At 41.1% G+C, this 144,179-nt stretch overlaps 1 protein-coding gene across 1 annotated transcript; it reads right to left on the minus strand.

Moving 5' to 3' along the window:
* Window positions 1-19,645: 19,645 nt before the first annotated feature.
* VWDE (von Willebrand factor D and EGF domains) lies at window positions 19,646-76,807 on the minus strand. Its single transcript, XM_034759360.1, has 31 exons — window positions 76,789-76,807; window positions 74,639-74,823; window positions 67,332-67,563; window positions 60,662-60,718; window positions 59,022-59,281; window positions 57,876-57,965; window positions 56,789-56,933; window positions 55,820-56,034; window positions 55,361-55,434; window positions 52,625-52,898; window positions 50,582-50,790; window positions 49,093-50,081; window positions 47,946-48,082; window positions 43,027-43,182; window positions 42,765-42,869; window positions 41,327-41,441; window positions 38,536-38,786; window positions 38,199-38,418; window positions 36,743-36,880; window positions 35,926-36,102; window positions 30,273-30,944; window positions 29,816-29,911; window positions 29,636-29,731; window positions 28,300-28,395; window positions 26,847-26,942; window positions 26,371-26,466; window positions 25,041-25,136; window positions 24,846-24,941; window positions 22,805-22,900; window positions 22,093-22,162; window positions 19,646-21,327 (listed from the first exon to the last, which is right to left on the minus strand). The coding sequence occupies exons 1-31, from the start codon at window positions 76,805-76,807 to the stop codon at window positions 21,216-21,218; spliced, it is 5,670 nt and encodes a 1,889-aa protein (XP_034615251.1). The 3' UTR covers window positions 19,646-21,215.
* Window positions 76,808-144,179: the final 67,372 nt, after the last annotated feature.

A 144,179-nucleotide genomic window follows, 5' to 3' on the forward strand; every position in this document is an offset into this window, starting at 1 on the left:
TAATCTGCCCCGAGGAAGAGACAGGAGAAGACCAGAGGACAAATTGTGACTCAGAGAGTCCCATTTATTCCCTTGTTCTGGGAGGAGGAATAAGTTACTTCACTCCATTTGATGAAGCAAAGTACCCCCACATCTTACCGGCCTAGTCAGCATCTCTGGCCAGTGAATAGGAGATGGAGCCAGACATCCTCTCATTTCCCAGCCTTGTTGCCCACTTACTGATAGGAGGTAAGATTACATGTGTAGCCCCTACTCTGTCCACCCCAGTAGGAATCACACCATGAGCAGCCAAGTAAAGGGGTCTAACTGTGCAGCCAAATAAAGGCTGTGACCATCTAGCCCCCAGGAGTTCAATCATCACTTTTTTGGAGTCATTGATACTACAAACATGCGGAGGTCTGTACTGCTAGGGATTCACATAGCTGCATGCACACTGGAATCCCATAACAATCTATACTGAAGTGGGGTTGCCTGGGTACAAATGGGGGGAGAATTTTGCCCATGGTATGCAAAGATATTAGCTCTGCATCTCACATATTCATATGATGTAATATAACACCTGGTTAAAACTCTACTTTCCCTATCAACAGGCTAAATCCAATTTTGTTAAGATCATGTCATATAAGCACATGTATTACTCCCTACCCCAAAAAAACCCATTTGTTCAGAATTTAGTTGCTTGTATCAATTTTTCCACAGGAAATTGGTGCTTTCATTACGGGAATCAACAGGTCGGTTACCGATTTTAATCTCTTCAAGAAGGGAAAGAACCAATGGCCAGATTTTAAAAGATATTTAGGTACCTAACGATGCAGATAGGCAGCTAGTGGGATTTTCAAAAGTACCAAATTCCCATAAGAAGGTTACTAAACCAGAATGTGTTTTCAAAAAGAAAAAATATTCTTGTCTTTATTCTTTAAAGCAATTAAGCCAATTTTTATTTCCAATGAAAATGAATTAAGTTTTCTGATCACGATGCCACTTACTTAAGACAACTGATTAACCTGCATTTTATGACACTCTTTCAGAATCAGGAAGAAAGAGTACTAGAAATAGGATTGCTACAATAAGGGCTCTGATTAATTTGAATGAGAATTAAACTACAGTAGTGTATAAATTATGCTACCCAGCAGAGTACTGTAGAGTACAATTATGATTTTTTTTCACTTGTCTCTAGACAGTTTGTATCAGTGCTTCTACAAGCATTTATCATTTTAGGTGTTTAAAACTCACCTTAAAAATTCCTTCTGGGGTGAATCTTGGCAAAGAACATGTGAATCTGCTCTGGGTAATATTTAAATGATAGAAAATGTTATAGCCTGTAAAAGCTGTGGAAGTCATAAAGAGAGAGACACATTTTCTGATCATCTTTGCTTTCCTGTAACTGAAAAATTGTTCACATCTGAAGTGAAGTTTGTTGAGAATTTGTTCATAATATAGCTCTTTAGAAGCAGCACACTCCAATGAATGGGGCACTGGCTTGGGAGACAATGTGATTTTTGGCATGTCACTTCCCCTCTTTTGGTTCAGTTTCCATTTGTGTAATGGTGATAAGATAATTACCTCTGAAAGGCACTTTGAAATTGTTATATATGTGGTAAGTGTAGTTATTATTAAAACCTTTGGATAGTTAGGTGTGTGGAGTGCAGGGAAATGAACATAGGAATTGTTTAGCAAGCTGTCTTCTACCCTGCTGTACTGGCCACTGTTTAACAATGACTAACAATCCTGCCCACCTGCTAAAATGAGTCAGCTGTGTAAGGCACCCATATGAATGCTAGAAGACAATTGCAGAATGGATCATATAGATCCCTTCCATGTTAAAATAATTTTCCTGGTCTAGGAGACAAGTGTCCCCAGGCCACTCCCAAATGGTGAGTATTGTAGTGTTAATAGATACAAATCACGCTCACTTCAAACTTCATGTATTCTCAGTCGGTCATGAATTAGTGAGATTTTGAGTCATCTTTTTAATTCATAATAAAAATCAGATGGTGACTGTTGCTTTCTTCATATTGAAGCCCTATAGGCCTCAGTACCGAGGAGAGTAATTACATGAGGATTATATGTTTACTGGTACATTCCAAGGGGTTACTTTTGGATCCTAGTGCAAGGTGTTCAGATATTTCATATAATTAGGATAGCTCCAGCTCCGATTTAAAGGTATCTAAAGGTGTGGGATAAGGACTACTGAGGTAGCAAAATAATGTTGTGGTTTAGCAGTTCTCTTCTTATAAAGGGCTCTATAGATAGAATCACAGAATTTTAGCCAGACACATTCAGATGTTCCATTTACAGGAGCCAGATCCTGTAGAATGTATTGTGTTGTCCCTGGAACATGTCATTTTCACTCATTTCAGGTAATGAACACTTATTTCCAATTTCTTATGGTTGGCTTTATATTTAAACCCCACAAATCCAATATATTTGTTTCTTACCTGTTGGTGAAGATACTGTAACACTGAAATCCTCATTACAAACCTGAATGATTTCTATACGGGATATCTTCCCTGCAAGGGGATAGAGGGTGAAAGGCTTTCTGAATGTTATGGGCCAAATTCAGAGGCATCTACATATTATGGGCCAGATTCTATCCTGGTGTATACTTTGTTCAGCCCCATTAATTTTAATGGTTGCACAGAATGTAATACTGGGAATAATTTATCCTGTGCATCTCTGAAACAAGCAGAATGCTGTTCAAGCAGCATTGTTATCACTGCTGGTTTCTTCACACAAGGTCTCTAGCCCTGAAAAACTGCCATGGTCCGCAACATGGGAGCCTTCTGCCAGAGGGCTTTCACTGTAACGCCTCTTTCTACCCATTCTAAGTATATTAGTCTCATTCAAACAACACAGAATCTCATTTCATATTGCCAAGGAAGCTGTTTAGCAATCTGTTCTGACTTTCTCCAAACACTTTCCAAACATTCATTAAATCTCAGAACACACACATACAACTATTATTATAACCACTTAACTGATGAAGGCCAGGAGAAAATAAGCATCTTGCCCAATATCAAACAGTCAGTGTGATCAATGATCTGGAAGAAAAATAAAATCTTTGTTGGTGAAGTTTGCAGATGACACACAAGTTGGTAAAGTGGTAAATAATAAGGACAGGTCAGTTCTTCAGAGTAAGCTGATTTCAACCTTTTACACTTTCAGACTTAATACATAGAGTCCAGACAAAGGAGAATTTGGAGCCACATACAAAATAGACATGAAAAAGCCACAGAAACAGGAAACAGCAATTACTAGAATTCCAACAGAAGCTTTTTTGACAGTTTAGGTCAAGATATAGGGAGAAAGAAACCAGGAAAATAGAAATAAAGCATGTGATGGCTGCACAGGTCCCTTCTGGGTCTTATGATTTATTTAATATTGCAGTCAGCTTTTTAAATACAGATGGATCCCTGCATCCCCTCTCCCGTCACTGAATTGCACTATTTTCTCATCTTCGCTAGGCAGCCCTTTCAGAGGCTCTGTCCAAAGGTAAATGAGCACTTCCCTGCTAATCCCTACCCCTGCCTCAATTTTCTTCTCAGACGGCCTTACTACAATGCAAAGTGTTTCCTGAGACTTCATCTGAGATAAATATGGTTTACGATGAAAATCTGACGCAGCTGTTGAGGAGAGAGTATCTATATTCTTCATGCATTCTGCAGCCTCTTTTGTTGCTGACAGCTAAAGGATGTGCAGCATAAGCCACAAATCAGAAGCCCCATCTTGTATGGTTTGGACTATAGCAGTCTGATTATTCTTTGCAAATAAATTCTCTGATACATTTAGTCCTTCTTTCTACTCTAAAATCATTCATGGCTCCATACGGATTTTGGTGAAAAAAATTTGTTATTCACAAACAAATCTCAGATAATGGAGTTTTTGCTATTGTTCATTTTGGTGCTTGGCTATCCATTACTGATTGTTGTGACTGATTGCCTAAATCACATTGTCTCTCTTCTTTGATTGGATGACTGAAAAGTTTAAGTTGGAAAAATAACACAGCAAATGCTGAACAGCGAATAACAAATAGTGAATAGCAAATCCTTTTGTTTGCATCCAAATACACTTCATTGCATGTGAATACAGGTATTCAAATGAAACACAGCATTCCCTAAATAGTAATGTGAACAAAACCTCATTCACATGAATATTAATATTTAGCAAATAAAGGACATGAACATGATTGGACCAAGGAGCCATTCATAGCAATTCAACTATGCAAACACTGTCTTGCAGTATTTGACCAGTCCCTCCCATTCACTGGGAGCGCCTTTCAGAATCAGATTACTTTTAAAAATGTAAGTGTCCAATTTAAAAAAAAGTTATATTAGCATAATTTCACATGGGCTTACACCTTCTCTACTTATGCAGGAAAAATATTATTTCTATTGCAGTGGGGTCCAAACAGGAGTGCGTTGTGCTAGACTCTATACACACATAGTAAAAGAAAATCTTTACCCTGAAGACCTTACAGTATAATCTGACACAAGATGCAACAAGTGAGTGTAGCAAACACAGGAGACAGCGGGGTGGAAGGGAAAGGAAAATGAGGGAACAGTACTAAGGTTCCAAAGGTTGGCTGTGTGCATAATTTAAGAGTCGGATCCGAAATATTTAAAAGACTTTGTTTTTCAAGAAATAAATAGTGTCAGTTATCCTCGACTGCCACAGCTAGTTATCACCACTTTGCCAATTTCCTATATGCCTCAAAGCAGAAGAGGGTCTTGAGGATTTGAAAGAAAAGGGGGTGGCCTTATGGAACCTTGATAACACTGGAATTACAGAACAAAAAGTAAGAAGCAAGGGAAAAGAGTTTAGAACATTCTGTATGGTCTTCATGGAAGATCCTTGGCTTCTCACTTCAAAGCATGCAGGCAACTCTTGCTCCTGTCATTCTCTTCCTTCCCAAAATATTCGTGATCATCATTTTTTAGTAAGTGATACAATAGTTCCAAACAGCTGGAAGACATCTGTCTGCAACTTAATTGCAGAACACGGTAACATTTATCTGAGTAGACGGTTAAGCTTGTGTTAAAGGCCAACGTTAATAAGTGGCAGACCTAAGGTATCCTTAAGCATTTTTTAATACCAATGCATCTGAATAAAGGAACTCTCTCTCTAACATGACTTGACACCACCCAGGACTGGCCCCAGACACAGTAGCACACTCGGTACGATATGAATCACTATGAAGTTAAAATCTAAGATAAAATAATTTGTTTTAAAAATGTGATTTTTTTTAAACTAAAAAGTATCACTCTAAAATGACTATCCTCATTAACTATACCTCCTGAATCTCAAATGCTATTGTGATTACACTGGGTTGGTACCTTTCTCAGAGCCATGCTCACAAGATGAAGTAAGCAAAATTCATCCTTGGTGTAACCTATCTCATAATGGAGAACTGAGCTCACTGTATGGTTAACCCAGCGAGAGTTCCCCAAAACTCTCCTTTATTTACCCCAGTTTTGAGGGATTCAAATATTATGACAGTAGAAACAGATATCACTTGTCTATCCTATCAATTTACTGTAGTAGATACATGTTAACTAATGTACTTTCTATTCTGCCTGGAAGCTAAATGGGTATAATACTAAAGTCAACCTATAGTTTGGAGAAACAGCTAGTTGCAGCCATAGCAAATGTAACATTTTTTCATTATAGTAAAAAGTATCTTGATATTTATTTCACCTCCTTTCACTGTTGCACTATAGAGTACAATTTCAACCTCCCCACATCCCCAACCCGGAAATGCTATGGATGTCACTAAAGAATCACTTTGTTCACTAATCCAAGACCATGATGGATCAAGTAAAAAGGCTAAGGAGACAAAGTTACCTTTCCTTTGTATGTCCTTGTGTGGGAAAGAAGAAAATTAACTAATTTCAATGAGTCTCCTTGATGGAGCATGAGATAAAGGGTTTCATTTATCCAGAACTCTTTTTGCATGGATAATCTTATCAGACAAAGCATTCATGAATTCCCCTGAGAATCCTAAGCAGTTTGGTTCCATGTTATCAGATAGATGAAATGTGCCCAACCCAGGGGGCTTGATTCTGTAGGCACCTCACAAGGTGAAGCCCTATATTAGTCTCTTCTTGGAATGCACAAGTTTACTTCAGCAACTATTTCGAACTCAGCTGCTGTAAAGATATTCCATAATAACGCTGTGACGGGTTGGATCACAGAAACCCCCTTGGGAGCTGCCACCTGATGTGCAAAGACTACCCCTGCTCCTGTTTTCCCTGCCAGCTCAGGACTCCAGCACCCTGTCTTGCTGAGCCAGACACTCCTGTTTGGCTCCAGACACAGATCCACGGTCTGAATCACTTGTCCCAAAGCTGCAAGTTTACCTGAAAACAGCTCACAGTAGTGTGCTTGTCTTTGGCACTCAGATGCCCAACTCCCAGTGGGGTCTAAACCCAGATAAATCTGTTTTACCCTGCATAAAGCTTATGCAGGGCAAACTCATAAATTGTTCGCCCTCTATAACACTGATAGAGAGATATGCACAGTTGTTTGCTCCCCCAGGTATTAATACATACTCTGAGTAAATTACTAAACAGAAAGTGATTTTATTAAATACAGACAGTAGGATTTAAGTGGTTCAAAGTAGTAACAGACAGAACAAAGTAAGTCACCAAGCAAAACAAAATAAAATGCGCAAATCTATGCCTAATCAAACTGAATACAGATAATTTCCTCACCAGTTCCAGAGTGCTCCCTTTTACAGGCTAATCTCCTTTTAGCCTGGGTCCAGCAATCACTCACACCCCCTGTAGATACTGTCCTTTGTTTCAGTCTCCTTCAAGTATCCTGGGGGGGGGGGGTGGAGAGGCTCCTTCTTTAGCCAGCTGAAGACAAAATGGAGGGGTCTCCCCTGGGTTTAAATAGACTCTCTCTTGTGGGTGGAGACCCCCCTCCTCCCTCCTATGCAAAGTCCAGCTCCAAGATGGAGTTTTGGAGTCACCTGGGCAAGTCACATGCCCCTGCATGACTCAGTCTTTGCAGGCCCACGCCATTGTCCACATGGCCTCTTGCATGTCTCCAGGAAGACTTCTCATGTGGATTGGAGCATTCCAAGATGCATTGTTCCTCAAGAGTCTCCTGATCAGGTACTTAACCTGGCGAATTCCTTCCTAAAGAAGCTGACCAAATGCCTCACAAAGCTTACTTAGAAATCAGGCAAGCATACAGCCCATATTCTTAACCTCGAGTAGAAAATGATATATATGTACAAATAGGATGAATAGATATAGTAGACCATAACCTTTACGGAGATATGTTACATGGCACAGGCAGCACAAAACATATTCCAGTTATGTCATACATACATTTATAAGCACCCCCTCCCCATAAAGCCTTATGGGGTACACTGTCACAAACGCTTATGTGACAACTGCCCTTTTAAGCCACTAGGCACTGAACTGGGGACCTCCAGTGTTAAAGGCATGAGCTACTGCAACTTGAGCTGAAAAGCCAAGCCCTTGTAGCAGAGGCTGTAATATTTCATATCCTCTGTGGATCAGCACAGCAGGGTACCTTTAACAAATCCTCACTAGTGTGCTATACATGTGACTAACCATACATTATGCCAGTCCTTAGATTCTGATTGACACTCTAGGCACTATTAATGCTATGTCCACCCTGCACTATAATGTGGACTACAGATGTGTGAATTGCACAGCGCACCAAGTTGCGCTACAACTGTCCCATATGGACACTGCTGGTGTGAACTAAAAGACACCTAAGTCAAATCAGACTACGCTACTAGGTACCTTTTGGTTTGTGCCAGCACAGTCCACATGGGACAATTAGAGTGCAACTCTTTGGTGCAATATGCAATTCACACCTCCAGAATCTACACAGTAGTGCAGTGTAGACAATCCCTAAAATACTTATCATTGAGCCTTCAACATCCTATTTCAAAGATAAAAACAAAATCTTGTTTAAAACAATGGATTGAGGACTGAACCAAACACTGTATAAATACCATTATCCCTTCATACAGAACAAGAAATAAATTCACATAATCCGTCTTGGCATACATTGGAGTTGCTTTTAACAAATTCTGACTATAAACTGCTACACTCAGAAACCTTTGAGCAATGACCTAGAAATTTTACATGCCAAGTTAAATAGTGTAATTTAGGTGTGGTTTTTTGTGTACATGGGAGTGGTGGGGGCGGGAAGATTTTCAAAGGGTACAAATGGCAGTTACATAACCCCATTGAAAATTGATGGGAGTTAGGAGTCTCCATAACTGATAATTTAGTAATTGTTATGATTTTAATAGCATGGGCTACTCTTTTAAATCAGATAGGTCATGATATCAGAGTTTATTATTTCTGCAAGCATGGCATAAATTGAGGGAATATGGGATAAATTGAATTTTACTTTGCAACTTTGATCTCCTCACCTGCATTATGCTCAAGTAATCCCAGTCAGGAATATTTCTAACATTTTTAATCTTTGAAAATACCCTTTAAATACATCTATGCCTGTTCAGCAAAGTACTTAAGTATGTGCAGGAAAGGGGATAGATGGAAAGGCTGCTGCAAACAACCAATCAGCAGACAGACAGTAGTACCCAGAAGCGCTGACTTCCCCAGTTCCCGGGGGCTGCTCGACTTGTAGCCCATAAAGTCAGTTTGCTAGCTTGCTATATTGCAGGGATCGGCAACCTTTGGTATGCGGCCCATCAGGGAAATCTGCTGGTGGGCCAGGATGGTTTGTTTACCTGCAGTGTCCACAGGTTCGGCCCATCGCAGCTCCAACTGGCTGCGGTTCATCGTTTCAGGCCAATGGGGGCTGCGGGAAGTGGTGTGGGCTGAGGGATGTGCTGGCCGCTGCTTCCCGCAGCCCCCATTGGTCTGGAACGGCGAACCGCGGCCAGTAGGATGCTGCAGGTAAACAAACCGGCCCGGCCCGATAGTGGATTTCCCTGATGGGCCGTGTGCCAAAGGTTGCCAATCCCTACTATATTGCATAATGTGTTTTCTTAATTGGTTTGAGTGATTATATTATTTTCTTGGGTTTTGTTTATGCCAAATTTCATTATATGTTATTCATAATAGTTTTTCATAATAGTTGGCTATAATGCAAGGAACCTACAGGCCTGTATCCTGTATGATTAGCTAGAGCAGATCAGTATGAGTATAGCTAATGGCCTATCGGTTACCCCTCTTGACATTCGGGAACTGAATGGGGGAACCGAACTGCTGAATATGTTTACCATAGGTCTTGAAAAGACTGCTAACTGCAGGGTACATCGCAGAACGTGGAAGTCATAAGTTAGGCCAAGGGTAATGGTTTTGGGCATGAGATAATCAATATTAATACGTATGAATATATGTCATAATATGTTAACCTATAGAGTAAGTGTACCCGAAGATTTATCTAGGTGAGGAAATAAGATTTGGGCATGATAGATTGGGCCTTGATTAAGGCAGTGCCAGAACCCTATAAGAGGGTAAACAACCATGCAGGAGGGTTGCTTTTTCTTATCTTCTATCAAGCTATCAGCTCAGCTTTGCAATACAGCTTAGCTACCCAACACTCAAACCTAATCCCTACCAAATTTGGAAAGCCTGGGCCATCGAATTCATCAGGCATGCCAGAGACAAAGCTGGTCCTCTGTCTCCAACTACCAGCTCTTCAGGGAAGGGTGTGAGTATGCTAGTTCAAGTAGTTTGTTTAGCATAGAGATCTTATCACTAGGGGTCATAGAATTTTATTATTTCTTTGTGAGTCCGTGTTTTATAGTGTTTATTATTCTTTCATTCATTTTAATAAAGCTCTTAACAAGTTGGTATTGTCCTCAGTATAAGTGTCCTTGCCACACAACCCGAGGGTCCTCTCACAACGTTGAACTCTCTGTGTTCTCTAACCCTGTAGCCTGAATTGGGACAAGAACCTAAATATCTTTTGGTCAGATCATTGGCGAGCTGTAATAAACTAGCCCATACATTCAGGTCAACAGACTCCCGCTCTGCCCCAGGCCCCGCCCCCACTCCACCTCTTCCCCCAAGTCCCCACTCCCGCCCTGCCTCTTCATACCCCCACCCCTCCCCATTCCACCCCGTCCCCCTGCCTCTTCCTGCCCTCGCTCCAGCCAGCATCAGACTCTGGTTGCTGCTGTGTTAATATATATACTGTAAGTGTTAGCTACAAGCTCCTTGTGCTCTAGTACAAAGAACAACTCAAAAGAAGAACCTGGCATAGTCCAGGGTGGGTGGAGGGGAGGCTCTGACCCAAGTTGTATTATGGCTAGTTATAGGTTGCCCAAAATAGAATACCCTCTCCCAAATGAATAAGGCCTGATTCTCCCATTGAATTCAGTAGGATTTGAGATCATGCTTAAAATTAATTAATTAATTATTAATTGTACGTAAGTGCTTTTCTGAATCGGGGCCTAAGGACTCAATTCTAGAGTTCTGCAAATAATCGATTTTTCACTTTGCTGGCCGATCTAAAAAAATCAGGGGAAAAATTGTTTGGGGTCAAACAAAAGATTTCAGTTTTGAGGGGTTTTATTTAAACTTACAATTGAAGTAAATTTTGAATAAAAAATCAAAAATGTAATTTTTGACACTGTCAAAATGGTTGTGTTTTTTTCCAATTTTTGTTGTTGTTGTCGTTGTAGACTGAAACAATTTGGCAAATGCCATATCCATTTGCAAAATGTTTTGGTCGACTCAAATCTGCATTTTTTCAGTGAAAAAACCTTTAGATAAAAACATTTGACCCATCTCTACTGTATCCCGTCATCTTTTCTCGCACTAAGTAGTTCCTTACTCTACTCTGCTAAATGTAAGGGCAGCAGAATCAGATACTATGCTAATACACATATGAACATTTAAAAAATTGGTAGAAATTCCGTTAATATTTAAGCAATATATTTAATCTCAATTTGAATAATATCTTGTAGCGAAAGAGCCCATTGTAAAGCTTAAGAAAATCAAACAGAAATAAATGCTAATCATTAATTACTGATGAGACTAAATATTCAGTCTGTCAGCTTCCTCAGATTTGTGCTACAATGAGAAAGTGGGCTATTTAACGCTAATTATCTGCTGGATTTGTTCAGTGCCTGTGGTGGTCTTTTGCAGTAAGTTGTAAAGGAGGGTGTCAGACTGGTGGGGAATGCATCTCTGCCAATGGGGCAGTGTAGTGTCTTTGTGCTTCTGGTTGGACAGGCTCAAGATGCCAGGAGGGTAAGTGCCCAGATTTATGTTTCATTTGCACCTGAGGTAACTCAAGCGCTAACACTGCCTGAGGACTGTAAACGTGCCCAGATGGCAGCCTAATTAGAGATCTGTGGGAATGAAATCTTTTGCCAGACATGTGACTGCAGTCTGATCAGACTGATTATGATTGGCTGAATGTGTAAGAAGTAGTTGGGAGCAGCCTCGTATGCTGTAAAAGCCATTTAATTTGAAGAAACAGACTTTCTCCTGGTTAAAATGGCACCATTACTTTTCTATTAGGATGATAAAATGGAATTGGATTATACAGCAGTATACAGTGACTGCAAGAATAATGGAAATGTTCTGAATGAGCTTGAGGTATAACTGCAAAGCCAATAAAAACATTTAAAAAGGAGTAACGGGCTGATAATTATGCAAATGACAGTGCTACAGTTAAAGTGAAGGAGCTGCTCTATAGCTGGTGACATTAATTCAAAGCGAAGTGCCATCAGATTACTTTGAGCTACAGTGTCAGAGGTCCATTAAGGATTGTGTGACTGATCACAGGATGGGTTGCTCATAGAACTTTTAAGTGAACGGTAGCTACAGGAATGCATTTAGATTATTCTCTTTTAAAGCTTTAAATATATAAGCCAAAACCTCAACTGAGGGAAAACTGCCATAACACTGTTGTGGACCTACACTGATTTATACCACTGGAAGATCTACCCTCAATCCTCAATATTTTATATCCCACATCAGGTTACTAGTATCTTAGTTCTATTGATGCCACCATTTATGATGTCTGAGGGAGGAAAGCCCTTCTTTCCTTCTTTGTTTTTCTTATGCTCTTAATTAATCCAACATATTTAATGTAGCAAGGAACGTCTTCTTTTTTTAATCCATTCTTCCTTTCCAGAAATTTTCCTCAGAGGTGTTGGAATGATTGAGCTTATGTGTCTCCTGGAATCTGCAGCTGTCCAGCGGGATGGGTTGGTGGAGCATGGCATTTAAGTAAAATACACTGATATTTCTTTTTTCAGTATTTTATGTATTTGTTTGAACTACTGTTTTAGTATTCAGAGCAGTGATGCCTGACAAAGCCACAAATTAATGACCCCGTCCTAGTCTGTCAGGGCTACCTTTGTGTAGTGGTGCCCCCAGACACCTAAGCAAGGTGGAAAATACATGGCACGTGTGTTTGGTAAAGGACTATAGAGCCTTTCACCTCTAAGTCACTGGTTCAAATCCAAGTTTTGGTTGGTAGTCACCAAAAATTATTATCTAATACCTTTTGTGGTCTCAGATCAGTTCCTAGTCAACAAATTTCCACATCACAAAGAAACCCACCATTGGTGCTCATTGGCAGTGTCATTAGAGAGGCCAAGGACTTAATGGACATGGGAAATGACACATCCTTTTACACTAGAGGTGTTTGCTCCTGCAGTTTGACAGGTTGGGCATCCTGTGTTCCTCTTGATCCAAGGGTAAATAAAGGACTGCAGTAAGTAGGGCTGTTAGTCCAATACCATTCCCAAGCACTTATGCCCAGATCCTCAAAGGTATTTAAGCATCTAGCTCACAAAGACACCTAGACCTTTGAGGATCTGGGCCCTACACCCTGTTGATCCACAGTAAGAGCCTTTCACCTTTCCAAACCGTGATTCATGTAAGGAGGGAAGGTTCATAAGATTTTAATCAACTCACAGCTGCCCCATATGCTCTGTAGCAACATTGCTCCGAGAGGCAGTCACCAGGAGATACTATCTTTGGAGAATAAATGGTGCAGACTTCCTTCCTGCTGGCTCAGAGACCGAGAGAATTGCTCGCTAGAGATTGTCCTTGAACTCAGTCTCCTGTGTGGTAGCACTCAGTGCTACCCTTTGAGTCTCTGGATTAATCCTCTGGGTTAATCCTTTTGAAATGAAGACCCAGTGAAAAGAACTGTTTATGAAATCCCATAGTCATATGGGCCCTGGATTCCAAGCACGGCAGAAACACGAATGCAGCTGATATTGTCTAGGAGACCTAACAAATAAATGCTGTAATCTACTCATTTATAGGAGGGACACCACCAATCAGATCCCTGATGAAACAGCTTATCCCTTGTTCTATCTAATGCAGGCAGACAGAGATACAGAGGTTGCCCTGAGGTTAAAGGGCAGATGTGGGGCATTTTGTGGAGATATTACAAAATGCCTGGTGCCAAAGATTTCAGTTAGTTACAGTCTTGTGGAATAGACAGTGATAGAAAGGATCAAACGCTTCACATTCTGTTGCTATTTTTGAGACTGCATCAGTTGTGGGGCTAGTGATCATTTCAGGCACAGTAGCCACCAAACCACTGTCACTTTGAACTTCACTTTTGGGGCTTGTGCCAACAGCAAATTTCAACACCCCCACCTGGGCTGATTTAGCTGGCTTGTGGAGGGGGATGGGGGTGGGACCAGGGCCCTGTATGTTCACTGACGCTCCCTGCCCACTTGCTCTTGGAGGCATGCAGGAAATAGCACCTGCTTACTCCAGTATGCCCAGAGCCAAAGTCCAGGTAGCCCTTGGAGCTATAACAGGAATTTTTGTTCTCCTTATATCCCCATGCAGGCATACAGCTCAAGTCACAATCCAGCCATACAGGGAGAACTGGAGTTAAGTTTTATATTTTCTCTCCTCATAAGATGGAGAGGACAGAAAAGGGGAATGGAGTGTGAGTGAAATTAGAGACAACATGACTGGATCCCAGTGAGGAGCATGAGCCTAGAATTCAAAGACAGTCATTGCTTACAATACTTCCATTATGCTTTTATTGATATTGTCCCAGTACTGTCACTAGGGAACAATTCTGCTACTACAATGAGCCGTGCAAGAAAAATTAAACTGTGTTGTATGGTAGATGTACCATATATCTAGTGTATCATTTCAGCTGTTTGTAAACTGCCTTGTCAACATGGAGGGAAATGTGTAGTGCCAAATATGTGCAGATATCGTTTGCTATACTCTGGTCTACAGTGTACAAAGACAAGAAACAAATGAGCCATCTTCCTCTGGAGATGAGTAGTGTTGCTTTAATGAGTATGGATGAGAGAGGGGAGATTTTTTAAAAAAACCCAAACCCTAATTGGTCTTAAATAGCATTTTGTTCCCAGTATTTTAAGGAAAAGCTCTTCTGTATGAAAGTATTCTTAAAATACTCCAGACAAAGCAAATGAATATGTATCCAAGTACTTTTGTGTGCTTTATAAGTAGAATAATTTTGTCAGTGGGTACAATTGATGTTGAAGTCAATATTTCCTTTTGAATAAAGCATTTACTTGCCTTTTTTTTATTTATTTCTCTTTGATTACCATAAATAGAAGTATTGTCGCTCATGAATAAGCTTCCTACATTACTAGCTGATAATAATAAACATTTGTGTTTTTAAAACCTTTTGTTCATCTTTATGTTCAAAAGTACATTGTAGCTGGAATGATGCTTACCTTTAATGAGATCATCCTGCCACAAGGGGGCACTCTTTTCTATGGTAGGAATAATTTATAGAAGACGGAGTGCTCCGCTATAGCAGGGGTCTCCTGTCAACAGAATGGATATCACAGTAGGAAATAGTGGAAGGAGGTTGCACTTCTTTAGGAACAGCAGCAAGCTGTAAAGCATGTTGTTGATGTGTTGCTCAATCACTGAGCACTGCTTTGTGTGATTAGCAATAAAAATAAAATAATTAGGATCATGATCAGTCATAGTTTAATGTCTATTTTTATAGGGTCGGGATCTGCAATCACCTTCCTAAAGTTTAGTTTTGATAATATGCGAAACCTCAGTCTAGCCATCTTAGGTGCTTACATAGCCTCCATTACCATAACACCTGAACTCTTCACAGTCCTTAGTATATTTATTCTCACAACACCCCTGTGAGGTAGAGAAGTGCTGTTATCCCCATTTTGGCACACAGGAAGTCAGTGACAGAGTAGGAAACTGAATCCAAGTCTCCCAAGTCCCAGTCTAGCACCCTATCCACTGGACAATCCTTCCTCTCTGAAGAATGCTCCCCTGTGATAGCAGTATGGGTGCAGGTGTCAGCGTAGCCATTGAAGAGAGAGGCTACTGAGGCTACAGCACGAGGACAGAGAGTAGCACCAGCATTCCACTAAAACAAGTCAACACTAGTCAAAATTTTGGCCAAAATGTTTCACATTTTTTAAAGAACTATTTTCACCATTTTCCAAGCAGCTCTTCCAGAGAGCATGAGTAGGGAAGAGGTGTCCAACGAGAGACACTGGATCTGTGTAGGATGAATTCAAATGAGACTTTGGGTTTGGCCTTTCAACCTATGGAAGTGCTTATATGTAATCCTGAGCCACCTAGAGAGTGCTTCGACTTTAACAGATATAGGGTGGCTGGAGTGGAGGAAGCATTTCTCATGCTTTCAGTTGCCACCAAGCTTTGTCCAGAGGCAGACAAAAAGCAGGGGAGCTCTCTCATTTGCTGTCTGCCCCCAGGGGTTGGGCTGAGCACTTTCAGAGCTCTCACATTCTGAGAAAAGGGGCAAATGAAGGACGTTGATATAATATACTACAATAAAACATTAGAATATTTTTGGAGTTGTCGTTCAAACTGATGGAAGCCTTCCAGACCTACAATACTGAATACGAAACATAATTAGAATATCCTTCAGCTGTTTCAGGGCCACGTCTAAAAGAACTATGACTTAGGTCCTTTAACATCATGGAACATTTTAGCAAATGATGTGTGATGGGTTTATTTTTAGCTTGACAGCAAAGTTTTTTGCTAAAACATAAGTGATTATTTTTTAAAATATAGCTGGGATGTAGCACCATCTACTGACTAAAGTGACTTCTACTCTTTCTGGGATTTTGAATTAAATGAATTATTATTTAATAGTTATATTAGAGTAACAACCAGGATCCAGCCAAACTTATAGTAAAAGATAGGATGATCCCCAAAATGTTTCTGATTATTACACTATGCTACTCAGAGATGACAGTGCCCAATTTTTGTTGTTCATTGGAAGATTTAATACATCTACCATTTCCAGTGTATAGATTTCTGGAGATGGATCTATCTTCATGTTCCCAACTGTGGAAAGACACTTATGTACATGGCTCAAACACTTTTATCATTTTCGGCAACAAAAATTCTGTGGGACAGGTTGGCAGCATCACCTACATATATTATGGTCTGCTACACCTGTTTTATATAGATGCTCCATGTCCAGTACAATTTGTTGTTTAAGAGCTTGTTCTGGAAAAATTGTAGAGATATTGAGCTGGCTGTATTTTTTATTTTCTGCCATACTTTTTGCTATTTTTTCTGCCAATTAGATACTTCACTTCCTACTTATTTCCCCCCTCCAGTGTCAGTGGGTACAACAAAGATTTAAGCCACTTGTTTTGTATTACCTGTAAAGTTTCCTTTAACATGAAACTTCTTAATAGAATATTTTTTCCATGTACTGCCTAACTACTGGTATGTATTTGATTGCAGTAACTGAAAGAATGTGCCAGATGATACTAATTACGTAAGAAATAGAAAGAATCTAATTGGCCAGAAATAAAATCTTCTGTCCAATATATTTAATATTGTGTGCACCCACATTAATAATTTTTACTGTGAACTGAAACTTTGGATTTTCTCAAACGGGGCTGAATAATGAACTTGAAAAAGCCAAGCTGGTGAGTATCTTAAGTTGTCATGATATATACCTGGTTGTAGTGATTGCAGACCCTTGAGAAAAAAAGAATCCTTTAATGTGCCAAATGGAGCTGTTAAATCACTTTCTATGTTGAGCTATGGTTGTATGTATCACCTTTGTGAAGCAGGTCATTTTACAAGTGGCACATGTGAAAAGCTAGGTAATAGACGTACAAATCTGGGAGACCTATTGCTTTCCTTCATGAGCTCCTTAGAGTTTTGTGTGAAAAGGATGACTTTTTTCCTCCAGAAAATATTCAAAATATTCTTTCCAAGATAGCAGAAGTTTTCATAGCTAAATAAATGCCTGTTAAATACAAGAGTTCAGGTTCTGTACTCATCTCCGTAATTTCAATCTGACTAAATAGGGAACTGGAATCTGCTGTCAGAGTCCAATATCTTGCGGTTCAAAGTGTTTTCAGTACATAAGAAAACCATGTTAAGTAAGTTAGCAGAGACAGTAGGATTAATTAATTCTAGGCCCCTTTTTCTGTACTCCTGTCCTTTCTGAAGCTCTCAATTTTTTGATCCAAAGTCCTTTGAAATAAATGGAAAGCCACCCACTGAAGTTAGTGGGTTGTGGGGGCTAAGGGCCATAGTGAGCTATTTTACAGGAAAGACTATAATCTTCAGCAAGCGCAGCCACTGACAGTCACTGGAAGATCTATAGTTGTGCCAAATTCTCCTTCACTCCAAGTCAGATCATGTTTGTAGGAGGCCCTGCAGCACACTAAAATAAAGATCTGTATGTCCTTATTTCAGATTATATTATGGAACCTTTGGACCACTCCTTCAACCCCTCTGACATAAACCCTTTGTGCTAGTTCTTTATATTCACTTGCTTCCTCATTAGCACCTTATTAAACTGCATATCTGTATCATCAGATCATTGCACTGTAGCTTTTAATTCAATTTCTCGTGTATCCTTCACAAGAATAAAACTACCCAGCCTGCTGCATTGAGATTTCATATCAAAGCAATCTATTCACTCAGTGCATGAATAATTTCTCCAATTTCTATTAATATTAAAGGGAGTCATGACTGTAAATAATATCAATGGGAACATATACTTTTCTGAGATAGTATTTTTTAAATTTTTAAATCAAGGCAACCTGTGAAAATAAATGTTCAGCCTTATAACAAAGTAGGAATACATGTACACAAAGACACTTACAATAAACAAATGTTATTTAATGTACATGATTTACAATCTGGTAAAAAACAACAACCCATCCCACCATTACAATGCAGTTTTGAAAAGTCTTACTTTATGTACACACTAATGATTTTTTCCTTTGTAAGACGCATAGCAATCCACAGGTATTATGTGGGAAGGAGGCTGAGCTCTGAGAATGCCAGCTTATTTTACAAAAGAGACTGAACAGGGCTATGTAGGAGAACAAGAATCTACACCGAGAGCTGCTGAACAGCTATAGGGTAGGCGACCACTCTAACCTGGGAGTCGACATCCTGTGACAGCAGCCCACAAAATGGCAAAATCATACCAGTTCCGAACTGGACACTGGGAAAGAGCAGACCATTCAAATTGGGCATCCCTCAGCAGAATCTGAGGTCATGAAACTTGTAAACATATAATTAAACACTGAAAACTGAATTGCCTCTCCTACCTAAGGTGAGATATGCATCATTCAGCAGAAAGCAACAGAGGGTCCTGTGGCACCTTTAAGACTAACAGAAGTATTGGAGCATTTAGTCTTAAAGGTGCCACAGGACCCTCTGTTGCTTTTTACAGATTCAGACTAACACGGCTACCCCTCTGATACTCATCATTCAGCAGTACTCTGCTGGCTGCCCGAGGGACTAAAATGGCTTTTCACTCTTTGCTGGTGGGGACACAATGTCTAGAACAGCACATGCAGGTTAGAATCTAACCCTGAAAACTCTCTGACTGTGGTGGCGGCAGCTGCTGACAATTGCCTGGAATTCTAGGTAGCAGTAGTGGCCTCCAGTATTATTCCTACTTACCATTTGTAATCTACTGCTCTCAATGGATACCAGTGCTTTCTATTATTTAAACAGACCATGAGGTGTGCACAATGTGCTTTGCCTCACCTCCCCATACTCTGATCCACTCACTGCACTCTTCACCATTTCCACCCTTTCAAGGCCTAGCATTGAAGACTCCCTGGACAAAAACATTGCCACACCCGCAGGATTTACAGAGCTAGAACACTATCCCCTTGAAAGGTTTTAGGAACCATATATTCCCCACCCTCTCAAATCCCATTATATGTGAGGTGGGAGGAGGAACTAGAGGAACAACACAGAACAGGAGTAATCCTACAACTGGCTCCTTAGTCTAGTCCCAAAGCACCAACAAACAAACAAACTGAAGATAGCAATCTCAAACTCTGGCTGATGAATGCAGAGTTCAGCCATCCATTAAACCAGCACCATTCTGGATTTGCTTTTTGATTAGACACATTCCCTTGCCTGCATAATTGACATCTGGTTTATTTTAGCCCAGGTACTCCCTGCAGGCTACCCAGTACAACACAAACCAAGGTAGATCACAGCAGGGCCGGCTCTAGGCACCAGCTTGGCAAGCTGGTGCTTGGGGCGGCTACTCCGGACAGGGGCGGCAGGTCCAGCTATTCGGCGGCAATTCGGCGGACAGTCCCTCACTCCTGCTAGGAGTGAAGGACCTTCCGCCAAATTGCCGCCGCAGATCGCGATTGCGATTTTGGCGGTTTTTTTTTTGTTTTTTTTTGTGGCTGCTTGGGGCGGCCAAATCCCTGGAGCTGGCCCTGGATCACAGACAAGCCAAATGGAAGAAAATAGTCCAGGTTCCCTCAACCCTCCGATGCAGATGACACTCCACTCCAGAAACAAAATCAGAAGACCAAAAAGAATCCAGTGTTCGACAGCTCTCCAGAGGGAGAGCTTGCTGACTTCCTAGAGGGTCTAATGGTGCAGTTCCTCAGCATGATGCTGAAATCCTCCAGGTTTATTGCTCTTAGAGACATCAGTTTCCACATAGCTAATGCCAAAGACACTCTAGAATCCAATCTCTTTTCCATTATCAATACTACAGATTTCACAAAGACTATCTCCAGACTCTCACTCTCTGCTAGTAATACACTGGGAAGACTCTTCAGCCTATGAGTATGCTGATAGTGAAACCACCCCATGTCCCATTGTCCTGGTCTGGCCACCAGTTCATATAGAGAAAGATCAGGGCCTTCACTGGGGAAAGGACTGGAAACTTTTCTTTTTTAAGGGAAGCTGACAGTCACTTTTAGATCCTTCAAATTAGTGGAGGAGAGCCTGCAGTCATAGGCTATGCAGAGGCCAGCACTGGGACTGGGCACTAGGTGTGGAACAAATGAATAAAGTCAGAAATAACTTGATGTGGATTATAGCCATGTACGCGAGATAGATACATAAATGTTTCCACAGGGAGGAGCCATCAATTCTTAAACTCTGTAAAAATGTTTATTTGTGATCTTTTTTTTTTTAAGAAGATCATGGCTCTTTAGTTACAGTCCTTGTTTCCTAAAAGGGCTGATAGCTAACTTACATCTATAACTTATAGATAACCTGAGGAAAATTGCTGAGTTGAGAGGATTCTTTTACTTTAATATATCGTATTTTCACTTATCATTAACTTTTAAAAGTATTTATCTGAAAAGCCCATTGTTTATGTTTATGGTAATTACATTCTCTCGTAGATATTTTGAAATGATGACCATGCACAGAGGCATAGGTGCAGTCAGATGTAAGCATTGAACGTTTCAACCGACCCTAACATAACAGTTTCACATTAAATATAATTAGAAATGGATGTTGAATTCATCAATAGTCTCGAGACACTATCGCATGTGTGAATGATGCAATAGGAACCTAAACCTTTTTTCACCTGTTCATTACAGGCAGGGGATTCTTAAACCAACAGAACTTGCTCTTTAAAATCAATATGTGAAAATAAAATGTTATATTTCAAGACCTGATCCTGTCAGGTGATGCCTTCCTGCTGCTAGGAGATGTTTAGATTAGGTCCCAAGGAAGGACATTCACTACAGATCACTGCTCCAATGACTACTTCTCCAGATACTGGCTGACCAGGGATCTGGTGTTTGTATCATCTACAATACCTAAAAGTCCAATAGAGAGTCAGAGGCTGTGGTTTCTGAGTGTGAGGTAGCAATAAAATGAGGCTTTACAACAGATGATTACATTTCTGCTCTTAGTATGTTATTGTTCTACCACTGTTTAAAAATTAATGTCCTTGGCTTTAAAATCATAATGAATACTTTAAAGGCATGCTTCAGGATATCACTCCCTTTGTTTAAATAAACTTCATTCATTATTGCCTTCAAAGCCTCTTTCTAGTTTCATGTGCCTCTTAGTCCATACAGCATGGTTTTGTAATCCATGTACTTGATTTTCTTCAACCATGATGTCTCCGTACCTTGGGAAAAATAAAAGATTTTAGTGTACTCAGAAATTGGTGGCTACTCAGAACACTCTGTGCTTTCATCATAAACTTTAACAAGCAGTTTCCAATGAATATTTGCCTTCCCAAGCCACTCAGAAATGGAATATTGAATACTGATCCATAAAGCTTGTTTAGTTTTTTGAAAAATAAGCTACCTTCCCAAAAAATAGAGAGAAGCATACTTGGAAGCAAATACTCTTTGCAATGGTATATACTGTACTGTTGGTATTGAATAGAAAACCTTTATTACTCAGACCAAATAATCTATTTACACAATCTATACAAAATTTAATAATAGATTAAACCTTTCAAGATGTCCATAAAGTGGATCTTTGAATCAAATTTGTTTATGAGCACTGAATTTTTTATAATCAGGTACTGATATATAAATTAAGCTTCCTTCAAAAATGTGCATTACAGACATTAAAATCCAACAAAATAACAATACTTCACACAAATAGAGCTTTACATTTTCAAAAAGTTGTATGAATTCTCACATCAACTGATAAATGCTTTGGCCCATCCCTAGTAATTAGCTAACAACTCCCACCCCAAATTAGATTCTTTGGTGAAAATGGAACCTGGATTTGAATTACCAATCTTTTTAGTTTTGAAAAACAAAATGTGGCTTTCAAACAAGTTACAAAACAAGTTTTTGTGAAACCAAAACCACAGCAGTTTTTCCATTTCTTTTGCCCCCTGTTCCTTTATTATATTGTGTACTCATAATGTAATTACCTGTAGTTTCTTTGCACAGATGACTCCAGTATAACCAGGACGACAAGAGCACACATTAGGCAGCACACACCTACCACCAAAGAGACATTTCTGACTGCACACAGCTGAAATACGCAAAGGTATATTGCTTTAATCTCAAAAACAAAGTAACTGCTTTAGTAAAGTAAATGGCCCCAATACTGGGTTATATCATGACCTCTGTGTATGCACTCTGCTGACAGACAGGGGCCATAAGCCCAATAGATCTCTTCACTGAGGAATACACCCAGTGTAAGGGGGATTCCAGGGTGCTATAGAGCCAGCAGAATGGCCCTATGCCACCTACCTTCACAGCCCTCATGGTAGATACATACTTGGGGCATAACTGAGAGAGGGAAGGGGGCATGGCTGGGGCTTGGCCAGAGCACACTTCGATCTGACGGTTCAGAGCTATTGCTATGGCCCCTAAGGGTTGTTGCAGCAGTGTGTAGAGCAGATCACCAAGGACTGCAATGCTCCCTGGCCACCTCCAGCTACTGTTGGGCTGCAAAATGGTACACAGCCACCTCTAGGCTTCATCCCACTTCTGCGTCAACACTGGGGCCAAAATGCAAAATCAAATGAAGACAGAGTCAAGGGTCTGATGTATGTCTGTACACTTAACAGTCTTTAACTTTGCTGAAGCAACATCAATGTCTTTTTTTTTAAGAGTTAAAAATCATATCAGACTTACGTGTTTGACACTGAACCCCTTCCCACTGTGGCAGGCAATGACACATGCTTGGTCCGATACATTCTCCGCCGTTCTTACATTTCTGAAGACAAATAGCTTCATCCCCCCCCCCAAAAAAATATGTTAAATTATTGCACTCCAATACTGCCCATAATGTGTGGAGTGCTGACCTCCCCCCCCCCGCCCACACACACATCCTGGAAGACGCCAGCTCATCCCTGAGAAGCTCACAATCTAAGGCTATGTCTACACTATGAGCTAAAGATGTCATTCCCCTGCTTGTGTACACATCCTCATGCTAGTTTTTATTGAGCTCGCGCGGGTATAAATAGCAGTGAAGCCTCAGTAGCACTGGTAGTGGCAGTGGAGACATGACTGAGCTGTGCGGAGTACAAACTAGCATGAAATTGGTGGGTATGTACTTGGCATAGGTCAGCCATATCTCCGCTGCTGCTAAAACTACTACTGAGGCTAGACTGATACTTGCACTCGTGTTAGCTCAATGAGAACTAGTGCGAGGTGTGTACACAAACAGGGGAATCACACCCTTAGTTCATAGTGAAGGTGTAGCCCAAGAAGACAAGCAGTATAGAGAGGGCAGGGAAAAGGAATATAGTCAAAGCACATACCATTTTTAACATATATGGTATTTAATGATTATAAAATAGTATACACTTTAAAAATAAAAGAACACTCCACATCACCAATATTCAGCTGCTTTCAACCTGTCCCTTACCAGATGGCCAAATTCTAGTAGGCACCCTGGAAGATGGAGGTTTTGAAGAAGAAATTCAGTGGCTTTATGGATCAGTTCAAGAAGGGTGTTCTATACATAAGGGCCAGCAGGGGGGAAGGTGCAAAGACCATTGTGAGGGAAGTAGATAAGTGGACAATCAATTCTGGCATCATTGACAGAGAAGGAGTAATGCACTGAGAGATAAAATCTCAAGGTTTTCAAATGTACAAGAGGTTACAGAATTTGAGCCCAACTTCAAAAAACGTTAACAAAGCTTTCCAGGGCTTTATGTAAGCACAAGGGGCAATGTGATAGAGTCAAAAACATATAAGGAGAGAGAAGCAGAGCAATGAACAGCTGGAAGGTGAAGACAAGTTCAACAAGCTTGAAATTTGGGGCGGGAGGAACAACACAGCCAAGGGATCTGAAGAGGTGATCAGGTGGTCAGAACAAGGAGCAATGAGGATTCTCTTAGCTGCAATTTGAATTAACTAGAAGTGGGACAAGATGAGTGCCAGGTAAGCCACAGAAGAACAGGTTACAGTTGTAAAGATTTGAGATACTTAGGGTTTAGACAGGAGTTTTAGCTGTGTGGACAAAAAGAAAATGTCAGGGTTTTTTTAAGAGATGCTTTGTCCAATACAAAAGAACTTTTAAACTAAATTCCCTGCTGACTTGACCCCGTTAAAGTCAAAAGGGTTGTGTAGGTGTAATAGAGGCTGAATTTGTCCTGATATTTTTAAGAGCAGAAAATATTAAGAGAATTAATGTATACATGGAAGTACAAATATGTGTTTAATGATGTGTGTTTCTGAAAGAAAAGATATTTAGGGCTGGATTTTGCTTTCATATCAATGTAATTCCTATTGATTTAAATGAAGTTCCTCCTGATTTACTCTGCTGTCAATGAAATCAGGATTAGGGCCAGAACTGGAACTCTCTGAAAAGGCTCTTACAGACATACTTTGGGTGTAAGCACTGGAAACATGGGGCTTTTAATGTCGACAATAATTGAAATAGAAGAAAAAAACATTACATGCTACTCTCGAACAGAAAGTATGTCCTGTTTTCATGGTTTAAACTGAAACCTCCATGGCTTTGGCTCAGTAGTACAGATATCACATCCTGCATTTTGATGTGGGTCTGTAGTCAGAGGAAAAAGTGTCCCATCCCCCGACCCCACCCCACAAGCTGTTTTTGTCCAGCAAAAGACAAGATCATCTTGCTGGACAAAACTGTCAGTTACATTATTTAGCCAAATATTTTCTTTAAAACATTTTAGCATGTTAGTTATAAGATACTTACGAGTATTACATCGTTTTCCTCTCCACCCTGAGGGGCAAGAGCAAATGTTTGGCCCCACACATCTGCCTCCATTCATGCACATTGGGTCACAGATACCTTAAATTAAATATCATTTACTGATTAGTACAAATAATGAACCCGAGAGCATTTCATCAATTGCTTCTGAATCCTGGAAGCATTTTGATGTTGTCTTACTTTTTTCACATCTTCTGCCAGTGTACCCATCAGGACAGGTGCACACATTATTTCTCATGCAGTGGCCACCATTCTTACAGGGAGGGTAGCAAACAGCTAAAAGATACAAATGTGAGAATAAGGCATAACTTCAAGCATTGTATACTATAGGAAGGAATAGCTTTTTCTCCTTTTTATATTGCATACTATCCTAACAAAATAGATTGTAACCACTATTAAGATGCACATCTATTAGGAATCTTTCTAGGATATTTATATTTAGCAAAGTCCTGCCTGTCTGGCAGGAGCCATACTGACATGGAGCAGTGCCTATTCTGTAGCAGATACAGGACCCATTCTACAAGCACAGGATAGGATGGCTCAGGGCTCGCAGCTGCACTGCAGGATGCAATACACGCTAGTATCCCTGATAGCCAAGGCTACGATTTTGTCATGAAGGTTGTGGAAGTCACGGAATCTGTGACTTCCAAAGATGTCCATGACTTCAGCCCGCAGCGGCAGGGAGCTGCAGGGTCCCGCTGCTGTCCACCGCGGCGGTGGGGGCCCCCCGAGGTCTGAGCCAACTTGTGCGACAGAGGACCCCACAGTTCCTGGTTGCCGCGGGCCAGGGAGACTCCACAGCTCCCGGCTCCTGTGGGCAGCAGGGTGACCCCAGAGCTCCTGGCCACCGCAGGCAGCAGGGGGCTCAAGCCACCATGGGGGGGTGAACTCGTAGCTCCTGGCTTGCCCCCCCTTCTCCCTCCCCACAGTTCCCAGCCGCCTTGGGCAGCAGGGACCCTGCAGCCCTGTGACGCAGGTGGAGGGGGACCCTGGACTTCTGAGTCCCAACAGGTGGTGGGGCCCGCCAGAGCTCCCAGCCGGCCCTCACAGCTGCCCAGAGCTCCCCATTTTGTCACTGATATTTTTAGTAAAAGTCAGGGACAAGTCACAGGCTTCTGTGAATTTTTCTTTATTGCCCGTAACCTGTCCGGACTTCTACTAAAAATATCCATGACAAAATCTTAGCCTTACTGATAGCAGTGTGCAGGCTAGCTAGCTAAGGGCCCAGTCATACCCCACAGCCAACAGTCCTTTGTACAATTGTGACTGGCTTTTGTATGGGTGCAAAGGCGCAGGGCAAGCAAAGTTCCATGCATCCTCCCTCCTTGGACATTCACACAAGGAGCCAGCCACAATCTGGCCAGTATAAACAATGAAATGTTAAGGAAATCTCTGTCTTTCCCCTATGTTACTTTACTGAGAGTTTTTAAAATCCTGAAAGTGTCCTTTTAGAGGGAGACATTTTCCTCAGTGTCTTCCCAAAAAAGAAAAGTAAGAAAAAAATTATTACCATTCTGACACTGGGCACCAAAGAATCCATTTGAACAGAGGCAAACATTTGGCTTAGTACAGGAGCCACCATTGAGGCATACGGGGTCACACACCGCTGCAGAACAGCAGAAGGAAAAACAAAGCAATGAAAGCCACACAGAACTGCATCGCCACATATGGGTGATGAAATAGCTTGCTTTTACTGCAAGTACAGGGTGTTAATGATTAATGTGATTACAATGAATCTAAAAGACAGCAGGTGAAAGAACTGAAATGCCATTCCCTGCAAAGTTCTGCAGGCTGTGCTAAGAAATGAACTAACGGTTGGAGGCACATGGGGTCGCTAGGATTCCACAGCAGTAGCCGCAGCTCCTGCCCCCTGCTTGAGCCAAATGGTTCAGAAAGTTGAGCAATGGGAATCCCTTCTGCTTCTGGTAGGCCCCCGAGTGTGGAACTTTTGCAAAGCAGTTCCCTTTGGAGAATAACCAATTTTACCTGTATTGCATGTAGGTCCATACCAGCCAGCTTTACACTGGCAGACATCTGGAGTGAAACATTCACCACCATTTTCACAGTGTCTGTTGCAAACCACTATAATCCAGAAAATCAGAAAAAAAGCCCATAAGCTGAGAAAACAGTACAAAAGAGCTTGTTACAATTTTATGTCTGTGAGAAACCTCATTGATTTCTTAGTTCTTCCCCAGATATGAGCATGTATATTGTATTGATACTAATGGGAGTTACACACCAATCCATCACTTGAGGCTTCATTTAAGATGAATCCTGTCTCAATGCCATATAGGAGCTTGACACCAGATTGGAAGATGTCAAAAAAAGTCCCACTCTGAACAGATGCTCCTGGCCTGGATTTGTCTAATAATCACCTTTCTAAGTACATGCTTAGAAAAGGGAAGGTTCAAGACTGAGCAACAAATGGTACAACAACATCAAGTAATGGTTTCCTGAATAAATGCTAACTTCAAGATACTTCACTACGGTCTCTTTTTTTCCTTTTCATTTCTCAGAGTTCAGACTTAAACCCTCTAGAGACCTGATACTTCTGGGAAGGAGGAGCCTTTTAGGAGTAGTCATGGCTGCAGAGCACACAAGTCAGCGCTTCAAGACACAGTTCCTTCTTCTGGGATCTTATAATCCCCCAAGAGCAGTAATTATGAACATGGCAATTGAAAACCAAAAGGATCAACAGACCTGAGGATTCCAAGAGCAACAAAGAGAGGAATTTACCTAGTCCACAGGCAAATTCGTTGGCGTGTTGAGGTGGGCGGTAGCCCAGTAGAATTTCTGATTTCTAAGCATGGACCTTTCAGTGAGTAACGACTTGTGTGCAAATTAACCAAAATTCTGGTTTGAACACTTGGAGCATCTAAGGCCAGATATAACTAATGTGAAACACAGTATCTCACTTGGGACTAAACTGTTCAAACTGGCCAGCTGTAATACCCAACAAAGGTCTCCATTTTGCATTCCAGGTCAGAGGATGAGTCCATTAATGTGCTGTTATGCTCAGTGATCTTACACACCACTGACCTAGCATTTACTACTATCAACCTCAGAATGAGGACCATCCCAACAGCTTAAGGAAGGGTCATGTTAGGAATCCAGAAACAGTAACCAGATGCCAAAAATTACACTCATTCTGGATAATGTCCTAACCTCAACTCTAAATCCATCTCCCTGAGCAACTAATCATAATAATAATACATTATTTAGCACATACATACATTTTCAAAGTGCTGTACAAACATTATTTAATTGATGCTAGTAAGCCCCAGCTCTAGTAGCCTTCAAATAGTCATCTTGGATTTTACTATTTGCTAACAGCAGATACAGTGCATCAGAAATGTAAAGCATTGTTCGTTTTAATAAATCCCAGTGCAGGGGAATAAAAGTTACTGTATTCTTGATTTCTACATTTTCATTTGCTTACTTGTTTCACACCTGGGTCCCACAAAACCATAAGGGCAGGTGCAGAGATTTCTGGCCAAGCATGTGCCTCCATGTTGACACAGTGGGTTACAATGTGCTGTAGAAACAGAATTATGTTGTTCAAGAAGTCAGCTCTAAAAATATCTATTAAAATTGGTTATCTTTTAGTGATAACTAAAGGTAACATTTGTATCAGCAAAAAGAACTGGAAATAAACTGAAGACCCGTTGATGAAATAATGACAATGGAGCCCCTCCTTCTTTCCACAGTGATGAAGTGCAGAAAAGGCCAAATTCTGCCTGATGAGCACATGCAGGTTGTTATGGGCCAAATTTGCTGCAAGTATGAGTGGGCACAGCTCCACTGAAATCAATAGAGGTACACCTGTGCATGTCAGCAATTAACTTGGCCCACTGTCTTCAATGGGAGCCATCTGTGCGACTGAGGGCACAGGGACTGGTCGTCATTTTATCAAAAATTACTAATTGTGCATAGTGGGGAGAGTGACAGGCCTGAGAACCACGTCCAATTTCAAATGAAAATATTAAGCCTGGTTTCTGCACTTGGCACTCTGTACACAGATGGGTGTACAAACGCCCACCATCAATTTTTAGTTTGCTAATTCGTATATTTTAAGGACATGGGAGAATGGGGTTTAATCTTTATGCATGTGTGTATATATGTATGTGTAGATATAATATAGCATCCAAATGTACTGATGTCATAAATAAAAATGAAAACCAAAATTCCTTTGGCCTTTACAGCTCACTAAATTTAGGAACATCTCACCACATACAATCTTCATGGAGATTTCAATATTATGAAAGATACTTTAATGATACAGTTTATACATACATTTTATTATGACATGATAAAAGTCTTCAAATATGTAAAAGGTTGTTAAAAAGGGGAGGGTGATCAATTGTTCTCCTTAACCACTGAGGACAGGACAAGAAGTTAATGGGCTTAGACTGCAGCTGGAGATTTAGGTTACACATTAGGAAAAATTTCCTAACTGTCAGGGTAGTGCAACACTCAAACAAATTACCTAGGGAGATTGGAATCTCCCTCAGGTTTTTCAGAACAGGTTAGACAAACACCTGTCAGGGGATAATACTTAATCCTGCCTCAGTGCAGGGGACTGAACTAGATTACCTATCAAGGTCCATTCCAGTCCTACGTTTCTATGATTTCATTTCTATGATAGTTCTAGGAGTTGTGTAAACCAACAGACATCCCTCCCCCTGTCAGGATGAATACTCACAGTAGTGACAGTCAATCAGGGCACAACTTTTTTGGACTCTATGATTCTAATTTTAAGGAGACAGCCCAATTACCTTCCTCACAGGTTGATCCACTGTATCCTGGGGGACATTCACAGACATTGGGCTTCGTGCATTTGCCATGGTTTTTACAGTCAGGTTGACATACAGCTGTGCAAAATCAACACATGATTTTTAGATACTTTCATTAGCACATACTAGTTAGATGGGGTAAATTCAATGTACCATACTCACCACTCTGACAGTTATAACCAGAGTAGCCACGTTTGCATTTGCAAATATTGGGTGCCACGCACTCCATGTTTTTACCACATGCATGCCTACATATTGCTGCAAGGCAATAAGAGAAATAAGAGCAGAGGAATAAGGAAAATGACAGCAGCACGTTAGCATAATGAAGTCTTGCCTAATATGATTATTTATAAACACGTAGCATTGAATCAGCTAAGACCCTTGACATTAAACATGGAAGCTAATGGACACTGAACAAACATTTTTTTTAAAAAATGCATTCATACAACTGAACGTCTTGGTGTGAAATTCAAGCTGTATCATTTTTAATAGTGAAATAATGGACAATTTAAAGCTATTTTCTTTCCAGCCATTATACAATAACAATATCTTTTTTAAAAATTATAAAAATGTCACAGATTCTTCATTGGAAAACATTTAGTATAATTATCAGCAATACCTCTGCAAGTGACACCATCTCCATAATAACCATATGGACAACGACCGCATTTGAAACTTCCATCATGGCTTGGTTCACAGAGAACTCCAGGAAAACAAGGTAAATCAGCACAAATTAATGCCTTAGGCACTGCTGTTGCATCTGATTCCATATCTGTGCCAGGCACTTTTGGTGGGTCAGTGATTCCAACAAAACCAGACCGTAAAAGACTATCCTTATGCTTGACTGATGGGTGTTGAACTTTGTGACTATTTCCTCCTTTTAATACTCTGCTCATTATGGAGGGTATGTTCATTTTGCTGCTAAGCAATGTGTCCTTGCTAGTCTCTAAAGGATTGTAGGCCTCAGATTGTGTCATTGTTGTCTTATCGTGTAATACTGAAAGATTCCTAAAAGATGGCATTGTCATAATGTTTACAGCAGAGCTTTCTCCTGTGTTATCTAGCTGGTTACTGATGGCAGTGAAGGTATGGCCAATATATCTGGTACTCGCAGACTGGTCAAAAGTGGTTATTTGAGAATTATTTCGCTTCCACGGTGTGTTTGTTTTCACTTTGGAGGTTGAGGGGGTGCTGCTGGCTCTTTGCACAGAAATAAAACTTTCAACAACATCTGTAGGACTCGGAGTAAAGCTTGTGGCATTAGGAACTCTCTCAATGGACTGTTGATAACCTACAAAACATCACAGAAGAAAAAAACATCACAGAAATATTACAAGACATTTTTGTATGGGGATATTCAGATCTGATAAAATATATCCTGTGCCTTATGAACCCTTCATCCACACTTGCTAGGCCAGAATAAATACACTCAATAGGATTTAAGCCCTAGGAATGGCCCCTAAGCAGCCAGGATCAACAAAGCACAATGTCCTCGCCCTCCCCGACATGGCCTCTCTGCTGGGAAGGTTAGAATAGAACAGCCCAGCTCTGGCATACAATCAGGGATTCCCCCCACACAAACACAAACACACCAGGGCAATGAGTAGCTTTCTGTTAGGACGGATTACCACCCTCTTTGTATTGCTGGGGACTGAGTATCTGGACCAGAGAGTTTAGTTTAAGATAAAGTGATTGCTTGCTATAATAACATTGCACATATATGTCAAGCCAACCCAAGCCCAGAGTTTAAAAAGCCACATACAGTTATTACTTTGAAATAGCACAAGCCGTAGGAAATGGTTGCCTGTAATACTCATAAAAATGCCCATATAATTTAAAAGGCATCATATAGTTTAATGAAAAAAGTGCTATGAAATAAGAGTTGTTTCACATTATTAAAATCCGAAGATTAATGAGGTCTATATTTTTGCTTGTTATTCAATTATGTTATTACATTATTCCAACTGGTCTGCACCACAAAGATTTTGTTGTTATTGTTCCAAGTTATTTGATATGTTTGCAATATAAAACGCTACCTCCGCACACCAGTTTAAGCTTTTAATCCATCAGAAACTTTAACACACAAAAACAAAAACAAATATTTCAGCAAGTCCTATTACAAAGCTACCAAGCTGAATATGAATATCAACTTCAGTGAGGCAAAGTCCTGTGTAAGACTGCTGCACTGTGCAACACAGCATGGGGAGTAGGTGAGCAGCTCTCAGTGGTGAAAGAACAGGTTAAGGACTATTTAGAAAAGCTGGACATGCACAAGTCCATGGGTCCAGATCTAATGCATCCAAGGATGCTGAGGGAGTTAGCTGATGTGATTGCAGAGCCATTGGCCATTATCTTTGAAAATTCGTGGCAATCGGGGGAGGTCCCAGGCGATTGGAAAAAGGCAAATATAGTGCCCATATTTTAAAAAGGGAAGAAAGAGAACCTGGGGAACTACAGACCAGTCAGCCTCACTTCAGTCCCGGAAAAATCATGGAGTAGGTCCTCAAGGACTCTATTTTGAAGCACTTGGAGGAGAGGAAGGTGATCAGGAACAGTTAACATGGATTCACCAAGGGCAAGTCATGACTGACCAACCTGATTGCCTTCTATGATGAGATAACTGGCTCTGTGAATATGGGGAAAGCGGTGGATGTGATATATCTTGACTTTAGCAAAGCTTTTGATACGGTCTCCCACAGTATTCTTGCCAACAAGTTAAAGACGTATGGGCTGGATGAATGGACTATAAGGTGGATAGAAAGCTGGCTAGATTGTTGGGATCAATGGGTAGTGATCAACGGCTCGATGTCTAGTTGGCAGCTGGTATCAATCGGAGTGCCCCAGGGGTCGGTCCTGGGGCTGGTTTTGTTCAACATCTTTATTAATGATCTGGATGATGGGATTAATTGTACCCTCACCAAGTTCACAGATGACACTAAGCTGGAGGGGGGGAAGGTAGATATGATGGAGGGTAGGGATAGGGTCCAGAGTGACCTAGACAAATTGGAGGATTGGGCCAAAAGAAATCTGATGAGGTTCAACAAGGACAAGTGCAGAGTTCTTCACTTAGGAAGGAAGAATTGCATGCACTGCTACAGGCTGGGGACCAACTGGCTAAGCAGAAGTTCTGCAGAAAAGGACATGGGGATTACAGCGGACAAGAAGCTGGATATAAGTCATCAGTGTGACCTTGTTGCCAAGAAGGACAATGGCATAGTGGGCTGTATTAGTAGGAGCATTGCCAGCAGATCAAGGGAAGTGATATTCCCCTCTATTCGGCACTGGTGAGGCCACACCTGGAGTATTGCATCCAGTTTTGGTCCCCCCACTACAGAAGGGATGTGGACATATTGGAGAAAGTCCAGTGGAGGACAATGAAAATGATTAAGGGGTTGGGGCACATGACTTACAAGGAGAGGCTGAGGGAATTGGGGTTATTTAGTCTGCAGAAGAGAAGAGTGAGGGGGGATTTGATAGTAGCCTTCAATTACCTGAAGGGGGGTTCCAAAGAGGATGGAGCTAGGCTGTTCTCAATGGTGGAAGATGACAGAACAAGAAGCAATGGTCTAAAGTTGCAGTGGGGGAGGTCTACGTTGGATATTAGGAAACACTATTTCACTAGGAGGGTGGTGAAGCACTGGAATGGGTTACCTAGGGAGGTGGTGGAATCTCCGTCCTTAGAGGTTTTTAAGGCCTGGTTTGATTTAGTTGGTGTTGGTCCTGCTTTGAGCAGGGGATCGGACTAGATGACCTCCTGAGGTCTCTTCCAACCATAATATTCTATGATTCTATGTTTATCAACAAGGTTTATATCTGGGAAGTAGAGTTGCCACCATATCTTTAGCTTGCATGTCTTGATATAATATTCATTACGGATTCTCTGCACCAAGACTGATTATTGGCAAGCATACGGTACATTGGTGTTTTATAAAAGACCGCTGTACTAGATAATTCCATCTGATTTAAATTGTTTGCATATTCCAATTTTTCTCTTTTCCTTGTTTTTCTGTACAGTGGTAAATGTTTATTAGGTCCAAATGGGCGTTATATAGGTTCCCACTAGGCTCACTCAGGGTATGTCTACACTGCAATGAAACATCCGGGGATGGCCCGTGTCCGCTGGCTGAGGCTCCTGGGGCTCAGGCTGTGTGGTTATAAAATTTCAGTGTAGACATTCGGGCTTGGGTGGGAGGGTCCCAAAGCAGAGGCTCCAGCCTGAGCCCAAATGTCTACACTGCGATTTCATAGCCCTGCTGCCAGAGCCTGCAAGCCTGAGTCAGCTGATGTGGGCTAGCCGCTGGTGTTTTATTGCGATGCAGATATACCCTAAGGGTTTCAGCAGAGTATCATCTGCTGGCTGTGAACTCTCAAAGCCTTTCAATTAACTGAGATTTCAGTTAGTTAAAATTGTCTTGATTAAACATTAAGTAGACTAAGAAAATCATTTTAAGGTATTACAAGCTGAAGGATTTGTTCATGGATTTAAATAATATAGCCTGGGATGCAGTGTGTGTACATGTGTAAAATGTATCGTCACAGAGTTCTGAAAACGCTTTCTAGTAATTGAATGTTTGAATTTTTCATAATACAAATGGAGTTAAAGGGCCAGATCCTGAGTCTCTCTGAGCTTCTCCTAATCCCCTGGCCACCTTCTGTTAGTCCTTCTTGTCCTTCAAAGGTCAGAGATGGCATAAAAGGGGTGGAAGTGAGTATAGCCAGAGCACCAAACTGAGCTGACAAAATGGCTTGTATGGGGCCTTTGCAGATGCCACAGCAGTCCTACTGCAGCAGCTCTACCTTACTGTAGTGGGGTGGCTGTCCCACTCCCTGAGATTATGGGCTGTGGCAGGCCAGCGCAGACGCACAGCCAATCAGAGAAGGGCTTACTGGGAGCCAATCAGGGCCCAGGTTGGAGACAGCCAATCAAGGCCAGGCTCTATAAAAGCCTGCTCAGGGAGAGAGCAGTCAGTCTGTCCCAGGCCTTTGAGAGGGGCAGGTCTAGCTCCAAGCTGGGAGACTAGCACCATGGACAGTGCAGAGCTGGCCAGGCTCAGGGAGCAGAGGGGAGCTCTAGCCTGAGGCCTGCCAGGCTGCAGGCCCTGAGTGGAAGGGCCTAGCGGGTGCAAGGGGCCGTAGGGGAAGCGGCCCAGGGAAGCGGACAGATGAGGGGACAGTAGGAGGACAGTGAGGCTGCCGCCAGAGGGTCCCTGGGTTGGGACCCAGAGTAGAGGGCGGGCCTGGGTCCCCCCACTACCCCCTTGCAGTACATCTAGCCATTGGCTGCAGGGAGCGGCCAGTACAGACCACGCCAGATCCCTGATGGGAGGGATTAGACTTTGGGGGGGTGTGGTTGACTACGGTGGCTGGACAAGGAGACTGCTGATTGACCCCCCCGGAAGGGGGTGTGGAAAGACAGAGGGGCATTGCTGGAGGGCAGTGGTCCTGTAGGGGATGCCGTGAGTTGGTGAGCAACGAGGGCTCAGACATGCCAACCGAGGGCGAGACAACGGTTGGGACACCACTAGGAGGGGGCGCTCCACTGGACTGAGCTAATTCCTGGAACAACCAGTAGGAGGTCCCTGGTACTCTCCAGGAGCAGGGAAGTAACACTGAGCCAGACTTAAGGATCTGGCCCTAATTCTTCTAGAATACTATTAGATGGCCTTTTGCAAGGGGAAATTTTCCGGCAATAGCATGCTAAAGTAATTATTATATCTCCTGTGGCTGAAAAACAAGCTATTTGCAGTTGAGGAAGAATTATCTGGTTTTGGTTACACCAGTAAGGGCGCATATCTCTTTCCCCACTAACATTTTAGAAGATGAATGGGAAAAGATGTGGAAAGGAAATTTCCTGAGAATGTAGCTTGACAAGGCACAGAGTTGAAATGCCAAGTATAAAAGTTAAAGGAGTTCTGGAGGTTAGAATTTAGAGTTCATTTGAAATACTCCTCACCCATGTATTTAGTTTAAGAATTAAAATGGCACTCAGTATAATGCCATAAACCACTGTCTGTTTCACACAACAGCTGTCCCCTCCCTATTCGCATTTTATCTATTTTATAGCACTAGGCAGGCACACAGACAAAATACAACATGTACACTATCCCTCATTACAGAACCAATCAGGTGACTTTGCTATCTTAAGTGATGTTTTGATATTGACATTTTAGATCAGGAATAAGAATGCAGCCCAAGTAATGCATATATTCTGTTTCCTTTTAATCTTAAAAATTCATGTGAATAACATAAAATTGACTGGTAGCTTTACTTGCCAGATACATTCTCATCAGTATGTGCATCAGCAATTCCATTTTCTTCATGAAAAATGTAATCTTCACCCTCATTCCTTCCCATTTCTTCAGTGTCATCCTCTCTTTCATCATAAACATCTTCAAAGCTTTCTGGAGCAAAAAGATGTGAGGGAACATCACTTGTCAATTTTGTTTCAACTGCATATAAAACAATAGCAGAGTTAAAATGCTAGTAAAATAAAATACCTCAAGATTCTGAAAGGTCAGATGAACGGGGTGGGGGGAAAAGGGTTCTCCATAGTTTTTGAAAAAGTACATAACCATACCAAAACCTGAATTATTCAGTAGTTGCAATATTACATAATCTTGCAGGCACCTTGGCAAGTCATTTGTTTGATTTGACTAAATGTAATTAGATTTCTTAAAAAATAATTAGGATATTTGGTCAATAAATGCACATGGTAACCAAACACTGCACGTTAATGGGAAGTATCCTAGTTCTATAATATTAAATATCTGCAAAATATTTACAATTCCTATTTCTAAACATCTGAAGAAGCATTTCCTAGATAAATGGGCTGGTGAAAACTGGTGTCGTTCCAATGAATTAAACAGAGCTACTTCGATTTTCACCAGCTGTGTATCTGCTCTCGCTGTCTACTGTCACATAACAGTAGGGGAATTATAAACCTAATATCTGACTTAGCAAAGATACATTTTGATGAAAAGTATATAAGATATCTGTCAGCTCTCTAATATATTATTGTTTGAAATATGCAACAGACCAAAGACTCCTAATGTAAGGTGATTACAGTATTACAGGGAAAGGTTATTTTACCATGGCATATCTCCCCATCTCCATGTAGACCTTTTGGGCATGGACCACAATAATAGGAACCAAAAGTATTGAAGCAAAATACTCCAGGGAAGCAAGGCTTGGATGCACATTCATCAATATCTTCTTGGCAGTCTCTACCTAAATTGAAATACAGACATTTAGAGTATCACTTTACTTAACTTTGGCTGTACATTTAAATAAAGTGGAATTTACGTGGGCAGTGAAATAGAAAACAAGTTCCACATATATAAGTACAAACTGCACGAATTCTGCAGGTCTGCCGTTAAACCATATTTCCATTAAATAGTGAATATTTTCCTTATTGTAGAATATGCATAGAGGGAAGGTTTTGTGGACTACAATTCAGCAAAGCACTTAAGCATGTGCTTAACTTTAAGCGTGTCTATGGTCCCAGTGAAGTCAAACCCACTATTTATGTGCTTAACGGCAATGCTAAATTGGGGAAGAAAGTATGAGATCATTTGCTCTTCGTAGACGTTATCAGCCACAATATAAATCACTTGTTATAATGTAGTCAGAGTGACTCATCATTCTTATCATTAAAAAACATAAAAAGGATTACCTGTGTTGTGTTGTGTTTGAAATGAATAAAAAATATGAGCACAGATAAACAAGTACATGTTCCGGCATGTTCTGCACATCCTTTTTAAAGGGAGATAGAACTGGATGGTGATTTCTGGATGGATCCCCAGGTCTGACTTGGGGGATCCACTGCCAAACTTATAAACCATTCCTCCATGCTGAAGCACAGGGATGCCCGCGCTGTGCCCCACAAGCTGCAGAGTATACAGACCTCCTGCATGGAATCCCTGCATCCTGCTCCTTTGCACAGTGGAAATGCAGTTGTTCCACTGACTCCGGGACTTCTAGTTAGGCTGCAAGATCTTCCCCTAAATCCTTTGATTTCCTATACCTACTTACGCTCAGCAAGTAACTGTATTTGTTTGGGGTCAAATTGTGCCCTCAGTTATACACATGCTGTTCCACTGACTTCAGTGGACTGGTGAAGGTGTGAATGAGAGAATAATTTGGCAGAATGCTTTTGTTTCTTTCAAATATCACAGCAACTGATTCACAGAAGAAAATTTAAACCCAATATATATCAGCTTTATTAGGTCAGCCTCTTCACTCTGGAGTGGCCAGTGAACAAGTTATTACAGTCAGAAGCATTATGATTTGGGTTTACAGATTGAGTCAGCTGGGGCGAGACTCACAGCTTAATAGTTTTTCTGATAGAATAGTGTCATATGGCCAAGATTATGCACACAGATGCAAGAAAAATATTAAAGTCGCTGAATAATGTAGTACGTGGTATTATAGCACAAGAGTATAATACTTCTTCATATTATCACAACAAATTAATTTCAATCTATACAAGTAAAAAACAATTAGAAAATGTCATTTATCTACTAAAAAAAGAAAAAAAATAATTTACCCTGTAGCCCAGGTGTGCATTCACAGTAGTAGCTGTTTATCCCATCAACACATCTGCCAATACCACAGGGATTAGATTTACAATAATCAAAATTCACTTGACAGAGGTCACCTTCGAAACCAGGCAGACAGACACACAGGTATTTTCCACTTCCAGATGGGAAATGTATATTTGTCACACATGACCCACCATTTAAACAATCACACGATTTCACATTGACCTACAAGACAAGCCCAATAAAAACAGATTACTGCTTACGAACTAGTAATTAGTTTTGTCATTAGGTATCTTATAGGTTAGGAATTAGTGTGGGTTGTTTGATTGTAACATTCATTACCTCTATTATTACTTTAGTCTCAGCATTGCAATCATCTGTCAAAGAAAATGTCAATTTCTGTGAACTCTTTGCCACAGCTTTCCATATAAGGAGGCCAGAAGGGGAAAGGCTGGCACCTTCAGGACCAGAGTCCAACATAAAAAGGATGGCAGAGCCTTCTGGATCTGATGCCATAAACTGGTACACAAAATTTTCCCCATAAAATGTCTGTAGTGTGCCTTGCAAAGTTTGAAGCACAGGAGGCTCATTGTCTGCAACAAAGTAGACATTTTCTCTTTTAAACAACAGTTAAAACATATTTATAAATATGAAAAGGGATAATTTTCTTCTAAAGAGTCTATTCTGACTTTGATGAATGCAATTAATTCTTCTTAACTTTAATGGTACTTAAATGGCACAGAAAAAAGGCCCTGTTATCATAACTTTAACAAAGCTTATAAACAAATTATTTATTACATAGAAAAAATATTGCAGAAAGCTTATTTTATCTGTATGTACAAAGAGCCTCAAACCTCTTCAACCATCTGGACGTATACTTTGATTCTCTATAAATCTGAGCATAAATCTGCACTTGAATTACATTTTGTAAATGAAAGTATCAGACCCCATAAAGCCCAGAAATGGTTTACATTTTCCTTGAGGAAGCTCTTATAGGACAAGAGCAATGTCACCTCTTGAGCAATTTGAATGAAAAACTCTGCCACTAAGATCCAGATCCACTAACATCAATGGGAGTTCTGCATGCAGACTGCTTGCTGAATATGGCTTAATTTGAAGATGATGCTCTTTAACTATGAGATTCTGTTAAAAAACATACACATTTAGAACTACATTTTCAGAACTGAACTCTATTTATGTGACTGCAATTTTGAGCCTGCAGATAGCTGTGTTAATGGGGACAAAAATGGGTTTCATGTCCACAGTGAATTTCATGTGAAAATAGTCGGTGATCAAATACCACAGTGATGGGACCCTGCATGTAAAAGATAGTTATCCATCCAACAACCTGTCTGAAGACATATATCAGGTAGTTCGAATTTCATTTACTATCATTTATGCTTACAAAGTTGAAGGTACAAATGTTTGTGGACACAACTGTATCCATAAAATCTACTAAGGCACAGCAATATTTGACTATTTGAGGCCCAGCGGAAAACCGGGGCCTTATCTAAATTATTCTTTCCACAATCACATTAGATAAATTACACAGAACTGCTCAGAATAGTTATTTTGTTAATTTGAAATTTCTGCAAAACAATATTAATACCCAGTTCTTATATAGTGCTGTTCTTTAGTAGATCTCAAAACAGAATGTTCTATTGTCAGAATGCAAGATGCAAAATTAGAGTATATAGTAAGTCTAGCAGGTATGCAGTCTTGACTGAGATCCATAGCCTAGCTGGGCCCTCAGCACACAAAGCACTAACTGAATCCCATGGGGCAAGGCCACCCATAGCAGCAGCTGTAGAGCTGCCCTGCTACCCCAAATCCCATCCCATGAGTCACTGACTCTACATCCTACTCACCTATTGCAGTGGGGGGGGGCGGGTAGGAAGGCATGGATCAGTGTTCACGTCGCACTCCCCGTCAGTACCCGGCCCAGGCCGGGGAAGCTAATAATCTAGTGGACCAAATTCGGTGATGAATTCTGGTCATGTGCCAGCTGAGGCATTTTGCACATACGCTAAGAAGTGGGGGGCATGGGAGAGTGACATCAGGAATCTAGTGCCAACCTTGACTTTCCAGTTGGAGAGGCAGGTTCTCACTGGCTGAGTGGCAGCAAGGGAGTCAGTGAAAGTGAGGGGTCTGAACTAGATCACTGCACATAAACAGAGACACCAGTTGTCAGGAATGGGTCTGTTGGTACCAAAGAATTCCTCACTGAGACTTCAGAAGATAGAGAGGGCTTAGCTCCAACTCCTCACCTATTCACCAGCTAATTTCTGGTATACTGTCAGTGGGCTCCTCATTTAATCTGGTTCCTCTTCTCTGCCCCCTCCCCCACAAGCAGCTCTAGGGGGATTACCAAAGCTCCAGGGGCTGCAGTAGCCTTCATGCTCCATGCACATGGTGGGGTGGGAGAAAGGGAGAGAGAGAGAGAGAGAAAGGAGATAGGTTCTACAGCAGTCCATTAAGTGGATAAGGGCACTGAGTCTTTATGAGCTCCCAGCCCTCTTCAGCAGCAGTGTGGGACTCAGTTTGTATAAATGTATATTAAGTCACTATGAATTTAGTTTTCTCCTAATTATTTTTTTCTTTTAATTGTATCTGAACACAACCAATGACTATTCTTTTAACATGTAATCATTAAATCGATTCTATATTGTTGTCAGTGTACATGGTACAATAGGTGAAGTGTGTCAAACATTTAACAGGTTGTTGTCCCCAAGATCATACCAGGCAGAACAAAATGCACAGAGAATGGTGAGAATACATTATTAAATAATTGGCTGATTTTCATTAAGTTGTGTGTGTGAAAATAGGTACTTGCCTCGACTTACTGCAAATTTACCAGGTCACCAGAGTTGTGCACATGTACCAATCTGGTCATGTGCTCACATGTCCAAGTTTGTGCACTAAGAGCCTGATCCAAAGCCCACTGAAGTCAACAGAGTCTTTCCCCTGACTTCAATGGGCTTTGAATCAGGGTCATAGCGTCCATTTCACATGCACAGTTTAACAGAAGTCATAATCAATATTTTGCTTGCATCAAAACAATTTTGAAACACCACCACTTCATTAGGTTTTAGCCTAATTCCTGTGAGAGGCTCCAGAACAAATTTGAACTTACTTTCAGTAACTGACCAAGTTAACTTTGAGATGTCAGGTCTGCAGAGTAAGCATGGGCTGGTGGGATTTGTATCTCCTTCCCCATAACAGAGGCCATCTATGTTGCATGTTTTCTCCTTAACAGAAATGTCAATGTAATTGATTAATGTTTATGATTTTCTCTTGTTTCTCAAACAGTAAATCTTTATGTACTTTAAAATGTCAGAGAAAGACAATCTACTCTAACTTAACAATTTAATTGAATAAAGTATTCATTTTTGTTTGGGAATGAATTTGAGGGCAACATTTTCAAAGCTGCCTCATCCCAATCTCTAAATCTGTTCTTGTAAATTTTGTGCATGAAAAATCCCTATTGTTACAACAATAATATTGTTGACACTTCTTGCACTTTCCCCTGATAACGTCCTGATTCTTTGAAGATATCCCAAAATGCATCATTCTATGACAACACTGACATCGTGCATTGCATGCACAGCCTTAAGACTTCTAGGACCAAATTTATCCCTGGTGTAATGTCAGTGAAATGAACAATTGCACCAGGGATAAATTTGGTCCCTGGTCTTTGTGATGTCACAAGGTAATGTATTATTTTGCTGAAGTGGGAAATACTAAAGTGATGTCACAGAAGGAAAAAATGAATTTTAATAAATTCATTGTATTGATTATCTGAATGTCCCCTCCCAGCCCTCATAGCTTGGATGGTGGAGGCTTGCAGCAGATAAACCTGTGCTTCATCCAATTTGATCCTTGCTTTGCAGTTGACCATGAATGCTAGGTACGCCTTTAGAGCTAGAATATGGTATTTATCTACTTGTCTTAGAAGGGCCTGGTGGTGCATAGCGACATCCTCTCAGAGCAAGCTCAGGGGCACAGGTGGACAGTAGTCCTCACTGGTTTGGTGCAAAGCAGGATTGCTCAGCTTGCTCCCCTCATTGCAAGACTTCGCTGCTGGTCTGGAGTGAGGGAGGTGCATGGCCTCACTTCCTCCACCCTCGTGGAGGCATCAGTGGGAGCTCCATGCATGGGTCTACAGCAGTTTATGTATCTAGTTGGTTTCATGTGTAGTTCCTGCAGGAACACGATGGATTAAGCTATTTTAGGGCCAATTTGCTCACAAGAACAGACGTACTAACTTCAATGGTGCTTTTGTAGGACAGATTCTGATGCCTGTTTTTATTCATAGTATGTGGTCCCTTGCTTCAGAAATAGTTGAATTAATTATTGTGGAATAAAGTACGATTCATTATTCACCATGAATAAGGGTATCTGAATCTGACCTTGCCTGAGTAAGGCAAGCAGTATTTAACAAATAATAGTCTATTATGTGAACACATGTATTAGACATCTTCCAAGGACTCAGTTGGCCTTTATATTTGTTTCCTAGCTCAAACTAAGATGCAAATATTCAAAATAAGCATAAATAATAATGAAGCACATACCTTTAATGTACATAACCCATTTGCCTGTGGTTCACATGTTTGACAAGCTCCATCAAATAATGTCATTGTTTTAGGGTTGCTATAAATGAATCCATCATTAGAAATCTGTAAGATGTTACAATAATAATGCAATGAATTTATACCAAGATATCCAGCAAAAGGTTCTAGTACTATTTCACAAATGACAACATATAAATACCAATTTGCATTTTAATAATAATAATTGTATCTCAAAATTACTATTTGAAATGACTGTGGGTACCTTGATTTGCCACCTCACAATAGGTTTATCGTCAACCTGATCCATGACATCAGATTGCTGACCATCAGTCGGCAGTTGGCAATCAACAGTTCTGGTGTTTTGGAAGGCAGCCGGCGTAAACACAGGTTCTCCCAGGATCCATTTACCATCGCTGTACTAAAATAAAGGACAGAATGCCTGTTTTTTCATATCACTGCATTCTGAAAACATGTTTATAACAGAGAACATGTACTGAACACTATTAAAGTACATGTGTCTTTTCTATGGCTAGTCACACTTCGGAATGGTGAAGTGCTATGGAAGTGCTAAGTATTATTATTTATTGATGAACACATTTCAGCTTAGGTCTTCTGTGTCTAATTAGAAATGCTAGTTTGGAACTGAAGGCCCAGATTCATCCCTGCAGTGAGGCCATTTGGTACCACATGTCCAGAAGATAATGGATCTAAAGCTGGGGCAGCCGGCCAGGAGAGGATCATTCATTGTGCGGGGGAGCTTCTTTAGTAGTGTAGAGGTGGGATAGCAATGCCTAAACCTCCCCTCCTCCCAGTTTCCAGTATGTGGGCAAGGCTGGGGTGAAGGGAATGGGACTGGGTCTTTCCTGAGTCCTAGTTATCATATCAACCCCTCTGGGTTATTGGCTGTCAGCCATTAAGATCTTCTAACCCGCACCATGGAGCCAACCCACAGTATAGTTGGCCTAAGCTCGAGGAGCCACAAATGCTGTTTAAAGCCACCTTTGTATATCCCTATGCTGAGTAACAGTGTATGCTCCTTGGCTGTAGTCAGGGATCTGGCCTTAGAGTCCAATATAATGGAACAGAGATGATAATGCTATGGGGCCTAGTCTTGAAGTCCTTAGTCAGACAAAACTGTTCTTGATATCAGTGGGAGAGTTTTGTGAGAGAGTAATACAGAATTGTACTCATAACTGAGATGCTGGCAGATCAGGTGCCAGCTCACGCCAAGGTCCCCGTGTTTCCACTGCATGACAAATACATAGCTGGAACCAGTCTGGCTCACCTGTGTATTGGTATTGCTAAAAGAGGTATTAGAATTATAAGAAGATTTAGACTTTATGGAATGCTTATAATTTCACTTATAATATCTGTATCCCATTATTTGAACATTTGCATTGTAAGACTCTGTAATTGTGTAAATCACCAGACAGGAGAGCGACATTAACTGGTGTGAAGTGCTGATTTCCAACAGAAGGTGTTTACGTTCTGGCTGACAAGGAAGGCACATCAACATCTGACGGACTAGAATGTAACATTAAAGAGGAAAAAAGACTTTATTGTTTACTCTCTCCACCTCCATAAATGTGAGGCTTGCAGGTGAATTCCTTCCATCAGCTGAGTTTGCCATTCAAAGCAGCAGAAGGAAGGGAATAAAAACCCCTAACAAAGAGGAACTGTATCTTTATGTTGCCTGGACTCTGGGAGTCAAGGATTACTAGGCATATGCAAAAGATCCCCAGTGGTTAGCCTGGGTTAGCCCTAAAGTACATATAGAGCTTGCTTATCTAGAAGCTACTATTACTTTGGAAATTTAAGATTGTAACTCTTTTGTGTATGTATGTTTACCTACTTTAAACTTGAAAATAACTCTCATAGTTCCTTTTCCTATATAATAAATCTTTAGAAAGTTTACTACAGGACTGGCTACAAGCATTGTTTTCCCTAGGGTAAATGATTGGTCCTTTGGGACTGGGAGTAACCTGAATATTGCTGTGATCCTTGGTATAAGAGACCATCTGTCACAAAGTTAAGCTTACGGAGGTGGCAAGATAGAGGATTACCCGAGGGGACTGTCTGTGACTCCATGTTAAGGCTGTTATAGTACCTGAGGAGTTTGCACTTGATAATTTTTTGGTGAAATCTAAGTGTACAGCTCAACAAATTTGGGGTTTGTGCCAGGCTTCCTAATCGTCTGCCCTGAGATTGGTACTCATACTCTTGAGTCACTATAGGACAGCTTGACAATACCTAGATGCATTAGTTGTATGACCAGATGCACCTATCACATACACCTCTACCCCGATAGAACGTGACCCAATATAACACGAATTCGGATATAATGCGGTAAAGCAGAGGGGAGCCCCGGGTCCTTTAAAGCACCACCAGAGCCCCGCTGCTTTACCGCGTTATATCCGAATTCGTGTGGAGCCCTGGGACCTTTAAATCACCGCCCAAGCGCGGCTGCCCTGGGGCTCCAGCAGCTGGGCTCGGGCGGTGAATTAAAGGGACAGAGGCTCCGGCCGCTGCGGGGAGCCCCGGGCCCTTTAAATCCCCGCCCAAGCCTCACTGCCGGAGCTCCGGTGGTGATTTAAAGGGCCTGGGGCTCCTGGCAGCGGCTGGAGCATCGGGTCCTTTAAATCACTGCCGGGGAAGCCGGTCCAGTCCGGCATGGCATACCGGCTCTTGCAGGTACGCTGTACTGGACCGAACCCAATATAATGCGGTCTCACCTATAAAGCGGTGAGATTTTTTGGCTCCCAAGGACCGCATTATATCGGGGTAGAGGTGTAATTTAATAAAAAATAGTTAGACACACCGAAAGAGATGGTTCACAGTGAATCTGAATTAATTAGTTTTTACAAAAATATTAAATATTTGTAGATCTGACACACACAAAAATAACCTCACACAAAATCTCTTTTGCTGTAAAGATGGAAATTTCATCATGAGTCAAATTTAACTTGACTATTTAAACAGCTAACCTTTTTCCAATATAATTGGACAGTTATTTTGCTAATTGTTTTTTTTCCCATATGTGAACTATTTTGGTTCTGATATAAAGATATTCTGTCTTTCTTTCTTGTCTTTCTTTTTTAAAAGGAATGTGGCAAGAATGATAATCTATAATTACATTGAAGGAATAAAAGCTAATAGAACTATTAATAAAAGTGCAATTTTGATGGCATTACCCTCATAACCTTTGAAATGTGAAGCAGACATTTTCCACAGTAGTCTTTTTGTTACCAATCTTGGGAATTCTGAGGTATGAATTTGCTACAGAAACAGATTAATTTTTTTTTAAATTACAAAGCCAGATGTCAGGGGTATTGAGACAAAGTATGTTCCCAGGTCTACGTACATGTACAATTTCATGCAAATCAGACTGAATCTTACTCTGTATTTTGCTTGTGTGGGCTAAACTGTCTCGCCCCCTACCAAAGCTCAGTAAATTTCCCCAATGTATCTGTGTAATCATAGACTCACTTGTCATGGCCCCCAAAATCTCCTGCTATGGCACAGATTGCTGCCCTACAGAGCAGTACCTAGCTGCTCCTTGGACTGTGGAATACTCCTATGCAGGCTCCCCACAGCCATCTTTATTTCCACCATGCACCAGACACACTTCCTTCCTGCTCCCTATCAGGATTTACACTCTTGGGGAATAAGGATGGATTTGGCCTTTAACCAGAAGTGAGAAAGTGAAGAACAAGAATTTTTCCCGGGTTTAGCTAAATATTTCTTCATTAATGAGATGCCTGCTAAAATGATTCTTCGAGGAGATGTGGGAGCAAGTAGGTCTGTACCAAACCACAGAGAGACCAGTTCAAATGGACCAATTTTTACACTGTTGTGACTCTCTTGACAACAGTGGGTAACTCCTGATTTACACCACTGTAATTATACAGGGCAGATAGCCCTGAAAGTAAAACAAATTCCAGTACTTGGCATTCTCAGGACAATACCTCAGATTCCCCATGAAGTTTGATCCTGTACAAATATTAGCAGTGGGGCTCATTTTCTAACTTAGCTCAAGTCAGTACTAGGAGTGTCAATAAAAGTGATTTACAATAAAGATTTTGTAGCTGGGAACCAAATGTGCTACCACAGAGAGTGTTAGAACAGAAAACCTTGCCATGAGGTGAGTGAGACATTTCAAACTGTGATAAGCGAACTCTCAATAACTGCCTCACTGGGAGCTTGATCTGAAGGGCTTTTAACCTAATGGAGTGTAAATTTGCTGTTGACTTTCTCATTTTGAACCAACATGTAGATAAGTGGATCCATGTTGTGCTCAAGAAATAGCTACAGCCTGCATTCTATAATCTGTCAAAATAATCATAGCATCTGCAGGAACTAGTTGAGTAAAAGTTTCTTGTCTCAAAAAGGAAAGTTTCCCATTGAATACACTCCAAACAAAACCCCACATAAGTGAAAAGCAATTTTACTTTGGAGCTTTCTTAGTCTCTTGTCCAAGATCAAGAGGCCAACTCTTCATTGCAGCATGACTCCTTCAGCTTTCCAATAGTTATGAGTTAATCAAGTGTCCTGGGCAATTCCTGCATTCTGTCTACCTAAATTCCTCCTGCAATTTCATTAGCATATGTTACAGTATTCTTAATATCCTGTCCTAAACTATTATTAAATAGCTGCTGTATTTTACCCCAGTGTGTGGCAAAAATTGCACCTCCATTTTTATAACAGAAACATTATATTTCAAAATGCCATTTCAAGCATCAGGCTCCAACCTGGAAAAATTAGGGGTGTCCTTCAGCCAGCTGCCTTGCCTTCCAAATAACAGGACTCTATCCGTCTCTGTAAGGACTTTTCTTTACAACCACCTGGTCACTACTGAAACTCCCTAACATAGGGCTGTCCTTGTATAGATATATTTCTCAACATGCTTTTCTGATAACTGGCTGCTGTTTGCTGTTATCTCTCTCTCAACTGTTAAAAATTCCTATTATGTTTTCTATTTCTCTTACCATTGAGGAGATGGCAGTCCTGCAAGGAGTTGAGTGCCCACTGTAAAGTGCTGAGTATATTTGATCTCAGCTTCCATTGCGTGATTGGGCTGTGTATGTATTAATATAAATGCCCTCTATTCTGCACAGGAAATTAGAAATTATTCCCAGTGCTCTGAAAAGTTCAAATATAAGTATTACTGTGTAAATGACAAACCTGTAGTTTGATAATTTCACATTTCAGACTGGGTGACTCCCTGAATCCTTGGCCAAAAGCTCTCACAGATGTACAGTCATACTGTCGAACATCACACAATCCATCATTCTCCAGCTCTGTAATTTCTGGAACCTGATCTTTGAAGTAAAGATCAGTAAGTAAAAGTCAACAAATTAACTGATTAACACACATTTAAACTATGTAAAGCACAATGCATATGTCTATAACTAGACATATATTAGAAGAAAAAGTAAACAATATTGCCCTGGCTGGTCTGTCTTCAGCATTTCATTTTGACTGGTTAAAATGTTTAAATGAGAATTCAGATACAATTTTAGAATGACAGAAATCTGGCATACAGCAGATATGGGAAAGAGATATACAAATACAGTACAACATCTTGTAGATCTAAGTTAGAGATCCAACCAAAGAAAGAAATTAACTGGAACATTTTATAAATTTGAAGTTTCCTATTTAGCTCTACTTTTGATATTGAGTAAGCAAGGAAATTTTCATGCTGCTAAGAAGTGGCTGGGCAGGTGTTGGGTCTGCTTCTCATTTATAGTAACATATCTTTACACTCCTCTGGCAGTATAAAGTGTAACTGAGAATCAGGCCCTAACTTCACAAATGGTAGAAATGGAAATGGATGGGGGAAAGGAGTCTACAGCCCAAACCTAACTGTTTTCTTTTTGATGTAGATACCCTCCTAAAATAGTTTGCTGTCAGGGAAGCAGCTCCTGCAAAATAAAAAAGTATTCTACTGCCAATTAATGATCAGGGCCCTTAAAGAAGTTAAAAATAGGGAATGGATATGTGTGACAGCTCTCCTTGACAGAAGACTGTGTGTGAAATATGCTTCTCTCCTCAGTTAGTAGTTTAGATTGTATATTCAGTGACAGTCGTCACCATTTTAATTCTGACATGCCAGAAACTGAGTCTGTGGCTTGCCCTTGGGAACCAAGGAGGCAGAACAGATAACACATATAGCTGTTATTGGAATGAAGTTGTGGGATAATGAGTAGGCCCACTGTAGGGAACAATTGTCAGTGTGCAAAAGCAGGGGAGAAAGGCAATAAAATGAGCCAGTCTGGCACAAAACCCAAGAACATTGTATGAGTAAATATTCCTGTACAGTTCTACTTACCAGACAACACACTGCAGTCATAGGAACTAAAGCCTTGAAAACAGGCACAGCCCCATTCTACACACTGTCCATTACCACTGCAGAGATTGGGGCATTTTAATGCTAAGAGAAGGTCTTCAATTGACCCCTGAAATCCTTGTGTGTTGTAATTTATTTCTTCCAAAACCCTCTTTTCACATTCATTCTCTAACAGGGCCATGCCTGCTTCTGACCAGCTGAGATCATCCTTTAGCAACAGATCTTTAACACACATATCTACTGTATCCTCTATCCGCCTGCCAAGAAGAGCAGTGCAAGCTCTTCCTATGCTGGAGTTAGCTATTGTTTGCTTGCACAGTGCCAAGGCACTGGACTCAGTGAGGCCAGAAGGTGTGGGCCAAGAAGGAAAAAATTCTTGGTGTGTGTCAGGGATATGGTCCTCTGGAAAAAAATAGGTAAACCCTTCTAGGTCTATTTGGCTGAGACTTTGGAATGGAAATACAGAAAGGTATTCATAATAATGCTGGCGCTTCCATCTATTTCTGACAGGCTGTCTTTTGTGGAGATGGCTGTCATACTTCTGTTTATTTCTTCTACTTCCCAAGCTCAATGAGCCTTGTTTTTCTGTTCCAGTGTCTTCCCTTGAATTTATAGCTGTATGTGCTAGGGTTTGTGTGTGATGTTTGGTTTGATTAACAGACTGGTCTTCTCCTGACAGAAGAGCAGAAGAATCCTTTTCATGTGAAGATGCACGTCTGCTTAAGTGCCTGATAAGATCAACAGAGCTAAAATACTCAGCAGTGACATCCAGTCCTGGTATCAAAGAAAGAAACTTAACATTTTCACTTTCTTTGCAAGATGAAGCAGATTCTGTTTGAGAAACAGAATCCAATTTATTCACCGATTGATATAATCCAGCATCCTCAACTGTGCAACTACAGAAGAGTGTTTTCTTGGATGAACTTAAAGAACCTGGTGTTTTGTCAAACAAACTGTCTCCTGGTGAAATTCTATAAAAGAAGAGAAAAGAAAAATGAATATACTGCAAATTGTTATATCGTTGAATTCTTTTATTTTAGAAGTCCACAGTGTTGTTTATACCACTGGACCCTAGATTATAGTAGATACTGAATATCACCATATAGCCTTTCAAAATTTTAAGTGACCTATAGAAATTACAAAACCATGAGAATACATTTTGACAATATGATTGAAAAGCATGAATAAATGCATTGGTTTGTGTGGTACGGCTGGTTATATTGTTTAATAGCCTTTTAACAAATACTAAATAGCAATTAATCCTCAAGCATTAATTTGTCACATCAATAATTAGTGCCATAAGATAATTACATTTCTATAGTTTCTTTCCATGATTAAATATCAACCTATAAAGCTAGGAAGATTTTGTAATAAAACAGGTTTTCAAAGTACGTAGGGGAAAAGCTGAATTGGAAATGAAGAATTTTCTGCAGGAAATTGATATTTGATTGAAATAAATGGTCTTTCTTACCTCCACTCATTAATAAAAGTAAGATGAGCATTAGAATTCTTTGGGATTTCTTTCCTATTCATAGTGTGGTAGTCATTCTCTGCATCTCCATCAAATGTGCCGCAAAGTCCTAAAGTGTTCTTATAATCTGAACTGGGTGCCCGGAGTGTCACACTCATTCCCCATTCACTCACATCGGCACGAATGAAAGCTCCAGAAGAAAATGAGATCTAAAAATAGATTGATATTACCACAACAAATAGACACAACTAATTGTTAGGTATAAAATATCAGACAACAGGGGAAACAAATAGGGAAGTGCCAGGTATATAGCAGTTAAACTCTTCATCTGACTAACCTTTCCAGAACTATTTTCATATTGTATCTCACAGTCAAACCCTACAAGCCAGTGTGGTGATTTCATGGCCACATAACCTTCATGACGGTCAGATATATTATACATTGTAGTCCTGTAGGACTTCATGGTTGTTAGCAGGAATAAAATGGAGGACCAACTGCTCCAAAAACACAAGGAGCCAGCGATCAGCTAAGCATAGAGAAGATCAAGTCACTCTATATATGCTGGCACCAGGGAAGGGGAGATACAGGTGCCACCAGAGGATCACCTAACACTGGGGTCACCCTCAACCTGGCTGTGCTGGTTTTAAGGCCAGAATCTGCTGGTAATATGGTGCAAAGTCACCTTCTACACATGAGAAGCTGGACCTAAATGTTCCAGAATATCTCAAGAGAATCTCAGAGTTTATTATTTTAGTTCAAACATCTCTGCAATCTATTTGAAAAGGAACGATGTGTTTTAAGAGCAAAATCTTCTGGATAGATGTAATAAGATATTTTAATAGATTAATATTGCCAGAAGGGACCATGGTGATCATCTAGTCTGACCTCCTGCATAACACAGGCCAGAGGACTTCCCTGAATTAATTCCTGTTTGAACTAGAACACATTCTTTAAAAAACATCCAATACTGATTTAAAAATTGCCAGTGATGGAGAATCCACCACGAGCCTTGGTAAATTGCGCCAACGATTAATTATCCACACTGTTAAAAAGTTACTCTGAAACCTGTTAAAAAGTTGTGTCTTATTTCCAGTCTGACTTGGTCTAGCTTCAACTTCCAGCCATTGGATTTGAATAGGGACAGTCTTTCAGTAGATAAAGTGACAATGCTTTACCCATAATTATTTTTCTTCAATGCTAAGCAATATTTATGCTAGTTTAATGCTTTATTAGAAAAAAAGTTGATAATTAAATTGCAGCAAGCAGGTAAAGAACATAATCATGCTTCATTAAACTGATTTATCTCTTCTGTAATCAGAAACACTGAGCTCTAGTCAAAAGGAAAAATAAGGATGCTTGTACATTCATAGAAGAGCAAAAAGTGTTACTCTTGCATGGTAGATATTAGTAGAGGAGGTGACTGGCACCGGATTAGTAGTTGAAGCAAGGACATAGGACTTTACAACTCCTGGTTTTTACTCCCAATTCTGCCATTGACTCACTGAGTAAATTTGGGCAAGCTGGTTAACCACTCTGTGTCTCAGTTTCCCTATCTGTAGAATGGGGATAATGATACTTTTCTACCTTATAGAGGTGTATTGATTAATTGATTAATATTTGGGCTCTTCAAATGAAGTATGCAATATAAATGAAAATCTGGCCACTTTTATTTCAGTACCTAAATGTGGATTTTGCCACCCACATTTGAAAATGTTGCTCTCGATTCTTAATTTACTAAAATTGTCATGCAGCTGGTATATCTAAACTTATAAAGCATGGAGGCCTAAACATTTTCTTTGTAATTCAGGCTTCAAAGGATAATCTCCTCTTGACATGTGTATGTAATTTCAAAGAGCAGTGGTGGGACTCATGCATGTGTTCTGGGCGGATATTTTATCCCTTTGATTCAATGGGATTAGAGCTGTAAAACAGGCTTTATTGTATTGTTTCACTACAGAAGATAACACAGGCTTTGGCAGTATGAATTGGCAGAAATACCTTCCAAAATGAATAACACCACAGCAAATAATATTTACCACATACCGTGACTTTTCTTCCTAGATAGGATTCAGTGATCCTGATATTGCTTCCCGTTATGTCTCTACTCTTTACAGATAAATGTGGCTGTGACTCATGTAGTTGACCGCTGCACATGTCAAATGCAATTATATCACTTTCTTCTTTAGCAACAAAGCCACAGTTACATGATGCTGGGAAGTGAAGGCTGCCACAGTCCCACTGGCGCACATGAACTTCAAAATCCCGAGATGTACTCTTATAGAGCACAAATGTTCCCGTTTTAAAATTATCGTACAACCTGGGAGCAAAAGAAAGCATTTGACATCATCTTCATCTTAAAGTCTAATAAAAAGCTGCAACATGCTTTGTCAAAAACTTTTCCTCTATAAGATACAAATTTCTAACACTTTATTTGCATTGTCTACTGTTCCCCTTCAAAGTTATCTCCATGCTCTAAGTAAGCCAAACATTAAAGTTAAAAATGAATTTAAAAAACCTTTTTTGTTCTAGAAATCAGCATAATGACTTGTTAAATGGAGACAGTTGTAAATCAAAAATTTTAAATAAGAGAGATCAGAGTCTATTCAAAAGTGGACTTCGCTGGAGCTACAGAGGGAGGTGCAGAACAACATCCTGGAGGGTGGAGGGATGGGCAGGTGGTGTAGAAGTGGGGAGTGTATGTATGTATGGCAAGATAGCCAGGAGGACAAAAGGGGATTACATCAAAGATTGGTGTCAAGAGAAGCACTTTCCACCCTTTGATATGGGAGCCGCCATTGTGTGCCTCTAAAGGGTTAAATGATTTGAACAGGAGGAGCCTAAAGTTTCAGGTGGGGGGTGTTACTGAAGTGTGTAAATATCACTTACAAAAATGGTTTAGAGCAGGGGTCGGCAACGTTCGGCACGCGGCTCGCCAGGGTAAGCACCCTAGCGGGCCGGGCCAGTTTATTTATCTGCTGACGCGGCAGGTTCGGCCGATCGCGGCCCCCACTCGCCGCGGTTCGCTGTCCCAGGCCAATGGGGGCGGCAGGAAGCGGGATGTGCTGGCCGCGGCTTCCTGCCGCCCCCGTTGGCCCGGCACGGCGAACCACGGCGAGTGGGGGCCGCGATCGGCCGAACCTGCCGCGTCAGCAGATAAATAAACTGGCCCGGCCCGCTAGGGTGCTTACCCTGGCAAGCCGCGTGCCGAACGTTGCCGACCCCTGGTTTAGAGGATCACAGACTTGGGTAAGGGTCAGTTTGAACTCAACAGAAACAGAACAGCAATGTGCATATTCTCGGAGACACAAAAAATGGTTTAGCTTAAACACAAGTCGTGGCTTTTTTCTCAGGAGGGAATTTTCTGTTCCTACAAGGATAAACATTCAATTTACTGGTATTCAATTAAACAAATGGAAGATTGTTTGGTAGCTAACAGTATGTCAGGACATATATAGTGTCTGAAATTTAAATAAGGCATACACAGTGTTTGATTTTTGCTATATGCACAGTGACCTGGTAAACACAGTGCATATGTGGTTGGGATGACCACTCTACCGGGTTTGCAAGGTACAAGCTAGTGATTCACTAAAGACAATCGCCCTGTACTTCTTGTTCCCAGCTTGTAAATAAAGAGGTTGCATTGTTTTTTCCAAACCATCAGCCTTTCTCTTTTTGGCAGCATGCTTTCAGCAAGAGAATGCCATTATAAATCACAAACAAGCCCAATCCTGCAGTATCTCCATGGTTAAATTGCCCATGGAAGAGAAGTGTCCTGTGAAGCTAACTCCCACTGAAGTAGGAATGACAGAATCAAGCTCATTGTTTTTTATTGCTAGTAACATAAGGCCCTCTGTGATGAACATGCTAATAAAATCTACTGCTCATGTGAGACTGTGCTGCAATACAGTTGGACTCAGGGAAGGAATCTCTAGCCCCAATATACACTGTAGGGCCATCCTGTAACTGACCCAATCCTGGTAAGAGAAGATGCATTTCTCCCTTCCTATATGGGGTTCACTCGGTGTCTCCATACTATGTGTCGATGAACATCCAGTTTGGGGGCCACATGTTCCCTTCTGCTCGGCCCTGTTACCTTGACAAGAACCAATGGGGAAGTTTTTTCTGTGGTGATCAGGAGGTGCATAGTTTCTCCTGCATGGATTCTCTTCTGCCTTGACCTCCCCATGCAGTGGAAATGCCATAGAAGAGGGAAAAGTACAATAGAACTTGCACTCATTGAGGACACAGAAGCTGCTCTGTCCCTGTGTGAAAAGGCTTTGTGGTGATGTGTGAGAGGCAGCTGGGAATATGACTGGCGCAAACAGCATTAACCCATACAGCACTTTGCTAAGTAAATTATAGGTAGTTGCTAGGAGATTGTGCTGATGGAGTGGCTGTTCACCGTCTCAACCTCTCCCATTCAGCCAATCCTCCTGAAATGTGTGTGTTTTATTGTACACATATAGAGAGTGTGAGCAAGAGCTACAGGTAGCCACCATTCCTCTGCTGGCATGCTCCACCACAGCCACACTTCACAGGGAACAATACAATTTGCCTCACTCTGTTGCCATGCAGCGAAGAAAAGCATTTTGTCGTCAGAAATACAAATAATAGAAGCATTACTATGAAGCCTGTACAAACTGAAACATGTTTATCCCTATTGTTTTGGGGATGAATGTGTGGAGGAGAGGGGGGAAATGTACAATAAACAATTTAACAGTGTTGCTAATATAAGTTCATGAAATCACTTATAATTAAACGTAGCAATCCAGTGATTACCTGCCATCAAATGTAATTATATGTGGGTCAGTAAATGAGTAGCAGTAGGCAGAGGGAAGATCCTTTATTGTAATCTTCAAAACAAAGAGATTCACAGTAAGTAACTGTTATCAAGTCAGGCAATACATTCCATAATCTATGTACTAATACTAATATCACATATTAGTTACTGATCTTAAAACACCAGTTTGCTTTATAATTAATCCATTCTCAAATCTCTTTCCAAATTTCATTTTTTACTATTCTCAGTGGTCATGTTAGCTTTAAAATATTAATATTTTTAATTCAAAAGAAAAATAGTTCCATTCAAATGAAAATGTTAAGATGGAAAACTACTCCATTAGAAATTACAGTGTGACTCAACACAACCCATTGAAGCCAATGGAGGTTCAACATTTTATACCAGCTGAGGTGCTGGCCCTATCTTTTTTAAAAGATTTTAACATGATGGTTTGCAACCTGTATGCCTTCTGGGATGTAGCGATTCCACAGGAAATTGTCACTTAATATAGGTTCCACCATAATCTTGGTAACTCTGTCTCCATCCTGAGCAAAATCTGTCACAGCAGTGAAATAAACAATAACCTGGCTACAGATTCCATTAATGCAGGGTTTCTGAAGAAGATCCACATCACAAGAAGAAAGAGCCAAGTTTAAGCCTAGCTGCTCTTTACCTGTTTTAATGAAAACCAATCATTAGTGACTCATTTAGAGGAAAAATCAAATCAGAAGATTTTTTTCCCTTTAGTGTTTGCCTGAGTAGACAATAAACATTTTGCTGGTACTGTGTAAGTAAATAATGAAAGAGTAAGGCTTTCTACTTTCCTGATATTTTGGTAATGCTAAAGCTACCTGGATCTCCATGCACAGATAAGCTATTGGTCTTGGATTCTACATCTATAATCATATACACAAAACCACAAGTCCAGTCCTACAGTCTTTCCCCAAGCAAAACTTTCATGGAAGTCAACAGGAGTTCTGCTTGACTACAGAAAAAATATAATAATGGCTAAGAGTTAAAACTGCAGGACTAAGTGCTATATTAGTTAAGAGCAATGCAATGAGTCATGGAGAGAATCCTTCATTCTGAATTTTCTTTGCTTGCACTGGCTGATGTGACAAAATTAGCAATGTGCAAACACAGGGTCCAGTTTGTTCCCATTGAAGTCAATGGCAGGGGGCCTGATGGACTGCCCATTGGAGTCAATTGAAAGCCTTCTATTAATTGCAGTGGGTGTTGGATTAGCCCTTTGCTTCCCAAGACCTTGAATGGAAGCAGATTTGATCTATGACTTTTTTGTGCTACTATATACTATATAACATATCACATAATTTATGACAACGCCAAAAACATCTGAAATCTAGAGGGAAGGTTTAGAAATGCATATTCAAAGTGGGAAACTTAATAAAAATTAGGACAATACTTACCTTCATCAATAGTATTTAATTTTAATGAGATTTTGCAGTCATTTTCAAGTTGGCTAAATTTGGAACAAGGAATAGGAATTCTACTTTCTATTGTCAGTCTGTATTCTCTTCCATCTTCTGATATATTCAGTGACTCAGGATGCAACTGGCATATAAAAAAGCATGCTAAGAATTCAAATATTTACTTGAGATTATCTTACTGTGTGAACTACCGTAATAACACAAAATTGCATTTTCTGTATAACTTTTGAAAAGTTAAAATACAGTTTTTACAGCTGTATAAAACAAATATGTTGTCTATAAAGTTGTCTCCTAGTGAAAGCAAAATCCTGAAGAAAATGAAACATAATATTTCCCCTAGAACCTGTCTCTGTAAACTAGCAATATAGATCCTTGTATAGTACACATAAGAGAATATAGTTAGAGCTAATTTACAAAGAAACCTTAAATTGGGCTATCAATATAAGGTCCAATTGTGCATGTAAAATTGTGTGGAAAAGAAAATATGTTTATATTTTACAAAGCACACTGCAGACCTTAGTAGAACATGGGGCTAACATGGGTCCTTATCTTGCAGAGATTTATGCATGTGCTTAACTTTATACACTGTGAGTAATCCCACTCACAGTGCATAAAGTTAAGCATGTATATAAGTCAGTGGAACAGTCCCTAGGGGGGGCATCTAGCTGGCATCAGTGACTGCAGAGGCATAAAAGTAGCTTAAGAGGCACCTTTGGCTCCCCCACCACCCGTGGAACTTGAGCTCAGCAGAGTTGAGCTTTGTTACTTATTAGTTCACTATCAATCCATTTGGAGTGTCCAGTGATCATACATTTTCTTGTTGCTTACGTGGTCCCACCTTCTCTTCATTTAGCATCTTTAGCAAGTGTGATTAGAATGAAAAAGCACAAAAGAAATAAAAGCATTTGAAGTTGAGTTCTTTCATCATCTACTGATGCTAGAGTATTTAATAGGCAAATAACAATCTTTTAGAATACATGCACTATTACTACAACTGTAATTAACAACAATAATTAGAAAAGCTTCTGTTGCAATAGAGTAGAATATTGTTTCCTTTCCAAAGTACCTTAATGCCAGCAAAAAATTCACTGCTCTCAACAGGTAGGCTTTGTATATCTGTTTTTCCCAAGAAAAAAGTAGAACTGCTACAGAAGATCTGTGAACAAAGGTAAAACAGGAGTAACAGAGCAACAGTTTTTTGGATGATCATGTGGCCTATGTAGGATTGGCAATTTACCATGACTACTAAGCAACTGGCCTTCTGATTGGCTACTAACGCAATTTCACTACCAAACAGCCCAGGTAAAATGGTAGGGAAATGTTTTTACATCTTTTATTTTTTGGAGGGGGGTGCAGGGGTGCTGGAACAATTTGTATAGTGGGCGTGCTGAAATCCATTGAACCAAATGGATGGAAATCACTTCAAGCTAGCAGCACCCCCAGCACCCCTAGTTCCAGCACCTATGGAGGGGTGAGGAGAGAGCATTAACCCTCATTTTAACATTTATGGGTAGAAAGCATCTTGTTTTTCAGGGATTAACACCTCTGTTCTTATAAAAAGTACTAGGGGATCTGAGGTCTTGATCCTGCTCCCACTGAAGTAACGACATAACTTGAATTGGTTTTAATGGTACAGGACCAAGCCCTTAATGTTCGTGAGTGGTCAAGTGTTTCACTTTACATCTAATCAAAAAGACAGATCCTCCAACAATACACTGCCCTGACCATCATATTAGGGCAGTGGTTTGTTACTAATTCAGGAGGAGAACAGCCTGGTGCTGAATCACCAGTATCACTTGCTGCAGCAGCTAGGCGTTATAGGCTCTTACCTACGTACTGATCCATCCCAAACTCACTTAATTTACAGGATTTTACAAACTCACAGTAGAAGGTAGCAAAGATGCAAGTTCAAGCTAACAGGGGCACAATGCACACTGTACATACACTGACAGCCCCAAGACCATGATGGCAATAATCACTACTGATGTACCCACGAGGTTTCTGCACTCATATTGGTATCACTGATTATAAACAACTGGAGGCACAGTACTGCTGCCAAGAAAATTTATATAGAAACACATTGGTACCCTGCCTTTAACATTTACTGTTGCTATCTGCTGAGCATATATGAAATGATAGGGTTGGTAAATAAAATGGGCATTGAGGAAAATAATATATTTACAAATATACAAAAAGATTCTATTAAACATACCCTGTCTCCGAGTCTGAGGTTTATGCCATCCAGTTCTAACAGTGAGAATGCCTGAACTGTTGTCTCTTGTCTCAGTTCTTCTTTGAAGTCTTCAGAAGCAAGCCTGGACCAAGTTACAATAAATCCCACTGAACTATTTGTGAGAGGAACATCAAAAGTACACCTTAAGTAAACACTGGCTTCAACCAACTCTGCCACAATTTCAAGTGAAGTAGGAGGTGGTGGTGATGGGGATGGAGATGATGAAGGAGACAGTCTACCTACCACAAAACATACAATGTACAAATAAAAACAAAACAAAAACATAATTTGTGAATTTCATTCTCAGGAGAATCAATATTGGTTTATGTTGACTGAACTCACACTGAGAAAGTTTAAATATCAGTTATAAAAGCAAGAACGTTTACTCTTTCCATATATAGACTTCTTTTGCGATTACATTTTATAAAGTCAGTGAAATAAAGAAAACTGGTGAGAATCACAACAAGAAAAAAAAATGTATTTTTTCCTTTTGCTAGTTATTAAAGTAAGAAAATTCCTTTTTTAGATATTGATTATTCATAGCCTGGAGAGAAGGGTGAACGAATTAAAGAAGATTTGCTATTTTCTTTATAAGAACATTTGGATAGCAAAACTACTACTGCTTCAAGAGAGGGGAGGGGAGGAAGGTAAAACAGAGTGAAATAAAAGCCAACAACAAAATCTTGCCAGAGAGCCAAAAGTAACAGACAAATCAATTTGAATAGCTGAGAGGAACAATTACTTAGCCTGTATACAAAACTAAGAATGGTCTAAGTGTAGTGGGACAGTATGCAGGCAGCAGAGTTTGCAAGGAAAGGGGTATTGTTGAGAGCCAGCATTTAGGTATGAAAGGAATCTTCAAATCAAAGTAACTTGTAAATCAACATTATTAACCATTATTATTACTTATTTAGTACTTGTGTATGGATTCATAATGTGAATCACATTTTACACAGCAATTACAATCTAAGGCCCTGCAAGAGATCACATGGAGAGACCCTAGGCCCCCAAGGATTTCCACGGAAAACATTGCCAGATGCACATGTGCAACCCCAGATTTATAAAAAATATAAATATAATAGATTATGGCTAAACAGAAATATTTACTAAGGGTGCATCTACACTGGAACCCCCCAACCCCCTCCAGCAATGGAAAGTCCTAAATATGTTGACAGTATCCCTTTCACGGATAGACATTGAGATGTGTATTTAGTATAAGCGCCTGAAGAAGCATTAAAAGCTCAATTTTTATTATAAAACTATTAAACCTGAAAAATAAGTTTAATATTTTAATGTTCCTTTCAGAATGCCTCAGACCCAAGTGGGAACACCTACACTGCTATTTTTAGCCCTGTAGCGAGAGCTCCGTGAGCCCAAAGCAGTTGACTGGGCTCTGAGGCTCACTGCCATAGTTGTTTTGTTTTGTTTTGCAGTGTAGACGTACCCTGAGACACAAGCTGTTTCTTACCTGATCACTAATGGTGCTGTTTTAATTTCTTCTAGGCAAAAGGACAAGATTCTTCATTTACCAACAACAAACATAAAAAATATAACAAAATCTTGAAATTATTAGGTCCTGGTTATAAAGAAAATCATGAAAGTCAAGACTAAATACTTACTACTACAGACACCTTGAGTTTTCACTTCCCCGGGATCACATGTTTGTGGTTTTGCTTCTGAAACAACAATAAAAAAGTTGCTTAAGTACTATATCTATAAATACATTAATTATACACCAGCTCTTAAAATATTGCTCCATGTTAAGTAATGATAAATATAATCAAAACACTAATTAAAGGCTAACTCTGGTATCTGCAAACAGATCAATCCTCGCAATCAGGATCACACAGTACAGTGATGGGAGTCAGTACAAAACCCTAAGATGGGCAGATCAAATAAATAGATTGTGTTAAGGGGCAGGGGCATGGAGCACCCACACTGCCCTCCCACACTGGCTAATACAGAGACTGTCTTTCAGCGTGTACCTGTGGATTTTGGCTAGTGACTAATCAGGAGCTAAAGCACGCTCCTGAATAGGGATGCTTTTCTGAATAAAATTCTAAATGCTTTATGAAGTAATTCAGACCTATGACTCAGCTGAATTCCATGTAGATTAATTTTGAAAAATGATGGCCTAAGAGTGGCCTAAGAGATATAGCATTTGTGCAATTACCATTGTGCAATTTGTGTAACATGCAGCAAGCAAATCTCCCCTGACTCTTAATAGGTACAACAGCAGTGGTGCCTTACTTAAACATGAAAATACTTGTACATTTGGAAACATTTTAAAAAGCACCTAGTCAATCACAAGGTAAAATAGAAAAACTGAGATCCAACCACACTGAAACACTCATGAGTTAGCAAGAATGGGCAGCAGATTATGCTACTCCATAATCCAATGTTACAAAGTTTGTATTTGTTTCTCATCCCACACTGATAATCACTTTTTGAAAACTGGCATTTTGCAGCCGTCAAGTGCTAACGAGGAAACAGTTAGCAGACAAGGCAGCAGGAAAAGCATAAAAGTAAAAAGACTTTGCTTGTATGCTTCCAGTTATTAGAAAGAGACAGGTTTCAGAGTAGCAGCCGTGTTAGTCTGTATCTGCAAAAAAAACAGGAGTACTTGTGTACTCCTGTTCTTTTTTTAGGAAGAGACAGGTATTAGTAATGGCGATTTGATCATTAGAAACATATATAGATAGGTTTGCGATGACCGGGAGAACCACATGGTGACTTGCCTGCCTGGTGCAAAGGTTGCAGATCTCTCAAGACATCTAGATAGACTTATGTGTAGTGCTGAGGAGGAGCCGGTGGTCGTGGTACATGTAGGTACCAATGACATAGGGAGGGATAGGACAGAGGTCCTGGAGGCCAAATGTAGGCTGCTGGGTAAGAGATTGAAGTTCAGGACCTTCATGGTAGCATTCTCTGAAATGCTTCCAGTTCCACACGCACGGCCAGTTAGACAGGCAGAACTGCAGGGTCTCAATGCGTGGATGAGACAATGGTGTAGGGAGGAGGGGTTTAGATTTATTAGGAACTGGGGAAACTTTTGGGAAAGAGCGAGCCTATATAGGAAGGATGGGCTCCACCTAATCCAAAATGGAACCAGATTGCTGGCACTTAAAATTAAAAAGGTTGTAGAGCAGATTTTAAACTAAAGCCTGGGGGAAAGCCGAGAGGTGCAGAGGAGCACATGGTTCAGACAGAGACATCCCTTAGGGGAGGATCTATTAATGGAGATTCTCTATGTCCTAGTTAGGAGGAGAATATGCAAGATGATAAAATATAGGTAGGATCTGATGAGAAAGAGTCAAATGAAAAAAAGTCTGATTCAATTACACCATCTAACGGGAGACAGCTAAAAAGTGACAAGTTTTTAGAGTGCGTATATACCAATTTTAGAAGTCTAAATAATAAGATGGGTGAACTAGAGTGCCTCATATTAAATGAGCACATTGATATAGTAGGCATCACAGAAACTTGGTAGAATGAGGATAATCAATGGAACACAGTAATACCAGGGTACAAAATATATCAGAAGGACTGAACAGGTCATGCTGGTGGGGGAGTGGCACTATATGTGAAAGAAAACATAGAATCAAATGAAGTAAAAATCTTAAATGAATCAAACTGTACCATAGAATCTCTGTGGATAGTAATTCCATGCTTGAATAATAAGAATATAACAGTAGGGATATATTACCAATCACCCAACCAGGATGGTGATAATGACTGTGCAATGCTCAGGGAGATTAGAGAGGCTATTAAAAAAAACCCTCAATAATAATGGGGGATTTAAACTCTCCCCATATTGACTGGGTACATATCACCACAGGATGGGATGCAGAGATAAAGTTTCTTGACATCTTAAATGACTGCTTCTTGGAGCAGCTAGTCCTGGAACCCACAAGAGGAGAGGCAATTCTTGATTTAATCCTAAGTGGAGCACAGGATCAGGTCCAAGAGGTGAATATAGCGGGACCACTTGGTAATAGTGACCATAATATAATTATATTTAACATCCCTGTGGTGGGGAAAACACCACAGTGGCCCAACACTGTAGCATTTAATTTCAGAAAGGGAAACTACACAAAAATGAGGAGGTTAGTTAAACAGCAATTAAAAGGTACAGCACCAAAAGTAAAATCCCTGCAAGCTGCATGGAAACTTTTTAAGGACACCATAATAGAAGCTCAACTTAAATGTATACCCCAAATTCAAAATCATAGTAAGAGAACCAAAAAAGAGTCACCACGACTAAACAACAAAGTAAAAGAAGCAGTGAGAGGCAAAAAGGCATCCTTTAAAAAGTGGAAGTTAAATCCTAGTGAGGAAAATAGAAAGGAGCATAAACTCTGGCAAATAAAGTGTAAAAATATAATTAGGAAGGCCAAAAAAGAATTTGAAGAACAGCTAGCCAAAGACTCAAAAAGTAATACCAAAATTTGTTTAAGTGCAACAGAACCAGGAAGCCTGCTTAACAACCAGGGGGGCCACTGGACAATCGAGATGCTAAAGGAGCATTCAAAGATGATAAGGCCATTGCAGAGAAACTAAATGAATTCTTTGCATCCATCTTCAGAGTTGAGGATGTGAGGGAGATTCCCAAACCTGAGCCATTCTTTTTGGTGACAAATCTGAGGAACTGTGTCTCAGACTGAGGTGTCATTAGAGGAGGTTTTGGAACAAATTGATAAACTAAATAGTAATAAGTCATCAGGACCAGATGCTATTCAACCAAGAGTTCTGAAGGAACTCAAATGTGAAATTGCAGGACAACTAACTGTCATCTGTAACCTATCATTTAAATCAGCTTCTGTACCAAATGACTGGAGGATAGCTAATGTGATGCCAATTTTTTAAAAGGACACCAGAGGTGACCCCACCAATTAGTCTGGTAAGCCTGACTTCAGTACCAGGCAAACTGGTTGAAACTATAGTAAAGAATAAAACTGTCAGACACATATTTGAACATAATTTGTTGGGGAAGAGTCAACATGGTTTTTGTAAAGAGAAATCATGCCTCACCAATCTACTAGTTTTCTTTTAGGGGGGCAACAAGCATGTGGACAAGGGGGAGCCAGTGGATATAGTGTATTTAGATTTTCAGAAAGCCTTTGACAAGGTCCCTCACCAAAGGCTATTAAGCAAAGTAAGCAGTCATGGATAAGAGGGACAGTTAAAAGATAGGAAACAAAGGGTAGGAATAAATGGTCAGTTTTCAGAATGGAGAGAGGTAAATAGTGGTGTCCCCCAAGGGTCTATACTGGGTCCAGTCCTATTCAATATATTCATAAATGATCTGGGAAAAGGGGTAAACAGTGTGGTGGCAAAATTTGCAGATAATACAAAACTATTCAAGATAGTTAAGTCCCAGGCAGGCTGTGAAGAGCTACAAAAGGATCTCTCAAAACTGGGTGACTGGGAAACAGAATGGCAGATGAAATTCAGTGTTGATAAATGCAAAGTAATGCACATTGGTAAACATAATCCCAACTATACATATAAAATGATGGGGTCTAAATTAGCTGTTACAACTCAAGAAAGAGATCTTGGAGTCATTGTGGATAGTTCTCTGAAAACATCCACTCAATGTGCAGCGGCAGTCAAAAAAGCTAACAGAATGTTGGGAATCATTAAGAAAGGGATAGATAATAAGACAGAAAATATCATATTGCCTCTATATAAATCCATGGTACGCCCACATCTTGAATACTGTGTGCAGATGTGGTCGCCCCATCTCAAAAAAGATATATTGGAATTAGAAAAGGTTCAGAAAAAGGCAACAATAATGATTAGGGGTATGGAGCATCTGCCATTTGAGGAGAGATTAATAAGACTGGGACTTTTCAGCTTGGAAAAGAGATGACTAAGGAGGGATATGATAGAGGTCTACAAAATCATGACTGGTGTGGAGAAAGTAAATAAGGAAGTGTTATTTACTCCTTCTCATAACACAAGAACTAGGGGTCACCAAATGAAATTAATAGGCAGCAGGTTTAAAACAAATAAAAGGAAGTATTTTTTCACACAACGTACAGTCAACCTGTGGAACTCATTGCAGAGGATGTTGTGAAGGCCAAGACTATAATAGGGTTCAAAAAAGAACTAGATACATTCATGGAGGATAGGTCCATCAATGGCTATTAGCCAGGATGGGCAGGAATGGTGTCTCTAGAGTCTCTGTTTGCTAGAAGCTTGGAATGGGTGACTGGGGATGGATCACTTGATGATTATCAGTTCTGTTTATTCCCTCTGGGGCACCTGGCATTGGCCACTGTCGGAAAACAGGATACTGGGCTAGATGGACCTTTGGTCTGACCCAGAATGGCTGTTCTTATGAAAATATGACAAAACTCAGGCCATGTCTGCACTAGAGAGTTTACCAGTACACCAGGTGTACCGATGCAGCTGCACCACTCTAAAATCTCCCATTTAGCCGCTCTATGTTGATGGGTAAGAGCTCTCCCATCAACATAATTAAACCACCCCCCACAAGCAGCAGTAGCTATGTCAGCAGGAAACACTCTCCCGCTGATATAGCACTGTCCACACTGGCTCTTCTGTCGGTGTAACTTACATCACTCGGGGGAGTATTTTTTCACACCCCTGAGCAACACAAGTTATGCCGACGAAAATGATAGTGTAGACATAACCCCAGTAGAGCTGCAGAAAAAAGTCTTTGGCTTCAAAACGCGCTTCAGGCTCAGAGCACCCATGCAGTTACCCTTTACTAGCTACTGCTGCTACTCCCCTACATCAATTTTAATTATGGGAGTTTGTGTGCCATGGAATCCACTGACCAGATCTCTAACTGGTGTCTCATACCCTCTTCCTCCTCTTCATGAAGAATTCATCCAAACAAACACAGGATGCAAAGTTGTCTTGCATGGGTTTAGTTACTTTCACACTGAAACTACAACATTTCTGTTCTCTTTGCCCTTATCACACCCCAGAAACGAAGCTTAATAGTTAGTTCTCTGTGTATAGATATAGGGGCTAATTCTGTGCCACTGAAGTCAATGAACATTTTGACATTGGCTTCAATGGGAATAAGTAAGACCATAGTGCCAAATTCTGATACACCTACTCCCAAAGGGACAAATCTAATGCCCCCTGATGTCAATGCAAAGACCTAAACATGTTAACAGTATCCTTTTCACTGATGGACACTGAAATATGTTTTTGGTATAAGTGCCTTAAAAAAGCACTAAAAGCTCATTTTTTAAAATATAAAACTATTAAATCTTCATGGTAAGTTTAATATTTTAAATGTTCCTTTCAGAGTGTTATCAATTTACTAAACAGCATTAAGCCTTTAAGGTAAATGTACTTCTGGTTTTTCTAGTGTGGGGTGAATACCACATCAAAGTTGTTTGTAAAATAATGTGATTTAGTGCATTAGCAGATCTGTATTAATTTAAATAATATATAAGGAAGCGGTTATCAACCTGCGACCCAGGTTCCTCATGCGGCCCAATTAGCATACAGCTGCAGCCCAGCTGTGTGCAAAAAAAAATTCAGAATTTGCTGCTCTGGTCTGGCAGGGGCTGGAGCTGGCTGAGGGGGAGACAGCATCTTGCAGCCTGCACCAGCGCTCCTGCCAGCAGGGGGCTGGTGAGTGCCGCAGTGGGGCAGGGGGCTGGAGAGTGAGTCTGTGGGTAGGTTTGGGGCGGGGTGCCTCTGGGAACTAGGCGTTTGCCCCAGGTTTTGGGTGGGGCTCTGCTCCTGGCCATGCTTCTCGTGTGCTGGCTGCCGGCCCCACTGGACACTCTGCACCTGGCCCGGTGCTGGGGATCCCAGGCGCTACCAGCCCCGCACCGCGGAGTTCGGTCCCAGCTCCTGCTGGCACCATGCAGCGCGATTTGGGGTCCAGCTGCCCGGCCTGTACCTAGGGCTCTACTCTTGGCCCTGCTCTGGGTAGGGGCTCTGGGCATAGGGGATGGTGGGCTGTGGTTCTCAATCTGCGCCCCACAGTATTTAACAGGTTGAGAACCATTGCTACATGGTAAAATATCTGTACATTTTCATACATGATAGATTAGACTACTCTGATTTGCTACTAATGCAGTACATTAGCACAAATTCCTAAATTCTAAGACTTTGATATGGTCAACTTTTTCCCTAGTTAAAATGCATGTTTTCATTTTCAAATGTTTACATTCAATGCCAAATCAAACAAGGAAAAACACATTAAAATAATGAATGGTAAATCAAAAAAATGATTAAGAAATATTTACTAGCACACACACAGATTTTGTAGAATGATAGGATGTGCTTCCTCACCTTCTGCACAATATCCCATGCATCCTTGGGTGGGCTGTAGCAAATAAACAAAAAATTCTCCACAGTTCCTCACACTGACAGGGATTCGGAAAAGGCAGCAGTCTTTTGTAGTGCTGAAGAAAAACTGCCATGTTGCACAAGCTGTTAATTGTTTGATCTCACCAGGTGGAGGCATGGATTCTGACTCCGTTAGAGATAACCAGACAGGGGCTTGAGTTCCACAGTGATTCATCTTTAGCACCAAAGAAAAGCAGTTTAAAATAGTTAATACAGTACCAAGCTGCTCTAGTGTTTAATGCAAGATACATATGCTTTCAATTATTTTACTGCAAAAGCTTTTAGTAAATGGGGAATTCATCTCCACATGGAAAATGTGTGATGTGTTTTTACATAGTTGAATGCAAATACACAATATACATGGGCACCAGGTTTGTATAATTTTTGGTGGTGCCCAGAACGGGTCCAAGCAGAGCCGTCCCGTCCATAGGACGGACTGGGGCAACTGCCCCAGATCCCGCGCTTGAGGGGGACGTGGGGTCCAGGCAGAGCCATCCCGTCCATAGGACAGACTGGGGCAACCGCCCCAGGCCCTGTGCTTGGGGGCCCCCGCGCTTCAGGGGGACATGGGGGTACAGGGCAGCCTGGGAGGTTAGCGGGGGGCCTGGCGCCGGCAGCAGCGAGCAATCCGGTCCCACCCCACCCCTGCTCTACCCCCTCCCTGCCTCCCTTTCCCTTCCCACAAGCCCTTGCCCCACCTCTTTCCAGCTTCTGCCCCCTCCCCAGAGCAATGCTGGGACCCGGCGGGGCGGGGCGGGCAGGGGCTGGGGTGCTCGGTGCTGCTGGCACCAGGCCTCCCCCAATCCCACCAGCTTCCCCCCCAATCCCACCAGGCTGCCCTGGACCCTGCATCCCCTGAAGCCCCCCAAAAGCGTGGTAAGCCCAAACAGTGGTGGAGCCAGGTCCACGTTCCTAAATATTGGTGGAGCATGGGCACCACGGGCCCATATAGCTCACCGCCTATGACAATATACACAAATATTAGGCAAGTCACTTAATCACTCTGTCCCTCAGTTCCCCATCTTTAGAATGGGGATAATAGTGCTTCCCTACCTCACAGCACTCTTGTTAGGACAAATTCATTAATGTTAAGAGGCACTCTGATACTACAGTGATGAGCGCCATAGAAAAGCCTATATATACATTTTAAGCTCTGCTATATTTCATCTAACTAACGATTCTACTGGGCATAAATTGCTTTTCTCACCTGTGGGTCCGCACAAGTTTCACTCTTATCAGTCCTCCTGCTTAATATACATGTAAGGCTCCCAAGGGCAAATTGTGAGATGGTGTGGGCTGCCATACCACACACATGAAGAAGAACCCCTGTGCTCTACATCTGCTCACCAAAAGCAGGTGACGTAATTCCTGTGATGTGCAAATGTCTGAATGATATAGGGACCCATATACAAGGGGTTGGTACATGCTAAAACTGGCTATCAAACAGAGGATGTGCTAGTTGGAAGAAGAAAGAATTTTGAAGAATTTTTTTGAAGAATTTTAAAGGTCAGCTCTGCCATTGACCTATTGTGATAACTGGGCATACCAATTTATCCTAATTGTGAGTTCAACTGCAAAAAGTGAGTGTAAGTTAATAAGATGTTGTATTAACCTAGAACAACAAATATTGATGGGAAAAGGTGCAAAAGCAAGACAGAAAGGCCTACTGATATAACTCAGGGATTGTGGTAAACAAGAGAAGTGGGGAACCAGAAATCAGTGAACCAAAACTGGTGTGGCTGAAACTAGGCCTAATTGGACAAAATAAGGAGTAGATGGGCTATTCCACTCATCACTCTCTTTTGGGGTCCTTAAAGAAAGAGACTTTCAGGGAAAAACTGGCTACTGGAGAGAGCTTCACCAGCCCCACTACTTCCTGGGATCCCGGATCTTCTTCACCCTAATCCTGAGTAATGCCTGACAAGACCAGGCCAGAGAGAGGAAGCCAGAGGAAATCTCCAACTTCACTGGCTCCAGAGAAATCCCAACCACTGCCTGGGATGTGAGACTTTGTCTCCCCCCCCCCCCCATGTGTCCTTTTCCTTCCCTACCTTATTTTGTCTCTTTCCTCTCTCCTTTTTCCTTTTGTGTTACAAGAGTCTGGCTTAGCTGGGCAAGACTGCATATTCTGCAACACTGCCATAAGTCTGTGACCAAGAAGGCAGCTAAAAGCAGTGCTCTAAACAGCCTGATACTGGTACAAGTTTGCCAGATCTTGGAGTGGCTGATCTGACCATGTACTGAGCCCATGTTTTTTTCAACAGTGAGGTAACAAGTGAGAGTCAACATCAGAGACAGAAGCTGCTTTTTCTATCTTTACAGTTCTTTCCTCTTCCCCTTTTGAATCTATCTTGTTTTGTCATCTTCAGAAATGGGATCGTTAACAAGAGCAACAACAACTCTGGCCCATCTCAACCAAACTTCTTCTCTTTTCCTCAAAAGGAGAATTATTACCACCTATGATACCATCTAAGACTGTCAAACCAGGGGGGTTTCATTCTAAAAACTCTCCAGATAAAGGGAAGGGGAACAAAGTCTATAGTTAAGAATAAAGTCTTACTTTCAAGTTTGTTAACTGTTTTTCCTTTGGTTTTGTATCTTTAATAAAAGGTTAGAAGGATTTTTAATGATGTGTTTGGCATGGTAATAAGCAGACAGAGGTCTCTGTAAGCCAAATGCCAAACCTTGTTTAATACTGTTTAGTGTTGGAGAGTGACTGGGTTATGTTAACACCTTTCGCCCATATATTCCATCTAAATTAATACAACAGATCTGCTGTGTGATCTTGTGCAAGACACTTCACCTCGTTGTGCCTCTGTTTTTTCTTCCACCACTTTGCCTACCATGTCTATTTATGTTGCAAGCTCAGTAGAGCAGTGATTATCTCTCATTATATGTTTGCACAGTACCTAGAACAAAGGGGCTCCAATCTCATTTGGGATCTTTAGATTCTAATGTCATACTCAGGCGGGCTCAGGCTTTGGTCCCCCCTCCTGAGGTCATGTAGTTATTTTTGTTGTCAGAAGGGGGTCAGGGTGCAATGAAGTTAGAGAACCCCTGCACTACAGCAAAAGAAATTGGAGCATGAAAGAAGCCTAAGCTCTTTGGGGCAGGGACCAACTTTCTGTTCTGTGTTGTACAGCACCTAGCACAAGAGGCCCTGGTCTATGACTAGGGCTCGTAGGCGCTATGGCAATACAAATAATAATAGCAATAATAATAATAAAGGTAATGGTTCTGAGTTTACCAGACTAAGCACTCATGTTAAAAGGTCCCCTCTCTATATATGGTGTGCTATTGAAAGATATCTGAGAAGAAACACCTTGAGGACATAGGTATATTATTCTTTCTCTTTCTCCAGAACATTCTTTTACAAATTAAAATGGAAAACCACCTTGCTGCTAAAGAGTTGGTGCAGTGATGTTAAAACTAGCACTTGGAAAAAACTCACATGAAGATCATGAACCTGAAATTCTGAGGCTTGTATGAACTTTGGAGAAGTCTCAGTCTGGTCTTCTCCAGCAGGATCTGGGATCACCTTTTACCTCAGATGACTTCCTGATAGAGTGAACTCTGATGGCCTACAAAGAATTTTTTCTTATACAGACTCACAAGCCTATCACAGAAGATCATGATCTCAGAAGGAAATTTTCTCTCTTGAATCTAGGAGGTCATGAGCTCAACATTAATTTATCAGGTGAACAGAGTCCTGTGAGATGAGATTTTGCTTTAAAGAAAGTCTGGAACAGAGTGTTTGGCAGAGTTTGAATCTCTGGCAAAGAGTTCATTGTAGCTTTAATTAAAAGTTTTCTAATAGTCAGAGGGACTGAAAATGAAAGAAATTTTCTACATAAACTTTAATTTTTTTTACTTGAGTTGTTTTATTTTGGCCATGAGATTAAATATATATACACAGATGTGTTTCTGCAGTAAGTGTAGAAAACACCGTTTATAAATGACGTGCTGCTTAGGTAAAGAGCCAGGTTTTTTTCAACCTACCAGTTATGCTCTGACACTCTCTATATTGGATTGTATATGTTTTTAAAATGTGTGGGTTCTTTTTAAATATTTGGGTTTAAATTTTCAAACTGGCCTCTGAAAATATACCAAAAAAATTGGGTGAATACCTGTTTGTTTGCACAACTATGGCAGTTAGATGTGCAATTGCACAACTATGGCAGTTAGACGTGCAATTGTCCAATCAACGTACTGTCAAAGGGTTGGGAAGAATTTGGGCCCAACTTCATCTGTGCCTGGTTTACCCCACACATCATGGGAGTGACAGTCCAGAAAACATGTGACTGACAGCTAGGCCTGCTGAGAGATAAGCTACATCCTGTGCTGTGTGTGGAAAGAGAGCTGGCAGGAACAACAGTGTTGTGGGAGGCACTCCAGGAACTGGAGAAAGACCAGTGATGGCTTCCTGTTGTAAAGAATCCAATGTGGAGTCCTAGGAGGAAAGCAACGTGCTGGGGAGGCTCCTCCATAACCAATGGGGATTCCCTATGAGGCACAGGTGCTGGAACTAGGGGTGCTAGAGGTGCTGATGCACCCCCTGGCTTGAAGTGGTTTCCATCATGCACAGGGTTTACAGTTTGGTTCAATAGCTCTCAGCACTCCTACTATACAAATTGTTCCAGCACCCCGATATGGGGAGGAGGTGGAGAAGGAGCCTAGGTAAGTCTTGGCAGAAGGTGCCAGAGAACAGGCTTAGAACCTGGCTACAGAAGGATCCCAGGGAAGAGAAACTGTTGCATAGGTATCTTAATGCCAGACTGGGTAAGTGACCCTTTTAAACATACCGAAGGTTATTTTTTAGAAATCATTTATTATGGAGATGCTGGTTATGGCTTCACAGTTAAGCTTGAGTTCCAGTTTGAACTTAGAGCAAGGATTCAACTGCTTTGTAATGTATGAGAAGTACAGTGCATCTTCCCCCAAACTTATAGTTGTGAAAACAGAATACATGTATGGAGAATTTACAAATAATTGATTAGTTCGGGTTAAACCTAATGTTAAATGTGTCCTTTAAGAAATTTAGCTACTGTGTCTTTTCTTTGTTCTGAATGATCTTGTTAATGGAGTAGTGCAGAAACTTCAAACATTTTACACAGTTAATATTAATTGAAATGTTGTGCACAAGTTATATTTGAAGAAATTAGGCTCCTGGGGTATGTGTACACAGCAGTTAAACATCCCTGGCTGGCCTGGTCAGCTCACTCAGGCTTGCAGGATTCAGGCTGTGGGGCTGTAAAATTGCAGTGTAGACACTCAGGCTTGGGCTGGAGTCTGGGCTTTGGGGCTCTCCCCAGTCATGGGGTCCCAGAACTCGGGCTCCAGCACAAGCCCAAATGTCTACACTGCAATTTTACAGTCCCGGCGCCTGAGCCCCGTGAGTCCAAGTCAACTGACATGGGCCAGCCGTGGGTGTTTAATTGTGTGTAGATATACCCTTAGTGATCATTGTTTATAGTCGCTATGACTACATGGGCTACAGACAGGGTAAGGTCAACTGCTCATGTAAGTCTTAAGCGGGGCCATTGTGATAGCAGAGGTAACAATCACCACTCCTCCTCCATAGCTAATTTGCAGATAACGTTTCTATTGGTTATAATGAGTTAGTGATGTAAGAAACACTGGACACATATGTCAAGAGTTCTCACTAGTAGATGACTTGGCTCATCTATCACTGTTCTTTACAGATTCTGTCAGTGATTCTCCAACTTCATTGCACTGCGATCCCCTTCTAACAACAAAAATTACTATGCGACCTCTGGAGAAGGGAACAAAGCCTGAGCCCAACCAAGCCCCGCTGCCCTGGGCAGGGGAGCCGAACCCAAAGCCCAAGCCACACCGCCCCGGACAGGGGGGCCAAAGTCAAAGCCCAAGGGCTTCAGCCCCAGGTGGCAGGCCTATAAGCTGAGCCCCGCCGCCCAGGGCTTAAGCCCTTGGACTTTGGCTTTGGCCCTGGGAGGTGGGGCTTGGGCTTGGGCTTGGGCTTCAGCCCCGGGCCCCAGCAAGTCTAATGTCAGATCTGGTGACCCCATTTAAATGGGGTCCTGACCCACTTTGGGATCCTGACCCACTGTTTTAAACCATAGCTGTATACTAGCTTGGGGATCAGGGTTTGAAAAGCCTCCCATGATTCCGCTGCTCTGGCTCCGCTCTACACCAAGGCAGCACTGGGGGATCTGAGGCATGAGCATAGGAGTCCATAGACATCAGGCTCTGAGAGTGAGCTTCCCCTGCCCTTCCTTTCATATAACATCGGTCTCTGTAACACAGCCCTCTACACTAATAAATCAATTGCAAATGAAGAGTCAGAATCACTGCTACACTTTAGCTGCTTTGTGCTGCTCTTAAGACACATAACAGCTATAAATCCCTTTTAACCAGCCAGCGTGCTATGGCTGTTTTATTCTGCATTGGTGTACCTGTGAAGTTTTAAAGTTGATACCACATATTTTCAAATCATTAGAAGAAATATCACATAGTAGCATTCTCTTTTCTTGTTTACTATGACATTTTTAATTAAAAAAGACTATGAAAATTCCAAGACAAAACTCTGTTAAGGTGGAGTTACGGTTGAGAGCATCTGTCAGTAACTTAAGGATAAAAACATTACAGAGATGTTGTAATCATCTCAAAACCAAGCATTGCAAACCTAGGAAATTCAGAGTTAAGGATGACTATTGTATCTGATGTGTTTAGATGTCGGAGACAAACTAATCTTAGCTCTTTCTCATTTACGTTAGCTTTATTAGATCAACATTTTATGACTAATATCTCCTCCTAAAGTGTACATTTTAAAATCAGCCCACTAACAGGGGAATCAAGAGGCTAAAATCATGTATACTGCTTTGAATATTTTTAAGTAAACCACTAGCCTTACATTTGTGTTTAAAAACCTTAATATCCCTGAATAGACTAGCATCAAGAAAGTCCACTTAGTAGTGGCTGTAAATTTCAGCTGGTTAAATGTTACAAAATTAATTTAATTTGCTCTCCCTTCTCGTCTGTTTTTGGGCAGAGGTACATTAATGATGTGATGACCTTGTAGTTGTGGTTCTCCTACTCTAGCCTGCTTGGCATTGCACAAGCTTTCAGCTAGCTAGATTATGACTTCACCTTTCTGTCCTATTAATAAGTATTCTTAATTATTTTCCATTTGATAGGTACCTATCCTATTATGAACATTTTAAGAAAAATCATGTGTTATGTCTCAAAGACAAAATCAGGTGTACCAATACCTCCACACACTTGGTTGGCATCTCAGCTGGCTTATCAAATATTAGAAAGCGGTACCATCCTGGTGTTAGTGAATGGTCACATATGAGATCTTGAATAGCTGATTGCTGTAGTTGTGATGAATCAAAATCAACGTTCCGGTAAGGACTCTGAAGGATCTGATGTCCATCAGGGTAACATTCAAGAGCTGTGGAAACAAATATAAAATAATATTTAAGATATAATCTGTCAAACAAATATTATTATAGAATGTTTTAAATCCTCTTAACTAGAAAACATGAAAATGCTACAGTATTGCTAGCCAAATTGTATTGCACTTGGGCCTGATCCATTGGTTTTTGGGTTGGCAAAAAAGAGGAACAATTAAACATGAAGATATGAAGAAATCTTTATGTGTAAAGGATGAGAACAGTGTGGTAACTAACCCTAAAGCGGTATGGAAAGAATATTTTCAAAGGCTGTCAAATGAGAAGAGAGAGTTGCTAGTGTATGTAACCCTGACAATTATGGGGAAGCCTCAAAAGGTATTGATCTTTGTAGAGACAGAAGAAGCACTGAATAAGATGAAGAATGGTAAAGCAACTGGCGAAGATAACTATTGATATGATCAAGACAGTTGGAGATATTGGAGTAAAGTAGCTTCATAGATTACTACATGTTTGCTGGGATCAAGCTAGGATACCACATGACTTGAGAATGGAATTGATTGTGCCTCTTTGCAAGAGTAAGGGGATACAAACACCAATTGGGGCATCACCCTGCTAAGTCAGCCTCTGAAAGTCACTGAGAGAGCTCTGGAGGCAAGGTTAAGGTGCAAGGTAGAGTAAAATATAGGAGAGGAGCAATATGGCCTTAGGAAGGGAAGAAGTATGACAGATGCAATATTTGCAATGAGACAGATGTTTCAAAGAATGATAAACAAAGAGTGTAACTGCTATATAGCTTATATTGATGTTGAGAAAGTATATGTTTTGGTTCCATGGGAGCTGGTGTTTGGACTATTGAAATGGATGGGAGGGAGGTGTCATGAAGTGGAGTGAAGCTGTATTGAGGGTCAACAACTAAGGTACTAACAATACAGGAAATTTCGGAAAATTCTGAGGTGACAGTGGTATTGAGACAAGGCAGTGTGCTATGTCCACTTCTCTTTATCCTAGTTATGGAGTTAATTAGTAGGAGAACCAAGCCTGTGGAGACACAGAGAGAACTGATGTATGCCGATGATACATACAGCAAAGAGAATTGATATATATGGTATCAGAGCGTGTTTGAAGACCATGGTTTGAAGGTAAACACAAAGAAAACTGAAGTTATGCAAGTAGGGAAGGTGGAAGAAGAGTTGCTGATTAAAGTTTCCAGACACAAGTTGAATCAAAAGAAAGAATTGTGTACTTGGGAAGTACATTTAATGCCATCAGGAAGAGATCTGGAGAACTGAAAAGAAGAATCCAATGTGAATGGATGGAAGTAAAAAACATGACAGGTGTACTCTGGGACCAGTACCAAACTGAAAGGAAAAGTGTATGATGTGTGTATCTGTCTCTGCCTGCTCTACGGTCTGGAAATGGAGGATCTTATGGAGATGGAAGAAAAGAAGATACAGGTAGTTGAAATAATAGACTGAGGAGAATGGCAGGCAAGCGGAGGGTATGGAAGAAATTAGAGGGAAGATGAACTTGGAACTCTCAATGACAGATAGGCTGGAGAGCACATGTCTGAGGTGGGGTGGTCATGTGATAAGAATGGGAAAAGAACAATCAGCAAAGAAAGCATGGGAGGAAGAAAACAGCAAGAAAGGATGTGGAAGGCCAAGAATAAGATAGAAAGACTCTGTCAAGAGATATTTGAAGAGAAAAGGACTGAAACTCCAAGAGAAATTGTGGGCAACTCCAATCTAGTGTAAACAGGAAAAGGAGTTGAGAAGTGAAGTGAAGTGGAGCCTGATCTATAGCCCATAAAAGTCAATGGGAGTATTTTGATTATCTTCAATGGGCTTTGGATCAGGCCCCAAAACTCTGGTCTCATTAGTGCCAAATTAAGTTATAGTTGTCAAATACAGTAAGGGTCTGTTTTCACTACAAAATTAATCATGTGTTAGCACAATTATTTGCCATGATTAATTATATCTGTGTTATAATGGCTGTTTTTTTACCTTTGTGGACAGCAAACATGATTTGATAACTATATTAGTCTTTAAGCCTGGCTCAAAGAATTATGGAGTTATGTAATACTCCAAAAAGCTGCAAAAAGCACTTTTGCTCAAGGTTTTAACTTCATAATTCATTTGTTGTATATGAAACCTTTTCATGTTAAACAGGAGAAGGTGGTCAAGAATATAATAGGAAAGTCAAAATCTTACTCCAACAGAACTAAGGACTCTCCAAAGGTCCCTTGCACACAATCTATCATTTCACAGTGTAGTCAATTGAAACTGACATACGATAGCCAGAAACCCATATATGATGAGCAAAATTACTCCAAAGGGAACTGGAGGTCTACATGTACAAATTGCACAAGAACACCATATATGTGTAGGCAATTACCACAACTGGGTGTGGAAATGGGTAGACATTTAATTACATACACAAAAGTCTATCTGACTCACACACTGAATTGTAGCAAGTGTAAATATAACTGTGAATGCACAGGCATGGATATATTTTTGCACATCTAAGTGATGTTCTAGCCTCAGAGTCTTAAAACTGCAGTTACTAAAAACAATGAAAGGCAGGAAATTCTAACCATAGCTTTTAAAAAGGTTAAAACTTTTCTAGGAAATAAAACAATAAAAGCTTTGAGCTTCTGATCTTGAGACATTGGGATGGCTTTGCTGATCTGTTCAAGATAAGAAGGTTCTTGTTGATGGAATTTCTACAGATAAAACCATATATAATAAATCTGTGAATGGCTGCTCTTTCTTAAGAAAGGAAGCTAGATTGTGATAATATCTTAACTTTAAAAAAATTAAAACTATATTGCTTATTAAAAATACCAGACTGATACTGCCAGCAATAGACAGTCTCTGTCTACCCACAGAAGAGGTAAAGAATAATCTTTAGGAGTGGTACAGTCTGCCTTTTGTGAAACTACTAAAAAGGGCACCAGTTGGTGCCAATTGTTAAGGTGTTTCTTATTATATGGATTCATACATTTAATCTTAACACTCACCATACTAGAACCATAAGTCAAGTAGAACTATAAACCAAGCAAATGGAGTGGAGGTGATCTGGCATTTGAATACTAGCAGTGTGAACCACAACTGTTTCTTCAATTTTTGTATCTTTATCTGTTGAATCTTTAGTTGCAGGGTGTATGATGCAATTAGCTCATATTGATATATATATATTCTATGTGAGATATATAGGATAAAAGAATGTATCCATTTAATTTACTCTGGCATGGTAATACAAGTTTTTCATATCACTGTTTTGATAAACGTACTTGTGAGTAAGCTTCCCAAATCACATAATCTTCTCTTTCTAATGCAGAAGATGTCCTAGTGGAAAAAAAGATCTCATCTCTTTCAAGCAGAATATAAGGATCCTACAGTCTTCCAAAGACTGGTGATTTAATCTGTTATGCCTTTAGGCAACTCAAGCAGATAACAATAGCTTTATCTTCCATCATCTAAGTGCAGATGGAAGTGGATGTGATGGACTATGTCACTACTGTGTTTTTTTGCATTGCTTGTAATAGCCTGTAGGCTAGTCATGTCCATACAGGATGACCTTACTGAGAATTTATCCTTCATCGGAATTTGAGGAAAACCCTTGTGAGAATCAAAGGTCAGTCATGTCTATTATTCAAATGTTCTCTAAACAGGCTTCAATGTAAGTAGCCCCTGAACCATAATCAGAATTTTCATTCTGTCTTCTATCTTTTATGTTTTCTTCTACCTACACAATGTGGCAGTGCCTTCAGTGGTTCCCTTTCTGTAACTGAATCTCTTCTCGAACAAATAGTACTAATTATCTTCTCCATGACTAAGTATAATGTTTGAGTCAAATTACACATCAGACAAACCTTTTATTTTACTGAAATCTTAATCTGATATGTGTATATCATATTGATTATGCATATCACTTCTACCTCTTGGCATAGTGTCAGAGTAATTATAAACTTTTTCCTATCAAAAGGTTATAGGATCATTAATCCTAAAATAAAGATCAGATAATAATGGATATTTTAAATTAGTTCACAGCATTGTGCATATGTTTTTTTAATGTGATCCAGCTATTCATGTACACAACTTTTTTCAATTAAACAAATGTGTTAGTGAAAAGTGCTTTCTGATGAAAATGTTAAGTTTTTATTGAAAAAAAATTGTCTGAAAGCTGGAAAATTTGGAGGTTTGGGGTTTGGCTCAAAGTTTTCCATTTTTCAATGAAAAGTCGAAATTTTCAGTGGGAATTTTTTTTCTGGCCAGCTCTACTGAAAATCCGCTTAAGACTTCTACATATGGCTTACACAGTCATGCATAGCCTAGTGCTTAACCTTTGCCTAGGAGTTAGTTTCACCCTAAAGACTTTTAAACTAATGGTGAGACTTTCAAACGCACTCATCCCATACAACCTTAATTCTGCCCCCTTCTGCTCATGCATTATGGTACCCCACTTAATTATATAATCACATCCTTTTTTTATTCCACAGGACCCCTGTCTAATTCAGTACACAGGATGGATGGCGCTCATTACATGGGTATCTATTCAATAGTTGGGTGTTTTTTATCCTCATTATTCAATGTGTGGGTTCAAACCTTATTTACTTCATGTCATCCAAACCCTGCACTGAATATAGACTTATTCATTGCCTCATGGAATTTTCTATATCAATGAGCTCTATAGAAACAATAGCAGTAATTGCATGGGCAACTTCAGTTCTGGCGTTTTCTGTCTTTGAGTGTTTGACTTTACAACATTAACATTCTTTTAACACAGCGATTGAGGTCTTGTGTATTGAGGTCTTTCTTTTTTTTGGTTTGTGCTCTTTGTTTGGGAGTTGTCCTCTCTCGGGACTGAGAGGGACCAGACATCAATCCAGGTTCTCCGCATCTTTCTAAACAAGTCTCTCATATTTCAAACTTGTAAGTAAATAGCCAGGCAAGGTGTGTTAGTTTTCCTTTGTTTTCTCAACTTGTAAATGTACCTTTTACTAGAGTGTTTATCTTTGTTTATCTTACCCACGAAAGCTTATGCTCCCAGTACTTCTGTTAGTCTCAAAGGTGCCACAGGACCCTCTGTTGCTTTTTACAGATTCAGACTAACACGGCTACCCCTCTGATACTTGAAAAAACAGAAATTCCATCTCATAAGCAGGATTGGAACCTTTAGAAACACAGCACAGACCTCTGCCACTGGAACTAGCAAATCAACTGATAACAATAGTAGGCTGTATTCTCTATGTGGAACAGTCACTAGAAGGTAGGGTGACCATATTTCCCAAAGAAAAAATGGGACACCACCAACCACTTGACTAAGCCCCCCTCCCCACTGATGCCCAGTTGCTGGAATCCTGCGAGAGCCCTGTCAGGAGGCTGTTACCTAAGTGCTGGAACACTCTGGAGGGGCCCCCGCATGCTGGAACACTGCTTCCCCCCTCCATCCCTACCTCTGCCATGCTGGGGGCTGGCATCTCCGCTCACCCCCTCTGCACCACACCCCACTCTTTTGACAAAAGTGGGCATTTGTCCTGTTTGCTCTTGCCAACTGATCAAGTCAGCAAGGACAAGAAAAGAAGACTTATTTTGGAAAAGAAGTCAGGACAGCCAGGGCAGGGCTTAAAAGTAGGACTGTCCCAGCCAAAACAGGATGTAAGGTCACTCTACTAGAGGGGGATTGAACCCACACTTTGCCAGTTAGGTTCACAGCTATTTGTTGACGGTATTGTCAGCCCTGCAGAACTTGAAATTGAACTCAGGATTCTTGAGGGGCATATTCTCTACAAATGAGACTCTTCTGCTGCTCCTCCTACCAACCACTTAACCTGCCTCTGTCTTCCTTCCCACACTCTTCTCCTTTCCTCTGCATCTGTTTCAGGCTGCTTCCCCTTAGTTCTCACTTTCTGCATAAGTCCTAACAGGGGAGCACTGAAAGCACAGGAGAGAGTTTCTTTGCTCCCAATTCCAGTACCTGGCACAACGGTGTCCCTAGCAGCAAGGAGGCACAATGAAAGTCCCTTGTTAGAACATGCTCAGTGTGGCTGGCACAGACTTCTGAAGGGGTGAACCATGCTCACAGGGCCAGCTCCAGCTTTTTTGCTGCCCCAAGCAGCGAAGCAGAAAAAGAAAAAAAAAAAAAAAAGATTGATGGCACTTCGGCGGCAGCTCCAGGGCCGCCCGGGGGGGAGGGCAAGTGAGGCAATTTGCCCCAGGTCCCGCAGGGGCCCCCATGAGAGTTTTTCGGGGGCCCTGGAGCAGGCTTCTTCCACTCCGGGTCTTTGGCTGCAATTCGGTGGCGGGGCGTCCTTCCGCTCTGGGACCCGCCGCCGAAGTGCCCTGAAGACCCGCGGTGGGGGGTCCTTCCGCCTCGGGACCCGCCACCGAAGTGCCGGGTCTTCAGCGGCAATTCGGCGGCGGGGCCCCCTGAATCCTCTGGGCAGCCCTGGGCAACTCTACCGTGCCGCTTCATTCTTCGGCAGCAATTCGGTGGTGGGTCATTCGCTCCAAGAGGGACTGAAAGACCCGCCGCCAAATTGCCGCCGAAGACCTGGACTTGCCGCCCCTTTCCATTGGCCGCCCCAAGCACTTCCTTCCTTTGCTGGTGCCTGGAGCCAGCCCTGCATGCTCATTACAGATAGAAAACTTGGAGAATTTTGCTGCCCAGAGACTAAGAAAACTCTCAACTGAGCCTGCGCAAACAGTAATTTTCAAAGGGTTATAACTCAGTCAAATTTTGATGGATTCTGACAAGGATAGAAAAAGTCACTTTGAGACACCATGGTGACTTGCCTTCTGTGCCAAACTTCAACTGCCTGCTCCAAATGACGGAGACACTACAGAGTCTCACTTAAACAATTATAAATATTTTTAACATGGGCCAAACAACATTTTCCTCTAATCTTGTTCTCAGAAATAGATTAACCTTTTTGCTGAAACTTTCCAAAAAAGTTCTGCCTGAGGCCAACACCTGGCAAATTTCAACCTTAAAAGTTAAAACTGGCAAAGTTATAAGCAACTGAAAACAGGGTCTTATAATGGAAAGTGTCAGGCAACCTAAACTATAGGCAGCGCTACCAGCACTGCCTATCATGGGGCATATGTAGGAAATGTTTTAATATACAAATGTGCAAATATATATACAGGGCCATTCTTACCCACACATAAAGTATGCAGCTGCGTAGGGCACCAGCGCAGCTGCTCCAGCCCCTGCTCCGCCTCTTCCCTGGGGCCCCCGCTCTGCTCCACCTCTGCCCCGTCCCTTCCCCACCCCAGCCCCGCCTCTTCCCACCCCAGCCCTGCCCCCAATTCCCTGAGCTCTGCAGCATGGCCGGGCATGCACTCACCGGTGGCAAGAAGTGCAGACCCCACCCCAGCCGCGCCGCCAGTGAGTGCTGGGGGGTGGTTCCCCCCTGCCCCCCAAGACAGCCCCACCCTGCCCCCACGGAGGCCTGGGGACAGCCCCCTGCTCCTCTCCCACAGAAGCCTGCCCCCCCATGGGGGGGGGGGGCTGCATAGGGCCCCAGAATAGCTAGGGACGGCCCTGTATATATAGATATTGAAAACAAATTAAGACATGCCATTGGAGGAACCTATTTGCAATAGTCACAAAATGACACTCCAGGAAAATAAGAAGTAACCTCAAGAGCTTAATTTGCAATATAATAAAATATGCCATTATGTGAAAAATCATCTTTTCCTGATGGAATGCATTACATTCAGATACATCAAAAGATTCATCTTTGTTCTCTCTCTCTATTTTTGGGGGGAGAGGGAGGGACATTTAAAAAATCTTACCATGTTTAGTAAGACTAAGTACTTTAGTAGAAAGTTTACATTTTAACTATTTGTTTTAGGATAATTAAAGAAATCTTACAGTTAAACTATAAAACTGCACAGTAGAGTAACATCACAGACTTGACTTTAATTTAAAATAAAGAAATCCAAAATTCAGACTGGAAACCTAATTCTCCTCTCTCATAGATGCAAAACAGAAATAATTCAGTTAAAATCACTGGAGCTACATTGGCGTAATTTACAAAATTACAAAAACCAATATCACGAAAATTGGCTCCAGAAACTCAAACTCTCCTATTTTGTCTAGATACTATAGCACATATTTTCTGATGAAAAACAGTACAGTGACACTTATGGGGAAATATGCAAATATTTGCTGGAATTTGAGTTTCTCTTTCATATTCAATGGGCATTTCCCCCAAACACCTGCACACTTTCCCATGTATCCACACCACTATTTAATAGAAAGCTCTGAGCTTCAAGGAAGATTCAGTTTCAATATTGACTCTCATTGTTTCTCAGTTCTAGTATTTATTCTAACATTTTCTCCAGGATTGCCACACTTCCTGTGCCAAGACTTACTCATTAGGGGCTCGATCCTGCAAGGTGCTGAGCATTCTGGCACTGATCCAGGAAAGTGCTTACTACTGTCTCATTGACTATCCTAATAGCTGTGATATATAAAATAGAACTATTACAGAGCCTTTATCCATAGCAGCACTGTTAGGCAATGAAGATGAAATCATACATATTTCCATAAAATCACTCTTTCAAAAAACTAGAAGTGAGATATATAAAAATAGTCACTGCACTAGTTTTAATTATGAATTAAATTGTTACAGATGTTAGAACTCTTGCAGCCTATCATGTTGAGAACTTAAGTTTTTAACTTTCTTAAACATTTATATAAGACACTTAAACATGTGTAAACATGTTAACATAATACAGTATAATGGTTCAGCATATAACATATTATTCTAACAATTCCTTATGTGGATTTTCCCTAAAAAAATACTTAAAGAAAAAATAACAAATATTTAAGACATCTTATAACTCACAATAATCCTTAACTCTTGGCTTTGCAGAGGTCTCAGGTCAGGGTATGACAATACATACCATATGTGCTTCAATATTTAAAGATAATAGGGCATGTTTAAGAAAAGAGTGGAGAGAAGTTAAGAATGTTAAACGATTTTAAATTGTGCATTTCCTTTCTAGATGTTGATTGTAACAGCAATGTAGTACTGAAAAAGAATTTTTCAGAATTTCTCTAGTTCATTAAAGTTCCCGCTTCCACTAAAGTTAGTTATATATAACTACCAGACTTGAAAGCAAATATAAATTTAAGTGGAAACAAAGGAGAAGAGGGGGAACACTACTGACTGGAATCTTCATGATTTGGAGTGCATGGCTCCAGCTGGAGACTGGTAAAATAGTATTTTTACTAAGGCCTGTTGAAGTTAATGGGAGGCTTTATATTAAAATCAATTGGCATTGGATCAGGCTCTTAATGTATATATATGCTTGAAGAACCCATGGCTAATGGGTCAATTAGGCTCTGCCTGCACTACAGACCTTACAGTGGCACAGCTGTACCACTGCTGTTACGCCATTGTAAGATCTCCCGGGTAGCCGCTCTATGCCGGTGGGAAAGAGTTCTCTCGCCGGCATCATTAAACCATAAGCAGCAGTAGCTATGTTAGAGGGAGAGCATCTCCTGCCGACACAGCGCTGTCCACACCAGCACTTTTGTCGGTGAAACTTTTGTCTGTCTGGGGTGTGTTTTTTCACACCTCTGACTAACAAAAGTTTTACTGACAAAAGTGCTAGTGTAAACAAAGCCCTGGGCATTATTGTCGTCTGAAAATCAACTTGAGTTAAACAGTATTTTCCCCAACACCTTGGTCAGCTTTATTGCAATAGTCAGTGCTTATGCTGCCATAATGAAAGAAAGATAATGGCTATCACACTTAAATTATTTAGTAATGCCCTTTAAGTGAATATCACCAGGTTAGGACAATGCGCGCAACTAAAATAATTTAGATGAACTAACTTGGGTGCTTCTGAATGGATTCAGTCATATGAAGGTGAAGACACAGGTACACTCCACTAAATATACTACATTAATTTCACCAAAGCCAGGGCCGGTGCAAGGAAGTTTCGCGCCCTAGGCGAAACTTCCACTTTGCGCTCCCCCCTCCCCCCAGCTGATTGGCGCTGCAAGCCTGGGAGGCGGGAGAAGTGGAGCGGCGACCGTGTGCTCGGGGAGGAACGCTGTAAAAAAAAATTGGGGGCACCGCTTTTTGGCGCCCCCAAATCTTGGCGCCCTAGGCAACCGCCTAGTTCACCTTAATGGTAGCACCAGCCCTGACCAAAGCCCAAGTGTGACTCCAATATTGAAGCCACTGAAGTAGATAAGGAGAAGCACCCTCTCCCATTAGACATAAGACCACCAGCTCTAGCAGAGTAGTTCATTTCCCAACATTGGAGACATAACACCCCCTCCCCAAGGAAGAACAGGAACAAGTACCTGCCACCCCTGAACCTGCTGAACAAAGCAGAAGCTGGGTGTTCCTGGCAAAACCTGGCTCTCAGAGAGACAATTGACAGAAGTCATGGGGAGGGGGGAGTTTAAAATTTCTGAACAAAGTATCAAGTGAAGGGAGGGAGAAGACTAAGCAATTGCTTAGGGCCCTGTGCAGCTCAAGACGCCTCCACTCTCGGTTTTTATGTGTTGGGGGGGGCCAAAATGTTCCTGCTTAGGGGCCCCAGTGGGCTAGCGCCCCCTCTGGGCTTCAGGTTTCCCCCCCCCCCCCTAAGCTGGTCCCAGTCTGTCCATAACTTTGGAGTCTCTGCTTCAGGGACAGCTCCAAGGCTGCTCAGAAGACCCCCCCCCCATATCTTACTTCACACACCCCCAGCACCCGCTGCACCCAGCATACACCCCCGCCACCCCTTACCTTGCTGGCAGGGCGCTGCCTTCAAGCCCAGCAGCACCAGCCCAAGCCAGAGGGGCCAGGCTCGCAGCGCCGGGAGTTGCATTGCCCAGAGGGCGGCTGCCCTACCCCTCGGAGGGGTGCTGGGGGCTTCCTCCCTTCAGTCCCCCGTAGCCTCCTGCCCCAGCGGTCAGCAGAGCAGCCCGGCCCCGCTTTAACTCTGTGCCTGCGCCTGGCGGGGTGGAGGATGCTGGTGCTAAGGCACCGCGAGCCACCCCGGTCCCGGGACAGCCTCACGCCCTGCAGCCGCCGGAGCTGGCGGGAAGCCGAGCTGGGAGGGGAGCGAGCTGCGGCCGGCCGGCCGGCAGGGGCTATGGGGCGCGCTCTCCCTGCTGCCTCCCGGCTGTCACTGCTGCTGCTTGCCAGCTTCGCGGCTAACGCGTGGCCTCAAGACACAGGCACTTGTGACGCCGGGGAGCGCGCAGAGCCGCGCTGGGAGCTGTCCTCTCCGGCGTGACTTTGTTCCCCAGCGCTCGGGACTCCGCAGCCCAGCTGGCTTGTGACAGACATCCCCGAGCTGCCTGGGACGCTCCCCAGTTTCGGTTGGTGGGATCCTTTCCCCTGCCCAGCATTTCAGTTCGGCAAAGGTGTCCGCAGTCCGAGAAAATGGGTCCTCCACTTAGCTCCCCACCCGGGGCTCCCGTTTTCACAGAAGTGGACCCCCGTTTTAGAATATGTAATGAAACGCAAAAGAGCCAGTTTCAGATAGCTTTCTTATTAGATTTTGAACACTTCTCTAAAATGCCAGAACGTACAACAGCAAAAGACCCAAACACCGGAGTAACTGTTATAAGCTGCAGTGTTTGAGTTCATTATCTTAGAATAAGAGTTAAAGCATCTCCTTACGGTGACAGATTTTCAAGGAAGGCTGCAAAGCTCCCATATTTGCAAATGGCTTGTAAGTATTTGTGTCCATGCACAAATTATCCATTTTGCACAGGCATTTAATGATTTTTGCTGGCAAATGCACGGGCACAGCAAGTACATACACATTTTTACAGACTATACCTATTGCCCTCTCTTTCGCAAACAAAGCCATAAAATAAATAAATGGCTTGGCAGGTGTGAAGTTTGGAAGTGTGATCCCTGTATATAGAGGACACCTAAAACTTAAACAGCATATTGCATTCTACTAAACCTTCTGCAAAGAAAACTATTCTACAGAGACTGTTGTAAGGCAGGCACTTAGGTTTGCTGGGTCTCTGCAGAGAGGTGCTATTTGACCCTAGTGAAATTCTGTATTCAACATTCTGCAACATTGGAGCAAGAAAACCTTTAAGTGCAGCTTGCAGCATTACTAACACCAAATGTTCAAAAAACATGAGCCAGGCTCTAAAAAAAATCATGATGTTGGCTTAAATATCATTAAGATTTTTTAAAAAGGTGGTGTGCGAGGGTGAGCGGGAGAGGAGATTTGCCATCTGGTGTTAAAGCCTTTAGGGTTCAGGTTTTTAAGTTTTTCTCCTCAGCCATGGGAGCTAGAAACTTACCTTCTTTCTAAATAAAAGCTGAAATTATCTTGTAATCACATGAATCCAAGAGCTTTAAGAACATCAGATAGCAAGAGAATCACAATAAAACCACGAGCAATGGCAACACTGAATTTGATGGCCAAAAATTCAGGCACCATAAAAATAATGGGCTTCCTTTCTGATAGCTATAATAGCTTCAGTGGCTGCCTTAATATATTTAACATTTCTTTGAGGCAGGTGTAAATATATCCCCACATGTCCTGACAGCCACAAGCAAATGGAAGAAGTCAAACAGAGCTAAGCAGGCAGGGGCTTTCCCCCCAAATATTACATCTTTCAGGTGGGTTTGAGTTCCAAAGTTGCCAGATTTTTTTCAGATGAAATGGCTATGGGAAATGTGTATAAGGAAAGGTATCAGCTGAAATTTCATCTAAACCATTTTCTTACTGGAGGGGAGGCAACCTTTTAAACAATGAGGACTGAGAGAAACAAGGTGGGTGAGGTAATATCTTTTATTGGACCACCTATAATATCTATTTCATGGGACCGACATGCTACAACAACTACACTGCGTCGGGCTGAGCGAAGTTCTTCAAGGTGGTAAGGGCAGGTATAATTAAAAGTAATGGGACAAAATTCAGAAGGAGAAGGGTTAGGCTGAATATCAGAAAAATCTTCCTTCTAATGAACCAGTTCATGCTCCCAACATCCCTATGTATTCAGTTCTTACCTTACATTTCTAAATTATAGGCACCCATCTGATGCTCTAGATGGTTGTCCCATATATTAACAATTACAACTTAAACCTGGACTGCCCATAAATCCATCCACTTCAGCCTTCCCTGTTCCTTCTCAGCAACCTGAGAGAAGAGAGAAAAAGGATGGGTTTTGCAGCATGTCTAGAAGGCTAATACATCTGGTGGCTGGCAGATCAAATGAAAGGGGTGAGTTCCAGAACAGAGCGACTCTCACAGACTATACCAACAGCTCTCTAGTGTGTAAAGGGGATCTTCCATGGTAGAGCACCTCCATCCCAATCTGCTTTCTGAAAATTTGGTATCTGCAAAGAGGGAGTAGGAAGGGACTGGGATAAGTAGAGTGCAGACCTGTAATGGTTGGGGCTGGAAGAATGCACTTTTTGAAGCCTTCACCTCTACCCCCAACCAACTTTGCAGATAGTCACCAGGCTCACGCTTTATTCATTTTCTTGCAATGATCTCTGCAGCAAAGGGTCCCCAGAGCAGCAGTGTTCAGTGCGAGTCCCTGTTAGCATAGTCCCACTAGAGCTGTGCTACCCGGAAGAGGGGCTGTCAGGGAACAGACTCAATTCAGAGGCATAGAACTTCCATGCTACTGAGTTGGTTTCCTACAGGTCTATGGGGCTTGAGAGTAGACCCCCAGCTCATTCTGTAAGGATCAAATCCCACCCTCCCATCTGAATGGTGGGGGAGAAATTGTGTGAGGGGATTGTGACGGGGTGTGCAAAACTCACACAGGCCAGGAAAGGGTTAATGAACTGCTATAAGCTCAATCAGTCCTAATTTGCTATGCCTGCAATACATGTCAGGCTTGGAAGAAGGGGTTAAAAGGGGAGCTGAGCACATAACTCATTTGGTGGCTGTGGGGGAGCACACTTGTAGGGCTTGCTCTATGAGAAGTGTGACTGGGGCCAGAAACTAGAGAGTACTGCCTGCCAGAGCCTCCCTGAGAGAGCGTAGGCCTGATGCAGGACTCTTGGTTTGATTTGCTACCTTGTCTTGCCTACTGATGTTGAGTAAGACTGCTGCAAGTGGTGCCCTGCCAGAAGGGGGCAACAGCCAAATAAAACCTTTTTGTCTTTTGTGCCCAGCTGGGCATACAGCAGTGGTTTTGTGTGAGCTCAGGTATGACAGGGGCAGATGACAGAACAAGGAGCAATGGTTTCAAATTGCATTGGGGGAGGACTAGGTTGGATATTAGGAAAAACTATTTCACTAGAAGGGTGGTGAAGCACTGGAATGGGTTACCTAGGGAGATGATGGAATCTCCATCCTTAGAGGTTTTTAAGGGCTGGCTTGACAAAGCCCTGGCTAGGATGATTTAGTTGGGGTTGGTCCTGCTTTGAGCAGGGGGTTGGACTACATGACCTCCTGAGGTCTCTTCTAACCCTAATCTTCTATGATTCTATGACACTATCACAGAAATCTTCAGTTTTCCTCACCATGGACCTCTTTCTCATGGGAAGGAGTGATTCAGTCCAGGGACAGCAATGTATAATTATCCAAAGGAACTGGTGGGACAGGTGGTGATGATGATGAAATTAAAGCCTTAACTTTCTGGCTGTTCTCTGACAGGCATATTCTGTGCAAGATGCTGTGATTTTATCCCTGAACTTTCATAACAGTTATTTAGACAAATGAAAACTTGACTCAGTGATTTTAAACATTTCAGTGTTACTCACTACAAGATACTGTAAATGTTTAAATACAACCTTTACGCTCCATTTAGCTGCTGCTATAATGGGGCTGGTGTGCTTAGTCTAGCAAACATAACATTTGCAAGAAAAGGATGGAAGAAAATAAACTTACAGATCTATCAAAAAAACCTTCACAACAAAGGCCCTCTTTCTTCCTAAGAGGAGGGAAAGCAAGAAATGTCACTAAATCTTAAAAATATGGCTGCTTCCTTGACCTTTGCTGACCATAATAGGGTGTTAATTACAAGAGGATTAGCACATTTCATGATGAATCATGCAAGACCCCATCCGATTAATAGATGGTGACAAAGTGCTCCTGGAATCCTTAGGAATCTATTGGTTCTTGGTGTAGCATTTAAGCATATACTTAAGTTAGATGTGCTTAAGTCCCATGAACCCGAATGGGACTTGAGCACATGCTTTAAATTAAGCCCCTTTTGAAATATTTTGCTAAACAGGGATGGATGAACTGGGGCCAAAGAGGTACTGGAAAGAAGAGGTGAAGGAGAGAATGGGAGAAAGATAAAGGAAGCTGTTGAGTGGTAAATCACACGAGAAACATAGATAGAAAATAGAGGTGTTGGATGAAAAGGAGCAGAAATGTAGGTAGTGCCGGGAATAGACTCATGCAGCAATGTTAGGGTGTGGATAAGGAACTGTCTGTAAAGCCAAATATTGCCCATCCCCCCTCTCTAGGTACAAGAGTCAAGGGAAGGGCAGCAATTTCAGGAAGTTATGCAAGGTCCTTTTCTCTATGATGGTTGATCAGTAAGACTGAGGAGTCTACTCCAGCCATTAGAAGTAGCCTCTCTAAGTAGTGTCTCTCCTCCTCCATAGTTTGAGTGGGAGGATTCCTCCATAGACAAGATTTACCCATAGTTAATACACAATATCTGAGATACCACTGTTTTCTATTCCAAGTGTAAGGAAATATTGTGCTATCTGAGATATTACTGCTTAGGATAAAGTAACTGCTGAGCATTTAATAGTGACTTCTTTATGTATTTTTGGTGCACTTTTAGGGGAAAAAATATATACACAACATGACAAATCTCATCAGCCCAAGTAATTGCCACAGTTCCTCTCTGACCACTCTGTGAATGTGACTGGTGAAGCCTGCTTCCTCTCGGTGACTGATCTATTCTGTGGGCTGCTGCAGAGCATGAAGAGATTGGGCCATGGGATCAGGTGAGTTGAAGGACTGTGATTGTGACCAATTTCTGAGCTGGGGGTACAAGAAGAGAAGGCTTATTGTCTGCTTCCCCTATCTTATACATTCACACCATGAATATTTCACCCTTATACTTACATTCTAATAGGATAAGTAATTTTCCATTACAGTAAACTGTGCCATTTTTGTATGTGTTCTGTAAGTGAAGTGTCTTTCCTAAAGTATTAACAATCTCTATAGAAATAATCTCTGTCCTAATAATCACATATCCACCCTTCTTTCTAATAGTGTATTGTGGCTTTTAGACTTTATTTAGGATTCATTCTATTTTAATTTAAAGTCACATTTTTCACAAACCTGATGTCTACATCCTCAAACTTGCACTGGGCTACATGTGCTCTAAGGCAGAGGTTCTCAAAACAGGGGTCTGGGACCTCCTGGGTGGCCATGAGCAAGTTTCAGGGGGGGGCTCCAAAATAAACAAAAGAGCAAAGCCAGCGTTAGACTCCAGGAGCCCAGGGCAGAAAGCTGAAGCCAGAGCCCCGCCATGAGAGGCTGAAGCTGAAGCCGAAGCCGAAGCCAAAGCCTGAGCAACTTGGGACCCCTGTGGCTTCTGCCCTGCTTGCTACCTGCTAACGCTGGCCCTGGCTTTTAATCTACTGGATATGTAGAAAAATAGTTGCTGTGGCACAGGTGGGCTGTGGAGTTTTTATAGCATGTTGTGAGGGTGGGCCTCAGAAAGAAAAAGGTTGAGAACCCTTGCTCTAAGGGATTTTAGTGCAGAGTTGGGATCTTTGGTTCCAGATCACATTTCAATATACAGCACCAGATTAATATGAACTGAGAATCCTCATTGGTCAGGGCCGGCTCTAACTTTTTTGCTGCCCCAAGCAGCAAAAAAAAGCGCCACCCTGCTGAGCCTCCCCTCCTCCCCCCGCCGAGCGCCGCGCCGCCGGAACCTCCCCTTGAGCACCGCGCCCCGCGCCGCCCCCCCGCCGAGCGCCGCACCGCCAGAGCATCCCCACACCGTGGAATGCCACGTGGCGCCGTGCTGCCCCCCGCCACCCCAAGATTGGCCGCCCCTTACCAGGTGCCGCCCCAAGCATGTGCTTGGTTGCCTGGTGCCTGGAGCCGGCCCTGTCATTGGTCATATGCATTTATTTATTGAATTCATTCTATGGCTAATTTTACACCATCATAAGAGATTAGATTTGCTAATGTAGATTCCACTGCCTGGCTTTGCTAAAATTGTAAGGCTTTTGAGTGGCATTTGTTTTCCAAAATGCTTTTAAAATTTTCACAGAGGATTTTTAACGCTGCCTTGTAAATGTACTCCATGTTGACACTGTTTAACTTTTATAAATAATGACATCTTTAGTGTATTTTGGCTCCTAATTCTGTTTCATGTTTGGCCTGTTGTATATACTGTATTTGACTTATGTACGCAAAGTCTTCATTATAGTAATCTAATGTAACGTGGCTTGGATACGCAATACAAGATTTAATCTAAATTGTAGAATACATATGTATTGTATTTACAGGCTGATCTAAAGCCAAATTAAATCAAATGGGGTCTTTTCATTTACTTCAATGGGCTTTGGCTCAGGCCCTTCTCTTTGTATGGCTCTCAGGTATTTTTCCTATTTACGACATAATGACTCGAAACCTAACACATGCACGTCTATAAACTGTGTATTCAGAATGTGCCAGGACATCTGAGTCTGGAAACATAAAACCCTTTGGTTTATGGGATTCTAATTTTTATTTTTTATTAACCTAATGTGGCGTGTACCAATCATTTAGGTGTGGTATGCTCCCACACATTCATTTTTTCTTTTTGTGTTTATCTTTGTGTGTGCTCTCAACTTGCTTAACTATAATGAAAATAAAGTGGGGGGAAAAATAGGCCTGTGTCATAGTTCTCTGCATTCCCAGGACTGCAAGTCACTGAGGTACCCCCTGCCTCTATCAAGAGATAGCATTGCCTGTGGTGGCAGCCCTAATGCCACCAGCCTATTAGCTACTCAAGCACTCTCTTTTGGTCTGTGCTAGCCCTGTTTTTGCATTACAGATGCACCCCAGTCCCTGAATCCCTTTGAAACATTCTCTTGTAACCACCAGCCCTTGGGTTTGGCTACTCAGAGAATTCCCAGATCTTCTGTCACAAAGGAGCTACGTACCCCTGTTTACTACTTTTACCTTAAGACATCACTCCTGTGTAACAGGCAGCACTTATGAGCACTTATAATAAAACAAAGATTAATTTAAGTAAGAATAGAGGTTCCACTAGAAACAAGATAGCAATAGAAATAAAAGGCTACTATACAAAACAAAATAATAAAACAAACTAGGGCCTATACTTATTAATAGTTACCTGTCTTATCTAATAAAGTAGGGCCTCCCCCGCCCCCAAGTTCAGTCTGTTGTAGAGCTTGCTGGCTTCACAGGAACCAGGATCCAAACTTTCATGGAAAATGCCTGCTCCACAAACAGGGCCGGCTCGAAGAATGAAGCGGCAGCAGCTCAAAGTGCCGCAGATCGCAATTGGGGCTTTTTTTTTTTTTTTTTTTTTTTTTTGCTTGGGGCGGCAAAAACCCTGGAGCTGGCCCTGGCCCTGTCCCCTGTCCACAAGATGTTTCCTTAGTGAATGGATGCAGAAGACCTCTTCCTTCTCTGTGATACAGAAACAATCTTTGGTCTGTATTCAGAGACAGGGTGATCCCATGGCTGTTTAAATGTTGCTTTTTAACTCCAAGTGGTTTTGATTGTTTGCAGTTGTCTCTGGTGGTTTCCATGATAGTCTTGGGATACAGCAAAGCTACACAAATGAGCCTTGCATTACATCACTGGCTAACCAGGAAGGGGTGACATCTCCCTCTTTGAATGGGCCAGAACCAAGACAATCCCTGGTGACTAACTTTTACTCCAAGACCATAAAGCATATGTAAGCAGAGTCAGAATGGTGGTGAGCTGTGGAAAAGGACTTCAGGGGCTGATCTCGTTTGCATGGGCACACCCACCCTGCCTAGCATGATGGGACTGCTGGCCCAAATGGCCACTTTGGCTGCTGTGAGATCCCCAGTCTCTTCGTTATTGGGGCAGGAGTAGTAAAGTGTTGTTATCCTGGTTATGTGAATTAAGGACAGTAGAACTGTACTTGGCATTTTATGATGGAGGGACTTGCCCTCAATTAAGTAGCACTCACTAGGCAAGGGACAAGGGTTCCAAAACCCAGTAAATTGAGAGAGGTTAGGTATGGGACTCAAACACTGCTTTGACATCCCTTCCCCCCGGTGTAATAACAGAGCTAATTTTGACTCAATTTGGAGTCTTGTTACATGCTGCAGAGCTGAAATCACAATACCTAGGTCTAAGCATTAGACCTACTTTGGGCTAGTGGTGCACCAGCACCGAGGCTCCCCTACTACCAGCTGAAATCACTAAGATTGTAGTTTGTGACCAATCTGTTAGGACCTCATATTCAAATCTGAGGGTGAAAGTTTGGCAGTTATCACACTGTTTTCTTGTTGGCCTAGATATAGTGCCCTGGTCTTGGAAGCTGGAGGTCCTGGGCATGCATTGGCCACGGGGAATACATAGGTGTCCTTAAATTTTTCTATGAAGTCCAATAAGGAGTTAGCTATTGCTATTGGTTTTTTTGTTTGTTTGTTTGTTTGTTTGTTTGTTTTAACATGGAAGGCACTCAGATACTATGGTGAAAGGTAGCAGTATAAAAGCCTGAGAGCATGCAAAATGCAACAATATGCTAAAGCAGGAGTTCCACAGATGGAGGGCTTGCAGGATCAGGTCCATTCAGTTGATTACGAGTTCAAGTGACAAATACTCAAATCCAATGCAGAAGATCCCAGTCTAGATTTTATTCTGTCAAAACTTTTTGAAGTCAGTGGGGATTGTTATCTGAGAAAATAAATGAGTAAAATTTCAGGATTTGACTCTAATAATACTTAGTGTGTAGTACTTTTCCTACTCCAATTGAAATCAGTGGGAATTTGTCTAATCAGAAGTAGAACTGTAGAAACAGATGTACTCTAAATGGCCAGTCCTCAGCTGGTGTTACTTGAATGGAGTTACACCAATTGAGGACTGGGTCCAAAGTTTCTGGTTTTATGCAAATATTACTAATAAGAAATTATGGAATTAAAACAGAAAACGAATTACAGAGAAGCAGAACACATTCTGATCAGATTTTTCAGTTTACCATCAGGCACTGGTAAGCTTTTAAGCAAGAATTTAAAGGAACATATATTCTCCCTATATCTCACCAATGGAAAAATAATTTTTCTGTGTTTCCTAGACAGAATACAATTGTATATTTTTCTTGGATTGAATGTAGACTTCTGACTGCAGACAGCACCTTTCTTTTAGCAAAGTAAAGTATGCATAGCTCTTTTTGGCACATATAGTTTGGCGGTTTTGGAATGATATTCTAATGTTTTGTTAACCCTCTGTCTTTAGCTGTTGTGGGGTCTGAGTATTTAGTTTAAAGAAATGGTGTTCTTTAAAGTGCTTAAAAGAACCAGGTATGACTTTAAAAAGGACACACATTGGTTTACACAAGAATGTAGAATTTAGCACAGACTTCATTAATCTGAAGTGTTTATTGTAAACAAAATGGTCCACAGTTGTCCTACAGGAATGCACAAAGTAACGTGGTTAGGTTTTCATATTTTTAAAATAATCAAATATGAAAATTAGCTGCTATGTTTTTTCTGAACTACACCAAGTTTGAAAGAGTTGTGCTAAATTCATTACATCATAATGTACCTACAACTTGCCTCTGTTAAAACAAATTAATATAAATTTCAGTTATTTTGCATTACAGTAATGTCCAGAAGCCCCAGTCAGTACTGAAGGCATAGATTCTGTAAAAAGGCATAGTAAGAGACAATCCTTGAGTTCAGTGGGACTATGCAAGTGCAGTTATGCAGGTCCCAAAGTACTGCAGAATCAGGCTCATTATAGTATTGAGTAATTTAATTTTTTCAGCTATAAAATAAATACCAGTATTCCTTAAATCTCTGTATCGGGTTTCTTCAGGATTATTCTATGAAAAGAGCCAACATTGTATCTATTCAATACTGGCTGTTGTTATATATTTGTATTGTGATGGCCTCATAGGGTATATCTACACAGCAACTAAACACCGGCAGCTGGCCTGTGCCACTAGACTCTGGCTCGGACTATAGGGCTGTGTTATTGCTGTATGTAGACTTCCTGGCATAGGATGGAGCCTGGACTCTAGGACCCTCCCACATCACAAGATCCTAGGGCCCAGGCTCCAGCCTGAGCCTGGAAGTCAACACAACAATGACACAGCCCTGCAGCTCGAGCCTCACCAGCCCAAGTCATCTGGCATGGGCCAGCCGCGGTGTCTAGTTGCTGTGTAGACATACCTGTAGGCCCTAATCAGGGATGAGGGCTCCATTGTGTTAGGCACTATACAAACATATACCTTAGACTGTAAGCCGGGGATTGGCAACCTTTAGCATGCGGCTTGCCAGGGTAATCACCCCGGTGGGCCAGGCTGGTTTGTTTACCTGCTGAGTCTGCAGGTTTGACCGATCACGGCTCCCACTGGCTGCGGTTCGCCATCCCAGGCCAATGGGGGCGGCGGTCAGCACATCCCTCGGCCGTGCCGCTTCCCGCAGCTCCCATTGGCCTGGGACCGTGAACCACGGCCAGTGGGAGCCGCGATCAGTCAAACCTGTGGATGCAGCAGGTAAACAAACCGGCCTGGCCCGCCACGGTGCTTACCCTGGCAAGCCGCGTGCCAAAGGTTGCCGATCCCTGCTGTAAGCTCTTGTTATCTCTACACTGCAGCTGGGAGCATGCTTTCCAGCTCAGATAGACAGACCTCACTCAGCTCAAGCTAACATGGTAGAAATAACAGTGTAGCCTGGTGGAGCATGGGCAGGTATATGTACGTACCCACCCATGGGGTCTGAGCAGGTTTGTACTCGGGTGGCTAGCCCAAGCTGTTGCCTGTGCTACCCCTGGCTACATTGCTACTTCTAGTGCACTAGTTCAAGAAGAGGTAATGCATGTCTGTCTCCCCAAGATGGAAAGCATATTCCCAGCTGCAGAATAGATGTACTCTAAGTATAAGAGCAGAGACAATAGGCAGATACAAACAGCACAAGATAACAATGAGGTGAGGTATTTAGTGATCACAGCCCACCCCCTGCTTAATCATTGTCAGACCTGCCACAGTGGCCTTAAGTTCTTATGAATCTAGCCTCTTCCTTGACTAAGACCCCCAATCCTGCAAACATGCACAGACTTGGATTATTCACATGCTTAAAGTCAGTGGGCCTGTTGATGTTTAAGATTAAGCAGGTGCACAAATGTTTGCATGGTTGGGGCTTTACTACTTTATAGATGAAAAGCTAAAAATGTAACTATAAAGAAAAGAAATGGGGTTCAGCCTGGAAAATTCAAGCTAATACACACACATCATCTTAAATATGGGCATTCTATGGGAGGAAAAAAACCTATAAATCAGTATTGCCACAAAGAAAAAGAAGCAAGTGAACCATTTATAGTTCTTATGGTCCTGATCCAGTACCCAATGGACTACATATGTCTTTGACTTCCATGGGCTTTGAATTAGATTTAGGACCCTGATCCTGCAAAGATTTATGCACGTGCATAACTTAATACACGTCACCCAGTGAAGTCAATGAGACTAGTCAAGTGCTTAAAGTTAAGTACATGAATAAGCGTTTGGAGCATTGGATTAATTCCCTCTTTCTCTGTTGGTAAATGTCTAACAACTAACAATTTTCTCAGCTTTATACTTCATTCAAAATTACTCACAGAATTTGTGACTAAATATTGGATTCACATTTTTGTTGCAAGTATTTTAAGCACACTTTAAAATTTGTAAATGTGTGATGCCAGGAACATTCCTTCCAGCAAACTATGTGTTAGAGTATCTGCAGAAATTGTACATGGAAACATTCAAAGTCAAATCTTTTAAACGCTAGAAGAAATATCTGCAAAAAATATTTGTGCAGTATTTACACATCTCTACCTACAAATGATTATGCAGTGAATTAGATATGAACGTGCAATGTGACATGATGGCAAAAAAAGGCCAATGCAATTTTTGGAGTGTGGACAGATATATTCCATCCCATGAAGGTGATCATTCTTCCCCTGTACAACATTGGTGATCATGAACCTACAGCATGTTGTACAGGTGTAAGTATCTTGGAGTCAGTAAATTAGAGGGAATTCAGAGAACAACAAAAATGATTCAGGAACTATAGTGATTGTTTTACAGGGAAATATTTAAAGAACTAAAAAAAGTCAATCCCTGTAGATATAGAGCCTGATCTTCCCACTTATTTTGTTGAGAATTGGTTGAGGGCCCTGATTTTGCTTTTTGTGTGTGTACTCCATCTCCTACTGAAGTCAACAAATTTGGGGTTTCCAGAAAAGCTGGATTGAAGTCTGCATTCTTGAAGAGTCTAAACACCAAAGAAGTAAAGAAATTGTTTATTGTGGAGTTGATTCAAAGATCATAGGGCCCAATTCTGAAAGTAGTCCCATTGGATTCTAGAGCAGTGTGGGAGCATGAGGTTGCAGGATTTGGCTAATAGGGAGTAATATGAATACAGTGAGAAAAGAAAAATTGCAATGAATATCAGGGGAAATACCCTGACAGTGAGGTCTATTAAACTGTGAGGAAAGTCTCCCTAGGGATGTGGTGGAAGCCTTTTTGTTGGAATCATTTAAAAGTAGGCTGGACAGAACGCTCAAGAATTTACTGCAGGGAACTTCCTTCTTTGGCAAGATGACCTTATAGGTCATTTCCATCTCAAATATCAATGATTATATTACATGATATTGGAAAGAGAATTTATTTTTAAAAAGCTAGTTTTCTTCGAAGGGGATTCAATCTTTGGTTGAATTACAAATGTTTGGAACTGATATGAATTATAGCTATAGATCCTCAGCAGATGTAAATCAGCAGAACTCCACTGAAGTCAACAGAGCTGAACTGATTTATATCAGCTAAGTATTAAACCTGAGAAATTGAAGCGGGAAATAAAATCTAATAATTTAGGTTAAATCCATATGTTCATGGGATTAAGAATATTGTGATTCCAAGTACAAACATTTAGAGCTGCAGTACAGATTATAAAATGCCTTTTAAAACTGTGAATGTCCAGCTGGTGAATTGATGTACCTGTATTCTAATCCGAGGTTTTCAATCTAGTACTTTTTTAAAAGGCATATAGTTTAGAATTTAAATAAAATGCACAAATACAGTAACAAATTTTATCGTGAGGTTCTTGGGCTCCATAATTATCATCAGTGGCCTATATTAGTCAGATCCTCAAATATAGCTGTCGTGTGATATAACATCAGAGATGCTGTACAGAGCTTTCTTTTGACTGAATTGCCTAGAAAACTAGGGCCTGCTACTGCTGCTTCTCCAGCTGAAGTCTGTGGTCTAGTTTGTAGCTCTGACATGTGTATCTCTGTAGGTGTTACTCAACTTTGACTTTTCTGTTTTTATAAATTTGAGTTCACATTAAGGGCAATAATCCTTTGAAGAAAATTCCTCATTTTGTCTTGAAAATCAAACCAGGTTGAGATCCATTTAATGTGGGCAAGACCTCCTGGACTCTGATTTTCACCTTTGGTGTGGAGTAGAAGAGTACAAGTATGTTCACACCACTAGAAGATAGTGGGTGAGTGGTTATTTTGTGCAGCGGTGCCCATATAGTGTAGAAAGGGTTTTCATGCTGGTTCTGCATAAGCCAGCACAGAGGGCAGTGGGCCAAGAGCAGCCTGGAGTAGGCCTCACAGAACACACAATTACATGGATGCAATGGCACCAGCACCCCTACACGAGGTGCAGAGAGGCTGTGGTCGTTACTCCAACCCAAGGGATGGATGAGGGAAGGAGTACTGCATTTAAACCCCATACCCTGCCTGGGTTTAGAGAATGGTTTTCACCTCCTAAACCACCTGCACTTTCACACACAACCTGATTACTTTGTCTTTATTCTGCAGAAGTGAAGATCCTTCTAAGCAAGAACGATCCTCTGGTTATCAAGAGAGTTTTCTGATTTGTAAGTGTGTGTGCTGTCCCTGTGAAGGGACGCCTCAAATCCTTCTGTGCTGGGTTTGTAGAATTGTCAATCCCAGGGCTGTTTGGGTTAGAGACATAGCAAGGAACACTGGCAAGGAATTCTGTGGAATACTGAAAGCAGTCTGAGGGGCTTTTGAAGAAGCCAGGGAAAGGGCTTGGGAAGATGCTGGAAAATTGGATAAGATTTCTCCATAAAGGGATGAATATTAAGAGAACCAGCTTCTGAGAGGGGAATTAAGGGACTGTGGCAGAGAAGCATTTTGAAAAGGAATGTCTCTGATTATTTTGTTTGTTTAAAAAAATAATACTTGGCTTTTGGGGGCGGGGGGAGGGGAAGTCTCTGCTCTTCCCCAGTGCCTTTTTCAGTGGTAAAGCGTAAAGAGGATAAAAGTATGAGGGAGGGGGGGGCGTGAAACAATTTAAATTTGCATACATTTTTGATTTTCAAAAGGCCCCTATTTTTAAAAAATGGCTGTAATTGCCTCTGGGTCAATTCTGCCACCCCTTACTCATGCTGAGTAGTGTATTATTCACCAAGTTGTTCCACTCAGTGGGATGGCTTGTGGAGACAGGTATGTTAGTAAGGATGGGGAAAAGCTGGACCTCTGTTTTGTACAGTGCTGTGCACCCTCAATTCATAATATTCTTAATAATTGGACTATTAACATTTTAGAAACAGAAAATATTGTCAACCTCTGAGCAGTCCAGGAGAGTTAGGACAGAGGGGGTGGATATTTCCTTGCTGGGGGAGAAATAAGTAGGCTTCAGTTCAGAATATTCCTTCCTACTCCATCTTTATTTACAGCTTTGACAAAGTGCTAGAGTTCCATCTCAAATGGCTCTGAGTTCCAGCACTTCATCCAAGCTGCTCATCTCACACAAACTGTCTCCAGAGTCCAGACGTTGCTGTGTTTCTGCCTTAACCCCGGGGACATTACAATCTCTTATGTTGAAGCATTCAGTCAAAAACCACTCAGCCAGGCAGTTTGTGTCACTAAAAAACACCTGGGGCTTGGAGTCACTAGGTCTGTATCTGTGGTCTGGACAAAGGGAAACCATTTTAACCTATTACAATTCAATAGGAGCATCTGCTTTTGAGAAATGAGATGAACCAATGTGTTAATAATTAGCTAACTTCCCTGCTCCAGTGCCTCAAGCAATGAGTCACTACCCTAACCTGTTTGGACACCTTGAGCTCTTCTGCAATGGCTCTTATGTTTACCTTTCTTTGGGGAGGCTTGTCTCCGGTGTTATTTTTTTATAGCATTAACACTGCTGGGTGTTTTACAGAAAGGTATGAAGACAGGGGCCTGTCTCAAAGAAACTCTGATCTAGTCTAATACTGCATACATGTGGGGAGAAGGATATTTAAATATAGTTATTGATGTAATGCTTTTTCTATATTAACAACTCCATTGATTTCATGTTCTGCTCTTGAGAATTCCCTCCCAATTTTGCAGACTTGGAGAGCCTCAGATATGAGGTTCAAACGCCAGGCTAATAGCTTCTTCTATTGCATACCAAGGGAAAATGCTTTGGATGAACACCTGAAATTTTTTGGTGCTTTAACAGGTCAAAGCTGTGAATCTTTCGTGGTTCCCCTGTCACTAAGGCCTTCTGATTAAAGAAACAAGCCTTTCAATCTTATTCCCAAACAGACTTCCTGTTTGATCTTAAGTAAACTTAATTTATCAATGTTAATACAGTGCTTTGAGCTGCTGTGTTGTAAGGACCCATAGGATTGTTAAATGTTCTTATCAAGAACAGTATTCAACTGTGTCTGCAATTCCTCTTTTGAGTCTAACCTAGAAAAATATGAAACAGAATAAATGAATCCTTCTCTTGCTAATCTCCTGTTATGCCTATTGGTCTCTAGCCCTGTCCAGCTTTCAGTTCCCATGCTGTACAGTTCAGAGACCACCCAGGGGTTTGGGGAATGCTTTGAGCAACTCATTGCTGAAACTGTCAGCTGAAATCAGTGTAAAGGACACCAGGCAATCTGCAAGAAGCGGAGCTGAACTGAACAGCGTTCTGAATGGTGGCTGAGAACACAGATTGGAGATTATGGTTGATGGGGGGGAAGAGAGGAAAATATTCATTATAACAGACACGAATTCTGCTATATGCTGTATTGCTGTATTGCTGTATTGCTGTTGGTCCCAAGGTGTTAACTGCTTATGTTAAAAAATCTGTTCCGCCTTTTATTTAGTTGTGACACTCTTTGAGTACATTTCCCAGAACTAAAGAAGAGCTCTGTGCAGGCTCAAAAGCTTCTCTCTCTCACCAACAGAAGTTGATCCAGTAAAAGATATTATCTCACCCACCTTGTCTCTCCAAATTCTGCTGTCAGTTAGATCAGCATAACCCCTTTGAAGTCTATGACTTTGCACTGCTGTAAGCTGGCCCCTAGGAAGGATGTACAATAAGGATGGGCACATTCCCTAGGAAGGGTAAAGTAAGTTTAGCTTTTCATTAATTCAAACAGAACGGTAGCCTTTTGAATGAGAAGGTTGCAGGAGGAAGGAAACAGGAAAGGGGGATGCAATGAAACTACTGGTGATATTATTACCATCTTGTATTCAGCTGAGCTGTTCTGCAGGGAAAATCTGACAGCAGCTCTGGGTTTTGAAATCTTTGGTTTAGTATAACTGTAATAATGAGCTGATCTTGTCAGTTACAAGAGGTCAAACAAATTAGAGCCACAAGAAGATGCTGAGTTCACCTTCAATAACTGCAAGTAAATCTGTAGTCAGCCTTCATCTACTGTATTTTGTGTTAATATAAATGTTCCTTTGTTCGGTGCATCTGTGTTTTTATGCATATAAATGTTTTTCTTTTGACAGAAATAACATAAAACATGTCTATCCCAGAGTCTACAGTCGTCAGTTTAAAATACAGTCCTCAGGAATAAAATCAAAATGGCAACAAATATTACCTACATAAAGGAACTGGCCAGAAAGAAAAACATTGTACAACAAAATCACCCACACCTTCAACATTCCCCACATGACAGTTAAAATTTAGTTTTGCAATATGTTCTGAAACTCAACAAAGATCAACATATATAGACTTTTTTGGATTAAGTGTTTGGACAGTGAATTCCAAAGCCATAGCACCCTTATGGAGTATGCTAGCAACTCCTTCCCTATATACCGAGGACACTTCCGCTCCAGCACCCCCACTGATCTCACCTTTTGCAGTAGGGCATGAGGGAAAAGGCAGTCTCTCAAGTAGACAAGTCCCAGGCCATTTTAGGGCTTTGTAGTCAACACCAACCGTTTAAACTTCACCCAAAAGCCAACAAGTAGGGAAAATCCCCAAGGACTTAAGTCACGAACTCATGGAAATACACCAGGCTGCTGCATCCTATGCTATTATTATTTGTATTACTGTAGCACCTAGGAGCTGTTGTCATGGACTAGGACCCCATTGAGCTAGATGTTGTATAAACAGTAGCAAAAAGATGATCAGCTTTAGTTTTTGAATGTCAATCTAGAGATGACAAAGGCCTGGATCACAGTAGGAAAATCCACATCTGTTAGGAATGGTCACATTCTAGTAGTCAGATGAAGGGAGGAGAAGCCATCCTGGTCACTGCTGCTCTTTGATTTTTCTAGAAGCAGGTGACTGTCTAATAATCCCAAATTGCAAATGCTGGTGATAAATGATGAAGATAGAACCACAGGAAACCAATATAATCAGCCAAATCCTTCTGTTGCTTCTTTCAGCTCCCCTATTATTACCTTAGTCTTATCTGGATTGAGTCTTCAGATATTCCCTGCAACCTGCAGATACAGAGTTTAGTCAAAATATGCTGAGTTTTATCTGCTAAGTAATATGATATTTCTTCACACCAGGAGGGACTCCCAAGCAAGTGGAGATGATGTAGGTTAACCAGACTGTCCATCACCCATAACAAATCTGCCGATTGAGACTTTGCAGATGTTATGGTGGCAAAGACAAGTTTCCTTGCCTCATGAACAATTGAAGTATAGGAAATAAAAAAAAATCTGACAATCTATAATTTTTAGTGTGAGACTTCATCTGCTAGCACTCTGTCTTGGGTGCCTGGGGGCCACTTCATTCATAGTTGAGGGGAAAAGGCCATTTTTAAATGGCCTCAGCCCACTGATAATGGTCTGACACAATATTCTGTCTTGGAGGCCTCTGGAAAACCTCAGGTTCTATTAGCCTTCAAAAGCCTGCATCCTGACATCTCAAACAACAGGAGGCAATGACTGGTCTATAATCCTGAACTATACCAGACCCAGAATGTGGCCAGCTGCATGAGATGAGCATGCACTCGCCTGGAATAATACCATGGGTCATATGGTGGCCATGAAATCCTGACTTGTTAGAATCATTATTATTTACATGTTAAAATATCCAAAGTCCATCAGGCTTGATGACTACAACATCACTGCAATGAAGAGCTTCATCAGTTCATGCAAGGACTTCGCGGTGCAACAGTGCAATCTGCATACTAGCACTAGTGCCATTTTAACTCTGTCTTGGGACTCTCATTTGAAGTGGACTACGTGTGAGACCTAGTTTTGGGGCAGGAGACCTCCTACAATTTAGGTTGGATATAAACAACACAGCTACACCACTCTTTATGTTGAAAGAGAATTTCTTATGGCATCTCAGCATATTCTCTTTTGATATCAGAACTAATGCACTATACTACCTGATTATCATTGGGCCTATTCTCTTAGGCCCGAATCTTGGCTCCATCTTAGTAAGTGGAGGAGTGTGACCAGCTTTGTGACACTCTGAGGAAGAGGGACTCACTGTGTGGTTGGGAACCGGGGAGCTTCTTAGCAGAAGATGCTGTTCTTGGCATGATGAGCATCTCATTGCCACTGCCCCCACCACCTTCCTTCCTTCTGCAGATTCTGTCTCTTTTCTTTACACACAAAGCCTGTGGATGCAAAAAACCCTTCATGACATTACCGGTGCTACAATGGCACAGCTGCAGCTACACCCTGTAGTGTAGACACTTATTACAGAAATGGAAGGGGATTTTTTCTGTTGCTTGAGAGGCAGTAGCTAACCTAGACAGAAGAACTCTTCCATTGATTTAGCAGTGTCTGTACTGGGGCTTAGGTCAATTTAACTGTGTCTCTCAGGTGTGAATTTTTCACACCCTTGAGTGACATAGCTAGGTCGACCTAAGTTTTAGATGTAGACCAGCCCTTAGTGTTGCGCCTTTGAGGATAATCTTTAGACCATCAGCATTTTGTCAGTGTCTGCAGGGGTTTGGGTTTTGACAGTCATCTTTTTTGTGTTTTGTTTCATAAAAGATTGTATTACCCAAATTTAACAATCATTCTTGTAAATCATTTTCAAACTGTTTAGCGCTTCCTGTTTCACTTGGTGTTGCATAGGCCTCAAAAAAGACTTATCAGTAATATAGTCTGTATCATTTTAAGACCCTGATCCTGCAATTTAATCATGTGCTTAACTTTATACATGGATGTAGTCCCATTGACTTCTAATCAATCTCCCTTAGGACTGCTTCTAACTTTCCAGACTTCTGAGAAGTTTTCAGTCTGCTAACTTCATAAATAAATTTAAAGAGCCAACAGAGGAACGTTCACTTTTCTTCACCAAACAAATTAGACTGGTCAGAGATGCAACTCAACCAGTATCCCTCATGAACTATATATGTGAATAAACTATGTAGACACATTCTAACCTTGACATATGCACATGTATTTTCCAGATAAATAGAATACATGAGGCATAGACTGGTCTAAATATTTTACTGGTATGGTTTTGGATGAAGCTGTGAATAAGTTATATAAATCATTCCAAACAGGTCCGCATATTGCATTCTGTCATGTTATAGAGGCTATTTTAGAAATATCTTGTACAGATTAAAATAAAATATTTCTCTCCTGCTGCCTGAGTTTATGTGAGTGAATAGTTGTGAGGAGGAAGGCATAGTACAGCTCAGGAGGGATGTATATGATTTTTTTTCTTCCTATCTGCAGTAAAAGGGGTATTGGTCCTGTCTTAAGGTGCAAGCTAAAGTAGCCATAAGGCTGCTTAATTGCATATGTTGGTGATAACCTACAAGGACTTCTACTAAGTACCTGGCTACAAGGGGGTGGTATAGGAGCTACTATCCCATCTGGGCATTCTCTCATGCTGACAGTAATCATTTTTAAGCTGTATTTACAGCTGCTTTACACTGGTTAACTGCACCACAGCAGCTCCAGGTGGGGGAGCACCAGTTGTAAGTTGTTTAGAAAATGGGTGGAAGTGGCAAAGTAGTGAAGCTTGTACCAATTTGGGTGACTATGCAAAGTGAATGTAATTGCCATATTAGGGCAATTTTGTGATGATCAAATTCAGCCCTGGTTTAAGCAGGTCCAAGTCCCTTTGAAGTCAATTGACACTGTTTTTCTGACCTACTTATACCACCATTTTATATCACTGACAAATTAGTATGTCTGGATGTTAGGCTCAACACCTGCCGCCCCCCCCCCCCCGCCCCCACGGTGTGTGACATATACTGTAGGGCATGTGACAATGTTATAACACAAAAAGACAAAGGCAAAACATCCATCTGCAATATTCTACTTGCCCTGTGGTCATTGGATGCTGCCACAGGAAATCCTCCATGGGAGGGATTCCAAAGGAAATTGTTGTTCTCTCCTTCAGTTATCATACAGAAAATCCTGGCTTCACTGCAGCAGCTAAGATGCTGAAGGATTAATCACTAAGAGGGGAAGACCTCTGATGATGAGGCAGGTGTGTATGTGTTAGAAAGAAGAGGTCAGTGCTTCATAGGTAATTTTCTGTTTTAATTTTGGTGTTTAGACATATACTTTCCCTCACTCTGTATCTGAATCTCTTTGGCAACTTCAGGGATTATGTCTATCAGCTATAGAGTGCTGTATTTCACATGTTGGTTGATTACACATTACAGGGATCATCCAAACTCTCCTTTTTGCTGTGCTAATCTTTGATTTCTGGGACCCCTAGAAAACTAGTATTGTGGGAATAGCTATACAGCATTTGAAGGGAACAGAATCTACCCTCCAACCCATAGGCAGCTGCCCAGCCCTTCTGAGGCCATTGTTCCAGACCTTTTTAAATCAAAGCTGGAGGAAGCAAGCAACTCCTTAAAAACATTTTTAAAAATTGTTTTTCCCTTTATCAGTTTCTTTTAAAGGCTGCAATGTCTTTTCTAAGAAATTCAACATGTTGATTACAAGACCAGGCACCAGTTAATCACATTAATCATAGATGACACTATCTTGGCCTACAAAAGGTATAATAATCCTAACAGCAGGTTCCAGGAGAGTTGGTTGCAAAGTTAGTCCCTTGGATGACAAGATAATTTTTCTGTCAATCTGTGCTGCTCTTTGTTACATTTTGGCCAGTACTGAATTCACCTTAGTAGATGACTGTCATGCTTTGTTTGAAAATCTTGGCAAGCAGCCTATTACCTGGCTATCTGATTACTTAGCATTGTTGAGGAGCCATGAATTCATGTTATGAAGCCACAAAGGTAATGAGAATCTACATTTAGATTTTCCACTGAGTGTAGAAATAATGTGTGTGTTTTATAACACATCTATGCACCATGCTACAATATTCTTCCTCTTTTTTTTAATTAACATTTGTAGTGCAATAGTTAGATGAAGGTTCTGTGCATGCTACATTTGAAACTAGGATATTCATCATGTTTAAACACTCATGTTGTGGCTTACGCAGTTGTAAGTTGGTTTCCTTCACAGAGTTTTCTTCTGAGAACTACACAGGGAAGAGGAGATATCCACAGACCAAGTGTCCTCTGTATATGGATCTTGGGGTATAACATCAAATCCTAAAGTCCTCACTTAGACAAAACTCCCACCAAAATCAATGGTAGGTTTGTCTAAGTAAAGCCAGAGCAAAGTGAACAGGCCCTTGGAAAGCAAGCTGCAGTATATGACTGATTCAAATTTATGAACTATTATTTCCCCTCTCCAGTGGCTGAGGTAAACAAACTTTACATATAAAGCCTGATTTTTTTTGGTCTCATTCCAGTCAATGACAAAACTCCCATCTTCAATAGGAGCAGCACAGGGCTTACAATTTATATTGGGCTTAATAAATAGGGGCAAATTAAATAATGTACCACAGAAATTACTACAACTTTCACTGACTCTCTTATAACCTAATATAGCTATGGCTGGCCAAAACATCTCTCTGGCTTTAGCCAAACTACTTGCTTTTTACATCAAAATGGTCTAATCCTAGACCAATAGACAGGTTTTATAACTTCCAAATAACGTCAGCATGAAGAACTCACCATTTCATTTTCTCATGACATTTTTGTGACCATTTGTAACCTACAGGCTGTAACCAAGTGAATTACCTAATAGAAATTGTCAAAGCTCAGGAACTGGTTGTTTTGTCAGCAGTTTAGTACTGAGACATGCTATCCTGACTTTGGCTCCATATTACTCTTACACTTTTTGTATTCTAACCACTTGGCGCTGTGAATACAATGAAGGCATTCCATACAGGACTGCTATGGCTATGGGTTTCTTGCTGTGTGTATATGTGTGTTTATTTCAGTGGTGGTTCTGTATAACAGGACTTCCACAAAAGTCTCACTACAAACTTTAAAACTCTCAAAGACTTGATGAGATGGCTGAAAGCTGTTGAGACCCATTTGTTCTAGAAAATCTACAGACATCTGTTTTTGTATTTTTAAAGCTTTTCCATCAAGGGTTTTTTATCCACACTTCCCAAAAAATATCTGGGCACTTGCCATTACTCACAGCAGTATGATAATGAAATAAAAGCAGTGTTTTGTTGTTATTGATTAGATCAGGTTTTTCTTTCATTAACTTATTGGTTTTTGTGTTTTCTTTCCTGAAATGGCAAGGATAAAGGGAACTAATCCTTGTTTCCTCCCATGGCTAGAAAGGTAGTTGCCTATGCAAATATTTGTAACCTAACAACATGCATAGGGTCAGATTCTGCCACTTACTTGGGTTGAATAGTGCCGTTATGCCCAGGTCCTGCAAAAACTTAAGCACATACTTAATTGTATGCACTGCAAGCACTCCCGTTGACATAAAGTTAAGCATGTGTGTAAATCTTCCCAGGGTCTGTACCAAATTTCACAGGCAGTACCATTCATTACAATAGAACCTCTCATGGAGTAAAGCACTACTATAAGCCTGGAATTTTCAAAAGAGCCTAAGTTATGATTTAGGAGCACTAGTTCCACTGACTTTTTTGAAAATTCCACCCCAAGTAAATAATGTTGTCAAAATCTGGCCTTTAGATACTCTTAATATTAAGAGAAAGATGGGAGTCAAAATAGCATCTTTAAACTTTTTTAAATGCCAAACATAATTTCAGACTACTCAAGTAAAAAAGGATATTGATAAATTGGGAAGGGTTCAGAGAAGGGCCGCGAGAATGTCTAAAGGATTAGAAAACAAGCCATATAGCAGGGATCGGCAACCTTTGGTGCATGGCTCGCCAAGGTAAGCACCCTGGCAGGCTGGGCTGGTTTGTTTATCTGCCACATCCGCAGGTTCGGCTGATCGCAGCTCCCACTGGCAGCGGTTCACCACTCCAAGCAATGGGGACTGCAGGAAGTGGCGCGGGCCAAGGGATGTGCTGGCCGCCCTTCCCGCAGCCCCCATTGGCCTGGAGCGGTGAACTGTTGCCAGTGGGAGTTGCAATCGGCCGAATCTGCGGACGCGGCAGGTAAACAAACCGGCCTGGCCCACCAGGGTGCTTACCTTGGCGAGCCACGTGCCAAAGGTTGCCGATCCCTGCCATATAGTGATAGATACTCTCTAGGAGATCAATCTTAACAAACAGAAGGTTAAGGGGTGACTTGATTGCAATCTGTAAGTACCTACATAGGGAACAAATGCTTAATAATGGGCTCTTCAATTGCGGAGAAAGGTATAATGTGAAAGTTGAAGCTAAACAAATTCAGACTGGAAATAAGGCATACAATTTTGCTAGTGAGAGTAATTAATCATTACAACAATTTACCATAGATCTTGGTGCATTCTCCCTCACTGTTTTTAAATCAAGATTTTTTTTTTCCAAAATATGCGCTAGAAATTATTTTTGGGAAATTCCATAGACGGCATTATACAAGAGGTCAGATTAGATTATCACAATGTCCCTTCTGGCCTTAGAATCTATGAACTGTGTCAACAATAGAGGTATCTTAGTTTAAATCTGTATTTGCTGTCTTAAAATACAAGGTATTTCCTTCTTTCCTTCTTAGGAATATCTTTGATTTTGGGATACTCTCCTAAATACAGATCTGGGTCATGGAAAAGATTGGGCCACCAGGTTTCTTCACCACTGTAAGGTTATTTTCTATGCATATGAATCTAAAAACCTAAGGTGCTGAGCCCCTACAATGCCAGTAAACTTCAGTAGAAACTTAGGCCAGGTCTACACTACACCCCTAATTCGAACTAAGGTACGCAACTTCAGCTACGTGAATAACGTAGCTGAAGTTCGAAGTACCTTAGTTCGAATTAGTTCGAACTTACCTTGGTCCACACGCGGCAGGCAGGCTCCCCCGTCGACTCCGCGGTACTCCTCTCGGCGAGCTGGAGTACCGCAGTCGACGGCGAGCACTTCCGGGTTCGACTTATCGCGTCCAGACTAGACGCGATAAGTCGAACCCAGAAGTTCGATTTCCAGCTGTCGAACTAGCGGGTAAGTGTAGCCAAGGCCTTAGGATGCTCATTATCTGTGAAAACTGATCTCTAGAAGATTAATCTATTTTTGCTAGATTAGCCAGTTTAGGTCATGACATTTTAAAATTCTACAATAACTTTACACACACTTTCTAAGGCTCTTCCTAAGTAGGAGGAGGTAGTGATGCAGAAGTTGCATAGAATGCTACATGTGTCTAAAGGGGCATGTGGCTTCTTGTAAAAGATACCATTTAAAACAACAGCAGTAATGATAGCCTTTAGACAATAATGAAGGCTTTGAAATCATTCTGTTTTCCCTACCAAGGCAAATGTAGAATTTTGCTTCAGGGCATTGACTTTCTTGGCCATCCTTCTTTTCTGCCTTGGAGATGGCTGGCTTAGTGGCAGTTTCTTTTTCCAGCAGTAATGAAAATAGCATGTTGACAAAGAACTGCAATAAAGGATTTTGCAGATGGATGATCCTATCTTCTGAATTAAACAATGAGCAGCTGTGTAGCTTCTTATCTTGTCCATTCAACTCTTATTATTCAAAATGAAGCATAATGTCCTACTTTCAGCTCTGATTTTTGTGTGTCAGACAGAACTGTCTGTGATCATACTGGTGGTAGAATATTGTGTTCAGCCTTCAATAGCAATATATACAACATAGTGTATAAGAAATATTATTGATGCAAAAGGAGGCTGTGTCTTCTATTGATCTTGGGCTTTTGCCTTTTCTGATTCCATTACACACCTGTAAAATAGAACTGTAATGTGGATTTGTCAGAATTTAATTTATAGGCATGGTGCTCTTGATTTGAATACTTCAGCAAATATAAATACCAAAAGATCAATACTCCGTTATTGGTCTGCTACATCAGTCAATGTAAAACAAGAAAGGCCAAGTCTGGCATTCAGTCCTTTCCAAAGCCATTTCTTTGGGAAGGGAGGGGAGACTCAAAATAGTGAGTTAAGGACGAAGGACCCAATTCTCCCTTTGGTTATATACACACAACTAGCTAAATTTAATGGGAGTTACACTGAAGTATCTGTCAGCAGCTCTGGCCCCTGAGCATTCACCTTAACTCTCATAATATTTGGCTTGTTTTTTCCTCTTTGGAAAGTGGCTTCCTTTTAAAAATTATCTGATGCCCAAGAATTTATTTTTGAGGCCTAGTGTAATCCTCTTGACATATGTGTGAATGAAATAAGGTTGACAACAAATCTTCAAAAAATATAAAGGAAACTTCCTTATCCTCTTGTTCTATCTATAAATATGGCCTCCTATAAGTCTTTTTTTTTTTCTTTTAAAAAAATTAATGCTGGTGAAGACGACTTTCATTAAAACCTTTTTTTCTACAGCAAAATGAAAAAATCTAATTGAAAACTTGGTTTAAAAAAATAAGGGGGAGGGATATCTCAGTGGTTTGAGCATTGGCCTGCTAAACCCAGGGTTGTGAGTTCAGTCCTTGAGGGGGCCACTTAGGGATCTGGGGCAAAAATCAGTACTTGGTCCTACTAGTGAAGGCAGGGGGCTGGACTCAATGACCTTTTGGGGTCCCTTCTAGTTCTATGAGATAGGTATATCTCCATATAATATATTATAAAATTTTTGCAGAAAGTTCCTGCTTTCCTCAAATTTTTGTTCTTATAATAATTAAGAAAAGAGAAATGTTGGTTGCCAAAAAAGAAAAAATTCACTTTTCAGCCAAACTTTTGCTTTTTAATGAAGTCAGGATTTTCCACTGAATTTCAGTTTGTTTTAACTTTTTTTCATTTCTGTCTAAATCTTCTGCTGGGGAAAGGGAGAGATTTCCATTTCTCACCAGCTGTAAACATTATGCATTATTAAAGTCTAGGGAGATTAAAATTGATCCAATTCTGCTCCAACTGAAATCAAAGCTAAATCTCCACTTGGTTCAATGGGAACAGCACTGGGCACAATAAGTATAATTCTGCTTGCTTTATTCTTGTATGTAGTCCCTTTGGTATCAGTCAGATTACTCATATGATCCAGGTGAATAGGATTTGGTCCATTATCTTGTTTAAGAAAAAAATCTATTTAGGATCCAATCTTGCATTCCTTACGTACTCTAAACTCCCAATGACTTGGATGGGGGTACACAAGTTTGGGCCCTACATTTCCTTTAAACTCATTGATTTCTGATATGCAACAGATTGTTCTACAATGTTGATACAACATTATTCCAGTAAGACCAGTCTTGTTCCCATTGATTTCAGTGCTAGCAGGATCATGCCAATAATGACAAATGTGTTAATGTGGGAAGCAGAGACTATGAAAAACATTTTGGGGGTCATGGTGCACCATCAGCTGAATATGAGCTCCCAATGAAAGGCTGTGGCCAAAAGGGCTAATGCAATCCTTGAATGAACAAACAGGAGAATCTTAAGTAATAGTACAGAGAAGTTATTTTACCTCTGTATTTGGCACTTGTGTGACTGCTGTAGGAATATTCTGTCCAGTGCTGAGGTCTGCAATTCAAGAAGGATGTTGATAAATTGGAGAGGGTTCAGAAAGAGACATGAGAATGATTAAAGGATTAGAAAACAGACCCAAATTGCTCAAGCTATTTAACTTAACAAAGAGAAGACTCAGGGGTGATTTGATTACAGTCTATTACTACTTACATGGGGAGAAAATATTTAATAGGCTCCTCAATCTAGCAGAGAAAGGTATAACGTGATCCAGCGGCAGGAAGCTGGAACTCGACAAATTCAGACCGGAAATAAAAGTGTATATTTTTAACACTGAGGGTAATTAACCACAATTTAACATGGATTGTGGGGGATTCTCTGTCACTGGCATTTTTAAAATCAATATTGGATATTTTCCTAAAAGATCTGCTCTAGGAATTTATTTTGGGGAAAATTCTATGGCCTATTATACAGAAGGTCAGACTAGATTATAACAATGATCTCTTCTGGGTTTGGAGTCTCTAAATCTCTTAATGTTACATGAATAGGATTACTGTCTACAATCTGCATTACTTATATCTCTTTTTGTTTGTTTTTGTATTTTCTTGGGGTAAATAGTTTTATATAATTCATCATGGATAAGGAACTAAGCCTGCCAAGACTTATATATGTGAGTAAGTTTATGCATATGAGTAACACGTCTGAACTCAGTGATATTAATCAAGTACACAAAGTTAAGAGCATAAGAGGTTGCAGCTCCCAGCCGGTGCTGGCTGAAGTCACAAAGGTCTTTGGAAGTCACAGATTCCATGACTTCTGTGACCAAATTGCAGCCTTACTTATAAGGCCTTGTTACGTGTAATCACTGTCCTTTAAAAGGGCTACTGCTCCTATTTCACTGCGACAATGGCACAGAGAAATAGTGTCATGCCCAAAGTCACACAGGAAATCTGTGGCAGATCCAGGGATACAGCTCACATCTCTTGACTTAGTACTGTATATACAGTGGGTTTGTTTCCTCAGCTATATACCTCCCAAATTTTGCTGCTGTTTCTGGACAGTCACAAATCGCTCAATAAGAAATTTAAAATGTTAAATGTTTACCTGGTTTCTTTATGTGAAGGAATAAATGAAAATATCTTGATTGAAACTACATTATTCATACCTTTTTACGCAGACAGTTGTAAGCTTCCTCCCAAAGAAACTCTGTGGTTATATCCATCACTGTAACACTAATGATCATATTAAGTGACTGAGACATTGCCAAGTTTAATCATCATAGGTTTGCATCAGTTTTGTTCAGTATTTATGGAAGTACACCTCTACCCTGATATAACCTGTCCTCGGAAGTCAAAAAAGCTTACTGCATTATAGGTGAAACCACCTTATATCAATCTTGCTTTGATCCACTGGAGTGCACAGCCCCGCCCCCCACCTCCCGGAGCGCTGCTTTACCGCATTATATCTGAATTCATGTTGTATCGGGTCGCGTTATATCGGGGTAGAGGTGTACTTTCATAGGCATGTGAATTTATTTGAAAATGGAATGCATCTATTTTTAGCAGTGACTTCTCAGAGGGAGCACAGTATTTAGTGAGTCTCTTAGTACAGTAGTTATACTTCTACATATGGAAGGGGATATGGAAGAGGAAAAATTAAGCCACAAAACCCCAATGCATGCTTCTCCTTCCTGAGCCCTACCAGTGAAGTGGGGCTGCCAATGGGCTCAGAAATTTGTGCTGGCCAGATGTCCACAGGAAATACCCAGTGTGAGTCATGTGGATTTGCTGAATAAACACAAATAAGCATGCTGTTCTCCTCCAAGATCAGCCCTCCCCCTCTCCACCTGGAAATGGAAATATACTTGTGTATCACTTCCTAAGACTTAAATGGTGCTCTGGCTTTCCACTGGCCTTCTGCTCAAGGGTGAAATTCACCCATAAGGTCTGACTTCCAGACATTCAATGTACTAGAGCAAATTCTGCTGTTGGATATGCTTGCACAGCCCCAGCTGAGATAACCGGAAGCCACAGACATACACCTGATTATGAGGACAAAATTTGGCTCAAGTAAACATTGAAATAAAATGACAGATATAAGGTGGGTCAGGTAATATATTTTATTGGACCAACTTCTGTTGGTGAGAGAGAGAGAGAGAAGCTTTTCTACCTTACACAGAGCTCTTCTTCCGGTCTGGGAAATGTGCTCAGTGTCTTAGCTAAATACAAGGTGGAACAGATTGTTTAGCATAAAGAAATTAATACATATTTCAATACATATTCAAGGTTAAGTGGCCAGTTAATCTCTCCAGTCATAGAGGGGAAAGGAGAAGGGGAAAAAAAGCTGATAGGGGGTTAGTGGGTTATAGATTGTTGTATGAGCCATAAATCCAGTGTCTCCACTCAATCCATGATTTTTAGTGTGTAGCAAAGTTATGAAGTCAAGCTCCCAGGCCTGTCTTTTGAAGGTGTTGTGCAGGATGAGTACTGAGAAGTCTGATACAGAGTGATCTGTTCATGAAAAGTGTTCACTCACAGGTGATATGGTGTTTGTCTTTTATCATTTTCCTGTGAGAGTTCATTTGAGAGCATAGTGATTGGTTTTACCCACATAGTTGTTGTTGGGGCATTTAGGGCACGGGATGAGGTATACCACATGTTGTGATAGGCATGTGTAGGACCCATCAATCTTGAAAGGTGTGTTGTGGGGATTATTGTAACAGTGGAGATATGTCTACAGGTTTTGCCTTTGTTGTTCTGGCAGGCTCTGATGCCACTTTGAGTTGGTGTGTCCTCATCTGTGGGGAGGTTGCTTCTGATGATGGGGTTGGAGAGGTTTGGGGGTTATTTGAAGACCAGAAGAGAGGGTTCAGGAAAGATTTCAGTTAGGAAGTGGTGCCCATTGACTATGGGTTGCAATTGTTTAATGATACCCCGTATAGGTTCTGGTGTGGGGTAGAGACTGACAATTAGGGTTGTCAAGTATCAGAGGGGTAGCCGTGTTAGTCTTTAGGGTGCCACCAGACTCTTCATTGTTTTTGTGGATACAGACTAACAGATTTATTTGGGCATAAGCTTTCATGGGTAAAAAAACCCACTTCTTCAGATGCAATTAGGGCCGTGTGATTGGATGGGGTTTTATTTCCATAATGAAACACAGATTCTCTCGATATATTCAGGTGTCCCAGTCCATGATGGAATCTATTTCTCTAGTGGAGTCTCCTTGTTTGGTGAAGGTGGTTTAAGTGTGTTGAGGTGTATATCCTGGATTGTCTCCTTAGAGCATGTGCTGTGGTATCTGAGTGGTTGGCTGTAAATTTCAGTTTTCTTGGTGTGGCTACTGGATCTGTGAAGGTAGATGTGGTGATCTGTGGGTTTCTTGTGTATAAGTTGTCTATAGGGTTCCATTGCTGAAGCTGATCATATTGTCCAGGAAGCTGATGCTAGTGTGGCAGTGTTCTAGAGAAAGTTTAATGGAGGGGTGGTGATGGTTGAAGTTGTGGTGGAAATCTATGAGGGAGTTTAGGTCATTTGTCCAGAGGATGAAAATAATACATTGATGTATATCAGTGGTTTCACGGTGCATTTATCCAGAAATTCTTCTTTGTGGTGGCCTATGAAGAGATTGACATATTGGGGAGTCATCCTAGTACCCATGGTTGTTCCCATGATTTGGACAAAATGTTTGTTGAATGTAAAATGAGGTGAGGATGAAATGGATGAGTTTGATGATGTGTTTGGGGTGGATATCCAAGGGCTGTCCATTGTCTTGTAGATATTTGAGGCAGGCAGCAATGCCATCATTGTGAGGGATGTGGGAGTATAGGGAGGTGACATCCATAATGGTAAGGATGGGGTTCTGAGTGGTTTGAGGATGGTTTCCTTCAGTCAGAGTGCGATGGCCAGATATGATGGGTCTGCCTGGGTTCCCTTGTTTGTGTATCTTGGGAAGAATGTAAAAGGTTCCTGGGGTGGATTCATTGGAGACGGAGGTTGTAGAGTTACTCTTGAAGTTGTTTGGGGAAGAATTTGATGATCTCCCTAAATTCCTGGGTAAATTGTGGTATGGGGTCTTCTTTGAGTTTTTTTCATAGTAGGTGGTATCCGAGAATTGTCAGTTGGCCTCGTTAACATAGTCATCATGAGTAAGGATTGCAATGGTGCCCCCTTTGTCTGCTGGTTTGATCACTATCTGATGGTTGGATGTGAGGGACTGAATAGCTGTCCTCTTAGCAGTGGAGAGATTGTGGTGGATATGATGTTTAAGGATTTCACAGTCAGTCAATGTAATGATAGAGAGTGTGGTCTGTCTACTTTGGGTGTCCAATCAGATGGCTATTTCCCCCCCTAATCACTATTAGCGGGGATGTGGTAATTTGGGCAGTGTTATTGTTGTGAAAGAATTCTTTGAGGTAAAGTCAGTGGCAGAATTCTAGTTCTCTGCATGTTAGAATGGTATTAGGTTCTGTGGAGGACAGAAGTTCAGTCCTTTTGGAGAGTACAGATAATTCAGCTCTGTTGTCTTAATAAACAGATGTTGGGGTGACATGTAGCATCTATGTGGTGGGTACTGGTTCCAAAGTTTCTCATGGAGGTGATCGTCTGTGGGTTGTGGAGGAGTTGTAGTTGGTTCCACATTTTGTTTTTGTGTTGGATGGCTGTCATCAGGTTTTTTGATAGTTGTTTTGGGGTTTTTGCATGATTTCCAGGTACATTTCCCGGGATGTTTTGTTTTGTTTTTTGTTTTTTTAAATTCCACTGTGTGGGGGCATGTGATTTCTTGTTTGTGGCCGTCTCTTCTGCATATAAAATAGCTTTTAAGCAATCTTCTGAATTTGCATTACTGTGGCCATTTATATGTACATTTGGACAAATAACATGTTTAGTTAGAGCAGTAACTTGTTAGGACAACTGTTCTTTACTGATTATTTTACTTCCTTTGCAATAACACAAGCAATCAGGTCCAGGAAAGGTGCTTTTATTTATGACTAGTTGATCGATTGTGTCAATCTGTCATTTCCTCCCATTAGTAAGGTTAGAAAAGCTGTTTTTATCTCCTCTTGGAGATTTATAGCTCTGGAGCCCAAGACAAGTCTGATCTTCCTTCCCATGGTTTTCCAATTATATATGCTAATGACTGTTCATGTCCATAGATGGCAGCAACCTCCTCAAGCTATTGTTTCAGAAAATTACATTCTTCAGAGAACTGATTGATGACACAGTTTAAAATTCCACCTTTTTCATTAAAAAGCTAGTGTAGTATTGGTAATGTGAGCTAACGCTGACAAAAACAATGCAAATTAATGGAAAAACTTAAGAAACAAGTACATCACCAAAAAATAATGCAGTGCACATAATGAAATTTTATTACAGTCATTCAGATCAAAACACATACAGGCTGAACAGTATGGCAAAATGTTGCGAACAGCAAGGGCAACAGAGTTAGGCCACTCCAAAAACATCAAATCACTTTTATCTTTCATAAGTGGAAACATAACTGTTGCCTTAAATAGCAAAATCATATAGAATGAAGGTTTTGTTAACCTTTAGGGATATCAGTTAGAGGCCTACAAAAATTAAATGTAACAGAATGATAAGAAAAGCAATACAGCACACAGAGAAATGCATCCATCCACTAGCGTATATTCTGATTTGTATATTTCCCTTCCAAAATAATATGTAATGGACTTTAGTCTACTCTCCCTACATACCTCAAAGGAAGATGTGGGCAAAGGGGAGTGAATGTCTCTGGCTCTGATCCTGCAAAGAGCTCCTGTTGGTACAGGGTTCCACCCAATGCAGAACTGAGGCCAGTAAAGTGCTTTTGGGATCTACTGATGAAAAGCACTAGATAAGAAATACATATTATTTGTAGTGCTTACAGTAGTTATTTGATGTTTTTAAAGAAATAATAGCAATCTTTACACCAAAAGGTGTATATATGGAAAGGCATAACGTGTGGGGTTCCGCAGGGGTCTGTTTTGGGACCGGCTCTGTTCAATATCTTCATTAACGACTTAGATATTGGCATAGAAAGTACGCTTATTAAGTTTGCAGATGATACCAAACAGAGGGATTGCAACTGCTTTGGAGGACAGGGTCATAATTCAAAATGATCTGGACAAATTGGAGAAATGGTCTGAGTTAAACAGGATGAAGTTTAACAAAGACAAATGCAAAGTGCTCCACTTAAGAAGAAAAAATCAGTTTCACACATACAGAATGGGAAGAGACTGTCTAGGAAGGAGTACAGCAGAAAGGGATCTAGGGGTTATAGTGGACCACAAGCTAAAGATGAGTCAACAGTGTGATGCTGTTGCAAAAAAAGCAAACATGATTCTGGGATGTATTAACAGGTGTGTTGTGAGCAAGATACGAGAAGTCATTCTTCCGCTCTACTCTGCTCTGGTTAGGCCTCAGCTGGAGTATTGTGTCCAGTTCTGGGCACCACATTTCAAGAAAGATGTGGAGAAATTGGAGAGGGTCCAGAGAAGAGCAACAAGAATGATTAAAGGTCTTGAGAACATGACCTGTGAAGGAAGGCTGAAAGAATTGGGTTTGTTTAGTTTGGAAAAGAGAAGACTGAGAGGGGACATGATAGCAGTTTTCAGGTATCTAAAAGGGTGTCATAAGGAGGAGGGAGAAAACTTGTTCACCTTAGCCTCTAAGGATAGAACAAGAAGCATTGGGCTTAAACTGCAGCAAGGGAGGTCCAGGTTGGACATTAGGAAAAAGTTCCTAACTGTCAGGGTGGTTAAACACTGGAATAAATTGCATAGGGAGGTTGTGGAATCTCCATCTCTGGAGATATTTAAGAGTAGGTTAGATAAATGTCTATCCGGGATGGTCTAGACAGTATTTGGTCCTGCCATGAGGGCAGGGGACTGGACTCGATGACATCTCGAGGTCCCTTCCAGTCCTAGAATCTATGAATCTATGTACTGCTATATTTCAATATCCAGGTATTGGTTAGACATTGATAATTGACTGTAGCAATTCCTTAGGGCACAGCCCTAATCAGGGGTTAGTGTGGAGCTGCACAGCCACAGGACACCCATGTTTCCTAGAGTTCCTGGAGAACACAGCTACAATGCTACCCCTTTTGAAGAGCATCGGCATATGTTTTCATCTGTAAGGCAATACAGAAGCTGGGTGAGTCCATGCTCCCTTTAGGGCAGGCTAACCACCTCGATAGCACTAGCTCTGTACAGTCCTTCTACTCAAGGACTGCAACTGTGGTCAGATCCTGTGCAAGGAACACAATGGGCAAAATCTCCCTGTCAGCCCTAATTTGATCATTTGCACAGAGCTAGCTGCAATCTCATCTTTTTTATGTAGGAAAAGCTTTGATTGTGTGAAAGTTACATGTCATTTACATGTACATTTCCAATTAAAATGTAGCATCACAAGCTAGGTCTTGAAGACTACGTCTCCTCACTCCAGATGACCATGGCTATGAGCCTCACTGTAGCATTCCATATGCTGTTTTTCAGTGGTTCTTAACCACGGGTACACGTATCCCTGGGGCTATACAGAGGTCATCCAGAGGGTACATCAACTCATCTAGATATTTGCCTAGTTTTACAACAGGCTACATAAAAAGCACTAACTAAATCAGTATAAACTAAAATTTCATACAGACAATGATTGGTCTATATACTATATCTGCAGTTCTCAAACTGTGGGTGAGTTTGTTTTAATGAGGTCACCAGGGCCAGTGTTTGACTCGCTGGGACGCAGAGCAGAAAGCTAAAGCCAGAGCCCCACTGTGCAGTGCTGAAGCCAAAACCCGAGTTTTTAAGTGGGGTGAAACTTTGGACAAATCAAACTTCTGAAAGGGGTACAGGAGTCTGGACAGGTTGAGAACCACTACTGTATTTGACCCAATACATCTAGGCAACACCAGGTATATCCATTTTGGGTGGTGAAAGGCCTATTTAAGATCGACTTTATCATGAATTTGAAATGAGAGAACTAAATTCATTTGTAGGCCTCGGGGAACAGGCACTGGATTTCTTGAACTAGGTTTCCTTTATTCCTTTGTAACTGATCATGTGTGGCCTACTTATTGAGAGTGCATTTCAGATATCTCACTCTTGTGTTGCCAGTATAAAATTAAAACAATGCCTGCTTTGGGTTTAATGTCAGGAAGCTCATGAGGATTCACAGTTTTTATTAAACTTTCTCTTCATTGCTAATTTATCCCTTCATCCTCATGGATTAAAGTAAATCATTAATCCCTTAAACCACCCAGATCTCATTAATGGTGTTCTTAATCATTCCTCTTCTGTTCTATGTCCAGGTGCTCTGACTGTGTGTCCATGGTAAAACATCTGGGAGGTTTCATGACTAAGCTTCTGCAGTAAATTGATTATCTTGGGGCAGCAAGCTTATTCCTCCAGAATATAGTTTGAGATCATTACTAATTTCAATAAATTGTTAAATGAGAAATATTCAGAGGGCTAAATTCTTCTCTGATTTATAGCACCCTCTGTGTAACCTCATCGTCTTCAGTAAATTCGCACAGTTTATAACTCAGGGCAACAGGATCCAGTTCTGCGGCAAGTAATTTATAAATTCCCCTGGACTATGATGTACATTTGGTGTGGGGCAGGATTGGGCTCCACGTTCCACTGTGTGTTTGCTTTTCTGAGTCATTTCATGTAAATTTTATATTTTCAAGGTGCAGCATGCAGTTCACGTTCTTTAAATCCAAGATTTTTTTTGGAGATTCAAGTTTGTTTTCAAGATGCTGTGGCTAGGATTAGATGTGCATGACCTTTACCGAGAGGGTGCAAGTATCTTAAAGCTTTTGCATGCATGTCTAAAAATTGGGTGGATGCTAAGTAGAGCTAGCAGAAATGTAAAATGTAGATGTTACATTTCTCTCACTTGTCAACCAGAATGAGACTTCCTAAAATTACAGAAATAATAGTAAGAATACCTTTAATCTCTCCTCTTGGTTACTTATAATAACTCTAGGTAAATGATGGTCAATAGGACAAAAAACATTCTCAACACTTTTACAAGGAAGTTGGATTGAGAGCTGTGAAACATTCTCAATCATGCTTTCTGTAAAGGTGTTTGGAAACTGCCCTGTCTCATCAGAAGTTAAACCATTGTCAGCAACAAACCATATTCTTAGTATAGATTGATCCTAGGAGTTTAGGTTAGAATAATTGTTACAAGGATCAGGAGGCAATTCATGGGGGCATATTTTTGGGGGGTGGGGGGACTCAGAGAAATAGATCAGATTTCTGTAAGATGTGCAGCCAAATACAGAGGCATTTTCCTTACTCGCACAGACCTTTTAAGCAACATGCTTATTTTACACAATATTAGCTCTAAGTTTTCAAAGAACCAATTGTGTGTACAGTGGAGGCAAAGGACACATGTTGCGCCCACAGAATGTCTGTTTTCAGAAGGCAGGATGAAACCTAATCCATACAAGAGTATATCCAGGATGCTGGTGTTCACAGATTCTGGACTTTTGCACTGCAAAAGTATTTTGAAATAGTTTTCAGAGTACCAGGTGGCTGTATGGACAGTTGTCTTTGCACCTTTTCTGCTCACCCTTGTCCTAACAGGTTCAAGAGCAGCTGAGGCACTTATGAGGAGACTTAAATTAATTTTGTACTTATGTAGCTATATATTTTTCTCCAAATTTTGAAAAATTAATTATAAAAACAAATAAACAAGGACCTAACAGTGTGTGGGTAAAGGTTTCCCAGTCCAATTGGACTATGAGCAAAAGTGCTCACCAAAGTGAGGGTAGTTGTACAATCACACCCCAAAAATCTGTTCTGACAAGAAGCAGATTTCTAATAAAACCACCGAAAGACATTTTAAAAATCAGACTCTAATCTGTAAACCCAAAACCTTTCACCTAAGACTTTTCAAGTCCCAAACCCTGACTTGCCCAGCAAATGAAATTTGCTGCTGAAAACTGGGTAGTCTGACCACTTAGCTGATCCAAATACTCAAACAACATTTGCACTTACAAAACTGAGTGCAATGAATTAGATGCCCCAAACTGTGTACCCACAAATTTGATGCCAAGACTGAGTCACTGTAAAATTGTGTCCCTGTTCATTAATTCAGCAGCTCTTCTTCCATATGGTGTGGTTGGTACAATTAAAGTCGAGTGCCATCTTTAAAATAAGTTTAATTCTTTTGGTGCATTCTAGTCATGTGGTAAATTTTTATAGTGACAAGTAATGCTGCTTTATTTGCTCTCCCAGTAGGGCATGGCTGAGAGACAACAATATTTCACAGCAGGGTTGTCTTATCCCATCAAATATTTCACCGTGTCTTTGGAGACATCTCTTACTAATCAGATTTCCCACCAATGTGCACACCCATCCAAATCAAATGCAGTCAGTAGAGTTGGTAGGTTAACATTCTCAGAGCAGTTTAATGAATATCTAGCCATTTAATTCTGCTGAAGAAGAGCCAGCAGGGCGGCTGAACAGGGCAGGATTATTGCCTCTGCACCCTGTTGCTCTGAACTGTGGGTTTTAATTCACCATGCTACAATTTGAGTTGGTAATTGGAATCCCTGAGAACACATTTGATCTTGCTGCTTCTGGCAATGGAATCCCAGGGAGGTACCTACTCCCAATGAAGTTTTTTTTAAGCATAAATATTGCATGACACGAAATAAGCATATCAAGCTCTACTACAACAGCTGGCATACTGAGGATCTATTCATTTGCACCCTTCTGCACTGCCTCAAGCAGAATATTGCTGTAGGTACAAAGAATGGAGAAAATGACAGATTAAAAAACATTGTTCATAGAGACACAGTTTGTTTCCACAGCTGTTTTCAGTTCTCTTCTCTTATGCCCTGTCTTCATGTGTTTTTCTAATTTCCTCTCATTACAGCTTCTAGGGTGGCAACTATAAGTGATACAAGATTCCTCTAATATATGGTAGCACTCATTACAGATGACTCCAATCTAAATTAATATTTGTTTTAGGAACCAAGTGTTAGGTCATTATTATTTATATGGTGCCCAAAAGTGTGCCAGACATTCTAGAGGCATATAATTGAACAGATCTCTGGCCCAAAGAGCTTAGAATCTAAGCAGACCAAAACCAGATGAGGCATAAAAGAAGGAGTGAATTCATGCAATGAAGGTGATAGTAGGCACAGGTCACTCATTCTACTATATGTGGAATCTTACCAGTATTCAAACTCTCAACCACTACATTAAAATACCAAATACTTGATGCAACACCAATACTTAGGGCTAAATCTTCTGCCAAAATCGAGGTGAAAGATTTGTGCCTGTATCATGTATTACTGCTTGAAACTGTGACACGTAGTTCCAGGATGTGGGATCATAAAACATACCTCTTCCACAACTACATGCATCAGCCCATTCTCTGTGAGATGCTTTTCCAGCTCCACCAGTAACAAGCCACTTGGAGCATCAGCATCTCTAAAACAAGCCGCCCATGTCTGGCCCTTGCTAGCTACCAGTCCAGATCTCCTTGTACCTTCCCTTTTTTAGCCCTATGACTTATTTCAGCTTAAATCGGAATAAGTTACATCACTTGCTGGCTGAATAGGAGGAACTGCATGTGTGCAGCCTGAGCATGGGTGAAACATGCCTGCTATCCCTTTGCTGTTTGCACAAACAGGCCACCATGGTAATTCCTGTCTCCTTAGAACTTAAGTAGCCAGTCACCCTGTCCCTTACACAGTACAAGGCCCTTCAGCAGTTGGCCTGAATTGTTTAGGAAACCTAAATCCTATTTATGTGACATGAGGATTTTTGCAATTGTTTTCCAACTTAATAATTTTAGGATCCAATTCTGCATTCAGTTATGAGTGTAATTTCCATTCAAGTCCCTAAGATATGCAGTCAGCTAACTGAAGGCAGAATTTGGTCCCAGGAGACTAGAGCAGAAAAGGAGCTATGGCGGTATCCAAACAGAGTGAAAAATATTCAGATGAGAACCCACATACTAATCACAGATTCTTCTAATGCAATATTAAAAATCACTCGGGATGCATGTTGGGATTTTTTTAAACCTAAAGTGAATTACCAAGAGATACAATAATAACTCCTTGTTTTTTGTGATTTTTTTTCTATTTATATTTGATAAAGTTACACTTCCTTCCACCCTACCTCCTATAGTAGGGGATTTCAGGAACTCTACTTTCCAAACATAGTTCACAGAAATTTCTTTAACATACCATGTTGTGAATACAACACTTGCTTTGTTCATACCTAACCAACCACAATATGAAACTTTTCAGTATGGCTGTGCTGAGACAGGATCTTGAGCTTCACCGATTGCCAGGAAAAGTGGTGTTCAAAAGCAGCATGAATCAAAAAATAAATGATGCTGTTGATGGGTTAAATGTTTCAGCAACCTCAAAATGGCAACTGAAAACACTAACTGAACAGCCAACTGGTCCCACTGATGCTGTGGTGCTAACATAATTGGACATTCAGGTGAGAATCGCAGCGGAACTGTGTGTTAGTCACAACCAAAAACAAACACATCCTTTACACAAATTATAAATTCAAATAGAAAATCCCATAAGCCAACGTTAGTTATTAATGATTTTATATTCTAATATCTACCAATGCCAAATCACTGGATAATTATTGTAGCTCTTTGGAATGTTTCTGTGAACTAGCTCTCTTCAATGGATTGTCCCATCATTAGGATAGGATTTTTGCCTAGCTGAAAGTCTAAGGAAATTGTCATGACAAATCCCTTTGTTTCAAGGGCATAGCAAAAGAAAGGATGCTCCAGTGGTTTGAACATTAGGTTAGCACTTGAGAGACTTAGGTTCAATCCTTTGCTCCATCACAGACTTCTTGTGAGACTTTGGGCAAGTCACTTAGTCTCTCTGAGCCCCAGTTACCTATCTGTAAAATGGGGGCAACAGTACTTCCCTACCTCAGAGGAGTGTTGTAAGGATAAATGCATGAAAGACTGAGTTGCTCAGATGCTGTTGTAATGGGGATCATATGCCTCCCTTAGATAGACAAGCAGCAGCATGGTAGCACTAGTCATACAGAGCAAACTTGATGGGGGAAGCTGGTGTGTTGTGTGATAATTCCTGAGACAAGCTGTGTGTATTCTTTTGAAGGCAAATGCATAGTTGCAGATGCTCCACTATGGTGTGGTTCCACTGTGCAAGAGAACGGGGCAGGATTTTGCAGTATGTGAGCACTGAGGTCAGTTCTCCCTTTGGGCTAGTTAGCCACAGGGCAGATGGAGTGAAGTGTGAGTTGGCTGAGGGAGGGGAACCTGTAACGATTGTGGGAAACCACTGTAGCCTCAAGACTGCAGTAATGGCCACTGCGTGGTTCTGAAGCTGGTCTGAGGCCTCGGGGAGGGAGAGATCCCCCTCCTCCACCCAATCCTCTTGCAGAGCTACCCCATGCCTATTACTGCACTAAGATTGTGTATTGCATGGGTTTGCCTAAGGAGTTAATCCTGACTTCATAAAACTCTGTGGTTTTACCATTGCCTTCAATGGGACCAGGATCTAGCCCTAAGTCACTTAGAGCTGCAGCATCTTTCCAGCAAACCTGCAAGGAAAAAAAACTGAATATATTAAAAGAAAAACTCTGCTACTTCATTCTGTATTTTAAAAAATACTGTATGTTTTGGCATAGTTATTTGGAAGGTACATAATAAAGCAATACAGCTGGATTTCAGGTTGGTTATTATGATGCCCCCATTTTGGCTTGACAGGGACCTCGATGCAAAGCAGTACCACATCTAGGAGCAGAACTTCAGATCAATGCTATTGGTAGTTCGATCAGAATGACCCCTGATTTAGAAGATGAGAGTTTCATAAGTCAAATTTTGGAGGTGCACTGTCAATACTGAGAACGGCAAAGGAGAGAGCGAGATGGGTCCCTAACATAATCATAATAGTGTATATATTGGTAGGAGTGAAGTGGTATCCTCCTGCACTGATTGCCACCCATGGTCTCCTGTAGCACTCCCATTTTGGAACAGTCAGCTGGAAGAGTGCTGTTGTTACTGCAGGGTTCCATTCTGTCTTGCTGGCCATTGGTCAGCTGGGGAAGAAACTGACCTCACAGGGAGACAATTGGCTCTGCAGAAACTCGTTTTCCCTGGTATCATCCCCCAGTGTATTGGTAAGGCAGAAAGGCTTACTTGATTCTCAATGTCACAAGCAAGGCAGTGTGAGAGCCACCTGGAAGGGAGCCCAGACAGCAACTCCCCTACAGCTATGAAGTGATCTGAAGTTCCCAGCAAAATTGATCCACCTGGGGCCATCACCTCATTGATCTCAAAAGCCGCCTGTGAGTGGCTATTAGGGACAGACTCGGTGTAACTTATGATCTTTAGGAAAAATCAGTGGAAAGCTTGCAGTGCTATTTATCAGCTTATATTATCTTTGTAACAAAAAGGGTTAAACTTTTTAAAAAAAAAACATTAATGAGATCACTGTAGATGTTTCTGGTCCCCCAGATTGGGGGGCTACTCTATTGCCACAAGTTCTACAAGCTCTAAAATCTGGCTTTACTCAATATTTTCGGTTACAATGCTAAAGCAACTTGGTTACCCCACTATTCACCAAGCAGTTATGTCTCACAGAGAACAAAAAAAGTTGTAACCAGTTAATGAATATGGTGAGAGCATTTGTTGTCTTGTTTTACTGAGCTACACTCCCATCTTGCTCAGCCTCAAAAGAATACAAGAAAAACTTACTAATATATTTGTTCATGAGAAAATAATTCTTTAAAGAAAATCACTGCATTGCAATTGAAAAAGGAAAATAAAAATCTTGGGGAAATGGGAAAATAAAACACATTCATGGCCTAGTTAAGAATCCCTTTTTATCTAACCTCCTAAACCTCAGGGTTGGAGGGCACTAACTAATATGTTAAATTTCCTGGCACTGGGTAGTTGCTCATAACAGACCAGCTAAGGGTATATTTCCTGTTCATGGAAGTGCTGAGCTCCTGAAAGAAATCAATAGTAGCTTTTGTCCCTTAGGACAATTTTAGAAAGAACACCATTGAAGAGATGCTGTCAAACCTAAATGTTTTGCTTCTCAGAGCTTAAAAAAAATACTGTTTATAATTATATATATCATCAGGGGGTTAAAAATAATGAATACCAAAAAAATTCCCCTTCCTTTTTCAAGAGGTAAGATGATGGCAAATGCCTGGTTATGTATGGGGTCATTGTGATATGGTTTCCATCAACAGGGGGAAGTTCACAGAGTCAATATACAGAAAGATTCCAAGCTTTATAGTCAAATGCTGAATTCTCTGTGCAACATCCAGACAAATCCTGCTCTAAGCTATTGGGGCCATATCGCAATAATACTTTGTCCTAATCTAGTACCTTCCTTCTGAGGATCAGAAAGTGTTTACTAAACATTAATGAATTAAGCATTACCCTTCTGAGAAGCAGATGATTGGCATTTTCAAGGTGCCATGAGGAGTCTGGCACCCAATTCCCATTGGCTTCCCATTGCTTGAGAGTACACCACAAACAGGGGAAAACCCAAAGAACAAGTAGCAGTAGGAATAAGTAGCATTAGTTGTGGATATCACAGACTCTTGTTCTAACATTGTAAGAGAGGGAATAATGTGAGCAAGAGCTGGTGTGTGGAGTTAGTCAACCTCTCTCTCTCTGGGCTTGATCCAACTCTCATTAACGTGCATGGAAAGTCTCCCATTCATTTCAGTGACAGTTGGATCTGACCCTTACTGAAGGCCTCTGAAACTCTGATGTTCAGGTAGGAATCTAACACTGGCCCTCCAGAGTCCTACCACCACCCTCCTCCCAGTATGCAGAGGAATAACCATTGGGGAAAAAACAACCTTTACAAGCAATTTTCAAGAGTCATAAATCCTGGATCCACACACAACTCCTGCTGAGTTTAGGCATTAACAACCCTAATGAGATAATGTTTAACGAGGAAATACAGGATTATCAACCCCATGCTGAAATTCACTAATTTAAAAGGGATTGCTGTGGATTAGAAAACAACTGATATAACACCATCCTTTAAAAAACCTATCAAGGGGCAGACCAGGAATCTGTGCTCCTTCATTGTTCTTGCATTTCACTTGCTAGACTTGTGGAAAGGATATTTTTCCTTCTTATTCTGTATCTGAAGGCTTTTAACTTAGCATAAATACTCTCCAACCAGCTGTCATCAGACACATAGGTTGCACCCTCTCTCCCCATCTGATTGGTATGAAATGACACCATCAGTCTTCTGAGAAGGATCCCTTGTTCTCTTTATCCTCCAGCCTCGTTGTTACCATAATTGTCTCTCCATATGTTATAAACCGTTGGAACACATCCGTGATTTATCATTTCTTACTAATAAATAATCTTGTTACCTTACTGGGTATCCTCACAGCAGGATGTTGTTGCTAATAGATTCCCTTGAGCATATGCAATCTGTGTCCTTCATTAACTGGATCCTAGGTGTCATGCATGTAAGCATCTCATCTATAGTTTCTTTGAATGTGAGTCTGAACCTCTTTTGTTGGCTAAGCAATCTCTTGAGTCCTCAATAAAAACATAATACATTTTTACTATCACTTCACTAGAAAAGTCACTACTAATAATGTAGATATACTTTAGTCATATGCAAATCTAATATCGTATTCTGTAATGGCATGAACTTCTAGGCCCCCATCTCTGCAATCCAGAGATCTTCTCCAGGATTGCCCTGATAGGCCCCACTTCAACCCTATCCCACCTTTGCTTGTAGGTCTTTAAGACTTGGAATGGGATTTTTAAAAATCACTCACTGTTGGCCTAACTCTGCTCCCCTAGAAGTCAATGGGAATTTTACCATTGACTTCAGTGGGAGCAGAGTTAGATCAATGCTTAGTACATTTGAAAATCCCACCTTCCACAGAGCCATCTTTCATGTAGCATGGAAGGAAGGCTACAAGGTGAGAAAATGAGTTTTGCCTTTTGGGAAGGGGTTCCAGGTTCTGGGTGGTACTCAGTTTTGTAAGGCTATAAGAGTACTGAGGAAGCTACCAGGATAGTGTGGGAGCTAGGAGGGAGGTGAAGCAAATACTGAAGCATTTCTAGGATGGAGGGAGCATGTAGTAGTGTAAGATTCTGTTTTTGAGAGTGGGGTGGTGGTAGAGTAGGCATCTTGGACGAAGGGGAAGTCTAAAGAGCTGGGCTTGAGAAGGTGAAGAATGGATAGCTGGGAGGAGGTGCTTAGAAAGAATGGCGAGAGGTTGAGCAGGTAGCTAGGAGGTTGGAGTCTAACCAGCTGGAGTTGGGAAGTGGGTGTGTCTTGCTCTTGCATAACACATATAATATGAATTAACTACATAATCATGGTGGGGCCAAATATACACAACATGGAAGGCCTCGCTACTTATATCTTGCTGCTGGCTGGTTTAAGCTGGCTTCTAAAACACCTAACACAGTGAGAACTACTAGAGAGCTCACAAACTATGTAAAGGTCTGTTAGCCTATTCCTAAGCACTGTGCAAGTGGTGATATTTATTCTTCTGTAATCCCCCTCTTCCTGAAATAAGAAGAATCAAGTTTCTTTCTTTCATTCACAAACAAATAAAACAAAACATTTTGGGCTTGCATTAACATTGCTAAAGGTCTGTGCTTCATATAATCATAGACTTTCTCCCATAAACAAATGATTGTAATTGTAATATGGATTTTCAGGAGCTAGCCTGGGGCAGCTTTTATAATTTTCCAGTTTGGGTTATTTTTTCCATGGCCATTTATGTTCCCCTGTTTCCATGTACCCTTCTGTGTGGTTGGGCATTGGTGCTTGTAGCTAGGCCATTGTATCATGCAAACCATCATGCCATTCTTACTCAGAATTTATTCTGGAATAAGGTACACCTCTACCCCGATATAACGCGACCTGATATAACACAAATTTGGATATAACGCGGTAAAGCAGTGCTCCGGAGTGGGTGGGGCAGCACACTCCAGTGGATCAAAGCAAGTTCGATATAGCGCAGTTTCACCTATAACGCAGTAAGATTTTTTGGCTCCCAAGGACAGCGTTATATCGGGGTAGCGGTGTACTACTCACCTTGAATAAGGAAGACAGAATCTGTATTATCTCATAAGCTGCATCCAGGTGCGCTTTTTGTGTGTGTGTGTGTGTGTGTGAAAGGTGCTTATCAATTACTTAGAATTTATTAATTGTGTTTCCAAAAAGCTGACAAGGGATTATGATGATAAAACTAATTGGATGGACTAATTGGATGTACATCTGCGTACAGATGTGGTCTCCTCATCTCAAAAAAGATATACTGGCACTAGAAAAGGTTCAGAAAAGGGCAACTAAAATGATTAAGGGTTTGGAATGGGTCCCATATGAGGAGAGATTAAAGAGGCTAAGACTCTTCAGCTTGGAAAAGAGGAAACTAAGGGGGGATATGATAGAGGTATATAAAATCATGAGTGATGTGGAGAAAGTGGATAAGGAAAAGTTATTTACTTATTCCCATAATACAAGAACTAGGGGTCACCAAATGAAATTAATAGGCAGCAGGTTTAAAACAAATACAAGGAAGTTCTTCTTCACGCAGCGCAGTCAACTTGTGGAACTCCTTACCTGAGGAGGTTGTGAAGGCTAGAACTATAACAGAGTTTAAAAGAGAACTGGATAAATTAATGGAGGTTAAGTCCATTAATGGCTGTTAGCCAGGATGAGTAAGGAATGGTGTCCCTAGCCTCTGTTTGTCAGAGGATGGAGATGGATGGCAGGAGAGAGATCACTTGATCATTGCCTGTTAGGTCCACTCCCCCTGGGGCACCTGGCATTGGTCACTGTTGGTAGACGGGATACTGGAGTAGATGGACCTTTGGTCTGACCCGGTACGGCCATTCTTATGTTCTTATGTTATGTTCACACTACTGCATCATGAGCCCTGGGGTGCTAATTAAAGTATCTTTCGTTTATGTGAAAGTTGTATAAGTAGGTTACAAGAAATTATCTCATGTACATAATTAATAGTTTCTTCTATGCATGCTATTAGACTGACTTCATATACAGTTGGATTGTTGAAGTCATTCAATCACCAACCTTTTAACTAATTGATGACTGTGTACTTTCAAATATAGTTGGTTATTTCACTGCATATTAACATACATACCTTATTACACGATCTCACAGTCTGTAACATCATATGCAATAATAAGGGCTAGATTCTTTCAGCCCCAACCAAAGGGTGTGCATTAGCCCAGGCAGGAGCCACTGTGACTTTCACACCTCTGACGTCAGTACTTTGTTAGAAAACTTTTCATTTCCAGTCTAATTTTTTTTTCTTCTGACTGCTCTGCCAAATGAACTCTGGTTATTGAGACTTTATTTGCATTTTTAAGCAGCACTACCCTGATTCTGACTGGCCCAATCCTGCAATATTTACTATGTCAACATTGCAGTTGGCATCACCGAGGTCTTTGGCTGAATAAGGCAGGTTGGATTGGGTCAGGTGTGTTTTTCATTTTGTGTTTTTGTCATGCAGATAAGCCCGCCAAGGATGTCTCATTGAAAGGGCAGTGGCTGCTGAAAAAAATCAAGGTTCTTGCTTAAAGTACCCTAGAGTATCCAAGTAGGTTGGCCCCATAGCTCAAGGGTAATAAGACCATTTTTTACCAGCAAACTTCATGAAAAAACTTACATCCTGTTTATTAGACACACTTTGCTGTTCAGAGCCAGGCTCATACAATGCAAAACATGAAACATTTGAAGTGGGAATGGTATTTTTGAACATTCAAAATCTTCAGGAATAAAAAAAATAAAGCCCCTTTAACTTTGAAAAACTCTATCTCTGCTTCATTGCATCACTATTTTCTTGTTTCTTTTGGTTTGATATCATCTAAGGCAGCAATTTTTCCCTTGATAAAACATGTCTGTGCTGCTGTAAAAACATCTTTCTTTGGTATTCATGGAACATGGTCAGTTTCTTCATGCAGAAAATATGGGCTAAATTCTACTCAGAGTAATGTTAGAATAAATCCAGAATAACTCTTTTCATGTCAGTGGAGTTACATTGGCATAAGTCTGAAGTAATGATGATACTATAGTAATGGGGCCCATGTAAAACAGATTGAAAGGCTAAGGACTGAATCAACTGAGAATGAATTATCCCTTTTTCCCCATAGGTAGTTCTTCTAAAACAAGGTTGATACTTATTTGAGCAGTGAGGAAAAGTTTTTACACTGCTCCCTGTGAGGCATGCTCTGCTTGTTCTGTGAAGAGATGAGCCTCAGGGAAAGAGTTCAGATTGGGACTTCCACACAGTATGGAACTAGAAGTTTTAGGCCCATCTCTAAGCAGCGGGACTTCATTTTCCAGAGCTGTCCACCTGACCACTTTGACAAAACCTAAATTCAGATTTTAAACTGGAGCCAATCGTTTACTCCAGGGATCGGCAACCTTTGGCATGCAGTTTGCGAGGGTAAGCACCCTGGTGGGCCGGGCCAGTTTGTTTACCTGCAGTGTCCGCAGGTTTGGCCAATCGAGGCTCCCACTGGAGCAGTTCACCGCTCCAGGCCAATGGGGGCTGCGGGAAGTGGCACGGGCCAAGGGATGTGCTGGCCGCCACTTCCCGCTGCCCCCATTGGCCTGGAGCTGTGAATTGCAGCCAGTGGGAGCCGCGATCGGCCGAACCTGCGGACGCGGCTGGTAAACAAACTGGCCCAGCCCAGCAGGGTGCTTACCCTGGCGGGCCACATGCCAAAGGTTGCCGATCTCTGGTTTACACAATATATTGAGCATAGGCTATAGTTGGAGCGGGGCACTAGGCCTCAGGACTCCTGGGCCCGTATTTCCCTCTCACAGGACATCGTTAATTCTCTCATAGAAGTCATAATTGTTACTTGAATCTTGAGAATTGTGCTCCTCCTGAGTTTTATTCCTGGTTCTTTCATTCACTTATTTGACATTGGATAAGTCACCTAACTTTTTTCTATGCTTAATTTCCCCATTTAGGGCAAACAATTTAATTAGTTTTAAGAGAGAGCGGGACAAATTTATGATTGCAATTGTACGACACGGTTGCTTGTGAGACTGGGGGGCAGGGCTCTGATATTATGGCTTATGTTCCTAAAGCTCATGCTTCCGGGTTTCTCCTGGCCACCAGCAGGAGAATTTTTTACCCCCAGTGTGTTCTAGGAGTGTTTCGTTTTCTTCCTTTGAAGCATCCAGGACGACCACTGTTGGAGATGGGGAGACAGGGTGGGGTAGGCCAGGGCTTTGAGGTGTCACCAAGCATTCTCTATCTCAGGTGCTTGGCTGGCTGGTTCTTGCTCACATGCCAAGGGTCTAACTGATCACCATATGTGGGGTCAAAAAGGAATTTTCCTCCATGTCAGATTGGCAGTGTCCTTGGGGGTTTTGGATGGTGGGCTTTTTTTGTTTTTTGTCTTCTTCTGCAGAATAGGGGTGCTGGGCACTTGCCAAAATTATCTGGATATATCTCACTTAATCATTTCTGTGCCATTGCACTGTGCACTTTGGCCCCTCCTATTCTCTGCCTGTGGCACATAATAGTATCTAGTGGGTCTTATATACTTTGGTCTCGTTTCCATTGTTGGGGTTAGTGTGTGGGTGCTGGGTAGTGGTTGTGGCCTGTGGTATATAGGAAGCCAGTCTAGATGAACTAGTGGTCCCTTTCAGCCTTAAACTCTGACTCTATGATTCATAAATAAGGAAGACTAAGATGTACCTGCCTCATGTCATAGAAGGGAGCTGCAAGATTTATTTATTTATTTTTGTAAACCGTTTGGAGGTATAAAAGGGTGAAATATTTTGTTAACAATATAAACTATATATATTAGGGATGGAAGAATCCTATCTCTGCAACAATGAATCAAAGAAATTTGTTTTTACAGAAAGGGCCCATAGTTTTTAGTGAATTAATAACTAAAGGAATGGTCAGTCTTACTGTATCTACTGAGAATGAAATTTGGCTTTCCATTTGATACCTTAAGCATGGTTTTCTTATTATACTATATGACTGGAACTTTGATAACAAATCCAGAGATGTGTTCAGGGAGTGAAAAGTAAGAGTGTTGGCATAGCATGATGCTCATAAAAAGCTGTTTTTTGCAGGTGTGCTAGGTCAGGCCATTGAAGCTGTCAGGTTACAGAAAACTAATTTCTGGGCTGCCCTTTGCCATAGAGCTGTAAAAAGCACTTTGATGTTCACAGGGCCTAGTTATATGGATTTCAGTTAGGTACACAGATAGGCAGGAACAAGAATTGTTCAGCTGTGAACTAAAGTCAGTTCTGAACCAATGACTTGTCGTAAATCTTCTGACAAAATAATTAATTTTAAAGGCCTTAGACATATGGAAGTCTTGACTATGGTTCTCATCATGATATGTTTAGAGAATTTCCAAACTATAGAAGATGGAAGGATTTTTGGTCTGTACTGAAATGCTACTTCAGTTTATGTTATGCAAAGCCTACAGTAAATAAGACCAATTGGGCCTACACAGCGTGGCAAAGTGTTCTAGAGGGGTGTGATTTGTAAAGCACTCTAATGTGCTGCACTCTTATCTGGCCTGTTTAGATCCTGCTGGCACACACTGAAGGGTACTTAGTTTGAATTAATGTAGTTCCTGCTAATACAAAGTAGGTACCTTTTAGAGTGTGCCAGTAGTGTCTACATAGGACAGTTAGAATGAAGCATGTTAGAATGCTGCACAAATCACACCCCTCTAGAGCACTTTAAGTGCTTGTCTACATGGTGCCAGCAGAGATTTTTGTGACTTCCATCCCACATTACTATCTTTTTTTACAATTTTTTATGTTTCCTGGATTTACTGCTAAATGTAAGGCCCCAGTCCTGCAAACACTTACACACATGAATACCTTTTATTCACATGATTATCCCAACTGACATACATTCTCTGGGTGAAATCCTGGTCCCACAGAAGTCAATGGGAGTTTTGCCACTGATTTCAGTAGGCTTTTACCCTCTGTGTACAGTGTGGAAAGAATGACTGAAGCCATTTTAGTACAGTCCCCCTAACTCCTGCCACGTCTCTGCGGCAGGACAACAGCATCCCATAGTCAATTACATGAAATGCAAGGTCCAGCAGTATGAGTATGGATGTGAGGTAATAAATGCATAAGCCAGTCCCATTAGCTTGTAGTAGTTCTCTATCAACATTCATATAGTACAGGAATTTACAATTGCTTTAGCAACATAAACACTATCCAGCATTCCTCATTAGACAGAAATACGACACACGTTCTTTTCTGGGGGGTAGGAAATGCATGCAGTATTCCTTGCTGTAATTAGTTATATACTGCAAGTGGCTTTTTGGGGAGGAAATTCCTTTGAACATTATGGCAATCACCTTATGCCATGACACATAAGATTTGATTGCCTTTATCTCTTGCACTTTGGATGGGAAGATGCCGACAGAAAAATGCTCACTTGAGAAGCTGCTCAAAACTTTCCTGTAGTAAGATTGAAAGTCAATTATAGTAACGTCTCCTTATGCTTCTTAACTTCCCCAGGCAGGGCTTTCCTTCCTGGACAGAGCTCTTCTGCATCTTGATTTGGCTTGAACACCTTTGAATTGGGTTTCTGACTGTCAGCTTGTCCAATAAAGGGGAAAATACCCACTTATGCTGAAAGCCCCAGTCATTTCTCCACACTCACTAACCCCAGTTTCTCACTCCTTGTCATATTTCTAGACATAGCATAAATAATCTACACAAATAAGTCACACAAATACAGCCTCATTCTTCCATGGCCCTCATATGCTTTATGACAAAGTTTATTTGTCATAAAATTATCAAGCCTTATGTCAAAATGCAGCTACAGAATTTGATTCCATATCCTTTCCTTTTATTTCTTGAAAATTTACCGGTCATTCATTTCATTTCATGAAATTATCCACAAAAATACCTAAGGCTGAAATTTTCAAAGCTGTTTTTTAGAGATTTGGACTCCCAATTCCTATTAGAGTTAATGAGAATTGGACATCTACACTCTTCTGGGCAGCTTTGAAAATCTCAACCTAGTTTTTTTCCCCTCAAAAAGCCCTGCAAATTCAAGGCCTAATCCAAAAAATAGAGAAGTCAGTGGAAGGACTCTGACTTCAATGGGCTTTTGATCAGACAGTCAGAGCTCACTTGTACATACATGTAGGCTTGTGGTCAATGTGTACTGACTTACCCTATGTGAGTTGAATTTCATCTTCTGTTATGTTGCCAAATCCCTCTTTTACTCTCTGACCCAAAGACTATTTAAGTATTTATCCACAGTGAAATGGTTATTGTATCAGAAAGACTCTCAGTCCATGTGTTAGGGCTTCCACCTCGGAAGTGGAAGACCCAGGGTCCAGTTCCCCTGCTCCAATGCCTTTCACTATTTATCCACAGTGGAACAGCTTCAACAGGAATACCTCAAAGCTCAGTGGCTAGTGCACTCTCCTGAGACATAGGATTTGAGCAGGGGATCTCCTTTCTCCCAGAGTGGGAAATCTGAACTTGAATCTCCCAAGTCACAGGTGAGTGCTCCAATCACTGGGCTAAAACTTATAAGGAGAGCACCACCAACTCCTCAGGCTCCATTTTGAAGGGGACCAGGGCTGGCTCCAGTGTTTTTGCCGCCCCAAGCGGCGAAAAAAAAAAAGAAAAAGAAAAGCCGCGATCGGTGGCACTTCGGCAGCAGCTCTACCACCGCCGCTTCATTCTTTGGCGGCAATTCGCGGCCGGTCCTTCCTTCCCTCTGAGAGGGACTGAGGGACTTGCCGCCAAAGAGCCATATGTGCTGCCCCTTTCCGTTGGCCGCCCCAAGCACCTGCTTGTTGCGCTGGTGCCTGGAGCTGGCCCTGAATGGGACCCAATCTGATAGGTGTACTCAGAGGCTGCCTACTGGATCAGGCCCTGTGAATGACTTAGGTGGCTGAATGCCTATCTTGTTCTGGTTTGTGAATCACTCTGGAGCTTAGGCAGGAGATATGCATCTGGGTGCCTAGAGGAAGAAAGCAGTGTGCATGCTCGGAGGCAGAGACAAAGGCACGTAGGGAACTCTTACTGCAGAAACTTAGACAATGAGTGAGTTTAGGAAACTGCAGGGCTCTGCAGGAGTTTTGTGGATCACAGTGAAGCCAAAACTGGGACTGGGATTTGGGTACCTAAATTCAAGATTCAGGCTCCTTAATCTGGAGTTTAGGCACCTAAATACCTTTGTGGATCTGGACTACAGTGATTAGAACTGTATATGTATATCTTTGGGTACAAATGAAGCCTCTCAAATCCTTGGAAGTGATGTATTTTTATTAGTCTTTGTAATCATCTACATTATACTTGACCTAGACTATGAATCACAGAACAAAGTATCCAAGGAAGCTCAGAACTGTTAACTCTCTAAAGTACAGTCTATATTCAAGTTCACTGGTGATTGCTTGTATTGTTTTACTGAAATCAGTCCAGTTTAATTAAAATATGTGCCAGGCTTTAATGGTAAAATGTTGTATTTAAGATATAAAATATTCAGTATTGCAAATCCGTAGTACCCAAACATTGGACACTTGGATGTTTCATGAAACTGTTCTTCACCGAAGGAATGTAATGGCCTACATTTGCCTAACAGAGCTGCAATAATTATTCTCATCTGCTAAAGATATATATGGGGATTACTGAAAAATTCATTTGAAAGAGGAAACACCCTATTATGTCATTAGAGAATTGTCTGTATAAGTAATTATTTATTTCTGGTAAGCTAAAATTTGAGAGTTTCCTACAAGGAAAAATATGCTGCAGCAAATTACTCTTATCTTCAGTTGGCAAATACAGAACAATGTAATTAGAACTTGTCTTCATAAAAATAAGATCCCTCTCTGGGAGGCTCCCTTGCTATTCTGGAAGTCCCAGTTCCTTGGTGAGGTAATGTTGGCTTTCTGGTCCCCCCATTTCCAAGTTTGCAGTTCAGACATGATGGAGTTACAGATACTGAAAGTGTCACGTGTACTGAGCCAGTGAACTTTTGTTATATGCTGGCTATCCTGTGCACTGAATGAAGCAGGGTCCCTATGTGGAAAAAAGTGGTGATCATGCAATTAAAGACTGTATCATGAATAGAAACAATGGAGTTGAATAAAGGCTGAACAAACAATCTTAATTTTGGCATTTCCTAACTTTTTAGTGCTCGACTTTGCAACCTTGACGTTCTTTTAACATAGTTTTTTGTGTGTAACCTCATAGGTTAAAAAAATCCATCATGTAGCATTATGTTGACCTCACAAAGGTCCTCAGTAGGGCTGGAATTTTTCACTCCACTGTGTAGATATTTGTGCAAAAGTGTTTTTTCAAGGAGAACGGCAGCAATAGAAGGAAGGATCCTCAATTAGAAAACTGGAGAGAGGAGAAACTGAAGAAACCAACTGGCAGTTTGTGACCGAGAGGGGAAAGAGAACCAGATGGCTTTCACTCCAGATAGAAGTATTGAATCACTATCAGATACTCAGCAAGTCAACCATCAAGGAATATCTTTCTGGAGGAATGGAATAGAAGGCTCCAGAGGATGTACCTGATGAGTGTCCTTGCCACTGCTTGAGTCACACTGCAACACTCTAAGATGCCATTTCAGCACTTTCTTTGGGAGCCAGAAGGTCATCTTATGGCACTTCTGGTACTTCTTGGGTGCTGACCTCCTCCATTGTGTCCTTAAGTATGAAGTGAGCAGCTACAAAGAAAAGTTCTTCAATCTGCCTCAGAAGGAAAGCAATTCATTGGTGACTCCATACTAAAAAGAGTGGACTAAGAATTCTGGAAGGGACACAAGGATAATGTGTTATCTCCCTGCAGTGAAAATCTGAGCTAGAACTTGTAGGATGTCGAAAAATTGGAAAGGGTATAGAGAAGAGCCCCCAAAATGATTTGAGGACTGGAGAAAATGCCTTACAGTGAGACTTAGAACTCAATTTGTATAGTTTATCAAAAGAAAATTGAGAGGTGACTTGATCCCAGTATATCAGAAAAAAAACAGAAGGTTTATTTATTTTTAGAAGTGTTAAACCCTCCTGACTGTCCTTGAGACTATCTCCCTATTTCTACAAGAACGCTTTGGCCTCCTATACTTGCTGGAATTAGAAAAATAAGTGAGTTGGAATGTAAGCATACATATCAAAGAGATAAGAGTTGCACTTAACAGCGCAGTGACTGTAGATACATTGTGGTTATTCTTTTTGATAACTATAATTACCACTAACTTATATAGCCAGGTTAACTAATGATAGAGAAATTACAATGGAAATACAGTGTAGTTAATGTACCTGAACTCTAAAAATACATATATTAAGTGTGAAACAAAGAGGCAGCATAGTTAATCTTCTGATTGTACGGCTTGACTAATACGTAGGAATCAAAAAACATAATCACACTGTAATTGAAACACACAGACTAGTTTGCTATTTACTGTATCCTGTGCCTGGCTAAGCAGAGAAGTCTTGCATTGCTCTTATGCAACAGGCCTCTGTGAGGTCACTGCCTCTCTGTGTATACATGTAGGATTGCTCATTTGCCACAGGCCTTTGTGAGCTAACTGCGTCAGCCCCATCAGGAGCACTGTGTTTGGTTGTGCGGGTCTCCCTCTCTCTTTGCAAAGGAGCTGTGCCTCTCTCCTTCGTCTCTCTGCCCAGGAACATGTATTAAGGTAGATGCTGTGTTGGTGCTGTGCTGGGTTTTCTACGGAAATGGTTTTGTTGTGTTTTTCCATGATTGAGCATTATTAATATGATCTGAATCTAGAGACTGAATAGTAACTAATACTCCCATACTGGTTTGGGCCAAATGTTTAATAATTTCCAAATAATTTGACCAATGCATATCCATATAATGCAGCCAGCATGTCTGCATTAGAGAGAGATTGGAATGACAGTAAATCTCAACAGTGTGCCTATTGGACAATATAGCCCTCACAAGCACCAAGACTATGTAAACTTTCAGCATGAGCACTTGGTTTGCATCAGTAAAACTCCCCACTTTTCCTTTCTCATGGAAAAGAATATTGTTGTTTTTTTCTTTTTCTTTTTTTCCCCAGGTGACAATTTGGTTACAGATATTCCCTTGAACCTCTTTCATGAAATGTGCTGTGTAAATGTGTCCATTTCTTTGGATTGGTTATCACTTTCAATATTCATTTTTTAATATAAATTCTCTGACCTTTTCATGAGGCAGTGAATCATGTGCTGCATTGCTAGTTTTTATAGAGATGGACTAGAACCACAGAGTTCTGATCCAGATCTGTAAGTCTCCAAAGTTTTAAGGGGTCCAGATTTTGTGGTCCAGTTCAGGTTCATTAATGTTTTAAATATTTTTTAAAAGGGGGTTATACCTTCATTGCCCTATGGGTGCACAAAATGCTGCTGTGTCCTGCAATACAGCTGTGGGAATGTACGTCATTCCATAGCCTTAAAACAAATATTATATCACAAATCTACACCCCTAAGGAATGCAGAATACATCTGCCATGTTTTCCACATACATTTCTCATAGATGAGATTAGAACTGGTTGAGTTATTTGTTGTGACTGAGGCTAGGTCTACACTACCCGCCTGAATCGGCGGGTAGAAATCGACCTCTCGGGAATCGATTTATCGCGTCCCGTTGGGACGCGACAATCGATCCCTGAATTGGCGCTTTTACTCCACCAGCGGAGGTGGGAGTAAGCGCCGCCGACAGAAAGCCGCAGAAGTCGATTTTGCCGCCGTCCTCACAGCTGAATTCACGTAGCTGAATTTGCGTATCTTAAATCGACTCCCCCCTGTAGTGTAGATGTACCCTGAGAGTCATTGAATTTAGCCCCTTTTTCCATTTGTGAATGAACCTGATTTCTGGTTATGTGTATGTGATAGTCATAGAAGGATACAGACAACTTTCACCCTATGGTTCAGTTGCAAACTGTTCTCTTTGACCTTTGGCAATTTAGTATTAGATAGGGCAAAGGGTAATTGGATTTTTTGAGTTGCTTGGTTTGCTGGTAGTGGATTATACTGAATTATGCTGCTGCACTTTAGCTGTTTGGGAATAATACACCAAAATTAATGTCAAGAATGCCGAGAGATGTAAGTCTGTGTGTGTGTGTGTGTGTGTGTGTGTGTGTGTGAGAGAGAGAGAGAGAGAGAGAGAGAGAGAATAAATCTAAAAAAAAAAATCATGTTTGGTCACTTAAATCACATGATGCTGTTTATTGATTAATAATTATTCTAGGGCTGTCAAGCGATTAAAAATAATCACGATTAATCATGCAATTAAAAATAATAATAATTAATCACGCGGTTAATAGCGCTGTTAAACTATAATCTAATACCATTTACTTATCTATTTTTGGATGTTTTCTACATTTTCAAATTGATTTCAATTACAATACAGAATATAAAGTATACAATTCACCTCATGCAAGTACTGTAGTGCAATCTCTTTATCATGAAAGTTGAACTTAGAATTATGTAAAAAAAAAACCCCTGCATTCAAAAACAAAAAAAATCTAAAACTTTAGAGCCCACAAGTCCACTCAGTCCTACTTCTTGTTCAGCCAATCACTCAGACAAACATATCCCTTGAGTGCCACCATCTCCTGCCGGACTGCACATTAATAAGGTGCTTAGCAGGAGAAAAAAATGCCCTGCTCTGAATGCTCCCTGAGTCAGCGGAGAATACAAAGACCCATCAAACAGACTGTTTTGAGTTCAGAAGAGTATCTCTAACCAGCCTATCTACTGAGTGGATGGTCAGTAACTATTGCAGGAGGCCATGGAGCCTCTATTCCTGGCCAGAGGGAGGGGTGCTGTGCAGGCTGGCAGGCCGAAAGTAGAAGCAAAAATATAGCTCCAAATTAAAGGAGCAATGAATGACTTCCCTCTTACATTTCTATCCTTGGGACTCGTAATAAACCAACTAAAAAAAAAGAATGAGACCCTAGAGAGTAGGAGTTAGGAATAAAGAAATAGTTGCCAATAAATCAGAATGGATCATAGCATCTTGTTTGCAATGCTCTTGTTAAGCTTGACTCAACTGTTCTGTGCATTCTATTGCTGGACATAAAGGGTGAATTCCTGGCAAAAGTCCCATTGACTTCAGAGGGGCCAGGATTTCACCCAAGAGGTGACTCTGAAAGCGAAACTGGCACTCAAGCTTGCAGCTGGTCAGCTCAGCTTTTTTAAAACTGTGAACAAAATCCATCCAAATGGGACTGTAAGATCTTTGGGAATGGGGATTGTCTGCTCAGCAGGTTCAATATGGTTGCTATTTGCACACTGCAGGTAGAATTGGTTAATATGACACCTGGAGCCTGTCCCCACTTCAGGAGAGGGGGCTGTGATAGAAATCACAGCTTCACCAAACTCCAGCCAAGCAGAATACCCCATGCTAAAAATGTGGCTCTTGGACATCCAAGTCTTAAATGCTGCTTAACGTTGTCTGAATGATCACTACTTAGGGTATGTCTACACTACGGGATTAATCCGAATTTATATAATTCGAATTTGGGAAACAGATTGTATAAGGTCGAATGTATGCGGCCACACTAAGCACATTAATTCGGCGGTGTACGTCCATGTTCTAGGGCTAGCGTCGATTTCTGAAGTGTTGCACTGTGGGTAGCTATCCCATAGTTCCCGCAGTCTCCCCCGCCCATTGGAATTCTGGGTTGAGATCCCAGTGTCTGATGGGACAAAAAACATTGGCGCAGGTGGTTCTGGGTACAGCCCCCCTCCCTCCCTCCCTGCATGAAAGCAACGGACGGCAGACAATCATTTTGCGCCTTTTTTCCTGGGTGAACACTGCAGACTCCATACCACGGCAAGCATGGAGCCCGCTCAGCTCAAGACAGCAGTCATGAACATTGTAAACACCTCGCACGTTCTCGTGGAGTTTATGCTGAGCCAGGACCAGAAAAACGAGGCGAGGAGGCAGCGGCGGTGGCAGCACACTGACAAGCATGATGAGGACATGGACATGGACATGCACACGGACACAGAATTCTGTCAAACCGCGGGCCCCGGTGCTTTGGAGATCATGTTGTTAATGGGGCAGGTTCTATCCATGGAACGCCGATTCTGGGCAAGGGAAACAAGCACAGACTGGTGGGACCGCATAGTGTTGCAGGTGTGGGATGATTCCCAGTGGCTGCGGAACTTTCGCATGCGTAAGGGCACTTTTATGGAACTTTGACTTGCTGTCCCCTGCCCTGAAACGCCAGAATACCAAGATGAGAACAGCCCTCACAGTTGAGAAGCAAGTGG

This window comes from Trachemys scripta, chromosome 2 (genome assembly GCF_013100865.1).
Source record: "Trachemys scripta elegans isolate TJP31775 chromosome 2, CAS_Tse_1.0, whole genome shotgun sequence".
Lineage (NCBI taxonomy): Eukaryota > Metazoa > Chordata > Testudines > Emydidae > Trachemys > Trachemys scripta.

Coding starts and splice junctions, on each gene's coding strand:
- VWDE (XM_034759360.1), bottom strand. Junction 56,035..56,788: donor ATTAAATACTATTGATGAAG/GTAAGTATTGTC, acceptor TCATTAAAACAG/GTAAAGAGCAGCTAGGCTTA. Junction 38,787..41,326: donor AACTTGGTCAGTTACTGAAA/GTAAGTTCAAAT, acceptor ACTTTGTTGCAG/ACAATGAGCCTCCTGTGCTT.